The sequence below is a fragment of the Triturus cristatus genome, chromosome 2_1, assembly GCF_964204655.1.
Source record: "Triturus cristatus chromosome 2_1, aTriCri1.1, whole genome shotgun sequence".
Lineage (NCBI taxonomy): Eukaryota > Metazoa > Chordata > Amphibia > Caudata > Salamandridae > Triturus > Triturus cristatus.
In genome coordinates this window covers 141,383,206-141,527,384 of record NC_140581.1, presented here as the reverse complement: position 1 = coordinate 141,527,384, position 144,179 = coordinate 141,383,206, and positions in this window count along the sequence as shown.

Here is a 144,179-nt window from a genome sequence, read left to right as displayed (position 1 = left end):
AGGGCGTCTCGTTCCAGCGAGCAGGCGCTAAACAATAACACTGAATAGTACAGTGTTCTGGTCCGCACCGCCTCTGTGCCGGGGTCATGCGTTGGGGGCTGCTTGGCGCCTTCTGTTCTGCTCTGTCCTGGACCGGTCCCCGCGCCTTCTGAACAACAGCCCTGGCCCCTCAGGCTGCGCGGTGTCTCTGGCACATCTTCCAACGATATGACATTTTACAGGATTTTAGATGGAAAAGTCATAACACTCAAATGGTGAGTTTTGACATTATAGGGATGTACTAACATAGTTACACATTAATGCACCAATCACTGTTCGAATTCACATGATAAATGAAACAAGAAACATTTGGTAACATCTACTTTGCTGTATATTAATAAGCAAAATAGGAATAAAAAACAAGAGGAGATGACTGTGCATTTCATAACAATGAATGTCCCATGCAAGAGCCTCCAGCAAAAGACCTTGAATTGTTACAGAGACAAGAACATCTAGAATTGTTACAGAGGCAAGAACGTCATGGATTGAGGAAAGCAAAGTAATTCATCGTCGTTTACTTCATAGGTAGAGCCCACGACTGAGGCTGTATTTGAAAAGACTTGCTGAAATGGAAAGGAATACAGAGAAGCGGGCATGTGGGAAGGTTCATTCATGTCAAATATAAGCACATTTCTTTCAGAGTGACAGAGGAAACTGGCTGTGGCCTAGGCATGCCAGCTAAAGCCTGATTATGCTATACTAAATGCATCTACATTGAGCATTATTTTCTAATAATTTCTAAACTATGTTGGTAGGTTGTTGAGAACATACTTCAAAGTCAGCAACATTGAGGATGGAAACAAAAAAACCTCAGATGGTCATGAGTGCCTATGAAATCATACATTTACAGTCCCTACATTTGATAATGTGCTCATGAATAATGGCTGAACTGCAGAGAGATACATTAAATGATGGAGTTCCAAAACAAAAGAAGTGTGTGGCGATATATTAGAATTAATTGTAGGGTTTTAAGATTCCACTGTAAAGAGCACTACAAGCCATTGCATGGTAATTGATGTGGATATGGAGCAAGAGTAATTTTAAGATCAGCAGCAGATGATGATGACACCACATCAAGAATGCACCTTAAAATCTATCCTAAATATTTTAGGATTCTCCAGTACTAGATGAATACATTCAGATACTCTATCAGGGGAAATCCCGGTTTCTGTAACAAATATGAAATCAACTGTATTATCTAGTATAATAAACATATATTTCAACTGAGTGCTTTACAGTGGAGCCAATGAATGCTGGAGGTTTGACAGTATTTGATTTTGCAGCGACAGGGTAGAGGATGACTTGATAATAAGTGAGGGAAAAAAATACTTATTTCTTGCTGAATAAACGTTGAGCCTGGGAATGAGTAGATGTGGTACTAGCAGGCATACTGAGCTTCAAATGAGTATGTTAATGTAGATTGCTCACCAGGGGACAGAGGAATCATTTTATGTAGGGGTGGGCGGTAAGTTCACGGAGATTGGCCCACTCAATGCTCCACTTGGAGTGTGGGGTTTCAGAAAAACTCCTCCAAATGCTGTGTGGTAGTTTTTTCTTGCACACAGCTCACCAACAGTAAAACCACCTCCTAGCGAGATTTCTCATTGCGGGTGCCTGCGGCAGGGCGCTATTTTTTGCGTTGTACTCAAGTGGCAGAAAGAAGCAGCACTCTTTGTTGCATCATTCGTGCTGATTTTACAGTACAGGACAAGCACCCGGCACAAAATATCAGCACAGAATCTTGTGGAGTTATTGGGTAACTCTGTGGAACTCTGCAGAGAAAAACTCAGTGTGTTCCACCCAGGCCTAATTTTGAGCATCATTTTGGCTGGAGATATTATAGTTGGACATAGCCTTAAAGAAGTCCTATAAAGGATGAAACACATGTTGGCTGAAATCCTCCACGACGAACTAACAGCAACACATCCACAAAGCGTCATTAAACAATTGCACCTGTGACAAAGAGAATCAATAGCAATACATACATTGTTATGAAATAACTGAATTATGCTAAACTACTGAATTTGGATTGAAGATATGATGTGTAATTCAGATTTCAAGTAAAAAATAAATATCACTTACCTGAATGATTGAAGTTGATTTGTGAGACATTGTCTAAGCACTGTTTATGTAATATAATCCTGTAGTTAGTCTAAAGCCAGGGCTAGGAAGGAAGGGCCTCTGTGCACTTCAAAGCCCCTCTTCAAAGTCACCTCCACTTCAAAGGCACAAATGGGTATAAGTACTAATGGCCTCATGTAGGAAGCCAAATACCGGTCGGTAACGGCCGATATTCGGTAATTATACCGTTACCGACCGGTATTTTGGCTTTTGAGATGTAGGGGGAGAATTTCATGATTCGGTATTTACCGAATCGGTAAAATTACCGAATCGGTAAAATTACCGATTCGGTAATATTACCGATTCGGTAAATACCGAATCATGAAATGAGATGTAGGGGGAGTGTGTGGTGGGTGTGGGGATTCGTTATTTACCACCAACTAAAGGTTGGTGGTAAATGACGAATATGTGTAAAAAAGCATTTTTGTGCACGTTTAAGTGTGCAATGTGGCAGACATACATGCCCTTAGGGCATGTACGTGCGCCACATGTGCATGTGAAAGGGTAGCAGGCAGTAGAGCGGAACAGCAGAAAATCAGTTCTTCCAGATTAGCAGTCCAGCAGAGTGGAGGTCCTTGTAAAAGCACATCAGTCCTTCTTCCTAGCAGAGTTTCTTTACAGGTCCAGAAGTGCCTTATTTGTTGGGGTCAGAGACTTAGGGCCTTATGTAGGTGGGCTGGCATTTACCACTTCATAAATACCGAATCATACCGATTCGGTATTTATGAAGTGGTAAATGCAATGTAGGTAATGAGTCGGTAAATATTACCGAATCGGAAAAAATCGGTAATTACCTTCGGTAATTACCGATTTTTTCCGATTCGGTAATATTTACCGACTCATTACCTACATTGCATTTACCACTTCATAAATACCGAATCGGTATGATTCGGTATTTATGAAGTGGTAAATGCCAGCCCACCTACATAAGGCCCTAAGTCTCTGACCCCAACAAATAAGGCACTTCTGGACCTGTAAAGAAACTCTGCTAGGAAGAAGGACTGATGTGCTTTTACAAGGACCTCCACTCTGCTGGACTGCTAATCTGGAAGAACTGATTTTCTGCTGTTCCGCTCTACTGCCTGCTACCCTTTCCCTTGCTGAGGAAGAACTGGAAACCAGAGTGATTTTCAAGCGCATGCTGGTATGCTTCTGTCTTGAGACTCTGGGAAATCAAATTATGACCTCCTGCTCCTGTGCCTTGTCCATCGGAAGTGGATCCAGGTGCTTGCTCAAGTGGAACACCTGCATCCTCTGGTGCAGAAATGCAGTGCCAAGGCATATACGCTGTTGAAGAAACGGAACTGGTGCATCGCACTTAGAAGCAGGGCATCGCCCACTGAACCAACTAATCGGATCTGCCACATTACCGCCGCTGCAGTGAGAGACAATCAACTCATTCCCTCGACTGGTTGGAGAAACCCAGTGCATCGGCTTTCGAACCAATGCATCTCAACTTTGGTGCTTTGTCTTCAGAACTGGCACATTGCCACTGTTGCGTGGAAAAAATTGACGCACAACCTCGACTTCTGGATCGACACCAACGCATCTCTCAGCTGCATCTCGCTGTTGCAGGCAACCAGGATCAAGGTACTGGTTGGTCTGATCTCTTGACTTTGCCTCAGTCCAGTCCGACCAGATAACTCAATTAAATGCTTATTACTTCTAAGCGCTATTTACACTATTATTCTTTAAGAATTAATATCTTGACTTCTACTTATTGGATATTTGTCATGTTGGTATTTTGTTTTTGCTGTTTTCACTGTGTTACTGTTTGAAGTGTTGAACAAATACTTTACACAGTGTCTCTTAAGTTAAGCCTGCCTGCCTTGTGCCAAGCTACCAGAGGTTGAGCACAGGTTAATATATGGTGTGTATCTGGATTATCCTGTCTCAGATTGTGGTTCCAGCTTGGACAGGGTGCATACCTCTGCCAACTAGAAACCCAATTTCTACCATGAATGTTGTTGGTTAATGAAGGGAGCATGGCCTCGAGGGATTGTGAATAGTCGAGTGCCTCTCTTTTTCATGTGTGTGGTCATAGTGATAAAATATGTTAGACTGTGTTTGAGCACATCAAGGAAATGCGAGGTTGTGACGGTGACCCATATTCATGCAAAGGAGAGTGTGTGGTAGCCATTGAACTGCAGTCAGTGGTATTCAGTACTGCCAAGATTAGTGGGCATTAGTTGTAGTGCTTGTGCTGCTGGTTGTACTTGGCTCAGGGTGAGAGTGATGTGAGACAGGTTGTTGGACATAGTGGTTTGCACTGTATTCAAGGTATCCATGTTAGTGAGTTTGCAAATTTGAAGGCAATGTTGGTAATCAGACAAACAACGATGTTTTACAAAAAAGAGTGAGAAGTGGGGGTTCCGGCTTATACAGGAAAATCTGTTTTATTGCCTTTCAAACAAATGAATGGGAACACATTATCTGAAGCTAAATTCAGATAAGAACGAAGTTATCATCTTCAGCAATCTGCAACCTAGATGGGACAATCTCTGGTGGCCAACTGACATGGGGGAAGCGCCCACACCGGTACAAAAGACCAAAAATTTAGAAGTGTGGATTGACACTAAATTAGCTCTATCACATCAGACTAATGCTATTGTCTCCGCCTCCTATTTTCTGATAAAATAGTTGAAGAAAATCCTGCCATACATTCCGATAGATTCAAGAAAGTCGATGGTCACTGCAATGGTACAGTCTAAACTGGACTACTGCAATGGTCTCTATTATTGGTATGCAAAAGCAATACCAAAAATAAATCAGACAAGCCAAAACACTGCCGCTCGGCTACTGGGCAACTTTTCCAAGTATGACTCAATGTCCAAGGAGATCCGTAGACTCCATTGGCTCCTGGTGGGTCAGTGAATCAAGTTCAAAGCCCCCTTCCTAGCCTATAAGGCTTTGAACAACACATGACCTTCTGCTCTTAGAAGACTTTTTGACTGGTATCAACCAACCAGAAAGCTGCCATCCACAGGCCCAAACTGTTGAAAGTTCCAAAAATACAAACCGCAGGCTGAGGAGGCCGAAGCCTATCTTACAGCCAGCAAAACTGTGGAATACACTGCCGATTGAGCTCAGGGGGGCCACCTCCCTCCTTACTTTAAGAAAGAAGTTAAAAACATGGTTGTTCCAGAATTGATCCCCAGGTGATGAATACTGCATCCATAGCGCCAAGATACCTTTGGGTATTCGCGCGCTCTACAAGTCTCACTAATATAACATAACATAACATATACGGTTAGTACAGACATATGATTCACCCAGATCAAAGTTTCTACACATATGATATCTGTTCTACAATCATCTTGTTTGTGTTGAACAACATGTACCCATTCTGAATGTATACAACCCTTGATACAATTGAACAGGTACAGGCAAATACTTTAAATGAACAAAGACAAGAATGGCAAAGAAATTAACAAGATAAGTATGTGTCTAGACTCCGCAGCTGAGGATGTGGCAGAAGACAGCATTCATGGATTCAACTGAGTGTTTAGGCCCATCATGGGCTTTGTAAATCAGGATGGGGTTACAGAAGGATTCGCCTTTAGTTCTTTCTAGTAATCTTTCTGTGCTATTGCATAAACCCTTTCATATGATCCACATGCAGTGTTTTCAAATGTGGGCACTGTCTCATCACATTTTTGAGGATGGGTATCTAGGGAAGTCCTTTGGGTTCTTATCCATGTAAAGCAAGGATTTCATTCCTAACTAATTTCTTAACTTCCCTCTGCCAACATCCCAAGGGTGCTGCCTTCATTGACTACCTGGACATGGCTATGGCTCTTTTGGCCGAAAGTAGTGATAAATCAAGAAATCTGTTTGGCACTTTATTTGATTGGTGTGTTTAAACAGACTTAGATAATGTGTCAGCATGTGCAAAATAAATCACTACAATACAGTGATTCTTCCATGGTCTCAGTTACTTTCTTCCAATACTCATACATATTGGGGCACTCCCACACCACATGAAAAAACCCTGCATAGCTATGCATGCATCTTGGACACACTAGTGTCAAATGGTGTTGGTATTTTAGATGGTGTTCCTCCTCCTCTCCATTATGATTGTATCAACTGGATAACTTGAGTCATACAATAGAAATTATCCACCCAGGGTGGCCAGTGCATCTAAACCAGCCAGTCAAAAGATGTTAGCACCCTTCAAGCATAACATTGTCCCACTGTCCCTCGTCTGGCTCTTATCCAGGCCTCAAGCAGCTTGGTTGTGCATTGGCGCTGATGTTTAGGCAGGCAGGACAGGGGAAGGTACAGGGTATGCATTGGGAAATGATTGATCAGTATCAGACTTCAATTCCAGTGCTTTAGTGCTGTTCAGAATAATCTCAATTCAGGAGCTAGTGTTCTTGTCCCTCTTAAAGGAGTTTGAGGACTCTTACCTTAGTCACTGCATTTCAGTGCAATCCAATTCTTGGAGATTTGTAGATCAGCCCACTAAACTATCCACTGTACATTTCTGTCTAAGTAATAAAGGTCAAACTCTGGTAAGTCCAAGCCACCATTTGTTTGGAAAGATTGAATTTGGTAAGTAAAACTCAATGTCTACCAGAACCCTACATTATCTGGACCATTAGAGAGTCAGGTTCTCTTAAAGAGGTTGTATGAAGCCATACTTGTAAGTTGGTAAAATAATAAAGAAGGTAGGGCAGCATTAACATCTTGGCAATATATATTTGACACAATGCGCAGTTGGACAGGGTGTTTCAAAAGTGCATAGTTACATTGAAAGATTGTAAAACTCCCCAAACACTCACTCAGCCAGTTGGAGTCAGAGTGATATATTTCAATTCTCCGGTGTAGGAAGATGGATTATTGGTAGGTTCAGGTAGGTACCTACAGCTGGTAATAATACCATAGTCACTAATAAGGTCCAGCCAAGTCTCAATAAATTAATCCTTGCTCAACCCTTGGTAGCTTGGCAGGTGACCAGTCAGGCATAACCTAGGAGACAGGTGTGTAAAGGATTTAAAATCACCAAAACAGTACATAATTAAACAACGCAACACAGTAAAAATACAAAACTAATTTACAAGAATATAGCTTATTTTTATCTTTCAAATGACACCAGAATAACAATCATCCAATGTAGGGAACTGGAGATATGAGTTTTTAAATATTAATCAAAAAATATCTTTCTAGCACCAAAAAGCGCCACTCACAGCTGTATGGTCACTCTGGACCGCGACAAAGTCAAAGTTTCAGGTCGACCACGAGGGAGCACAGATTGGATGAGTATTAGGTCCCACTCAAGATCTTACCTTCACACTTAGGGCCATATGTAGGAAGCTAAATACCGGTCGGTAACGGCCGATTTTCGGTAAAAATCCCGTTACCGACCGGTATTTTGGCTTTTGCTATGTAGGGGGCATATTTCAGGATTCGGTCATTTACCGAATCGGTAAAATTACCGAATCAGTAATTTTACCGATTCGGTAAATACCGAATCCTGAAATGAGATGTAGGTAACACTCTAATGAGTGTTGTCTAGGAAAAAGAATTCGGTATTTAGCACCAAATATATGTTGGTGCTAAATACCGAATACATAGCACAAAGCAATATTTTGCTGAAATAACAGTGCCATGTGGCAGACATACATGCCCTTAGGGCACGTATGTCCGCCACATGTGCACACATGCAGGAATCAGGGGTGCAACAGGGTGTCAATGTGACACCCTGCCACCCTTGAATGTGCTCCCCCCATTACCGAATCGGTATTTACCGATTCGGTAATGGTAACTGGCTTCCCATTGATTCCTATGGGCCTCCTGGCCCATAGGAATCAATGGGAAGGTATGCATCATTACCGAATCGGTAAATACCGATTCTAAATTACCGACCCTTTCCGAATCGGTAAATATTACCGATTGATTACCTACATCACATTTACCGATTCATAAATACCGAATCGTTAAAATTCGGTATTTATGAGTCGGTAAATGTGTCCCTACCTACATATGGCCCTTAGTCACTTTTTGGAAGCTTTTCTCGCTTTGACTGGTCCTCGGATTTTTCGGATCTGATGTTTAGTTCATCAACAGCAGCCTGTTCCTGCACGATGCTTCAGAGTTCGCTGGAGATCTTTGTCTTCGGTTTCAGTGGCGGGGTGCTCCAGAGCTTTCAGTGGGACAAACTAGCATGGTCAGGCCAATTTTTGAGCTGACGATGGTGACTTGACTCTCAACGTCAAGGTAGTCTTCTCCTGGAGCTTTTTATCAAACTTTGGCAAAAGTTCCCAAACTTTCAGATCTTCTTCTGAAATGTTTCCTGAGGGTCAGCAAGTGTCCAACAGCTCGATCCAAGGGTTCAGAAGCTCTGGTTTTGCCTCCTAGGTTCTGAAAATCAATTTCCCACAATGCACCTGGTCAATCCTGGAAAATCCAGGTGAAGTAGTCTGTTCGATGGACGTTGCAGGTGGCTTTTTACAGCACTTTTCTGCTGCCTATTGCTGCTCAGGTGTCCACTCCTAGTTCTTTAAGACAGACACAGTCCTTCTTGTGTGGAGCCTTAAGAGTGCAGCCGCTGCAGTTCTTCTGAGGGCACGTCTTCTGTGGTGCTGTCCAAGGGTTCAGCAGGGCAGTCCTTCTTCTACAGATGTTTCAGGCAGTGATCTGAGGGGGTCCTGCAGATCTCACATATTTATTCCTCAATCTGGGCTGGCAATGGGGTTCAAGTTACCACCCTCTGCTATGAACACATCCATGGAAGTGTGGCATATTGTTCACTCAGAATGCACAGTTCTCCACAATCAAAATGGAGAAATTCTCTGCTTGGAGTGTAGTTCTGGCTAACCCAACCCACAGGTGTGGCTAATATTTCTACACACTCCTGTTCCAGCCCCTTTCAGAATCGTATTAGGGGGCTCCCATCTGGCTGGGGATCAAGAAAGTGGGGGCTGGCCTGGGTTCAATGGCATTTGTTTTTCTACCTGTGAAGTTCAGTTCATCTCCCAAGCCCCCATCCTGTCCCTGGCTTCTACAGAAAGCAAATCTCCTCCCACCAAATGGATTTATTTTTTCAGCCCCAGGCCTCTTCACACCTACTCAGGGAGGCAACGATTTGTCTGCTGCGTGATACAGAACTGTTTATTCCGGCTGTCAGAGGCTGGCCAATGAGAAGAGGCTGTTACAGGGCTGTTTTAGGTAAATTCAGGAAAGTAAGTTCTAAAACAACTCCGCTGAAATAGTTATAATAAATCCGGCCATGGCAAGCTGTTGGATTTATTGTAAATTTTATTTTGATACTTTTAATTATGTTGTTAGCTACTTTCAAGCAAATGTTAAACTTTTTAAAAGTTATAGTTACTCTAAGGCACAAGTTATAGTGTCTTGAGATAACTATACCTTGTATTGTTTCATTAAAAACAGTATGTTTTAATTGACATTCCCACCTAACTATAATTCTGCTTTAGCCTTTAGTTTTTTTAGTGAATTTCTAAGGATATTTTTAATGTAGAGTAACATATTATTCTAATTCCTAACTTAAGATTGCTTCAACCTTTGCCTTATTCAGTGAATTTCTATGTCTTTTAACATAGAGTACGATGTCCACGGCCATACACAGAGTCGGGTGGGGCACCCAAACCATCACAGGTACGCACGGCTGACTATGTCATATAACAATAGAAAGGGTGTAATTTGAAGTAAGGCAGACCTACTAGCCTTGTCGATGGGTCAGAGCACCAAAATATAAAAAGTGGCAGGCATTTTGGCTTGATCAAGGGGTCAGCACGTCCACATATATAAAGTCAAAAAATCACTAATAAAAAAACTCATGTGTATATTATATGAATTGACAGTGCAATGTTTAATAATGATAATAATCATATTGTCCCTAAATATGTTAAATTTAGCATTTAAAAAAATCAAGTCTGAGTCTTTTTGAATAATTTTTACTCCACAAAGTGCAGCCATACAATCATGCACAAGGGATCCCTGCAATCCAGCTGAAGGGCATAGAGCTTTAGCTTGGGGTGCTTTAAAAACAAGGCAAGCAGTCATGAAATCAGTGACACAGGAGACTTACTCTGTGTTATTTTAATGTTGCCGGGGGGGAGGGTTGCTGTGTTCCCTGCAGCCTTCCACAGCATAAAACAAAAATACTTGGTGGTGCCACCAAGATCCAAATATTTGACTAAAAAAACCATTATGGGGGACTCCTTTTTTGGAGCATTTATTATAATAAAGTCGCCTCTCATTTATTAATCCTTTATTAATATTTTTTTACATGGCTGTCCCGCTACCCAACCCTTGACACCCAAAACATGCCCACATTTGGGGTCTGCTGGGGCACCCCCAAGGCCCCCTTGGTTCCTGCTGGCTCCCCATCGAGCACCCATACTGGGTACCAGTGGGAGCTGGCATTCTGCAGCTGCAGGTGCTCCGATGCCCACCCAGAGTACACATAACACAGCCAATTTTGGGGGCCACAAGGGGGAGCCCCAAGGCACTGCAGCCCCTGCTTGCTCCCAAGCCTGCACCCATTGTAAGTGCTGGCAAGAGCCAGGTCAGGTGCTTTGCTCCCACCCAGGCGGGAACATCTTTTTCTCTGCTCCTGGCAGGTAAATCTGTGTTCCCTGCCCGGGAGGGTGGCGGACAAGAATTATATTTGAATTCCCTGCCCGCACTCTCCTGGGTAGGGAACAGAAGTATCCCAGGGGAGGGGGTATCTGGAACATTGGTGCCATCAGGCCCCAAGGGAGGGGGACTGCATGCAAACCTCCTTCCAATTTTAACGGTAGGGGCCATCTGGATGGTGTCCCTAGGGCCTAGTAATGTCTCTTTCCTTATTAAAAGTATCTCCGACTACCCCAGGTCCCTCTCCCACTTGGGGGTTCTAAAATTAAAAAGAGCAGGAGTCTGCTTTTTTGTTTTTATGGGAGATGTGGATCCATGCAACCACTTAAAGTGTTTTTTGTCCCAGGGGCCCCTTCGACCCACCTCACCAGTACTAGGTGGAGAGGGTATCCATACCCTGCCCCCATATGTTTTTTTAAATTCTCATTGTAAGACAGAGGACTGAGTCCCCTAGTCTTAAAATGGCTGCTGCCACATCCCTGTTTCTTTGGTAGCAGCTCATCAGATCAGATCTTTAGATCTGTGGGACCTGTGGATTCGCTGTGGTGTGAAATATGCATATATTTAATCTTAATTTCAACAAAAAATACTGAACATATTTACAACAAATCACAAAAAGCACACTTTCTGGACCTAGATCTAACTTTCTGCCAAATTTGGTATAATTCTGTTCAGCTGTTTTGATTGTAAAAATGTCTAATTTTGCTAGGGAACAATGAATAGGAAAAAATGTTTTTGGAAACCCCTACCCTTTTTTCCCTGCCCCAGCTTGACGGATAACCCTGAAACATTCCAGATAGGAGCAGAGGTGGATGGCACTTGTTTAGGAAAGTTTTGTAATTTGCCAAATTGCACCATTCAAACCAAAAAATCTATTCCCTATGGATATGGTCCTAACTATAACTACCCAGGGGCGACCACAACTGGAAGATAGATATTGATATGGATATAGATAGAGCTATAGATGTAGATATAGATGTAAAATATGGATAAAAACAGAGAGAGATACTTAAACAGTGAATTTCAAGAGTTATGGTTAGCTTTGCAACTGGCACACTGCCATTCAAATCATAGTTTACACACTAAATGCTCATGACTTCACCTTTGATATAAACAATGCAATTACACATTTTATAACAATCATACATGTCAGATTACATATCATGTTACGATTATTTAATATATAGAAAAAACACAATAATTACCTTGAAGTAGACCTCTGAATACAGGTGTATGATAATTCTTCTGTTTCAGTCACTCACATGTCTCTGCTAGCTCCCTGACTGGGTAAAATTACCACTGCTGAAAGATGTATTTCAGCTAATGACCTGGCCATATAACTTTCCCAAAAACAAATGATGCCCTGTGGCTAGCATAGGATAATATTTTAGCTGACATTCGGGAGTACTTAAATTAAGGTTGTAAAATCTTGAAATATCATGTCTTGACCTTTCATAGACCAGACGATAGAGAGAACAGAATGAAATCTCAAGATCTATGTTAATTTAACTCTATATTATGGCACTAGAATAGAATGAAAATGGTTTGTAATGTAGAATGGTGAAGTGAAAGTTTAAGTTTTTATATAATATATCTGATAAATACAAAACAGGGACACTTAAAAAGGTAGTTGCACAGTGCAACATTTTAACTGATTTTGAACATACCTAGGGGCATATGTATGAGCCACTTTGCATCACTCCGGCAATGCTCAACGTGGTGCATGAGTGACACAACTAAAGAAACGCAATTTATGGAGCCACGCAAGGCCATCTTGATGGCCCTGCGTAGCTTCATAATACAACACAGCCCAAATCCTTGTGTTGCATTACTCTGCATCAGGGAGGCATTTCCATGGGTAATACTTGGGTGTTCCCATGCAACATTCATGGATTTTTATGCATTCTCAGATTTATCAGAAGTCGTATAAATGGAAATGTGCTAAAAACATACACCTCCCCAGGTGAGGAGTAACAAGGAGAAATATCTTTATTTCTCCTTGTTTTAACTATTTCTTTAAATAAATAAATGTGTATTTGTAAAGCGCGATCCACTCACCCTTACGGGTCTCAAGGCGGTGGGGGCCGTCGTGGAACTTACGTGAGCTATTGCCCAGAGTGCTATCAAAAAGGAGGGATGAAAAAGGGCTTTGAAGATCCAGCATACGGGCCCTAGTACAAGTAACAAACAAAAGGAGTATGCAGATCCTAAGGGGGTGAACAAACATGGTGTGAGATCCAATAGTGGCTAACAGGGGGGAGGATGGGGAATCCTTCCTTTCGGCATGAGGGCCCTCACACACCCAGCCCGCTGGGTGTCATGCTTCATCATTGGGCATGCTCCTCGTCGGGTCGGCTCTGCAATACCCGACAGGCACCCTCAGTGGGGGCTCTTTGGCCGAGATCTTTTATTCCTTGCCGTTTGGTGCAGTGCGTGTAAGGGGTTCTAAAGTGTAGAAGTGCAGTGATGTGGGTTTCTAGTAAACCATGTGAATTAAAATAGGGAAATAGGAAGAACAGGGAAACTAATTTTAATGATCCTGCCTCCCACCCTGATTAAAATCAGTGTGGCGACTGTCTACAGTAATGTTGTAGGCAGTTGCATTAGGATTTACTCGGTCAACATGTTTCTTGCCTATATAGTCGGAGAGATCTGGCAGCAATTCTTCAGGACCTAACTAAGAACATAAATCTGTACTCAATTCATTGGTAATATAGTGTATTGACCTAGTTTTACCAGTTTAATTGCACCAGATGTGTGTGGTGTTCGTAGGTGCAGTAGCCAATCTAGAATCTAGTCAAGACTAGCCCCATCCGTTTTCAGCGTAGGACCTACCCTGCGGTGCCGGATCCGGCACTGCAGGGTAGGTCCACCGCCGAATGGCCACGAGACAACAAAAATCGTTACTTTAATGTGTCCACTCCTTGCCGAAATCTGATGGGGCTAGTCTTGACTAGATTCTAGATTAGATTGGCTACTCTATATATGTATGCATGTATATAGTAGTATTAATTATCTTTATTCCATTTTACGTTAAAACCATAAAAGCACATCATATACAATTCATAAAGAGAAGGGAAAAACATTTTGAGACAAACAATTGGTTGAGGAAACCGAGACTATCTGTCTTAGAGGTGTGGGTTAAGTTGCTAGAATACATATGGTGTCTAGCAGATTAGTCCTAGGCTTAAATCACGAGGGGCATCGCCGAGTATCTATTTGTTACGATAAACCAAGACTATATCATTTCACTCGGATGACAGCAATATATATTATGACATTTTAGTAAAGCGCATGATGCTAATATCATTAAGAATCAAAGATAAAATGTATGCTAAAATTAAGATATTTACAAGTGTAAAAACTAATTCATCTATAGCACATTGCAATAACAATTTGACCTATAGATACCGTACACCTAAAAATGGGTTGTATTACACTTCTAATACATTTGGTCAAGTTAATGATAATAACATTTGCATGATAAAATTCCATCAAGTATAAAACATGTAAAATGCCTTCTACATATTATCACGGTCTTCCTTTCACTATAGATCCTTCAGCCTGGCCTAATTAGTTTTATTCATACTTTTTACTGTCCTGCTTCTTATGATCCATGCATGGTGTATGTATCAAGATAGAGCGAAGACCAGGTATTTCGAAGTGTCACTTTTCAGGATTTTAGTGATCTCGTTTAAGCGGGTTGTTGCTAAAATCCGGCAAATGGGGATTATCTATGTTCTTCTTGTTTCTTGATAAATCGGACAGAAGTACAAAAGATGTGTTTCTGATTTGAGTACTGGATCACACACAGGGCAACAGGGCGAAATATCAACCCTGTTCCAGTTGCTAACAAAACTATTAATTGGTGAAATACCATACCTAAATGTTAGGTATCATATTTTAGCAAGGGGCGGCTCTATTCGATTTAAAAATTCCTCTTGTAGCATGTTATCTTTAAAATGTAGGAACCTGCATGTCAATTCACCCGTAGGACTCTTATTGAGCCTGCTAACCATGACATGATTCCAGCCACAGGAAGTCACTGCCCCAGTCCAGGTTTTCGCATGGACCACAGCCACAGCAGCAGTCGACAGCGAGAGGAGACGCCGAACTGGCGAACCACCGCTCCTGGCCGTCTTTGCCCTCATCTGCCTAGCCCGCAGCCCGCTCCCGCTCCTGCAGCTAACTCCACACTGCATCAGGTCTACGTACATCAGGTAGACCCGGTAACATCGGGAAACATCGGGACATTGGGAAGCCGAACAGCGGTGGGGGCAGCGGCGGCGGTTTGGAGGAGAGGCAGGTGGCCAGACACAGGCACAGGTGCTGTGAGACCCACAAGCGCGCATCTAGTGGGTTTAAGAGTGTGAGAGCGTGGCCTTCCTTAGCTGGAGGCAGCAAAGTGAAGTGCCCGGGAGCCTCCACGGAGGTGGCCCTACTAGGTTGGGTGCGGCCTGAGGCCCCCAGCGTGCCCCGCTCTTGCCCCCCCGCCGTCACCCAGCTTGAGGTCGGGCCAAGCTGCACCTCCTTCATGCCTCCACACAAACTTCGCATTACCCTCCCACCCCAATCGAAGTCCTACCCATCTTCTCCCTCACTTGGGGTGGTGGCAACAGGGAATGCGGTCAGGGAAAATCAGAGGAGCACCCCCGCCAAAGGACAAGGAAAAGGTCAAAGAGGCCGCAGCCAAAGATCTCCCCAGTATGTCCTCGTCAGTAACTTGTCCATCAATTAAAGAAGATAAAAACCGGCGGCAAGTATTGGGAGTTTCAACGGCCGCAACCGTAACGCATGCAAGCAACTGGCTAAAGGTAATACCAAAAACACCTACTGCGCGGCTTCAGAAGTAAAACAGGGGGGCAGCACCAAAGCTATTTCTGCGGTCCCAGTTAGGTATCACTCAGCACCAATCAGCAGCAAACGGGCACTGATTTCAGACTTTTTAAAAGTCGTAATAAAATCTACTTCGGATAATCGACATCGTAATGACCTTAGGGCCCTCAAAGCAAGAGATGAAACCAGCATTAGCACAGTCTCTGTGAGTAAGGCCACCATGAGCCCTCCCAGTGAAAAAAGGACCACGAGCCGCGAGTGCGGGTGGAGCAGTCCCCAAGCACCCCATGTACACCAGTGATAGGGCTGGGAAGTCCCGCATGAAGCAACCAACGCAATCTAAAGCTCTCCTCCTGCCGTAACTCAGACGAAGGCAAAACTACTACGTCTTTGGAGGCACAAATACACCACCATCACCACTCTTCCATCGATATCCTCAGTCAGCAGACACTATTTCCACCTTCACCTGAAAACGACGGCCCCCAAGGCTTCAATGAAGGGGACCCCCGCCAACCAGACGACCATAAAATAACTCAAGTTTAATAGGGAATAGCTTAATAGGGAATCCGACAAAATCTCCAGGCGATCAACGCCCTGAAGCCCAGGAGTCGGTCTTCTCCAATATCAACATCAACAATTGCGATAAGCATGGCTTTTCTTCGTTCCTGTCGGAAGTGTCAGTGGAACAACAAAAGGGGCAGAATCCTTGCCAGGTTAATCCACAGGAGGAGTGGTTTCTCTACCCAGATATGCATGGTTTAACCCACTTGTGGCATCCCTCCCAAACAAGGGAACAACCTAGCGGCACCCCGGGACTTCTACAAGCCCCCTTGTCAGAACGTTCAAACCACTGGGAACATAACGCCCAGGCATCTCCAACTGAACCAGGCAGTCTCCCAGCATCTTCAGCTTGGCAGCTTTTGTTACATACAATGGATACAATTGCCAAAGCAATGACTTACCATGCAGATAAGCTGGACACCCAAGTGGACCTCCTAAACATCCTAGCAATCCACGTTCAGGGAGTAGAACAGAAACTGCATAGTTTCAATGAGATGATCTTGAGGGTGCAGCACGACCAGGAAACAACATACCAAATGTGCCACTGCCACTACACTCAAATAATTGACAAATTAGTGGCGGTCCCCACCCTTCTGTCAGACCTTTTGGTCACAACTAGGGAAGCTCCAACAAAAAATGTTCCACAAGTAGAGACAGATCACGAGGCACTACGGGTAATCAACACCGTACAACTCTGCACCACAGGGGGGCACATGACCAGTGGAACAGAACTTAACTTAGAACAAATACAGGCAGATTCAACCGTATCTAGCTCAGTAACTACCATTGACAATCTAAATGGTTTGGCTCTTCAATCAATTAACCAATGTGAGCAATCAATAGGTCAGCCGTCAAAAGCGACCAAGACATTATCCAAGCGAGAGACAAAATGCCTTAGAAAAGCAAGAAATGGAAGATATTCCAATTTCCAGATAGGCAGCCAACTCATTTCCCGTCAAAACCGATCAGGGAATGAAACAGAGTGATCATGACGAGGCTTTACCTCTCCCGGATGCAATTATAAACAAGGATCAATTGAACTCCTTATCCACCTTACCTACTATAAACAGCTGTCTAAATTACACCAAAAGGGAACAACTGCAGTCTGGGAAAATATACAGTATATTTAAGCCTCCAAGGAAAGAGAAACATCTTGTATCCACCCAGGCTACACAAACCACACAAACTGCGAAACCCTCAATTACATCAAGGAATGTCACCAAAGAAATCAGTACAAACTGCTCACGGGTAGTAAATTTGGTTACTGACAACGAGAGGGAAGTAAATTGCCACCCAGATTTAACCCATGATCTTAACCCGGGAAGCAATAATACAGCTAGGACAAGGGTCAACGAACAATGTTCACCGAACAACACCAACGTTATTCCGACAACACCATCGACTATCATAGAGACCATACCGGCCGACAAAGTAACGGTAAAGGGTGCATAGCAAGTGCCGCAGTGGGACACTTCTTTACATAACAACAAACTGGACTTTATCCCTCACTATGTCTCAAGGGGAAACCATGATATCCTCAACAGAAGAGTCCTGCTCACACTCTTTAAAGCCTTGCCCGCTCTGAGCCACATAAATACCAGTGACATCGTCAGTATAGAGTTTAAACAGAACCCGCATTTCATGGGCCAAGAAACAACAACAGCGACATTCGTGGCCAACTCTCTCATTGAACAAATTTGGCAGCAGAGGGATCAATTTGCAAAGTGGGGTATTAAGTTAAAAAAGATAGACCCCCCTTGCTACCCCAACCTGCTTCAACCATCTTCTCAACCAGTGGGTGTGTTAAAGGGAGCCAAAGGCCCAGACAATCATACCCCTCCAAAGAGGAAAGAGCCCATGACCAGGAAAATTACCATCACCTTTGCCCACCCAGAAGCCACTAAGCCTCCAGGATCCCAGGATTTAATCTCGGTCGGGAACACCCACACACACAGCATGAACCAAATCTCACGTAGCCACCAATCTACTCCTGGGCTGTAACATCTGCTCCTGGAACGTGTTAGGCCTTAGTACTAAAATAGAAGATCCAGGCTTTATTGAATTCATTACAAAGTACAACATCCTTCTCTTTCAGGAAACGTGGCTGACAAACAATACACCCATAACTGACTACAAGGAATTTCTAAAGCTGGCCAAACAAGTCGCTAACCAAGGCAGAGCTAAAGGGGGCCTCTCAAATTTCATTTCAACCAACATTCCCTGGCAAGTTTCTACCATAGACCTTGTGTTTTCTTGGTTGCAATGTGTCAATCTTGAAGCTCCGCCCATCAATTGTTTGCTTATTCTTAACATCTACATTCATCCAGCGCTCAAACAGACTAGAGTTGCCCATTTATTAGCAACAATGGCAACACTAAAACTCGCCCACTTGGATGCGCGAACACTATCCTGTCGGGGCATTTTAACATGAATTTATTGCAAAACGGAAACTAAGGATCCAAAGAATGTACACAGGCCCCGAACCGACGTGATACCCTTGGCAAGAGATGTGCGGCCTGTTTGGTTGACCATTCAATGAGCATGCTTAACAGGAGCAGCCCGACAGACAACCCTGCAGCATATACTAGGATCACCCAAAAATCAGCTTCAACCATAGACTGCACCTTTACGGATCAAGATCTTTTACCATCTATCCCGAAGTCCCAAATAATGGATAGGACAGAAAGTGACCACCAACCGCAATCTTTCGCGTTGCTAAGAAATATCGTAAACCCAGTGCCAGCCAACGCATCATCTCAACAAACGCAATGTTACAATCTAAAACGCCTTGTATGAAAAAAGGATACGATCAGCGATATCATGGGGACATGCATCTGCCTTCTGGGAAGATTTCAAACTGAACCTATAAACCCACTGGCCTGGGAGCGCTTTAACCAAGAACTAAATGAAAAACTTTATAACCAGACCACAGAGAAAAAGTGAGAAGACATCAAGGGGCTGATTGGTTCATCAAACACCTCAGGATTCAAAAACAACAATTGAACAAACATCTTAGAAGACAACGCACCCAGGGCTCTGCCCCCTCCCAGAATCTCTTTCTATCAATCTCTACAGGCAGAAAAGACCTAACAAGGGACACAAAGGTGGCAAAAAAGCGTTTCAAGAACACCTCTGGGCCAAACTCCACCATTCCTGCAAACAAAAGAATTCCAGGCTCTTTTGGGAAATTATCAACCAGTTAATAAATGGCAAGAACAGGCATTACAACTCAGACATAATGGAGGACACCTGAAGAGCTCACATTGATCTCCTATACAACGAAACGTCAACTGCCGGCCCCGCAACTTATGGCCTCCAACTAGGCGAGGGGGCACTCGCTGCAGGTCTTTTCAAAGTCTTTCCCAACCCAGAAGCACTTGAATATTCCCCGCAGACCCGGGAAGAGCAAGTTCTAAAAATCATAAAAAATTCAAGATCCGAGGGAGTCCCAGGTCCCAATGGCTTATCAAATGCTTTATATGGTCACGATCCTCCATTCTGGTCCAGCCTCCTCACGCCACTCTTCTCTTCCATATTAGCATCCAGTACTATCCCAGATTCTTGGAGGGGCAGTATTCTAAATCCAATATACAAGTCGGGCGCCCTCTCTGACCCCTCCAACTAATGTTTGATAGCCCTATTTGACTTGGAGGCAAATATGTATGCATCAAATCTGTTGGTTGATTTAGAGGACTGGGTCAGTAGATGTAATCTCATTCGCTATACCCAAAAAGGATTCAAAGCAGGGATGGGCACACTTACGAATATCACTGCGGTCACCCTGCTAGCCAATCAAGCCCTCACAAAATCAAGGCCCTTGTATGCATGCTTCATAGACCTTAAAGCAGTCTATGATACAGACCCCAGAGCCAAGTTATGGGCAAAAATGCAAAACTGAGGTGCCCCAACTAAACTCCTGGAGTCCATAATTAATCTGTATTCCCAGATGTGGGTCCAGGTCAGGAAAGGAGACGGGCACATCATAACCAAAAAGTTTCAAACTTTTAATGGGTTAAAACAAGGGTGCATGCTTGCACCCTGCCTCTTCAACATCTACATTGCTGACCTTGATAAACAACTCCGGTCAATTCAATCTGACCCCCCCTAAATTGGGCAAAATACCCACACCCAGTTTACTATACGCGGACGATATCGTGCTCCTCACTCAAACGACTCATCACTAAATTAGGAGCTTATACCATCTCGGCTCAATTAACCATCAACCATCAAAAAACAAAGGTGATGTGCTTTGCTAGACAGCTAAAAACAATGGAAAATCATAAACTCCTCTGGTACTTGGACGAGCTACCTTTGACCTGGGTTGACTCATATAAATATCAAGGTTTTCAAATAGACCCCAATCTACTAAAGCCAAACAACTGCAGTTCACCTTCAAAGTTCTAAGAAATAAACTTACAGGTTGTTCTACAGGACACCTGCTAAAAGCCATTGCAGCAAAATTTCTAGCTTCCATCTCATAAGGCACAGAAATTTTAAACCTTAAAGATGTCACCTTTTTAAACACAGTACAACCAACCTTTTTTAAGAACCGGTTTTCGATCCCACGACACATCGCACAATCTCAAATCCGATTAGAGTACGGGCTAAGAAACCAGATTCCTGACAGACAAGGGGCACTAGTCAAGTACTACTGGAGAATGAGGGATGCAGAGGACAACACCCTTGAGCATCACTGTTGGCTGGAAAAAGGAAAGGCTACATAATTCAACGTTCAGAGCTCTGAAGTAATCCCTCGCGGAATTGCAGCTAGAGGAGGCTTGGTTTACTCTTCCCACCTATTCTGGCTTCAAAACTGTAGCCAACAAAGCAATCAAACGGATATCTTTACTAATAGACAAAACAGCCTTTTGAAAAAAAACTCCTGCTTGGGCAGTGATCCAAGCCTATCAGCGGAACTACCTGACATTACTTCGGCTGGGGTCATTTCCATCAAAGGACCTGACGCCGAAATGGAAACATTCTTGGCAATCCAAGGAATGCCGCTTATTTGGAGGCGGGTATGAGTCTTTGCACTTTTTATGCATCTGCCCTTTCCTGGTAGAAACCCGAAGAATGGTCCTTCAGGTAGCCTTCAGGAAGGAAAAAATAGGTCAGGCAGAGTAGCCGTAATCCAAAACCTTGGAGGACCATCAATCCAACTGAACCTGTAGAGCTATAAACTTCCTGAAAATTGGGGCAATAGAACTGGAAAAAAAAGAAAATGCTAACTGACTTATCAAGTGTTAGTACAACCGGTCTTGAAATCCTTATGCATTGATCGTATGTCTTACATTTTTAACTTAACCGCTGTAGAACCTACCTTTGTGTGCTTTTATTCTTATACGTTTTCAAAATGTACATTTTATGTATGGTGGTTTCTCTACCCTTTTATGAGTTTGAAATCAAATAAAAGTATCTACTCTCTCAGTAATTCTTTTTAAGGTGATTTACCGTTCTTTTATCAATTTTGCTGGGGGTAAGCCTCAGATCAAGCATGCCAAGTTTATTCAACCATTTCTTGATATGGTTCAACCACTCAATACTTCCTTTGGTGTTTAATATTAGTATGTCTTGAATTGACTCTTTCAAGGGTAGTGGTGAATCATTCGCCCATATGCGCATACAGTAGACTAATGGTCGGAGAGCAATTACGTGAGAAATGCTCCTCATTCCTAAATCTAGTCGCATGGGTATGAGCGGTGCGTTTCGGGGAAATTCCATTATTGATCTGATGAAATTATTTTCAACCTTCTCAATGGCTGCTACATTTATGTGCCCCCATAACTCTGCACCGTACATCGCTGCCCCTAGTCCCTTTGCCTGATACACTTGAGTGACTGGGATCAATGGTCTGAAGCTTGACTTTTTTTTTAGCTTTTTACATAAGGCCGATCCCACATGTTGTAGTGAGAATTGGCTTTTTTGTATTTGGGGTGCCCACGATAGTGTATGTATACATATATATATATATATATATATATATATATATATATATATATATATATATATATATATATATATATATATATATATATTCACTTAAAAAACCATAGGTTTCATACATGTTATAGTTAGGTGGACATTTCACCCGTAAAAAACCATTGAAATTCCCCAGTTATAGTTAGTTCAGGTAACTATAACTCGCGCACCCGCAATCCACTGCTCATGACGTCACATATTACATCACTCATGACATGGTCAGTGGCATCTCTCTTGACATCACTGATGACATCATCCTTGTGCTAGAGTGGCGGTCGCGCGAGTTATAGTTATCTGAACTAACTATAACGGGGGAATTTCAATGGTTTTTTACGAGTGAAATGTCCACCTAACTATAACATGTGTGAAACCTATGGTTTTTTAAGTGAATTTGCAAGGTTTTTAAAATGCTAATTCCTAACTATAACGTGTGTGAAACCTATGGTTCTTTAAGTGAATTTGTACGGTTTTTTAAATGCTAAGTTATGTATGTATTATTATATTATTTTTTTTAAGGTTTTTCACCATGCGCGTACCGTGCGCGCACCACGTGATTTAAAAAAAAATATGTTTTTTTCACCCTTCAGGGTCCTTCAGGGACCGCCTGACAATGGCTAGGGGGTCAGGAACCCTCTACCCTGCCCCCTTTTCACGTTCGCCACCTCTCTTTTTCAGTGTCGCACCCAAAACAAACAAAATGGCGGCCAACACTTCCTGATTTCGACCGATTCGAACGTTGACTGACATGGAACCACCAATCAGAATTACGCTCGCGCACGTAAGTGTGCGCGCACGGTGCGCACATATAGATATGTATGTACTTTTAACTGCAATTTTGTCAGGAACTACTGTACAGATTGACTCCATATATGCAAAAGGCACATGCCTGACCTGAGGACTACCTCTCTGCCAAATTTCAAGTAATTCTGTTCAGCCGTTCGGGCTGTACCTTCAACTAAAGGTCCTATGGAAAATAACATGGGGAAAACGCGTTTTGGGACCCCCCTTTTTTCTCGTCCCGCGCTTGACGAATCACCCCGAGACTTTCAGGGTAGGAGCTGAGCGCAGCGCCCCATTAGTTTTGAAAATTTCGCGAGGATTCATCAACCAGCGCCAAAGTTATTCAAAATAGAATTTTCAGATTTCCTATGGAAACACGGTCCTAACTATAACTATCTAAAATCCCCGCAATGTTGGGACTCTGTGGCCCCCTCAACCTGGGGTGGTGCTAACTCAGCGACTGGACGGCTGCTACAAATATCAAGCACACTGGGGGACCAACGGTTTAAGTAGCACTCGAGGACTACATCTCCCAGAGACCTTGACGTATTGCCTCATACAGAGCAGCTGAATCACAGTGTACGATGTGGGTTAAAAGGAGGGTGTGGCCCGGCATGCTTCTTTCGACCGCTGCAGCCTCTGACGAAGTGAGGCCACGACTGAGAAGCAAAGCTGTGTATACTATTAAATGTTTTTATTGGGGAAAAAACGTGCCGAGTTTGAGTGCTACTTAAACCGTTGGTCCCCCAGTGAGCTTGATATATATATATATATATATTCACTGAAAAAACCATAGGTTTCACACATGTTATAGTTAGCTGTACATTTCACTCGTAAAAAACCAATGAAATTCCACGTTATAGTTAGATCAGGTAACTATAACTTGCGCGACCGCAATCCACTGCTGATGACGTCACATATTACATCACTCATGACATGGTCAGTGACATCACTCATCACATCAATGATGACATCTCAAATGACACATTGTGGATTGCGGTTTTTTCAGTGAATTTGCAAGGTTTTTTAAATGCTGATTCCTAACTATAACGTGTGTGAAACCTATGTTTTTTTCAGTGAATTTGTACGTTTTTTTAAATGCTAAGTTATGTATTTAATTTAAATTTTTGCGCGCAAGGTGCGCTTCGCGCACCGTGCGCGCGCTGTGGGCACTCGCACACCCCGCGATTTTTAAAAAAAATTATTAAATTCATTTTTCATACTTTTTGGTCCTTCGTGAACCCCCTGACGAACGCTAGGGGGTCTGCAACTCTCTTCGTTGCCCCCTTTTCATGTTATCAACCTTTTTTTTTCAGTGCGAGAGACAGAAAATGGCGGCCGATACTTCCTGGTTTCGACCGATTTGAATGTTTACTTTGATCTAACAACCAATCAGAATCGCGCTCGCGCACGGCACCGTACGCATACCGTAAGCTTACCATAAGCGCACGGTAAGCGCACGGAGCGCGCCCACAGATATATATATTGATTTAAATGCTATTTTCTCAGGAAATACTGAACAGATTTACACAAGACCTGCAAAAGGCACATCCCTGACCTGAGGGCTACCTCTCTGCCAAATTTCACATAATTCTGTTCAGCCGTTCGGGCTGTAGCTCAGACTAAAGGTCCTATGGAAAAATGCATGGGGAAAACGTGTTTTGGGACCCCCCTTTTTTCTCAGCCCCCGCTTGACGAATCACCCCGAGACTTCCAGGGCAGGAGCGGAACGTAGCGCCCCATTAGTTTTGAAAATTTCGCGAGGATTCGTCAACCGGCGCCAAAGTTATTCAAAATAGAATTTTCAGATTTCCTATGGAAACACGGTCCTAACTATAACTATCTACTGGCGACCTCCAGTAGATAATATATATATATATATATATTACCTACTGGCAGTCGCCAGTAGGTAGTTATAGTTAGGACCTATTTTGCATAGGAAATCCGCAACATTCTATTTGGACTAACGTTGGCGCCGATTGACAAATCTTCGCGAAATTTTCCAAACGCTTGGCCAGCTCTGGTCCGCTTCTATCCTCAAAGTTTCACGGTGATTCGTCAAGCGGGGGCTGAGAAAAATGGGGAGTCCCAAAACACATTTTCCCTATGCATTTTCCCATAGGACCAGTTGACGCAGCTACAGCCCGAACTGCTGAACGGAACTACACCAAATTTGGCAAAGAGGTAGTCCTCAGTTCAGACTCATGCCTTTTGCTTAAATGGTGTAAATCCATTCAGTAGTTCCTGAGAAAATTAGAGTTAAAAAGATAGATATATCTGGGCGAAGCCTAACCACACATCTCATCGTGAGATCTGATTGGCTGTCAGTACTTCATCCAAGAAGTGTTGGCAGCCATCTTGGGACCAATATACATGATAGCACCTCATTAAAAAGCATTGCAGTTAATAGAAGGTTTTAAGACTTTAGTTACATTTTAAATCATTTGTTGATGGTACCATACTCATTTTAGGAATTGTGGTGTGTTCTAAGGTGATTTTACCATGTGAAAAAGCCTTCTGCTGTGATATCATGAATCATGTTTGAGAGAAAACTATTTTCTCATGCTTTTCCCACAGAGGTTAGGAAGGTGATCTATAAGCTAAACTGAGAGCATATTTTCTGTAAATTCAAATTATCTTTCTCAGTCATGTGAGAATGAAGTCTGACATTCTCAGTAAAACATGTACATCCAACAAGGGCAGAGACTGTCAGTTGATTCCTTTGTGTTCTACTGCAGCTTCCCAGAGTGTTCTAAAGAACAACTAGAGTGCTAACAGTCCTACTTCTGACAAACGTATTGCACACCTGAAGCCATCTTGATTGGAATAAAGTGGTAACTCTTAAAACATTTAATTTAAAAAGGAACAACATGAGGGGGTTCATTTTGCCATAGAAAGTATGATTAGTGCTGCAGAAAGAAAAATTAGGGCACATTTTGAGTGACTTCTCAAATCCTCTTCTATTTCATTAAAAAATTCTGACATGCAGACTGAAACATGCACTTTCAATACCAGCAGCAGACTTCCCTGGTGAGCAGTAGCTTTACTACAGTGATCTAATAAGCAACTAGAGTGCTAACATTTTGAATTTATGGAAAATGTGTGACACATCTGAATGCCTTCTTGATGGAATCAAAGTAAAAAACTGAAAGTATTTCCTACTGAGGAGACTGTAGTAAATGAGGAAATTAGGAAACTTCATAACAAATAAGTCTCCCAAAATGGCCACCAGAGACAAAAGAACCCAATTGTAGCCCAAATATCACCCTGATGTAGCCCAAGTATAGCCCAGTGACAGAATGTCCCAGAGTGTTCTAATGAACAACTAGAGCGCTAACAGTCTTACTTATGACAAAAGTATGGCACACCAGAAGCCATCTTGATTGGAATAAAGTGGTAACACTTAAAACATTTAATTTACAAAGTAACAAAATGAGGGGGTTCATTTCGCCATAGAAATTATGATTAGTGCTGCAGAAAGAAAAATGAGGGCACATTTTGACTTCTCAAATCCTCTTCTATTTCATAAAATAATTCTGACATGCAGACTGAAACATGCACTTTGAATACCAGCAGCAGACTTCCCTGGTGAGCAGTAGCTTTACTACAGTGATCTAATGAGCAACTAGAGTGCTAACATTCAGAATTTATGGCAAATGTGTGACACATCTGAATGCCTCCTTGATGGAACCAAAGTAAAAAACTGAAAGTATTTCCTACTGAGGAGACTGCAGTAAATGAGGAAATTAGGAAACTCCATAACAAATAAATGTCCCAAGATGGCCACCAGAGACAAAAGAGCCCAAATGTAGCCCAAATATCACCCAGATGTAGCCCAAGTATAGCCCAATGACAGAATGTCCCAGAGTGTTCTTAAGAACAACTAGAGCGCTTACTGTCTTACTTATGACAAAAGTATGGCCACCTGAAGCCATCTTGATTGGAATAAACTGGTAACACTTAAAACATTTAATTTAAAAAGGAATACAATTAGGGGGTTCATTTTGCCATAGAAATTATGATTAGTGCTGAAGAAAGAAAAATGAGGGCACATTTTCAGTGAATTCTCAAATCCTCTTCTACTTCTTTAAAAAAATTCTGATATGCAGACTGAAACATGCACTTTTAATACCAGCAGCAGACTTCCGTGGTGATCAGTAGCTTTACTACAGTGATCTAATGAGCAACTAGAGTGCTAACATTCAGAATTTATGGCAAATGTGTGACATATCTGAATACCTTCTTGATGGAATCAAAGTAAAACACTGAAAGCATTTCCTACTGAGGAGACTGCAGTAAATGAGGAAATTAGGAAACTTCATGACAAATAAATCTCCCAAGATGGCCACCAGAGACAAAAGAGCCCACATGCAGCACAAATATCACCCAGATGTAGCCCACATGTAGCCCAAAGACAGAAATGTGCAAAACAATTATTTTTTGCGTATTTGCAGTTTTATATAGTGCAGACTTGTCAGGTATTGGAGTGCTTTACATGAGCATTGGTTGCATCACACAAGATCAAATTCATTTTGGTTGTAGACATGGGGAGATTAGGTGATTTGACCAGGATCACAGAATGTTGAGGTGAAGCAGAAACTCCAACCTGGTTCCCCAGTTGCAAAGTCTGCAGCTCTGGAAGTAACACCACATCCTCTCCCCTAGATGCATCATTTAATCAAGTGGTCAACTGGATAAAAAAACATAAGGATTACAAATAATTTAAAAGTTCTTTGTCGCTATTTGAAAACTCAGAAAATATGTCCTCATTTTAGTTTTTTAGAGCACTAACCATAATTTTGATGCAAATAAGACCCTCTCATATATGTAATTTCTAAAGGAAATGCTCTAGGTATTACAGTTTTGATTACATCAAGATGACGTCAGGCGTTCCACACTTTTGTAATAAATATAGAATGTTAGCAATCTAGTTGTTCATTGGGATACTGTTGAGAGGCAGAGGCCAGGGGCATGGACTCTGAAAATTGAAGGCAGGTAGGAGAGTGCAGAGGCAACAATTTGACCACACTGGGCAGGCAGGAAGGGCAGTGGCAGCACAACAGACTATGGAGGGCAGTGGAAAAGGGGGGCAGGGGCAACAAACCAACAATACAGGACTGGCAAGAGAGGCTGTGGCAATATATTAGACCATTGTGGGTAGATGGAAGAGGCAGTGGTAGTACAACCATACATGCCAACAGACCCGTTTCAGCCAGGAAACATCCAATGTTTTTAAGCTCAAATGAGATTTATTTGATCTGTCTCTTGTCTATAATCTCCTCTTTTTCAATGTAACTCAAAGGGGAAAATCAATACCCCAGTTTTTTTTCAAAATCTCCCTCTTGCCAAGTTCAAAATGTTCGCAAGTATGGTACATTGGATCATGGTAGGCAGGAGGAATTGGGGTAGGGACATGGACTCGGAAAACAGAGGACAGGAGGGACATGGAGAAGTGCACCAAACTGACCCTACAGGGCAGGCATCAGGGTTTGCAGCAGCACAATACACCACACAGGGCATACGGGACGGGAGTGCAGCACAAAACTCCATAGAAAGCAATAGGGAGGGGACAGGACCATGCACAAGGACAACAGAGAACAGAGGGGAAAGAGGCAATGGTAGCTAGCTGACCATAATGGACAGACAGGAGAGAAAGCTGCAGCATAACAGACCATGAAGGGCAGGAGGGACGGATCAGGGGCATTACAATGGAACAGACAAGCCAGGAGGGAGGGACATGGAAAACAGAGGGCTGGGGGCAAGGGGGCAGGGTAGGGGCAGCAAGATGACCATGGAGGTCAGGCAGGATGGGCACTAGAAACAAGAAACACCATGGAGAACAACAATGAGACTATGATGGCATACACACAGACAATGGAGGAAAGGTGGGAGGGGGTCAGGGGCAGCTAGCTGACCACACAGGGAAGGTGGGAGTGGCCATGGCAGCACAGAAGACCATGCATGGCAAGCAGGAGGGTTAGTGGCAGCACAATGGCTATGATGGGCAAGAAGGAGGGTGCAGGGGCATGCACAAAGGACCATGGAGGATAGAAGGGAGGGTCAGGACCTCGGCACGACAAGAGAGTTCAGGGGAAGGGGCCTCACAACAGACTGCGCTGGGCAGGCAGGAGGAGCAGTTGCAGCACAACAGACCAGGGAGGGCAGAAGGGTGTGGCAGTAAAATGGACCATGGAGGACAGGAGGAAGGGGATAGGGGCATGGCATGTGGACAGGCAGGGTGGAGGTGGCAGGGACAGGTTACAGTCATCTGACAATGCTAGGCAGGTGGTAGGGGAGTGGCAGCTCAACAGAACACTCAGAGTAGATAGGAGTGGCAGGTCCATGGAACATGGTGGTCAAAAAGGATGGAGCAGGGGCATGCACAAAGACATCGGAGGGCAGGGGGAAGGAGAATAGGGGCAGCAAGCAAAGCACAGAGGCTAAGCAGGAGGTCAATGATGGGCCATAGAATTGGGCAATGGAGGGCAGGATGAGTGGACTGGTACATCATGCTAAATGCAGGGCAGTGGCAGCACATCAGACCATGCATGGCAGGAGGGAGGAGGCTAGTCCATGGATTCAGACAACAGAGGATAGGGAGGAGGTGGATGGGGCAGCAAGCTAACTGTTCAGAGAAGGTGGGTATTAGGAACTTTGTTGTTTTTAAAATGTGTGTCTGTGCGAACTACTTAAAATATGAACAAGTATGCAGCATATTCTCACTTTTATTCAGGAAGAAGAGGACGTTTGTGACTGTGACTCCGGGCTCACTTGGCAGTAACACCCCCTGACCCTCCACCCCATCACAAAATGTAATGCCCGTGAAAAGGGTAGGTGAACGCAGTGTTATATAGAACATAGTCCTGAGAGCACGATTGAAAATTAAAACTAGATATAGTATATGGTATAAACTATGCACCAAAAAGTGTGATATAAGATGAACCGGGGCGTGAAATATAATATGCAATACACTGTGCGCAATGACAGATTCATTGGAGAGTGCGAGATAGCACAGGTACTAGCGCGTGGAGTGTAATATGCACAGGGCAGTGTTGTGTAACCTAACTAGTCTCTAAAGTTGTATTATAAAATATGTGCTGGGGAGTGTAACGTTGCATATGCACTGTGACAACGATATGGATCCCAGATTGTAATATGTATGGCATAGCGCTGTGCGTTATAACATAGGCATAGGGGAAGGCACGTTAGATGGGGTAATAAAACCCGTGCGAAGGTAAGTGTGGCATGACATATTCACGGGGTGGTGTTACAGCGCACATGGGTTAGAGAGTGTCATAGCATACGCACTAGCTGGTGGAATACAACACAGAGGTGTGTGGCACTCGGCGGGCACTGGTGGGTGTAACACAGCATTGAGCTCAGCCAGGAGCACGCTGTGACTCTCAAGTGAGGTTTGTCTCCTTTCCAGAGGGTAAAATAAAAAGTATTACACATCTGGCGGTGGATGTGTGTTTTATTAACCGTGAGGGGGGTTTCTTGCATAGTGTGGTCGAATTTTTGTCGGATCCCCTTTGAATGGCTTGGTGTGCGTGTGTATTAAATGTGACCGTCAATAGCTACCCATGTTTGTATAAATAAACAACAAGGGTGTCTACTTGGAGAGTACCCACCGGTGGGGGCGCCGGGATTAGGTGCCCCCACGTCATGAGTGATGTAATATGTGACGTCATCAGCAGTGCATTGCGGGCGCGCGAGTTATAGTTAGCTGAACTAACTATAATGGGGGAATTTCAATGGTTTTGTACGAGTGAAAAGTCCAGCTAACTATAACGCCCCTGAAACCTATGGTTTTTTCAGTGAATATATATATATTTCACTCTATTTCTTCAATCGTAAAGAAACACCGCACTCACGGGGGGCGCTTGAAATTGTTATTCAGCAACCAACAGCAAACAAACGCGTTTCGGCGAGAAGCCTTCTTTGGTGTTCATGACACATCGAAGGAGGCATGCTTAAAAGGCATTCTAATGGAGCACTGAAATCAAGTGCCATTTTGAAATTGTGTATGCACATACATTTCTTATTGAAATTCATTGACAATGTACTTCATTTTTTACAATCAAATTAATACTTGTAAATCAGGTTATCGCCAATTTAAATAATTCAGCTGTATATCAGCTGTACTGTATTGTACCACATAACAGGATACTCAATCTAGCCGTGGATCGACATAGGTCCCTTCCTATCAAACTCCATATTTACGCGCTCATTCATTTTGAATCCCATATAGTCTCATCATAAAGTTCAAAAAACATTCTATACTCTGATATTTATTAACTCAAGAAACTCATGTATCCACTGAAGCTAATATAAACTAGGAGCCTATATGAACAGTTAATTCTTCCCCACTGTTCAATCCTCTTGGCCTTTTTGTGAGCAAATCTATGATATATCTTGATTCTAGTATCTGTAATTTACGTAGCCTATCTCCCCCGCGGACGTTTATTGGAACACAATCTAAGCCGAAATACTGTAATTGATTTCTATCACTCTGATGGCATTCGGCAAAATGACGTGCCACAGGATATGCAGTATCCACTTTATCTATGGCTCTTAAATGTTCTAATATCCTGATTTTCAATTGGTGTATAGTGCTACCTATATAGCGTAGCCCGCATGGACATACCAAGCAGTACACCGCATACGGTGTACTGCAGGTTAAAAACTTTGTTATATCTTTCGTTTTCCTTGTATCTGGTATCTTATATGACAATACCCTTCTGCTGTTAGAACAGGCTTTACATCTGCTACAGGGAAAAAATCCCTTAATTTCTCTTAGAGTATTCATTCTTTCTGGTACTTTCTCTAAATGGCTTCTTACCAACATATCCCGTAGAGACCTTGCTTTCTTGAAAGTTACTAAAGGGTGGGCCGGAATATCATCACAGATAACACTATCTGTTTTCAAAATATGCCAATTTTTTTTAAGCATATGTTTTAGATGGTTAGCTTTTGAAGAATAAGGGGTAACCATCCGGAATTTACCCTTATTGTCCTTCTCAATCTGCTTCTGTTTATCCATCAAGAGTTTATGTCTTGGAATCCCTCGCACCTTCTGTAAGGTTTTTCTTAGGGCTACCGGTTCGTACCCCCTCACAGTAAATCTGGCAATACACTCTGTGGCAGCCGCCTCAAAGTCCTTCTCTCTAGTGCTGTTTCTCTTTAACCTTAGAAGTTCGCCATACGGGATGCTTTGAATGAGTTTGGGTGGATGATTACTAGTGGCAAACAATGTGGAATTACCCGCTGTAGATTTGCGGTATAATGCCGTATGTATATTCACATCCTCTACAAACACCCTTAGGTCCAGGTAGTCCATTGCCACCGGACTCACTGTTCCCAAGAAGTGTAAATTGAGGTCATTATTGTTGAGGACATCGACATATCCAAGAGCCGAGTCCACTGTCCCTTGCCACACAATGAACAGGTCATCGATATATCGATACCATTCCACCACTTTGCCACTACTCTGACCTATATGGGTTTTGGGCACTCGCTCCTACCACCAGCCAACGAACAAGTTCGCATAACTGGGGGCGAAGCAGGTGCCCATCGCCGCACCAGATGTTTGTCTGAAAAATTGATTCTCAAACAAAAAAATGTTGTTCGTGAGACAAAACTCCAAAAACTCAATCAGCATTTGATTGTGTTCTGAATAACGTAGCTGACGTTTCTCCAGATAAAACTGTGTGGCCCTTAAACCATGCTTATGATCTATACAAGTATACAGACTTGTGATATCCAGTACCATTAGTAGATAAGTAGGGTCCCATATTATCTTTGTAATTTTATTCAAGAAACCCTTAGTGTCTTTGATGTAAGATTGAAGTTGTACCACAAAAGAAAATAAGAAATGATCAATAAACATTGATAGATGCTCTGTCAAACTGTTCAAGGAAGAAACAATTGGTCTACCCGGGGGATCTACACTGCCCTTGTGCAGTTTCGGGATGTGATAAAAGGTGGGTACCACCGGATTTTTGCTACAAAGAAACATGTGTTCTTCTGTCCCCAACATTGATTTATCATACCACATGCGGATTAGTTCATCATACAATTTGACACTGTTTTGATAAACATCACTGGTTGATTTTTCATAATATTTTCCATCCGAAAGTTGGCGTAGGGCCTCTTTGCAGTAACGTTCCCCGGTTTGAAGAACTACGTTACCACCTTCGTCAGAAGGTTTAATTATTATTGACACATCCTTCATTAAGTTTTGCAATGATGTCTTTTCCGCAATTGTTATGTTGCTTCTTATTTGGTGCCCGGTCTTCTTTGACCTAAATTTTAATAAGTCATTCACCATGGCCTCCGAGAAGACATCAATGGCATCTGATGGCATTTGAGGATTGAAAAGAGATGTAGGCTTGAATGGACTCTCTTCTCTTTCTTGTTCAATGCCTACTCTCCTGGCTCTTTCTGCCATGTTATCATTAGCATCCAGATTTCCCTTACATTCTAATCTGAGGTCTTCCAAAAGTTCAATTGCTGGTAAGTCTTTGCCCGTTAATATAGTTAATTAGTATGCTGTTATGTGGTACAATACAGTACAGCCGATATACGGCTGAATTATTTAAATTGGCGATAACCTGATTTACAAGTATTAATTTGATTGTAAAAAATGAAGCATATTGTCAATGAATTTCTATAGGAAATGTATGTGTATACACAATGGCACTCACGTTAGTATGAGAGTGCTTGTTCCTTCTTGATTTCAGTGCTCCATTAGAATGCCTTTTAAACATGCCTCCTTCGATGTGTCATGAACACCGAAGGAGGCTTCTCGCCGAAACGCGTTTGTTTGCTGTTGGTTGCTGAATAAAATTTTCAAGCGCCCCCTGTGAGTGCGGTATTTCTTTACGATTGAAGAAATAGAGCGAAATACGTAGCGGGTTGTCCACTACCGCAAACCGGCACCCGCCCGCGAGTGCTCCGTCTGAAGTGGATAGTGAGCAGTTATATATATATATATATATATATATATTTTTAGCACTTTTATGGGCAGAGAGCCTGATTAAAGTATTTTATGATTATACCAATGTATGTCATAAATCAAGCTTGTCTGCTTGTTGGCAATAAGAACAATGTCAATATACGTTCAAAACAGAACTTTGTCAATACAAGTAAGAACGATGTACAAAATGACAACTGTCTGTGCAATGTTGATAATGTCGACAAAAATTATACCAGTGGCTACAATATTATTCTTAAGAGTTCCAATGAATTCACATCATTGCTGTCAGATTCACCAAAGGTGACCTCCCCATCAATCCGTAGTCAGAGATACGTGGACAGGCAGGTCTTGTGACCCAAGCCCGTGCCTATTGAGTAACAGGTCACGGGTAGTGTCCCCCATAAACTTAAGGTACACACGCACCCAGGGAAAACCCAGATCGACTCGACGGATACATAGTTTTTTTTTTTTTTTTTTTTTTTTTTTAAAACCTTTATTGTAAAAGTCAAATTGTACACAGCTTGTTACCTACATCCTGCATTGATACAGGCCGGTAGCGACAACTCAGTATCTAGAGTGATAGGCATTGCAGGGCAAGTATCGACCAATTAACACAGCTCATATGCCTACAACCCTTAAGGGCCGGCAGCAGAATAGGAATAACAGGCTACTTATGTAGGAAGTGAATGCATAGTCGTAAAGCCAGAAGAGGTCAAACAGGGAGCAGTCAAGGTTTCGTTTATCTATATTAACTAACTCAAAGAAAACACAACATCAGCACCCTCCCAGGGTGTGTCCACCATACACAGTATGTGGAATGCCGTATCTTACAGCACGGGGCTACGGCACCGCGCAGAGCACCACGGAAGAAAGTAGGAGCATGAAGTGGTGCAGCGCAGCCCCGGCTCGCAAAACCGCTGCTCTGGGAGGGGGGTCGTATGAACCAGTCAGGAAACTAAGAAAGTGGAGTTACCATCTAGGATGCCATGCCATCTACCCCAGTAGGGAACAAGGGTCCCCTGACCCCGGAGCCAGGGGGAATCGCAGAGCCCCCGCCCATCTCCCCCGAGTATCAGGCCTGCGATATGTGAGTGCCCCGGAGAGCATGCAGCCGATCCGGATGTGTCAAGAGGCGCCGTGTGAGGTGCGTGCCAGGAGGAGGGGGGCAAGCGGGGTGAGGAGATGCAGCAGCGAGGAACGCAATTGGGGCTAGGCGCAGGTCAGCTCGAAGCGGGCGGGCAATCCCCCCCCGAATCCCCGCGCGGGTTCCCTCCCGGCGCAATCGCGTCCGGAGAGCGTAGGAGATATGCCTTGAGGGGCCCCCATAAGTCTTTGGGACGAGACTTGCGGGGCAACAGGTCCGCGTAATTGTGAAGTTGTGCCTGCCAGGTCGACATCGTCGACAGCCAAGTCTTAAATTTGGGCGCTCGTCCTCGTCCCCATCTGCACGCCACATGTCGCTTAGCCAGCAAGAGCCCCAGCGCGAGGAACCTCCGATGTGTCTTTAGCGCGGGGCAGGAGCGGCCCAGGAGGGCAATGGCAGGGCAGGGCGCTATATCCATCCCGACCATCACGGAAAGGGCAGCGAACACCTCAGTCCAATACGTAGCCACTGCACGGCAGGACCACCCCAGGTGTATGAAATCTGCACCCGGCTCCCGGCACCGCTGACAACGGTCGCCATCCCGGAGTCCAAAGCGGTGCAATTTGGCAGGGGTGTAATAAAGGCGATGCAAAAATTTATAATGCACCAAGCGGAGACGTGCATTGCCCGTCACTGCAGTGATGTGGGAGCAACTTTCCTCCCACTGGTCATCCGACATGGGATCGCCCAGATCGCTGTCCCAGTCCCTCTGTGCCCTGAGCGAGGGGGGGGTGGGAGCCGCCCGCACATGTGTATACAGCAGAGAGACCACATGCGTCGGGGCAGGTGTCTGGAGCAGAGTGTGTAGTGGTGCCACAGTCTCCGGCTCAGCAGGGAACTGCAGCGTAACAGCCCTGATATTTTGCCGAAGGCGAACGTAGAGAAATGTGTCCATTGCAGATGGGGTAGCGTCTCCAAAAAAGTGTGCCGCCGCTCGAAAGCTCCCCTGATGGTATAGATCTCCCCACGTGTGAATCGCCAACCGCGTAAGCATTCGGCGTCCTAGCTCCTCGCAAGTGACACTCAGTCTAGGATCATGCGCCAGGACCATGCAGGGAGAATATAGAAATTTGACATCCATGTAATCCGCCAAGCGCCTCCAGGCCTGCACTGTGCAATCGACCGTAGTGGGGTCGCGAGCACCCGGCTGAACCACTGTGTATAGATACACCGATGGTTGCGCAGGCCTCATGAACCCATCTTCAACTGCAAGGTGGGCCATAAAGGGGGGGGGGTGGAGCCAGTAAACCGTGAAGTGGCCTTGGGCGCAGTCATAATATTTCTGAAAATTCGGGACGTCGAGCCCTCCCTGGTGATAGGGCAACATAAGTGTCCTTAGTCCGATCCGGGCCTGTTTCCCACCCCAGATTAGCCGAGAAATCTGGGAGTTCAGGGTCTTGAAAAAGTATGCCCCCGGGTTATAGGGGATGTTGGTAAATAGGTATAACAATTTGGGAAGCACCACCATCTTGATCAGGGAGATGCGTCCCGCCATGGACAGAGGGAGGTGGATCCATTGTGTGATTTGATCCGTGAGTTTATCCAGGACAGTCCCGTAGTTAGCCCTGATCATGGCTTCCTTGTTCCTGGTCACCCGAACCCCCAGATAAGTGAGCTCGTCCGCTTCCCACACCAAGGGATAGTCCAACGGGAACCGCATAGTACTGTCAGTCAGGGGGAATAAAGCAGACTTCGCCCAGTTAATTTGTATGCCCGCTATGGCTCCGAATTTAGTTACCTCACGCAGTAGTGGGTTAAGATTTTCTCGCGGCTTGTGGACGAACAGGGTCATGTCGTCCGCATATAACGCGATAAGGAGTTGGCGCTCCGGATAAATAAGAGAGCGGTGTTTGTGGTGTTGTCGTAGTTTGGCCGCCAGCGGCTCTATGGCAATGGCAAATAAGACGGGAGAGAGGGGGCATCCCTGTCGGGTGCCTCTGTGGATAGTGAAGGGAGCAGAGCGGGACCCATTCAGCAGAACCATGGCCTGAGGATGTCGGTATAACAACCGGATCCAGTCTAGGAAATTAAAGGGCACTCCCATCCGCTCTAACAAGGCCAGAAGATAGTCCCACTCCAGGGTATCGAACGCCTTGGTGGCGTCCAGGAAAACCGCCGCGGCTTCACAACTGGGATCGATATCCTGCATCACCGTTTGCAGGGTGCGCAGATTGTGGGATGTCGCCCGGTTGGGGACGAAACCGGCCTGATCGGGAAGGACCAGACGTTCCATAAGCAGATTAAGGCGCGTAGCGAGCACCTTCGCTAGGATCTTGCTATCCGTGTTCAATAAGGAGAGGGGCCGATAAGAGTCGCAATGCTCCGGGGGCTTACCCGGTTTCAACAGAGATGTTATGAGGGCTTCGCGCATCGTTCCCGGCAGGATGCCCTCCTCAAGGGCGGAGTAATACACCCTCTTCAGTATAGGGGCAAGAACATGAATGAAGGTCTTATAAAAGTCTATCGGCAAGCCGTCCGATCCCGGCGCCTTGCCAGACTTCATAGACATGATCGCCTCCTTTATCTCATCAAGTTCTAGTTCGTGGTGCAGGAATTTCTGCTGGGATGGGCCCAGCCACGATATCGCGGTGTCTTCCAGGTACTCCTGCAGGGCTATCGGAGTAGTCCTGTGAGAGGTGTATAAGCCTACGTAATGGCCGGTAAGGACTTGAAGCTGGGCCGAAAGGTTCCTCTGCGGGACACCCTGGTCATCCAGAAGGGTGGATACGTAATTTCGGTACCTAGGAGGACGGACCGCAACGGCCAATGCTCTGCCGGGTCTGTCTCCCTCCCCATGTATCCGCGCCACGTAAGGCTTCCCTAGAAACTTACACTCCTTGGCTGCCGAGTCAGTGTATTCGGTCACTTTTTCCCTGAGACGTGCCGCGGCTGCGCGATCATGTGGGGCCCGTGCCATTTCTTGTTCCAAGAGGAGCAGTTCAGCTTCACGTTTGCGCACATCCCCGCGTAGAACCTTAAGAACCCCCCGGCCCCTCGCAATGCACCATCCCCGCACGGTAACCTTGAAAGCCTCCCACACCGTTGTGAATTGGGAGACTGAGGCAGCATTACGGTCAAAGAAGTCTGTCATGTCATCCTCCAGTTCCGCCATAAAGGCAGAATCCGTGAGGTGCGCGGGGTTGAGACGCCAGCTCAGGTATGGGGAGGTATCAAGGGGAATGTGGAGCGACAGTAAGACAGGGGAGTGATTGGAGAAAGTCCGGGCTAGGTGACGTGCCACGCCCACGAGCAGCCATGGGGCGATGCCCGCTGAGAGGAAGATATAGTCGAGGCGAGCCCATGTAGAGTGTACAGCAGAGTGATGCGTGCCCTGTCGAAGTGACGGGTGGAGGTGTCGCCACGCGTCTACCAGCTGGTGCTCATCCGTTAAGTATACCAAATTGCGCTGGGTGTGCGAGTAGTGTGACGGCTGTGGGTGCGACCTGTCCATTGCGGGTCTAAGGGCGGTGTTGAAGTCTCCCCCCAGGATGACATGAGAGATACCTAACGTGTGTATCTTACCCCACAGGTTCAGAAGCGTTGCCGGGTCATCTACGTTGGGGCCGTAGTAACATGCAAACAGTATGGTGTGTGAATGTAGTTTCCCCCAGATCATGCAATATCTGCCACACGGCCCCACCTCAGTACCCGCTGGCATAAACCCCACCCCACGCCGTACCAATATGGTCACACCTCTCGCATAAATCGAATAAGATGAAAAGACCCTGCATGCAGCCCACCGCGATGCGAAGGGGGGGCTCCCACCCGGCCGTAAGTGCGTCTCTGGAAGCATGGCAACAGATACTTTATGCCTATCTAGGTATCCCAGGACCTGGCGACGTTTTCTCGGGTCATTCAGCCCACGCACGTTCCAGGAGACTATCTGAAACTGCTGCGCTGGTTCAGTGTTCTCTACGCTCCCCATGGATCCAGGCCTAATAACACCTGACCGGTAGACATAGCATGGGACAAATCATAGCAAGCGTGGTAACGATATGAAAGGACATTCCTGGGGACAACTTCAAATACCCAACCCCGCCCCTTCGTAACTAGGGAGTTAGTGATAGGAAATCGAAAACAGAATACATGCCCACCCACGCCGACAACCCCAACTGGCCGGGAATAAGGACCCCACCCTGCCCACCCAATCCCAAACAATACCACCCCAACTAGAAAAACCTGTAGAGCAGCAGCCCCTACCCCGCATGGGGGAGGTGCGGTGGGGTTCGCCCGACGGGGGGATAGTGCCCAGGGGGCGCCCAACCAGCCTCCCATCTCCCTACTTACACCCACGAGAACCAGACAGCTAGTCCAGCCTCTCAATGTGGGACGGAGATGGGTAACCGGGCAAATACATCAACAGTGACCAGCCCAAGCATTGATAACAGTAGAGGGTTACCTCACCGGGATGTGTAGCAGCTCAAGCAGAGATATGCAGCAGTGGCACATAAGAATGTCAGTGTCACTACAGCGGGAGGGGTCAATCCTGCTGTGCCATCGGAGATGGCGATCTAGAGCGATGTTGTCCATCTCTGTCTCGAGCATTGTCTCTCTTGTGGCGTTTAAGAAAGTCTTCCACCTGCTGAGGCTGCTCAAAGAAGAGTTGTTTACCATGGTGTGTTATTTTCAATTTCGCTGGATACAGCATGGCGTAAGGTATTTCCTGTGCTTGCAATTTCTTCTTGAAAGCAGCAAATTTACGTCGAGACTCCTGGACAGTGGCGGTAAAATCGGGAAAGAAGGATAATGTTTCATTGCCGTAGCGCACGGTGCCCAATTCCCGCGCCCGGCGCAGTACGGCATCTCTGTCCCTGTAATTCAGGAATCGAGCAATGATGGGACGTGGAAGAGCTCCAGGTGGAGGACGGGCGGCCAAGGATCTGTGTGCCCTCTCCACTATAAGGTGTGGGGAAAAGGAGTCCCTTCCAAAGAGCTCAATCACCAGGTTTTCAACGAAGGTCTCAACCTTCCCAGTATTAGTGGATTCCGCAAGGCCTAGAATGCGAACGTTATTGCGTCGGGAATGGGCCTCCAGGTCCTCATTCTTGTCCGCGATGATCTTGAGGAGCCTGTCCATTTGTGTCAGCTGTTTGCCCGAGGAGGCAGCGCCGTCCTCAAGGGAAGATATTCGTTCCTCAGTCTCCTGGATGCGGGCGTCATGTTGATCTAGTTTAGCCACGACTCCATCCAGTCGGGCATTCATGGTGTCGATTTTGGAGTCGATGGAGGAGAGGCTTTGTTTCATGCCCAGCAGGAGGGACTTCCAGTCCTCGTCCGGGGCTTCGGTGAGCGGAGGTCCCCCCTCTGCGCCACCCGACGGAGGGGGGTTTCTTTTGGCCTCATAGGGCAGTTTGGACTGACGCGTGTCGCTGCGGCCCATGGCGCGGTGAGGTGTCGACCCCACCGTTAATCCTTCTATCCCGTCAGGGGGGGAGGTTCGGCCAGGACCCAACAGGGAGAGCCCTCCGTCCCCAGCCATCCAGACGGCAATCAAGCCCGGCCCCAAAGCAACTGGCAGGCGTCAGGGGCCCGAAACCACCCAGGCTCAGGCAAGTTCCCGGCAGGGTCAGCGGCAGCCACGCAAATGAGGGCGAGGGGGTTAGGACAGCAGGGGTCGTCGCGGGCCCAGCCGGGAGTCCGCAGCGCAGCCAGGGCCCAAACCGGGTGTATAGATCCTATGGTCCAGGGGCAGACAGCGGTAGTTCCCGGCCCCCGCCGCACCCCAGTCGGGGGCACCAGCGTACGCAGTGCAGGCCGCAGTCTCAGTGGAAGGAAGGGTCCGAGCCCAGCAGGGGTCCCATGCAGCAATCCCAGGCGACCGGACACCGCAGCAGATCCCGCGACGTGGCCGCTCTTCAGGGGCCGCCACTCACCTAAGGGCTATGCTCAGGTAGATTGTAGTGACTGGGGAAGAACCCTCCATGCCTCGGGGGGGGCCAGCCCAGGCCACGGAAGCGTCTAAGGCCTCGAATAGTGTAGGGCGGTGGGGGCCATGAGGTTCCAGCCAGCCCGGGGGGGGGGGCGACGCGATGCAGCGGGTAAACAGCCAAGATGGCGGCGAGGACGCGGCTGCAGCCCGCGGGTCCCCCGCGCCCCGCAGCTCCCAAGTCCAGCGGCTGCGCCGCTCCCCCTTACCAGCGGCAGGCAGTGAAAGGTCCGAGGCTCTCCCCCCCGGCCCGCAGGGTGACTGGCAGCAGGTGAGCCCGGTCGGTCAGTGCAGCGGGGCGCAATATCTCGCGGCTCGGGAGAATACCTCCGGGATGGGAGAACCTCAACCAGCGGTCCGGAGTGGCCGCCAGCGGCCGGCAAGGATCCTTGATGCGTTCTGCTCCTCAGCTCCTCTCACCCCAGCATCAGTCAGGCGGCAGCGCCGCAGGCAGCCCGGTGCCCTCTCCGCAGCTATTCAGCGCCCTCAGCGGGCCTCCGCCTCCGCAGCCCGAAGCAGGCCTCCGATCCCCGGGATCTCCCAGCGGGCAGCTGCCGCCCAGGTCAGGTCCCGCGCTGGGGCCGTCATCCACTCCTCAGAACACCCGCGAGTATCTCGGCTCGCCAGGGTGCGAGCGCTCCGTTTTTCACACCGTTGGATTCCGCAGGCTCTCACCCGTACATCGGTGAGGGTTGTAGTCGGAACAGGCCGGTCAGGATAGCGTGAAGGATGGTGATAATGCCCGGTCGGGCAGGAGCCTCACTACAGTGCGGCCATCTTGGTTTAGCGCCACCTAGCGCCCCCCCTCGATGGATACATAGTTGGACCACAAAAAAGTCTGAAGTAACTGGCCCCAATAAAACACGTTTGCCCAAAGTCTCATGTTCCCCAGAAATACCCCAAAGCTAGATACCACTTGTAGATGGGTATCTAGTACACTCAACCAATCAGGACATGACATGCACAGCACATTTTTACCCCTTAGGCTATTTCACACCCTGAAAGCCAGGCCACCTTCGGGTTACCGTTGCGCTTAAGAAATATAAATAATATAACAACATCATGCGCTTCTCATGTCGGACATCTAGACACATCCACAGGTCGAGAGCCGTCTGTGTCCTTGTCAGATGTGCACATTTAATTGATTTACGACTGTGATGCTCTTTAGGAATGTAGGGATAATTTTATTGTACCTCATGAACTGTATAAATTGATGGGCAAAACTTTGTACATCAAGGGATTGTTAGCAGACGCTCTCTGTCCAGGCTCTCCCGGCAGCAACGTTTAGTTAAACAAACTTGTTCTTGTTTTGCCAAACGCCTCTTGTCTTTTGATTTATTGAAGGTAAATTCATATCCAACCAACAATGTTGACTGACGACCCTATGTACTGGGGTGACTTTGGTTTCATTGCAAACCACTTTCTAGGCCCTGTATGGTGATAAGCATTGACACCGCATTACGCATTATGCCATGTTGAAAAACTGACTAAATTGCAGATCCAGAAAAAGAGATTTTAGAAGATGGACCATTGATTTAGTGCTAGGAAAGCCTTGTCAACTTGGACAAATTCAGAGAGATACAAGGCACCAATCTGGAAAAGAAACTGTCCAACCTTCAAAAAGGTCTCTCCAGTTTCGACAGGAGATGTCCTGCACCAATCTTTCATACTAATAGTACCAGACTCCTGCCCAAGGAAGTACCCCAGTACAAACTTGGAGATTGGTAACTTATTCTGAATAATCATCCATACTTTCAATGACATCAGATTTTCAGATTTACAAAATGTTGGAACATTGCACTCATGCACGCACCTTATACATTGCAATGTGTAAAAGGAAACATTTCAATATCCTCTTATCCCGGATGCCATTACTTTGCCCCATTAAGCTCGTCCAGGTGTAAAATAAATCTAAAATACATATTTATGGGAAATGTTTTTAATATCAGCTGAACATCATGCGTTTCCGTGGTGCCCGAATATAGATAGTTTTTAAGAGAAGAGTCTTTTTACATTCTCTTGGAGACACCATTATTCTGTAATAAACAGTGAGAGTCAATTCTGCTTGAAAAGAAAATCATAAATCCAAAAGCCATACGGTGATTACCAAAGGAACAACACTGAGCACGTCAATGACATAAAAGGCAATACCATCATTATCAGAGTCCGCGGACCCTGCAACATCACGGTTCAGTCTCTGTACACAAAACCTGTAACAGAATTATGTAGTTATTTTTTAAACTGATTCGCTCTCCTTATCTCTCACCTTTTAAAAGTAATTTTCCCCTCGCTTCCTGCCTCATCCGTTCCTCTCCATATTGAAAACCATTTACAATATTTTCATTTCTTAGCATTTTCCAGAGGTATTTTTAACGTAATGACTTCTTTCATGTCTTAGTCATTGTTCTGTGAAATTAAAAATACACTGTTATAAAAACTCTAATAGGCAAATTGGCCCTGTCACTTTTAATGCAAAATACAGAAGCTTCGTGCTTGCAATTTGAAATCTGCTATAACGCGGTAAACATTAGCCCTGATAATTAAAGGCGTCTATTTTGTTAACATATGAAACTTCTCAAGCTGAACGGTGCAAAGTATAGCACATTATCAGCGCACGCGCCCTCTTTACTAATGTAATTTCACAATATGTGCAATGTTGCATATTGAAACTGACTCTGAGAGACCAGGCTGCCTTCAAAACAGCTGCAACAGAAGGTTCTGAAAATTGTCGAATGTTAGGAGAAGACACATGGACAATAAAGTTGTCTTTAAACAATACATGTAACCATATGACAAGAAAACATCTTCTGAGCTTAAATTAAAATTACGAAAAATGTGTTGTTATTTTTCCTCCATCTTTTAGAGGCTTCTTGGAAACTTCACCATAGTATAATTCCATACGCCTGAGAATTCGGGTAAAAGATTTACGTAAATGGTGTGAAGGATTCTTGGAGATCCTATGTAGAAAGACATCCCGGAGCGGATTTACAAGCCCCTTGCAACACTTTTACGCCACTGTTGCGTCACTTTTGTGACACAGCGGCATCGTAAACAGTGCACCACGCTGTGACACATTTACAACATGATGCATCTAGGGAGATGCGTCACGTTGTAAAGCTCTGCGTCACATTATACCTGCGTCAGGTATAATGTATGCAGGATGGGCGTTCCAAAGCAAGAAAGCCTCGTAAAAGGGATGCAGTGAAATCTACAGGATTTCACTGAGTCACCTCTAAGATGCCACTGTGTCAAAACCTTACGTCTGCTTGAAGCTGACGTAAGGAGTGACGCATCACAATAAAAATAGGCATTCCTAAGCATTGCAAGAGTTGTGTCGCACTTGTGTCATGACTCCAGCAATGCATTACCTTTACGCCAACTGATGCTTTACACATCTGTCAATCCTTGTGCTATGGTGCACCACATTGTAAATGCGACACATCAATGGTGGCACAAGGGTTTTTTTGCTTGACGCAATTGAGCTGACGCACTGAAATCACCAAGTTTGACACTTTTTCACTAATCTACCAGTGAATTTTGCACACCTTTATTTATCACAAGATAAATATGAACTCCATCTACACCTTTTTAACGAGATACACAATGGTACAATACCTTTGGGATGAAAATCAAATGAAATATTGTAACAACAACACTGGGTAGCAAATTGCGAGGTGCACATCCACAGAAAGTAACCAGACTAAAACCTTTAAAAATGTGAAGAAAGGTTCTCTTCTGTCCTTCGATTATCTATCAGTGAATTCCAGAATGCTGCACCCTGACATTTGAAGAACTGGCTGAGTGACAAATGATTATTAAAAACAAGTCTGTCCAATTATGAAAAGTGCCTCACTTCGAATTGAGCAAATGAACGGATTGGAAACCAATGCAGACATGGCATAAATGCTCTAACCAGCCCGGACCCTCCATCCCTGTGTGTTATCTCTCTCATTCCATCCACCAAATCGCTCTCTCTTCTCCTTCTCTCTCTATTCTCCCTCCCTGATAGCTCTCTCTCTCTCTCTCTCTCTTTGGAGTGATTCGTTAAGCAGGGTCTAAAAAAAAGAGGGGTAAAAAAAGTGTGCTTCCCATGTCAATTCCCACAGGGATTTTGAACAGGACTACAGCCCGAACCCCTGACACCAAATCTGGCAGCAAGGTAGCTCTTGGTCCAGAAAGCACCCTTTTTGTTATTTGGTGTAAAACAATTCAGTAGTTACAGAGGTATGAAAAAAAAATCCAATTTGTGAATATAGGGACGCAGACCCCCATGAATCCACCGGCGGTGGCTTTGTAGCTCCACAGCAAGGTCCTGATTGGCAGGCCGCAACTTGACATAAAAGATGTGGCTATCATTTTATTTCTTGGGAAACGGTCCAGAAGCTGAAAAGTTGCTTGCATACTAATCTAAGGGGGTAAGGTGAGAGCTTTCCTGTATGTTATGAATGTGGTGAAGGCATGTAAAATGCCTACAAATCGTGAGATCTGCGGAGGCGTCGTTGGGCTCAGCACCCCTGCCATGTAAACCCCCGAATGTCGCTGCGAAGGTATACGAGGGGCCGCATTGAGTGTCGACGTAGATTCACGGATTCATGGGGGAAAAAAACCAATTGGGCTTCCTGGCAGGAAACATGGACGGCGTTAAAGAACTACTAATCCTTTAGAAATGGTACAATAAAAAAGAAAGATGAAAGGAAGCCTGTGATTTGCTTACTAGATCAGCATACGTAAGACCACAGGGTGAGTGGTAGCCACTTTACCTGCTTTTATACTGAGAGAGGAGGTGATTTGCAGGAGTTCAGACTAGAGATTTCAAATGGAAACAGATGTTAACAGACATAGATTAAAACAGAGAGAACAGCAAGGAACTTTAAGGGTACGTTAATGTGTAGCTTCTAGACAGTTTAGAAGAGGGGAAAATAGAAGGCTGCTTATATGAGAATATTAACTAAAAATATAAAGAGCAGGAAAGGAGAAAGACGAATTGCTATACCTAATGTATATTTATATTATTATGCTAGTATGAAGGAATGTGTTTGAAATTAGAGGTGGGTGTTTGCTTTTAGTATGTAATTTAAAAGAATGTAAATTGCACACGCTCATCCAGTCAGTGAGGCACTTAAAGACCCAGTTACTCTCTCACAAAAGCAGGTATGTATCCATTACTCATATAGCCAGACAGTGACTGCCACTCACACTCATAAAACCTTCACACGCCCATTTGCTCATATGTACATCCAAGTTCACCACTAGAGCCTGGGGGACATCCACAGAATGTAATCTTTGATTGATTGATTGATTGATCTGCACCACAATAGGAGTTTGAAGAGGAGTAATTAGCTCTCTTGAAAAGGGAGAACCCTGATTGTAGTTGACCTCAGAATCACAGCCCCAAAGAGAAGTGGGTTTCAGAAGGAGAGAGAGAGGTGGAGAAGTGAGTAGATAAAGTCCGCTGAGGAGAGAAGGGATCCCCAGAGAGAGACAACTCTATTAGGTACGGTGCAGGAAGTACTGCCTTCTGCCAAACAGAGTCCCCTCAGGACCTCAAGGACAGACAGGTTGAGTGGGCCCTGACGCTGCAGCTGGCCTCGCTGGGTGCAGAGGTGAGAAAGGTAAGAAAAAGAGAGCCTTGGAGAAAAAAATCGTCTTGCTGGCTTGAGTGTCAAGGAGGAGCAGTTGAAGGCCAAATAGCTGTTAGATTCTATCAAAAATGGTGTGATCACCACTACTGTGTTCACTGCAGAAGAATGATTTCATATATTCAGATACATGGTGCCACTCTTTAAGAAGTGGGTTGAAATTGACAGGTTATTTCTAGCATAAGAATTAGCTGTAGAGGTACAGAGAATATCTGAGGAGAATCACAGATGCGCTTTTGGAGTCTTATTCGAAGTATTGGGGGACACCGTACTGGCTCTAGAGATGGGGAAAAGGTTGGGGCATCCCACTATTAAGGAGGCCTTTGTCTGTAAGTATAAATTAACCCCAGAGTAGTACAGGTTGAAATTTAGTGTTAGTCAGAAACTGTGTCGCTACTGCTGGAAGGAGTTTGCGGGGTACTTTTGAATTGTTTGTTAAAAGTACAGATTTGTTTCATGAAGGTGTTTCTAACAGTTTTATACTTTTTCTTTTTTTCCAAAGAAAATGGAGAAGGAGCATCTTCTTTCAAACAACAGATGGAATACATATGGATTATGAAATCTAGGATCCTCAGAATATAATCTAGTTGACTTGTCCTCTACTGCAGGTATTTGCATAAGGCGGTCATCATGCCGTACCCCTAGCCCAGTTTGAAATAGTGGACAAAAATATTGAGCCTCTAAGTGTTTCTCCAGACACCCATTGGAGTTCTTTTAGCTTGTTTCATCTGATACAGTCCAATGGTATCCCCAATAACCTCTTTTGAATATAAAGGATGGATACTGTTATTCTCATATATTTTTTCAGATCTACTTCTATGCAATTTTTCAAACTGTCCTTTTGAAGGCAACATTTCTGACTCCATGCAACTTCCATGGTACACATCTACCTGTTATTGTCTTTAAAATATAATGTAGGTGTCGTCACGTTATTTATATCTACTAGTTCCTGACATCGTTTTTTAGTTTTTCATGGCACACCATTTACTAGAACAATAAGCGGTTCTTCCAAAATCTCTCTCTGCACCCACAGTTTTAATATTGTGTTTGACATCTAAAGGAACATACACAACTCTACCTTTAAGCCCTTTCTGAATTTCAGTGGATGATACCTTTAATGTTAGAGTTTGCTTCTCCCAAAAAGTAATGCAAGGGATACCATGGATATTTTGCACAGCTCAGGGTTAGAAACCAAGTTGGTATTCCTACATTTCCCAACATGAACTTAAGCTCAACATGACAATAATACCAGTACTCATTTGTCTCAGTATTTACAGAAGTAAAGTAAATAGACAGCAGAACTGGAAGTACATGGGTGGGGTCCTAATGTATAAGTGTATTCCTGGCAAACAATACAAATAGTACTGCACTTCCATTTATACACAGGAGCATGTCTATGGCTTCCTCGTACCTGTTCACCTATCTCTTCTTTAAAGTACCATCTCTTCTTTTGCAACAGGGCTACTGTCTTTTACTTCATTAATCAGCCAGTTGTTTCAACTGCATACACTAATTCAAATCAAATCAAATATATCTTTATTCGAATTTTTATACAAATTTATAAAAGATTTGAAGTACAATAAAAACATAAAATCCAGGCACTGTACAGTTCAGACTTGATACGGTTAACAGTTAAAAGTCGATAAAAAGCAATGTAGTACAAATATTTTAAAGTATAATACAATCTTAATGGGAGAGTTACAAAGAGGCTCACTAATGCATTCTCTTGTAAGTAGTTTTCTTCCTTAAAGAAAGGCTCAGTAGTAGACATGCTGTTCCATTATCATTTGAAAATGTGCTTATGTTACTTTTATTAATAGGACCTTTTTTAGTTTTTTCTTTCTTAGACAACACTGTTTTATCCAGTGTTATCATTCAGTTTGGTATCAAAATTAAACGTTTGTGCTTCAGGGGAAGGACTTTTTCAACCAAACTCTCAATATATGATATTGTTTGAGTGCTGCTCTTCTCGTCTTAGTGTCCATCGTTGTCGTAACAAATTCTGTATAACTCTATTCCTAAACATTCTTAATCGTATATCTTTAAAATTTTCCGCATGTTTATTTTTAATCTGACTTAATCCTCTGTTACAAATGTGGAAAGGTAAAGTAAATAGACAACAGCAGTGTAAGTATAGTGGTGAGTTCCTACAGTAGTTAATGAAAGGTTCAAGCTTTGGTAGGTTTCTGTATTTCTAAATAATTAAATGAGTTATGTTATGTTTATTTGGATTGTATTCTAACATGTTGATACAATGTACTTGTAAAGTTATACATACATTTATTCTTATTTTAACTTAAGGGTCACAAACACACCCATACAGCTACTCATACAGATATTGACACACCCACACACTGTCACACACCCACTCAAAAGCCTATACAGTCAGTGACAGACCTATTTACACATGTAAACATCTAATTATTTACACATAGAGCACAGTTTTTTTTAGTTCAATCTTTATGGTTGTTTTTCCGCAAGAAGGAAAAATTGACCCACAGAACACATTTTTATAGCAACAAACATGTGGCAGTATGCACAGGGAGTCACCATCACACTGAAATCTTCACAGGATGGTGTTATTATGATGACTACAGCTAATGAAGGTTTTCCCAAGTGTGTGTGTAGAGGTGGAATATTGTGTTGCACCTAGTATCTCTTGCATCATTCAGTTGTACATCCTTTCATAATTTGTTTTAAGTGCCTCCATTTGAAATGTGTCCCATGTGAATACTTCTTGATATTACACTCTGCATATTTAGCTGTAATCTTTTCTCCTGAAGGTATTGTAAAATGCTTGCAGACATTGCTTTCTTTTGTACTTGTTGGTATAAAGATATACCTGCTTGTGACTAAAATGGCTGCGCACAAAACTGTATTTGTAAATAGTTAAATAGGTTGTGTTACGTTTATTTGCAGTGAGTGCAATGCAAAGTGTTCACGATCTTTATGATTTTTCTCTCTCCAAAATTCAATGACCACTGCTTAAAAAGTACATAGTTTACAGTGTATGACTAACGAAGCTAAGCGCAGTAAAAAAGAGAAAATTAAATGCTAATTTATATGTATACATCCTTTTACAGTATGCAAAAGGTCCAGTTATTTATTTTAATTATGTCTTTATGCATTGTTTAATTGTAAGTTACATTTTTGATTCTACTAATTGTACAACTGATTCATATTTCAGTTTTTTTCTTTTATGCAGATCACTGGCACCATCTATTGGGGGAATGTACTTTAATAATTAGTTCTTGCAGTTTTGTTCCATATCTTTAGATTATGAGGATGCACACACAAGGACAGATTGCTATAGTTACTAATAAACCTAGTCACACAGCAGTAGAGCAACACACACTCCCAGCTACACACAGATAGAGGTACTCACACACACAGGCTCACACTGATGCAGCCACTGTCACACCTAAACACACATCAATATAGTCACTAACTCAATCAACTATACACCGATAGAGGCACTGACACATTAAGCCAAACAATAGTGCATCCAATAACACATGCAGGCACACACTGACACACCAAGTAACTTACCAATGCAGACACTCACACACCGAGGCATACAGCAATGAAGACACTCACACATTCAGCCGAATAATAATGCATCCATTAACACATTGAGGCCAACCCCAAATGCACACACTGAGACAACCAGAGGCTTACCAATGTAGACACTGACACTTCCAGGAATACAGCAATGCAAACACTGACACAACCATCCAAACACTAATGCATCCAATATCACACCCAGACATACACTAATGCATACACTGACATACCCAGGCCCACTCTCATGTATACACTAACACACTCAGGTACATATTCTTGCATACACTAAAACACCTGATCACACACTGACCCATACACTAATACACCCAGGGACATGCCAATACAGACACTGACATACACAGGCATACAGTAATGCAGGAAAACCCCGCCAAACAGTAATGCATTCAATAACGCACCAAGGCACACACTGATGCATACTTACATACCCAGGCTAAGACTGGTGCATATGCTAACACCCCAGGCACATTCTGATGCATACAAGGAAACACCCAGACACACACTAATGAATACACTAATACACCCAGGCACACACTGATGAAAATACTGACACACCCATGCACACATTAATGCACACACTGAGACACCCAGAGATTTACAAATACAGACACTGACACAGCCAGGTGTACACTGATGCATATGCTACCACAACCAGGCACATGCAGATACATACATTAACACACACAGGCACACACTCATGAATACACTAACACACACTGGTGTACATTCTTGCATACACTAAAATACTCAGGCACACACTGATCCATACACTAACACACCCATGGGACATACCAAAACAGACACTGGCGCACACATGCTTGCAGCAATGCAGAAGAACCCACCTAAAATGTAATGCATTCAATAATGCACAAAGGGGCACACTGATGCATACACTGAGATTCTGAGGCTCACACTGGTGCATATGTTAACACACCCAGGCACCTACTGATTCATACACTAACACACCCAGGCACACACTCATGTATACACTAACACACACAGGTGCATATTCTTGCATTCACTAAAACACCCAGGCACAATCAGATCCATACATAAACCCATCCAGGGAGATACCAACACAGACACAGACCCACCCAGGAATACGGCAATTCATACACACCCAGCCAAACAGTAATGCATCCAGTAATGCACCAGGGCATGCATTGATACATACACTGACATACCAAGTCTCACACTGATGCATATGCTAACACACCCAGGCACATACTGATGCACACAATAATACACCCAGGCACACACTAACGCATACATGAACACACCAAGGTACCCACTGACGTATACAACAACACACCCGGGCACAAATTGATGCATACACTGACACACCCACGGATATACCAGTACAGACACTGAGACATCCAGGCATACAGCAATGCAGACACACCAAGCCAAACAGTAATGCATTTGATAATGCACCAAGGCACACAATGATGCATACACTGACATTCCCAGGTTCACACTGATGCATATTCTAACACAACCAAGCACATACTGAAGCATACATTAAAACACCCAGGCACAGACTAATGCATACACTAACACACCAAGGCACCCACTGACACAAAAAATGACACACCCAGGCGCACATTAATGCACACAATGAGACACCTAGAGAGTCACCAATGCAGACACTGACACACTCAGGCATACAGCAAAGCAGACACTAACACAGCTAGCCAAACATTAATGCATTCAATAACACACCCAGGCACACACTGACGCATACACTGAAACAGCGAGAGACTTAGCAATGCAGATACTGACACACACAGGTATACAGCAATATAGACACTGACACATCCAGCCAAAAACGAATGCATCCGATAACACATACAGGCACACTCTGATGCACACAGAGAGGCACCCAGAGATGTACAAATGCAGGCAATTACACATCCAGGCATACAGCAATGCAGACACCGACACATTCATCCAAACACTAATGTATACAGTAAGACACCCAGACATACAATGACGCATAAACTGAAACTCCCAGGGATATACCAATAAAGACATAGACACACCCAGCTATACATCAATGCAGAGACAGACACTCCCAGCCAAACAGTAATGCATCCAATAAACCACTCAGGCACATACTGATGCATACACTGACATACCCAGGTTCACACTGATGCATAGACTAACACACCCAGGCACACACTCATGTATACACTAACACAATCAGGTGACCATTCTTGCATTCACTAACACACCCAGGCACACACTGAAGTATACACTGACAGACCCCAGCACACACTGATGCATACACTGACACACCCAGGGAACAACCAATACTGACAGTGACACACTCAGGCATATTGCAATGCAGACACACCCAGCCAAACAGCAGTGAATCCAATAACACACCCAGGAACACACTGATGCATACACTGACATACCCAGGCAAACACTAATGCAAACACTGGCACACCCAGGCACACTGATGCAAACACTGACACACCCAGGCACACATTGGTGTACATAGTGAGATACCCAGAGTATACCAATGCAGACACTGACACATCCAGGCATACAGCAATGCAGACACTGACAAAGCTATGCAAACATTAATGCATAAAGCAATACACTCACACACAAACTACACACATTGAGACACCCAGAGACTTATCAATATGGACACTGACATACCCAGGTATACAGCAGTGCAGACACCCAAACATCCATCCAAACACTTATACAATCAATAAGAGACAAAGGCATTCACTGACTCATACTCTGACACACCCAGAGAAATATCAATACAGACAGTGACAGACTGAAGCATCGATCAGTGCAGATACAGACACACCCTGCCAAACAGTAATGCATCTAATGACACACTCAGGCACACACTGATGCATACACTGACATACCCAGACTCACACTGATGCAAATGCTAACACACCCAGGCACATACTGATGCATAGACTAACAAACCCTGGCACACACTCATGTATACACTAACACAATCAGGTGCCCATTCTTGCATACAATAAAAACACCCAGTCACACACTGATGCATACACTAACACACACCGGGACTTATCAATACAGAAACTGAGACAACCAGACATACAGCAATGCTGAAACACCTAGCCAAACAGCAATGTATCCAATATCACACTAAGGCACAAACGGATGCATACACTGACCTACCAAGGCTTACACTGCTTCATATGCTAACACACCCAAGCACATGCTGATGTATACATTAAAACACCGAGGCACACAATGATGCATACATAAACACACCAAGACACCCACTGACGTATACACCAACTCACACAGGTACACATTGATGCACACACTGACACACTCAAGGACATACCAGTACAGCCACTGACACACCCATCAAAACAGCAATGCAGACACTGACACTTCTAGCCAAAAATGAATGCATTCAATAGCACATCCAGGAAAACACTGGTGCACACACTAACACACACAGGGACATAACAACACAGTCACTGACATACCCAGGCATAGAGCAATGCAGACACTGACACACCCAGCCAAACATTAATGCATCCAGTTACACACGCAGGCAAGCACTGATGCACACACTGACACACTCAGAGACTTAGCAATGCAGACACTGACACATCCTGGAATACAGCAATGCAGATACCAACACCCCATCCAAACACTAATGCATTCAATTAGACACCCAGACATACACTGACGCATACACTGACTCACCCAGGGACATGCCAATAAATGTGTGCTCACATATGAGTCTTCTCTCACTAACGCTTACTTGCAGCCTAATCCCTGAAAGTCGTTCAGCACTGAAAGAAAATGAAACACAAGACACACCAAGCCATAAAGCAATGCAGAGACAAATACTCCCAGCAAAACAGTAAAGCATCCAATAAAACACTCACACACTCACATATACACTAGCACATATTTTTGCATACATTAAAACACCCAGACACAACTAATGCATATACTAACACACCCAGGCACACTCTAATACATTCACTAACACAACCAGGCACACAGTGACTAATTAAGAAGAAGGAACATTGTTTGTATAAACCCTGTGAGCTACATGTATTGGCACGTAGAGCCATAAGATATCTCTTGCCTCCTTGTTTCAGTGCCCTCACATATTTAGTGATTCTTTCTTTAAGTGTTCTGATTGTACTTCCCACATACATATGGCTACACTTACATACAATTACATATACCACAAATGTAGTTGTACAGTTGATGTTTTGTCGTATTGTATAGTTCCGTCCTGTCCTCTAAAACTTTTCTTCTTGTCATCTGCCCATCTACAGACCCCACAGGATACACATTTGTGGAAACCCAACATGTGATTGGTGAACAAATGTGTATTATTTTTACTCTGTGGGATGCTAGTGCTTGGAATGGATTTTAGTATCTTGTTCCTTCTATACGTTATGAGCGGTTGCATGGTGATGAGCTCATCTAAATTCTTTTCAGCTCTAAGAATGCCCCAATGCTTGTTCATACTTTTAACCAAAGATTTGGACATATTGTTATTAAAATTAGTTATTAATTTGTCAGTATTTTTGTGCTTGTTCTTCAATGTGTCACTCCTTGGCGTGTTCCTGATTCTATGTTCAGCTCTCTTAAGTATTTGTTCGTTGTATCCTCTCTTTTTAAACCTATCTTTCATCCCTCCCAGGCACGAGATTAATTCTTTATCTTCGCTGCAGTTTCTTCTTGCCTTTGTAAATTCCCCAAACGGAATTTCTTTGATGTGGTGTGGGGGTGTGCACTGTTAGCGTGCAAAAGTGAATTGCAGGCAGTAGCTTTCTGATGAAGTCTACTGTGCAGAACGTTGTCCTTGATGTAGGCTCTATATCAAGAAATTCTATTTGTGTCTTGCTATAATTGGAGGTGAACTTCATTCCCTTATTATTGGAGTTTAGATACTGGAAAACTTCCTGCAGTTCATTTTCTGAGCCCGACCACAATAGGAGGCAGTCGTCAATATATCTTCCCCAATAGATAATTTGTTCACTCCACTGACCGCCCCTCTCTCCCCATATCCAGGTATCCTCCAAATGCCCCATGAACAGATTAGCAAATGATGGAGATAATTTAGATCCCATCGCCACGGCCTCTTTCTTTCTCTACCATGCGTTATTAAAGATAAATACATTGGGGCAGATTTATGAGCCCCTTGCGCCTCTTTTGCGTCACTTTTAACATGGGAAAAGTGACGCAAAAGTGGCGCAAGGGGCTCATAAATCTGCTCCATTGTTTTCGAGGATGAGGTCCATCATTGTGAGTAGCATCTCAGTATGTTTCCATAGTGGTGCTGGTCTCCTCTCTAATTGATGTTTGATAGCTCTGTGTCCTAAATCTGGTTGGATGCTGGTGTACAAAGCCACCCCATCCAGGGTTACCAGAAACATGTGTTCCTCCCAGGTTAAGTCTGATAGGATGCTCAAAATGTGCTTAGTGTCTTTTATATGTGACAGTAGGTTCTGTACCATGGGTTTTAAAAACAGGTCTATGTATTCAGAAATTCTTTAAGTTGGTCCTCCAATACCAGAGATTATGGGTCATCCTGGAGGTAAAGTTGGGTTTTTATGTACCTTGGGCAAGGTATAAAGACAGGGGTAGGCTGGTCTGAAAATGTTTGATGAGCAGAGGCCCTATTGGATTCATGTCTAGTTTCTCATAACAATTTGAGTCCTCTAACTGGGACATCACCTCGTGATCATAGTCATTCCTGTTCATGATTAATATGTTTCCTCCCTTGTCAGCCTCATTAATGACTATTTGGTCGTCCATTGTCAATTGTTTGATAGCCCCCCCATTCAGGTTATCAACCCCTCTGTGTCTCCTTTTCCATTCTTTAATGTCTGTTCTGTCAAGATCCTCCAATATCACTTTGTAGAAGGTATCAATCGAGATCCCCCCTGCTAGTATAGGTGTCCAGTGAGATTTTGTCTTAAGCACGCTGGCTACACAATAGTCTGTGTCTATGTCAAGGTCACTCAGTAGCTTTTCCATACTGGTGGGTGATTGTTCTTCATCAGTAATAGATAATAACATTTGAGAGTCCCGAACGTCTTGTATACTCTGTACCTCAGAAATTAAACATTGAGGTATGTTCTTGTTACATTTGTTTATTTCTGGGTTGTTCATGATGAATTTTCTGAGTTTCAGACTTCTTATAAATCAAATCAATTTTAGTCTTGCACACATCACCTCCCTCCACCGGACTGAAAATAAGTCCTTTTTTCAAAACAGTGTTCCTTTCTTTTGTCAAAGATCTTGATGATAGATTCATTATTGCCACCTCGTTGCCTATTCTCTCTTCTAGTATTACTTGTCCTCTGACCTGAGGTTCATTTTGTGACCTTCTTGTGCCTCTCTCTTTCCTCTACGAAGTGTTTTGTAGTGTGCCCCTTTTGTTTTTATGTATGGGTACACATATGCTCACATTCAGCCTCATATACAATAAACGATTTGTTCTGATTTGTGACATGTGCACTTTGCAAGTCACTGAGTGTTCACTATGATAGCTGTCATGTATATGTAATCAATGGAAGTTCTTCTCTGAATTCCAGAGAGAATGGGTCTGCTTGAGCATAAGATAAGCCCTTCTGCAGATGATGAACCTTCAGATTCTAGAGGGCTCTGTAATGCAGGCTCTCTGGGAATATCATCTGTTTGGAGCAGGACATAAATCCCACCATGAGTGATGGGTATTCATGTCCTTATCTTGTATTCATACATACTCAGTACCTCCATTCTCCAACATACTTTTTCCTCGTACCTGGGGCCCAAGATTTTCTGATCAACTCCTTCCCTGAAATCTTCCAAGCAAGAAAGCCCAAAATTCTTGCATTCGCCAAAGGATGATCCTCCACTTCTACTCCCAACAGTAAGCCTCCTGTACACTGGATCCAAAATGTTCTTCCTCCACCAATTCCAGCTGCCCTAGAAACCATGATTGAGCTAATCAAAAGGGATTATCAGAAGTATCTTGCAATTCTGTCTCCTCATAAACAACAAAAGTCTCTGAATCATTGCAAATGAAGTAAACGCATAGCTCTAAAGATTCCTGTAATCTTGCCAAATGCATCCTCCGCCTCTGCTAGTTAAGCCAATCTCCAACTGAAATACAAATCCAACTGATTTGTCAGTCTTGATGCAAACTGATCTACCTTGAAAGATCCCCATATCACTAGCAACCGTAGAAATGTTTTAATATTCAGTGACTGTAATCCATCAATTACAGAGAATTCCAATCAGCTATCACCTGGTTAAAACCTGGGAAATACTCCACTTACAACCCTATTTTGTGTTCCAGACAGAAGTTACAAATCTCCTTGGCTAGCTCTGTCAAAGTTTTAGACTTGCTTTCACCCAATCGGTATGTATAACGTACAGATGAAACATTGTCCATCTTCAACAAAACACTGCAATTCCTCAAAGAACCTGCTAAACTCTGGAACGCAAAGAAATCTGCCCTCATCTCCAAGCCATTTATGTAACTCAATGTCTCTTCTACACACCATTTGCCACTTGTCTCCACTTCTCCTAAACATGCACCCCAACCTAAAAGGCTTGTATCGGTCTCCCATATGTAATCTGGTCAGATTCCAAAAATTGCCCGAACCTTCCAGGGATCAAAATAGCTGAGCCACCAGTGCAATTCTTCCCTTGCTTTTGAAGTCAAAACCATCCAATCTCCATTCCATAAACATCTTCTCAAAGTGTCCGCTTTCAAACTCTGCAAAGCTCTGCAATGAAGTGGTCCTAGAAAAAAACACCTGAATTAAGGAATAAAATAATCCTACTATCTTCACTAAAGTTAAACGCATTTCCAAAACATCCTTAAAATCTGACTTTATTCTCACCATTTTTTCTCTGGTAGACACAAAACTGCCTGAATCATATCCACCTGCAATCCTAAAGAGCCCCAAATCTGACAAGGTTCACATACTTTTAAAACACTAATGGAGAGGAGCAGGTAAGACCACCGTACATCCTCCCTAGCAAAAATACTGCATCACCAACGAGTACGGTAGCTTCAGCAATAACAAGACTGTGACCCTATTTGGGAATACAAGCCCAGGTCCAATTTTTGGACTCCAGACTGTCAGGATGCATAGGAATCCCATTCTTTTGGAAGAGGAAGCCTCAAACACAGTTTGTGTCATGCTTTATCATCAGCAACCTATCTCCACCCTGGTAGGACGCTGCTACCAGGGCAGACTTAACCTCCTGGTGGACTCGAGCGAAAGAGGAAGTTTAAGATAAGGTTCTCCTGAACAACTAGCGGGATCCAGATAAACTAAAAATACCTTATAGTTTGCCGGTGTTAGACTTGCCATATTTAGGTGTGATTACCCCAGTGTTTTTGCTTTTGACCTCCTGATTTTGACTGTGTGCTGCATTTAGTTGTTGCTGTTTTAGGACTCTGGGCACTTTACCACTGCTTACCAGTGCTAAAGTGCAAGTACTCCCTGTGTGAAATGTATTTGGGATTGGTTTATCCATGATTGGCATATTTGATTGACTAGTTCCCTAGTAAAAAGTAACAGGTGTGCCCAAGGCCTGCCAATCAAATGCTACTAGTGAGCCTAAAGAACCAACTGTGTCACCCACATGAGTAGCCCTGCACACATTTCAACATGGCAAGTGCACTTACTTGCCAGGCCCAAAACTTCCCTTTTACTACATGTAAATCATCACTAAGGTAGGCCCAAGGCAGCCCCATGGTGAGGGTGCAGCGTATTTAAAAGGTAGGGCATGTACTGTTGCGTTTTGCATGTCCTAACAGTGAACTACTGCTAATATTATTTTTCACTTTTGCAAGGGCTCCCGTAGGGTAACATGGGGATTGCATTAAAATATTTAACGTGTGATTTTCCATTGGGAGTAAAGAGAGATTTTGAGTTTTGGGTTCTGAACTCACAATTTATACATCCTACAGCTTACATGTTTAATACTGAGTCAGTTGTCATAAGCTCTGTAAAAGCAATACTGAACAAGCATTGACATCGCCCATTGCACAAACCCATGTGTGTGTCCTTAGTCGTTCTAACTAGTTAGCAAACAACATTGAAGGCATTCTTTAGGCAGACTGGACCTCTGGTCCCCCACACTAAAGATAAGTGTCTTACCCGCCTTCCTTCTGTCATGAAATCCCCGGCACACTGGGATCCGCTGCAAAAGTGCAGGAGGTTTAGAATATAAAACCCACCCCTGTCCCGTGCCACCAGAAAGACCTTATGTGTATTGTTAATTAATGTTTGTCTGTGATTACATACATAATGTGGTAAAATGGTAGGTTGTATTTGTGTATATGCCAGGTTAGTATTTATTTAATTGAAGTGGCGTTTATTTTACCCTTTTTGTTTTTTCACTTTTATTTTATTTGTGATCAAACTTATTTGGAAGCCATGCCTTTTGTTTGGAATCATGTTTGGACACTCAGCGGAGAAATATGGAACAAGCAACCTGCAGAAAGAGAGGAGATTGGAACTGTGCTGAGGCTGGCATCACGGCACACAGGTAAACTTGAAATCCGCCGCAGGCTGCGTTACGCAGCGTGTACGACGGTGTGGCGGCCATATTGGGTGTGGCATTACTATTTAATGCCACACCTGACTTCTGGAAGGTGTTAAGCCTTCCGTTGAAGTCACGGATACTCACAGGTTTCCAGGGACGCTTCCCCAGATGACATCTCAGCATGGCCCCGGCTTCATTTCTTCTTCTCTTCGGGCGCACGATTGGCAAAACGGACATTTCCCTGCTTGAACCTACAAAAAAAAGAGAGAGAAAGCTAAGGGGCAGATTTATGTTTCCTGGCGCATCCCTGCAAATCAGCAAGGATGCGCCAGGAAAGATGCGTCAGTTTACCCTTGCGCCACACATGATGCAGCGCATCATGGCGCAGGAATAAACAGATGTGTGACGCATCCGATGGCGTAAGGTTGGCGCAGTGCTTCAGTTGCTTCAGTTGCGTCGCAAGCGCGACGCAACTCCAGCACTGTTCCAACCTACCCTATCCCTAACATGGTGCGTCAAGCCTTACGCCTGCTTCAAGCAGGCGCAGGGTTTTGGCGCATCAGGAAAGTGACTCAGTCAAATCTTATAGATTTGACTGAGTCACTTTTCAGGGGCGTTCCTGCGACGGAACGTCCCCCCCCCTCTGTCGACACGCCCACGTGAAACCTGACGCAGGTTTTACGTGGCGCAGGGCTTTACATCGTGACGCATCTCCATAGATGCGTCACGATGTAAATATGGCGCAACGTGGCGCAGTGTTTACACCGCCGCTGCGTCACAAAAGTGACGCAACGGCGGCGTAAAAGTGGCGCATCTCCAATATAGATCTGCCCCCAAGTATTTATTTTGTTTATTCTGGCGCCTATTGCATGTCAGAGCAATCTTCTAACGCGGTAACGCAAAAAGTAAAGAACAATTTTGGGAACTTTTGGACTTGAGTTAAGAACAAAAGGAACTTGGCAAACACTATTGTGGATCTAGAGACTTATGTCCAAGCTAAAAGTATCATAGTATGTTGAGAGGCAGAATATGTTTTTCTTGTGTTTCATTTTCTTTTAGTGATGAACCACTTTCAGGGATTAGGCTGCAAGTAAGCGTTAGTGAGAGAAGACTCATATTTGAGCACACATTAAAGACAAGAATATACAAAATCAGGAAAGGTATTAATAACCATATCCTTTATTTTACTCAGCAAAAATAAGATAGAAAAAACCTCTCTTCAGAATTCCTGTTCACCAGAATTCCCAAGTCATTTCAAGTCATCACAACACTATCCGAACGCAGAGCCTACAAATTAGAAGTCGCAGGTAGGGAGTTATTGAATTTCTTTTGAGACACTGTTAATAATAAAAGTAGGAATGTGTGCAGGAGTTGGACACTCATAAAATGGTAAATAAGTCTTGTTGCCTCGCAGGTCGACAACAGATTCAACTACAAGCGTCCAGGATTCCAGCCCTCCTCCCTGAACCCTATCGCGTAGCCTTAGTGCTATAAGAAACTCAGGTTATCAGGTAGGGTGCTGGAAGGTTGGTTCATAACGTCTCTGTAAAAGTCACCAGTGAACTTCTACAGGTAAGAGTGCATGTTTGTTCTGACACCTTCCCTATCTTTTTTTACCTTCCACTAGTGTGTGACAATAGAGGACATCATCCCCTTCCAGACCAGTAAGCCAGTATCCCCTAAAATTAGGGTAAGGTATAGTCATGTTTTTAAAACAATTGGTTAAATTGTTTTTGATGTATGTGTGCCACCTGTGCATGCGCCTTATTACCTATAAAGTGTGTCTTTTGCAGTGGCGTGCTGTGCAGCCTCACTTGTGTGCCTACATCAAGATCATGTTATATCTGCATGCTGACATAGAGAATTTCAATTTATTTTAATATTTATTTATATAATTTTACCTTCATAGGTTAATATAGCTATGCTCAGGTATGATTCACCTGGGTGTCCTGCTTTTATTGTCCTGTGTATTTGGACACTAGGCCATATATTGTTTTTAGATATATCTGGGGTCCCCATCATTATAGGTGATATACCGGGGAGCCACAAGGTATTTCTAGTTTTTTAGATCCTGCCATTTGTCCAGTAGATCTTTATCTAAATACTCCCTCCTTCGTTTGATGTCCAACAGGAGGTTGAGTCCGCCCTGGTGGCATTGCCCTACCAGAGTGGGGAAAGGTTGCCAATGATAAAGCATGACACAAACTGTGGGCTCGATTCACAAAGGTAAACTGAGACGTTTAGTCTAAACTTTGAACAAATGTCTAAGTTTACGACTTTGAGAATTCACAAAGGGCATTTACGAGTACTATCTTCATCTCCTCACTCGGAGCAGAGAGCTGAAATGAGTCATTCTCAGAGGCATCATAATTGCCCTTGTCGAGGTCTTGTGCATCTGAAGCATTTGGATATGGATATTGCTATCTTTACCTTTCGATGCCCGGATGTGCTTAACCAGGACATGAAGCATCAGCAGCTGGGAAAAAAAGGTCCATAACTGTTGGGTCCATGGTCCTAGAGAAGAGGATATGTACCTAATAACATTGTGCTGGATGGACTGGTCCAACGCTGACCTTTCAGAAGAAAGTATAAATTGTTCTGCTCCCTTTGGAGTGAGGTCAATAGTATTGTTGAAATTCCCTTGAGACATCTCTTAAAGAGTAACAGAGCAGTACAAATTAAAATTCCAGTCACCACTGTTTCCTAAATGACTTAATGGGTAATGAAAGGGAAGTATTTGCCTTCAGCGAGTGTGACACAGGTATGGGCGAATACTAAGGAAAGTGTATGGGTAATGGTCTGAATCATGGGAAAAAATATCTCTTAAGTTGATAAACCTGAATCAATACATTTTCTGTCTAGGCTCCCTTTATGAAGGGTGACAGTCAGGAGCAAAGAGGTTAATCTAACTGTGTCAATGTGAGGAGGAGTTTTTTGCACATCCCTCAAGATGGGCCAATTTGTTATATGCAGATGGGAAACGTATAGAGCCAGGATCCGGGTGTGATCAGCTAAAGGTGCAAGTCACAGGTAGGAAGCACTGTGGACAACTCTGATGAGGAACGTGTTAGTGGCTGCCTGGAGTGATGAGATTTGTAGTCAAAAGGAAGGTCAATGTCAGCCGCAGGAAACAGAGATGGACCGGTAGGGGAGAGAAAAAGTGCAAAGCACTTCACCGTGCCAGGGGGACAATAAAATAGACAGATGTGAGGAAGTTGCTGTTGTCGCAATAGATCAGTCTCGCACCCTTTCACCGCACAAAGTGAGTACAAGAGGTATTAAAAATCATTATGATTCAACTGCATTAAAAAAAAACATCCATGATTCAACCCATCATGGCTATCTCAGCAGCAAGAAAGAGGTGGGGTTTCAATATTAATGACAGTCAATCAATCAATCAATCAATCAATCAAGTATTTGTATAGCACAGCTAATCACCCTGTGTGATACCCAGGTGCTGTGCTACAGGTATCAGATAAAAAACAGTTCTTGAGTACCTTTCTGAAGTGGTTCTGCTAGGAGAAGTGTGGAGGAGGAGGACAAAGTGTTCCAGGCTTTGGTGCGAGGTAGGAGAAAGAGCATCCTCTGTAGTGGATGTGGCGGATATGTGGTGTCTGAGCGAGGTGTGTGGATCAGAGGTTTCTGGAGGGTTGGTGGAAGATCAAGCAATGTACTCTGATCCTCGGTTGTGGAGTGCTTTGTATGAGTGGGTCATGGGTTTTAACTGGCATCTCTTCTGGATGGGGAGCCAGTGGAGGTCATTCAGGTGCTGGGTGATGTTGGCTCTTTTGGGCAGTTTGTGAATCAGTCTAGCCACAGTGTTCTAGATTGATTGGAGTTCTTGCATGAAGTTAGTGGAGGAGGTTGTATAGAGTGCATTGCTGTAGTCTAGCCAGCTGATGATGAAATCCAGTGTTACTTATTTCCCGGTGTTGATGGTTATCCACTTGCAGATCTTGCAGAGTGTGTGGAAGTAAGTTGAGTCGAATCAGTTGATTTGGCACTTCATGGATAGCTCATTGTCGAGGATGATTGTGGGCTTGGTCTGTGGGGATGGGGGTGGGTCCGAGTTGGGAGGCAACCAGGAATCATCCCAGAGGTTGATGTATTTGCCAAAGATGAGGACATCATTCTTGTACGTGTTGAGCTTTAGGCAGTTTTCTTGAGGAATGGTCTGACTTTGGCATGCTTCCAGGCATCGGGAATGTTGCTGGGGTTATTGAGGCATTGAGGATGGTGGTGATCTGGTGGCTGATTTTGTCTTTTCCGAGGTTAAAAAGTTGGTGGTGGCAGGGGTCAGTTTTTTTTGTGCTGATAGGGAGCTGTATGAAGATTTTGTGGAGCATGCAGATCATGTGGAAGCAGGCTGAGGTGATGGTGTTAAACTGACGTTTCATGGAGAGTTGGGTATCCAATAGAATGCTGAGGATTCTGACATGGGCTTTCAGCATGGGGGTGGGTCCGAGTTCTGTTAGCTACCAAGAATCGTCCAAAGGGAGGTGTGTCTGCAAAGATATGAACGTCCGTATGGTCGATGTTGAGTTTCAGGAAGCTGTCTTTTTTTATTGTTGCGATGTTCTTCAAGCAGTTGTGGAAGTTGGTCTTTGTCAAGGTGGTGTTCGTTGAGAGTGAGAGGACGAGTTGAGTGTCATCTGCGTAGGAGATGATGTTAACGTTATACCAGTTTGGGGTATATGATTAGACAGTGTCTCATTGTTTGGGATTTGTTGCTTTTTCTTAAAAAGTATGGGTGTTGTGCTGCTACTGTGTGTTACTGTACTTGAATATGGGCGCTGTTTCCATCAGTGTTTCATCGTTTAATGCACTTATGTAACAAGTGACATATATAGAATTGGAATAGAACTAAAATTACAATCATTGTTGAAAGGAAAATACCTCTTCAATTTCAGTCTTTCATTTGCTCAGGTACTTGAGTACTTTTCTAAAGTTAGTAAAACATTTCTGGACACATGGCATGGTATTTTTTGCCCATACAATACGCAACGGAAGAGGTTTGCCAAGTCCAAAACCTTAAGACATCTTCTGGTTGCCCTCTGATGCACAGAAACGAAAGTAACTTCAAAGGCAGATTTGAGTAATATCTACCCTGATCAACTATCGAGTCACTTAAGGTGGCCGAAATACTGTTAAATTCTACTAACTTAGTCAAAATGTTCAATGCTCACTTCTTTTCCCCCCACCCTATTTTCCTAATTCATCATCTCTCATTGAAATATATAATTTCAGAAGTACAAAATGTTTCAGTCTCTGAGTAATAGAACTTTGTTCCTTAAGCAAAGGTGGCGTGAACTTCACACCTAATTTATTTATTTATAAAGTTTTATGTAGCGCGAACAAGATCCCAAGGGATATCAGAGCACTTCACAGTAAAAGATGATCAGGGATGTACAGGCGTCAAATACAAATCAAAGAAACAGTTACAAAGGGTGCCCAATTACAGATGATCCGGATGTACAGGCGTCAAATACAAATCAACGAAACGGTTACAAGGGGGGCATCAATGCATCACTGTCTCTAACAATAGTGGATCTGGGAGAGGAAGAAAAGAATAAATAAGGGAATATAGCAAATCAGTACAAGACATGAAGGTATAAAGCCAGTAACTTATAGCAGATGATCCAAATCCAATTAAGGTAAGAACTTGCTCATGAGGAATCTTTTTACTGACAATTTGAAAACAACGGTGGAGGTGAGTCTGCGAACTTCAGGGGGTAAGAGAGTTTCAGATCCTCGGGGCGGAGCCGCAGAAAGATCTTTGACAAGTTCTCTTTTTGCAAAATATCTGTGGTTTCAGGAGGAAGGAGTTGGGGTTTCTTGAGGGTGTACCACATCCAGATAATTCTAGCTTTTGGACAAGATACTTGGGGGTTTGGAAATGCAAAGCTTTGTGAGACAGGCAGGCATTGTCGTTTCACAATTTCATAGCCAGTAAGATAGCTCAGTGAGTTTAACTGCTTGCTGCTGAAATATACAATGATAAGCTGGTCGTCAGCTAGAAGTCCAGTAAACTACCATTCAGCCTTCCATTTTTTCGAGCTGGGTAAATTGCATTCCATTAATTCGGTATTTATAACACCTCAAAGGTACATACCTTAGTAATGGCAGAAAAGTTGTATGAGGAACTATTTATAATCATTTTTATTATGATTCTTCTCCTCGTCTTTTTCTGCCTCTCATTTCTGTTCCTCCTCCTTCTCCTCGTTACACATTCTCCTCTTTCTACAGCCTCCTCTTTCTACAGCCTCCTCTTCCTCCCTTTCTTCCTTGCTTCTTCCATTCTGTTTCCTTTTCCACATTTTTTTCTTCTTTGTTTTCTTTCCTTACTTTTTCTTCTACTTTTCTCCAGTCACTTCCCTTTTCCGTTCTCCATCCTTCTTTTCCTATCCTTCCTCCTTTCTTCTTCTTTCTCCTGTTTGTCCTCCGGCTTCTTACCGAATTTCTCTTTTATATCTTTGCAGAAGACAAACCTATTGACTTTAACAACGTTTGTTTTGTTCATGTTGTTGAAAGAGTTTCAAGTTAATAACTCAATTGAACTGAAGCCAGTGGTGCAAGAAGAATTGTTTTCCCACTTAGTCAAGATCCTGTATGAAAAGTTGCTTTAAAAAGATGCTTTCACGTCTATTTTCAATTCAAGACAGCAGTTGGATCAGAAAAAAGCTAGCATGTAAAAATAGCATACAAGGAATGGTGCTTAAGCATTGCAAACAAAGGCTCTTCTGAGATACCTCCATCGAAGTCCTCACACTCCCGCTTTTGTCCTTGCCTTCGAGAAGTGGCCGTGTTTCGATGCAATTACTTCCCATGAAACCTCAAGGGGTGACACTGAAAGACTCAACATTTTAGCAGCCAGGATGAAGTAACACTCCTTGAATATTTGAGGAAAGTCTTTGTTTGGCAGACTTGTTGTAGTGTTGGCAAAAGGTGGGTGGGGGCAGGGCACAAGTCCTATAAAAAGAAGTGGGGGGACTGACCATGTAAGACAGTATGCAAATGACATCATGACATCAGGACGCAGCGCTATAAAAGAAGTAAAATAGCTCTATTTAAATTATTTGTGTAAATACTGGGACAGACCAACCCATTTCTGACAGTCTTACAGTGTCTGCACTTGAACACACGGACAGAACAAAGGCAAAAGTATGCATCTCTTAAGCACCTGTGAAGAAAAGGCTTCTTTGTTTCCCTCTGTGGCATTTACATTTAAGTGTGAGGTTCCAGGCGAACCCCAGTCAGCTGGGCCCCTTAACTTCGGCCCAGCTGGAGGTGAAAAAAGGCTCCCTCGCTGCCTGCACATTGCTGCTGAACATGTCCCGGTGTCTTACATCGGGACAAGTTCAAAATATTTATGTGGTGTCCAACTTCTTGGCAGGGAGGACGGCCTCCACCCTGCGAAAATAGTGGGTGGACGCCGTGTACATGCGTGTACACCTGACTTGTGCCCTGGGTGGGTGGAGGCTAGTAAAAAATACAGGCATGTGAATGCGTGTGCGTGAACTACTTCCTGTGTGCATACAAGAAATAGAGGGGCAGTGCTTAATTTGAGGTGGTGATTTCTGGTGCTCAGCACCGGCACTTAATTAGTTTCCAGTGCTCAGCACGGCACCTAATTGTATACACCATACTTGGACCAGTCCACCACATGGTGGTGCTGCTCATCTAATTTAGAGATGAGCAGAACAACAGGTAGTTTAGGACTACAATATACATTACATTTGGTAATCTCTGCCTCCCCAGCCATTCCTTTAGCTTTGGGGACCTGGAATAATCTGAACTGTCCCATTGACATGCGAGCGAGATGGTTAGTAGTTGTTTTGGCAGCAATGACAGGGGCGATGGGTGGTGCAAGCTGCAGTGGCCTCCTGCTCAGAGCCCTGGCACTTAATATTTTACAAATTAAGCACTGTTGAGGCGCATAGAAAGATGAGGGTTTGAACTGATGTAGCACCGCATCCAGTGAGAATCAGCTTCTCCCCTCGTGCCTGCTTCCGGGCTGGCGTGCTCGCTCCCCGGCCGCCCGTGAACGGTGTTTACTATGGCTCCCCCTGAGAAGGGAGGGGGTGTCTGCTGCACCGACGTTAATAGGCTTTGCCACGAAGACCTCTGCCCGTCAGATTTTCTCATTGCAGTGGCTGGCATTCCTTCAAGCATTAAAAACTTTGCTTGAAGTATTAGCGCGAACAGGCTGTGACCTGGTGTTAATGAGCGCCTATCCTTTTGATTGTTTAATTTTCATTGTGACCTTTTCTTCTCTCCCCTGTTGCCTCCATACTCTGGGCAATTTGTCATTGTTACTGTTCACAGATTTGTTTCAATTTTGTTCTATTTAACTCACTTTTTTGTTAATGATGTGTTGTTTCATGTTAGTGATTCAATTTTAGCGCATGCATCTCTGTTCGGCCTCACCCAGTTGGCGCCGTGGCCCTTCCCGAAGGCCCCGACTTGTCCCCGCGTGTTGTTTTATTTTCATGAAGGCCACCTCATTTCCCTGGCATTAAATGCCACAAGATCTGATGGGTCCCACAAATCCCCACGTTATTTATCGATTTTTGTGGAACAGATTCGAGCATTACACAATTTCCCATCATGCAGAAATAGCGAAGGCTGTAGTTCAAGGTGCAGGCCTTAGAGCGCAACTAAGGGCAGATCCATAATTGATGCAGGGAGGTTGCCCCGATGCGCATACATCTCGGTTTGCTGGTGAAATGTTGCTGAACCTCAATCATTGATTCAGGATGCGACTTTGTTAATATATTATTAAATATTATTTTGTTATAGGAGCTCCACACACCCTGTGCCAAACACTAATGTCGGTACGAATCTTTCTTTTCTTTCTATGTTTCCTTTCCACTAAGCACTAGTTAAAAAAAAGGCAAAAGTTAAAAACGTGCAAAGGTTCCATCCTGAGAGACAAGAGACCGCATCAAAGATCATCAGGTTATGAGTGCCCCGGATTGGGACAGGATACTGCGGACACCACGAGGCAACATATTTATTGGATCTGGTTAATAACTCCTATTTTTAATTTTTACTCAGAAATTGGAAATAACATGCAGAAGGTAATGCCTACTTCTCCAAATTTTGCATGTCTCTGTAATTACCAGGCATTTTGTGCCGAAATGTTTGTTGCACCTGGTAACTACACCGTGCAGAAAACGTTGCAGGAATTAGAATTCCAAGAAGTTTGAATAGGGGCCGGGATGTCCCAAATATTTGTAATCAGAGCCTTCAGAAAGCCATCTTCCATCGCATCACATTCTAAGCAATCCACGTTCAACAGCCGAGGAGTTACCTACAAAGAGCACAGCCCATCACTAACGACCCTCGGGGGTGCATTTCATAAGACAACACAAACCTCGACAGCACCCTTGTTGGAAACAGTGCACAGACCCCCTGCAGCGCTGCCCTGTTTAACTTCAGGTGACCTGTCAGTAAGAACACGTCACAATTGTCTGCCCCTCACATATCAGCCTTAATGCTAAACGGCGCATTATACTTTTTAAATTAAGTGAATTCATTGTAGATGAGCATACATTTTGAAATCTACCCAATTCATAGATGTCAGATCTTTAAAGCCAGAGTCATTTAAATAAGGGTTTTTTGTTATGATAGGCAGGTCTGGGCTCCTCATTGGTGATATAGTGAGACATTATTAGGACACCATCATTGTAAAAACATATCCACGAATTAAACATGTGGAATCCAGTGGCTGAACGAGAAGGGGTTGGCTTATTAGGGCAGAGGGGAGTTGGATGGACAGAACTCACTTTTGGTGAATTGTTAAGAGTGGGAAGAAGTGGAGGCCAGATAGGTTCAGCTCATGAGTTCAACCTACAGTGAATGCAAACACCATGTACAACATTTTGTTTCTGCCACACATGTCGATAACCCTTATCGGTTGTAAAAGGTTGTAGCCTGGGGCAATGGGCTACCCTTTGTTCAAAGTCTGGCAGAGCTCGTCCAACTATTCCTCTCTGTAGGAAGGTTGCACATTGATTGCAATGGAAAGTGATTAAATCAATAGGATGCTTATTTGTAGATTAAACAAGCTTCCCGAAACAAAGTATATAATATGATTACTTCATTTTATTTATGGCAGAACTCCACTCTCTTTCATATGTTTCTCACCAGAATTTTACTTACGCAGCGATTGAATTTGTGTATCAGACAAAGAGTAATGTGGTACATTAGGTACCGAAGGAACATAATGGTTGAAGAGATGATGTTGAGTTGGAACAAATAAGCGCATTAATCACAAATAGAACAGTCTGTACTATTTGATGGATAAGGCAAAAATATAATTACATGTCCAAGAATAAGCAGCCTAGATTTTCTGTACTATGGAGGCCAAAATGTGAAAATTCTGTCAAGGAAGTATCTTGAGATGGGATCAGTGCAGAGCAGTGAGTGTCTCCCATCCACAGACAGCCCTCTCTGCCAGTAAAATGCGGGGCACAGATTTACACATACATGATGCCTTATTACAAGTGCCATATGATATAGTGCACTTTCAATAAGGCAGCCAGTATATGCATCACGTTTGTGAGGGAGTAACCTGTCCACCAAACTCTAAATCAGGACAATAGTCAAAATGAGGCCAGACAGTCAAGATCTCATTAGAAACCGTGGATTTTAACCCTGTGGAAGGCATATTTTCTTTACATTAAAGAGCATGTTGGCACAATCATACATGTTGAGGATGTAGTTCACATCTGGAAGGGAGATCCTTTATACTAGAACATTATTAGAGTGTTGGGAGCTCCATTGAAAACAATGAATTAGCTCAGGGATAATAATGGCTTGTTTAAGCCTTCTCCTCCAACATCCTAATGCTTGTCTTTCTTTTGCTCCCTTTTTAATTTAGAACATTCTACCATCAGTGGGTGGAATGTTCTAATAGCTTTATAGCCCTTCTGTCTCAGGTTGTAACAACTGTTAATGGCCCTCTCCCTGGCTATAGGGTCTAGCCCATGAATCAGGCCTTTAACTTGGGTTTCAGGCCTTTAACAACCGGTATAGCCCTCTGCAGCAGCCTATAATACACCACTTCAAGATTCAGAACACTGTGGATTTTTAATGCGCACTACATTTTAAACCCATTGGGTGGATTCACAAAAGCATTTCTCAATACTGGAAGTAGTACTGTAGGAATCGCAGTTTTTATATTATCACATGCCTTTGATTTAGTAATTAGTATTTGTATTATTAAGAGAGCAAAGAGGTCCTTTCTATTTTTTCTAATTATATAGGAATATTTCCTGAATATTTCCATTTTCTTCCCCTTTTAAGTGATTTGAGGATAATTCAGATGGGTATGTAAGGGTACATAAAAGAGTACTACGAGAGTACTCTTGTATGTATTCCAGAATATTTTGGTAATCATACCCCTTTATGTCTGTCTGGGAGTATGCCTATCGAGTGTACCTACATCATGAGCCATGGGTACAGCCTAGTATTGTCTCCACGTGTTTTATATCAGCTATGATATTATGGGCTCTACAGTTCCACAGGAAACAACACACAAAAATACTATTGTGTTAAATCCAAGTTTTCTAAAAGTGTCAAGAAGTACCTTAATTTTTGTAGGGCTAGACAATTAGGAAATAACACTTTCAAACCTAGAAACAGAATAATAAACCTCAATGCCTTAAATATTAGGTACACCACACATGACATGGGTTATCCTAAAACTGCAGAGAAAGCACAAATGGCAAACTAGATTGTTAAGTGCAATCAGTGCTTGCAAACTGACCATATATGATAAAGAGATATAAAGTGTATTTGTAGCAATTTCTTTTGTGTTCAAGGGTCCTGCTGAATTCTCAGGCCCCTACGGCTTTAGCATTCCAATGTCTGTTGTACTGCATTAAATTGGGATTTAAGTGTATACTATGGGAGGTGAAAACCCAATATAAATCATTTGTTCTGAGAAGATAAGTATGTTTTCGTTAGAATAGGATTACATGGGCAGCAAGAGCTCCCTGATATTGTGGCATCACAATAAAGGCTGCCAGGGATTGGTTTGTGAATGTACTCAAAAAGCAGGCTGGTGTTTCACATTTTAGTATTTTACTCAACCTCCTCTTACTTGCACAAGCCTGCAGAAGAACACAAAGAAGCTACCCACTTTAATTCTGAAGAAAACAGGTCCAGCTGTCCTCACTATTTTCTAGAGTTGCTGCTGAACTAAGGACTGAATAAGCTGCCTCAATGAAGTCCTTAGGCCTCTAATGTGGCCTGCATCTTACAATCCGAAGCACAGTTGCTTCAAACCTTGACATGCCATGTCTGATAGCTGAGTAATGTTGGAGACAGACTAACCTGGAGGCAACAAAGGTCACTGTGGTCCAGACCTTTGTCAGTGTTTGAACAGAGCTTTAAACCTGCTGCACAATCTGGTAAGATCTCTTTGATTTCGAAAATAAGTGAATGGACTTTAATAGACCAGTCTTATGATTGTCTGAAAATCATCTAGATAACACTTTACTACCAAATAGGCACCAATGAGAGGTACATCTTGTGGCAGGAAAAACATTGAAGTTTGCAGAAGTAGCGCCAACTGCTTGAGGGTCCAAGGGGAAACTATCAGTAAAAAAATGCCTCTTTTTGCATGATCTCCCCCATACTTTGGACTTATGCTGTTGGTCTTTAGAATCTATACACCGAGACCCTGTTAGACAGGCCGGGTTACATGTTTTCCCAAAATGTGTTGAACTGGTTAAAATCCTAATGTGAACATTTAGCTTACCTATAAGTCTCTAGTATACAGTACTCAGTGTACCAAGGGGATTTAAGTTAAATGTCACGAGTGGACTGCAGCACCTATTGTGCCACCACCAAAGGGACAAAACAAAGCAAGTCTGCAGGCCTGCCCCTGTAGCCTCAATGTGCAGTTTCAAACCTTCAAATTCGACCTAGCAAAGAAAACCTTTTGAAAGGCCAAAACCTTCCTTTTTAATATTTATAAGTCACTTAAGTTGTGGGGGCATGGCCAAGCAGGCCAAGATGGCAGCAGCACTTCTCTAAAGCTACGCTCGGCGGCCCGCAATGTAGTAAGATTTTATGCCATAACAACACCGCTACCTGCAGCAAATGCCACCGTGCCCAAGATGATCATGGGGGGCACCTGACAAGCCCAGAGGAGCAGCTGTGGAGGCGTTCGTGACGGCACTGGGGGCTCCGCCTGGGTCGCGTCCGCGAACGCAAAATGGCAGCACCCGGCGGGCCCTGAACGTTCCCGCAATCGAGCCGGGACTGATGAGGGAGCCTGCCGATTGTTAACTCCTGGGCCCTGTGGAGTACCCAGCTTGTGGCCCGGTCGAGGCCCGGTCGAGGCCCGGAGGAGCGGCTGCGGAGGTGCTCGTGACGGCGCTGGGGGCTCCGCCAGGGTCGCGCTCGCAATCGCAAAATGGCGGCACCCGGTGGTCCCTGAACGCTTCCAAGATTGAGCCGGGACTGATGAGGGAGCCTATCGATTGTTAACTTCCGGGCCCTGTGGAGTTCCCAGCTTGTGATCCGGTAGCTCCCAGGCAAGAAAAGAGTGCAGAAGAAGTCAGGTGAGGGCACTACTGCGGCCGTCCACGGGCTCCCAAACACCGCAAACTCTACACGGGGGTGACCCCGGCCCTGGGGGATAACGGGCCGGCACCGGGATACATCGTGGCGCCCGCCTGGAGACACCCTCCCCCGGCATGGCGCCAGGCCTCGAGGCGCGCGGGGGAGGTGCAGTTGGAGTGCGGGCCTGGTGGATGGACCCACGCGGGAGGGCCGGATGAGGAATCCCTAGCCACTGACTTCTCCACTCTGCAGCTGTGGCCTCCCAAGTCTGCCAGAACCGGGCCCGTGACATGCGGAGCGAGACGTCACCTGTGCTCACACTGGCAGCCTGAACAGAGACAGGTCATTGGAAGCACCTGAGCTGCAGGCGGACTGCTGCCCTGGTTGGGGCCCGCAACCCCATTGGGCCCAGGTGGGATGCGGGAGCGGTGTGGAGGACGGCGGGACTACGAGGGAGACTGCTGCTGTAGCTGGAGTGCCTCAAACTGGGCAGCTGACCCCCACTCCTGGCGGAGCCTGTATAGAAAGCGACAAGCCTCATGTTCTGGGAGTCCCTGTACCCCGCCGGGGAGAGTCGAGACCGCGGGCGGGAGACCGGAGGACAAGGGGGACGTGCCTGTGTGCCCGGTCCGTCTGTGGGCTCTGACTGACTACAGCAGACACCGAACCGGAGGCGCGAATGGACACCCTGCTCCTTCCTTTATCAAGGTGATATTCCCTATCTGTTCGTACAAGACACATCCCGGGAGGAGTGAGGACGTCGCCTGTGAGAACCTGAGCGGCTACTGGGAGTCACGATTGAACTAAGGGCGGGAGATCTCACAGAATATTGCGGGGACCTCATCGGGCCGCGAGCAACCGGGCCCCAACCCACAGAGTGAGACGCAGGTGACCTCCGGTCACTATCGGCAGGAGACGTGACCATCTTGGGGCAACAACACGTAACGGGCACTGCACAGACCCCGGGACCCCGAGAGCAATATCCCCGATGCCGAACACCACACAACTGGGAGGGGAACCCACAAGTTCGGACTCAATGTCGAACAAACTAGATAATGTCTTAGCGGCGATTGAGCAATCAAGAGTAACCATGGAGCAAAAGTCCAGGGAGCTGGCCACGGACCTTAATCTGCTCCGGGACGACTACAGGAAGCTGGCAGACAAATCAAAGCACGGAGAAAAAGCACTACATACTCTGGAACCGCAAATGCAACAGCAACAAGACACTCTGAAAGACCTGCAATCGCGGGTGAAGATCCTGGAGAACAGAACGAATGATTTGGAAGGACGATCCCGGAGAAGTAACATCCGCATTATCAATCTTTCGGAAGGAGCGGAAGGGACTAACCCTCTTAGCTACATCGCAACATGGATCGCAACGTTCACACTAGCTAGAGACTTGACCCTATTTTTCTCCATAGAAAGGGCACACCGGTTGCCGGCCCGCAGGCCGCCACCGGGGTCGCCACCCCGACCATTTCTCCTAAAACTGCTCCATTATCAAGATAGAGACACTATCCTTCGAATAGCAAGACAACAAGGAGTAATCCGAGTGGAGGACAAGCAGGTAATGCTATTCCCAGAATACTCACGGGCTGTCCAGCAGCAAAGATCCACCTTCTTGGTGGTCAAATGCATTCTGCACCAGAAGAAGGTCCAATATGCACTTCTTTTCCCGGCTCGACTCAAGATCATGCACAACGGAAACACACACTTTTTCTCTGACCCCGCAGAAGCTAGCAACTGGATTGAACAGCATCTCAAGCGTGAACAATCCCAGGAAGGCGCAGACTTCTAGATCATCAGGCCGCCAACTCCGACAACAGAAAAAAGTCACGCTTACCCAGCTCAGCTCACGTTCAGATTCCTCTAACAAAAACTCTCCAGATCTTACGCAAATCATCGCAGAATGCCGGAAGGCGCTTCAAGCTGCCGCAGAGATGGGGCTCCCAGGGGACAGCTCGGACGGCAAGAGAGGCCCACATCTCTTCACTTCAGAAGAGGAAGGCAGTGACGTGAACACTCCAGGGGACGGCTCAATGACACCACCAATAGTGACCCCTCAAACGGCAGACACTCTGATCTGACACCCCCAAATTGAAACAGCATACCTTCGGGGGAGGTGCTCTTCGGGTCCCGCATACCTCCCAGACCAGCAGACAAGGCTCAACACTAAAGGGGCGCTTCGACAACCTCTTCTGAACTTGACGGGCCTGAAGGCCGGACCTGCCATTGGACTATAACGGATGGCGACGACTACCTTGAACATAGTTAGGCACCACCACCACACAGACAATGAGCGGGCTGCGGCAGCGATGGTGGCTGACGGAGACCGACAACCACTTTCCCCCATGTAACGAACTAAAGTTAGCACATGATGTGCAGTTTGGACATATCGCCTCGAGCGATAGGTCCTATTAGTTGTGACTGTTTCCTGTTGATTCACATTACCTTTCCACCATTTCATAGTTTTTCAACATCCCCTGGGGAGCACATACGCAACATACAGAAAGTTGGTTTGGTTAGCAGTGATAGGCAATCGGTTGGGAGAGTGACACGAGAGGTACAAGGGGCATCAAAGCACGAGAACCAACACCCCAACACTGGGAGCACTGGTGACAAACATCCCTAGCACAGACCTGAAAGTTGTTACATTAAATGTCAGAGGCATGCATACAGCACACAAACGGAACACAGTTTACGCCTATATGAAACGACAACAGATAGCCCTCCTTCAGGAGACACACCACACGGAGACAGAGGTAGATCGCCTATGCAAAAAATGGCGAGGTATTGTTTGTGCCACAACATCCTCTGCATTTGCCAGGGGAACCCTAATTTGGATCAGGCCCGGGTTCCCCTTCAGAGAACAGTCCAGGTTAGTGGATAAGGAAGGCAGGTACTCCCTATTGGTGGGTCACCTTGAGGGCAGGGAAATACTGATTGCAAGCCTGTATGCCCCCAATGTGGAGCAGGAGCAGTATTGGATCCGACTCACTGGAGTGTTAGCACAATACACGGCAATGCCATGGCTGTTGGGAGGGGACTATAATTGCGCCCTAAACATAGGTCTGGACAGATCGCATCCCCCACTGGTGCAATCACCCGCACTGAAACAGACAGAACAGTTTAAACACTGGGTTACCCCCTGGACACTAGTAGATGTTTAGCGGGAAAGGAATCCGAACACCAAGGTATACTCTTTTTACTCCGCCCCGCATAATCTCAGAGTGAGACTGGACAGATTCCTATGCTCTGCAGCGCTGCTCCCCCAGATACAGCATACTGACTACCTAGGCAGAGTCCTATCGGATCATGACACACACACCGTAACCCTTAAATGGAGACCGCCTCACCCCCCAGTACCCGCGTGGAAATTGCCCCGAGAATGCATCACGGATCAGGCATTTTGTCATATACACGGCGACCATATCCAGGAATACTTTACACTAAACGCAGACACAGCATCATCTCGATCAGTAGAATGGGATGCGTTTAAGGTCGAGGCAAGGGGACACTGCATCCAACACATAGTAGGAGTACGGAAAGTGCTAGAGCAATCATTACAAACTGCAGAAAAACAACTGGTGGACCTAACGAAGCGTATGGATCAAGGGGAAGCTGCCCCCGAACAGGTAGCAGCAGCAAAAACATTGTATGCTGAAACCATGATAGACCTTGGCAAATATAATTTTAGAGCAAATGATGCCCGAGTACATCGGGAGGGGAACAGGGCGGGTACACTTCTAGCCTGGCTTGCGAAACAAGACATGGACATGCAACGCATCACAGTACTGTTGGATGCGACAGGTGCCCCTAAACAGTCACAAGTAGATATACTGCGCATTTTCCAGGACTATTACGTGGGAATTTATCGTGCCCCGCCACAGATATTACAACTGGCATTAACCCAGTTTTTCCACTCCTTGCCTCTACCCGGATTCCGCCGGCGGATGGAAAGGCGTTAGAAGCAAAGATAAAATCCCCGGACGTCACCCACGCAATCCGGGCTCTGGTACGACGTAAGGCGCCGGAAATGGACGGCTTTCCCCTCGAATATTATACCACCTTTTTGGGACAGCTGACCCCGCAACTTGTGACCATGTATGAAGACGTGCTGCAGAGGGGTGAGCTTCCCGGTTCGCTCAGGGAGTCTACCCTGGTAACCTTTCTTAAACCACACAGAGACTCCACTCTCCCGGCTTCGTACAGGCCCATAAGGCTACTCAACGCGGACTGTAAAATCTTGGGGAAGATACTGGCAGATCAATACACTCAGGTTCTCCCTCAACTGATTCACCCAAATCAAATTGGTTTCCTCCCGAGGCGCAACATGTCACAGAATATACGTAGACTCTTCCATATACAAGATAGAGCAAGGGAACACTTGCCACAAGCCGCATGCCTAATATTGGACCTTGAAAAGGCCTTTGATACACTACTATGGCCATATCTATTTGCGGTTCTCCGTAAAGTGCGCGTTGGCCCGACCCTATTAGCAAACACACAATTCCTCTATAGGTGCTTCACCACCAGGGTGAGAGTAGGAAAGTACATCTCAACTCCGATTCGGGTAGAGCGAGGGACTAGATAGACAGGGATGTCCCCTGTCTCCCTTCCTCTTCGCCTTGGCAGTGGAAACCTTGGCCATTCGTTTGCGGCAGGGGGGGAGGCCTGGGGTATTCCAATTGCAGACACGGTGCATAGTGTATCGGTATATGCTGATGATCTCATGATCTATGTGAGGGATATCACAAGTGATCTCACGCCGATTTGGGCAATATTGCAGAATTTTGTAGAATTCTCCGGGCTTAAAGTAAATTGGGAAACATCGACAGTCTTTCCCCTTAGCCCTCACCTAGCCCCTTCGGAGATAATGATAGGACCACAAACACTCGGTTGGAGCACCGCGGCACCTCGATACCTGGGGGTGAGATTGTACCATTCACCTGAAAACCTATATGAGGGGAACCATCGCAAAACATTAGCCGGGCTACGATCGGCAGTTTCCTTCTGGAAGACCTTGCCCTTGGCTCCCATAGGGCGTGTGGCCTTAGCGAAGATGATTATGGTACCCAGACTGCTCTACTCCTTTGCTAATCTCCCGGTGATACCGCCTCGCTCCTTCTTTCGTGAATTAGATACACAGCTCACAACTTTGATATGGGGAGCGGCAGACACAGAGTAGCCTTACAAACCCTCTACTTACCCACCACACAAGGGGGTCTGGGGGCGTCCTTTGAGGCTTATTTCCTAGCAGCGCAGCTTCAATGCGGAGACTGCTGATGCAAGGTACCAAGCCTTCATGTACGCACCCCTACAGGTGTAGATAGCTCGCAAATGCATGATGCGCATACACCGTATGTCAAAATGTCAACCCCTCTACTCCCCGCTGCTCCCATTAGTAGGATTCCCACTACGGGAGAACTATTACACCTCAGGAGCTCTCCGGATAAGGACGGAACATGAGGTGACGGAGATTGACTCACTGTTCGAAGATGGGCAGCTGAAAACATATGTCCAAATGATGGACAGCTATGATCTCCCTCCGGGACAATTCCTGGTACATAGGCGACTAGTAGACAGCGCCCGTCAATGTTGGGACCTCACTGAGGGAGAACCGCCGACACACCCGGTACTACATACAATTCTACGCATGGGTGTGGGCAGACACTTAGTCACTTGGCATTACAAGGTGATAAGGGAACTGATCATGGCCCCTTTACAAGCCCTACGTCAAAAATGGGAGGATGAGATAGGGCGAGTGCTTAATGACAAAGAATGGGAAAAGGCTCTAGAGTGCTCAAAAAAGGTTTCAAGAAATGCACGCTTCAAAAACATTCAATTCAATATTCTACATCGGGCATACTTAACACCGCATCGGCTACACCGATTTTACCCTGATACACATTTCGCCTGCCCCAGATGCCAAACACCCGAGGTGAACTTCAAACACAAGTTCTAGGACTGTCCCACAATCCAATCATATTGGGGTAGGGTCCATCAGGTGCTGGGGGCAACAGTCCACCTCACGAATGTTGACACATGGGAGGCATGTGCCCTGGGGGTCTTCCGCAGGCGGAAGGCAGAAAAAGTGCAGTGCAGGTTTGCGTCCTTAGCCATGCTCCTAGCGAACGGGGCATAGCCATGCATTGGAGGGCACCGGCAGGACCCCCAGAAGCAGCCTGGATAGAAGCCGTTAAAAAATGGGGGGTGGCGGAGGAAGAAACTCTGAGAGATGAGGAAGTGAAGGGGATTCGCAAACATCCCATCTCCATGGAATGGACTGGAGCCCTGACTCGCGATGGGAGAGGTAACCCCTTTGGACGTCTCACTCCCTGATCTACTGATACCACAGATACCTCATAGACGAACTGGAACCAACCACGCGATAGATGTTTAACACAATACAGTTCGTAGGCTCCCCGACCCCCTCCCATCCCTCTCTCCCTGAGTTAACTGTTCTACGTTTACCCCCCGACACCCCTAGAACTGGTTCATTAGTATTGGGATCACAAACATGGTAATTTACCGCAGAGGTGTACAGGGATAGAGTGGGGGACTGATTATCAATTCGCGTCCTCACGGAAACCCACACATACAGGCGCCAGGCACTAGTCAGCCTACCATCACTTGCACTAGTCCACTGGAGATGTAATATCCATGTAATTATGCTGTCTCGTGCTCGAGCTATTTGTTATAGGATAGGATGGATGTACCACAATACACTGATATAGTCTGACAGCCTGTTTACTTCTGTCATCATGTATTAATGCAAATGTATAACAATGTACCATGAAAAGTAAAACTCCCAATAAAGAAATGTAAACAAAATAAATAAGTCACTTAAGTTGTTTTTCACTGTGGCAAGGCTGGTTCTCCCATTAAAAAGCACAGGGTTACATTACAACACCTTATAATGCATAACTTTACTTTGGGAATAGCTAGGACAATGATTCAAGGACTCAAACTAACAGTAATTTTATATCCAACCTAAAGGTCAAGTCAGATTTAGTTAGAGTTAGTATTTTAAAAATGTCACTTTTAGAAAGTTGAAATTGTCCTGCCTAACTCAAATGTGCCTCTCAGCCAGTATTCAGTGTCGCCTGACTGTTAGTGACTCTCCTGTGATGAGATGTGTTTTATTCCCAGACAGTGGACAAATCGCTTGGACATGGGCAGATGCTTCTCATTCTGACAGAATAATCATCTGGGTTTTGCCTAGGTACTTAATTACATTTCAAAAGGTGCCAATCATGTCACAAGCATATGTAACTCACACCTAGACCTGCCCAATTCATTGTCCTGCTAGCAAGCCAGGCAACAATCACAGTGGGCGAGGGGCTGCCTCCAGAACCATGTTTGTGTGACCACAAGCAAGGGTTTGCCCAGTATCATAGCCATACCTCTGGGTGGGCACATGGAGCTCTGCACAAGGGAAGAACATTTTGCCATTTGGTTTTAGATAGCGAGGGGAAATGTTGAGTAGTTTACAGTCGACACACATGTGCTGCAAATAGTAAGTAGGGGCACCCCAGAGAAATGTTACCCCACTGGTTAGGGAGTGACCATGAGTTTTCCCCACACACCTGCTGGCGTGGTCAAAAATGAGTCACCCTCAGTGCCCTCCTTCAGAACACCTCTTAACCTGTGGAAGACAAAACTGCGGCTGCTGTTGAACCTGTGGGCAGTGACCCCAATGGCTAGACCTGCTCTCACTTGTACCCAGGACTGAGAAGTGGACTCCAAAGGCCAGCTGTTCAAACTCCTCTTAAGCTACAGCTACACAAAAGCCTTTGACCTGGCCTAGCGTGACCAGTTCTGCAGAGTTTGTGCTTTTTGGTGGGAAAACGTAATCCAAACTCTGTTTCCCCTTATTCAATTTTGGTTGGTTTTTTTTGTCATTTTATCACTTTTGTCTCATTTTGTTTATTAAAATATTCTTAATTTTTTGCAAATGCTTTACCTATGTCTCCTAAGTTAAGCATGTCTGCTCTCTGCTACAGCAAGGGTTAAGTTCAACGTAACTATTTAGATCTAATTGGACCTGGTACGGAACTGTGACATTGTTACTTGATGTGGACTCAGTTACTTCCTAACCCATAATCCACATTTTTGCTCTATTCAGTGTTTTAGTGTATGTTTTTGAGCAAATAAAAATGTATCCTAACATTCTTTATAATTCCTCATTCAAATTATAATAATTAGACATACATTTGCTAAAAAGGCTAATTTTCATTCTGTTTTGTAGTTTATTTTTTACTTTATCTTACAGTTTTAAATAAATACACAACAAATGGAATTTATAACTAAGCAGTGATGTCATGACTTTCCAGGACTGCAGTAGTGCCTTCTCCTGCTCAATACCAATCCAAGGCCATCAGACCTGTGTAGTACTGTGATGCCTATTCATGCTTGTGGAACTCTAATCATAATTAATGCACACAATAAGACTGAAACCGCACCACCGCCTCCTCAGAACACTCCTAGACCTTGCAAGATCTCATCTGAAGAAAGAAGTCTGTGCTGGAAGAAATGGACTCAGGACTCCTGACTCCTGCTGTCACCCAGGGACCCAATTGTGAAGTGGTTTGCCTGATGCTTAGAAGTCGCTCCTAAGAACCTGAGGACTCCAAAAGAGACCTAACAATTGGAGAAAAGTGTGACTTTGTATTTTTATCTTCCTCCAAAGGGCAAGGAGAAAAGTGCTGATGCTTGTACAGAGAAGGCAAAGCAGAGACAGCCAAGAAAGCCACATATGTCTATCTCAGAGTTTTGACCTGTACTGAAAAGAGGTTAGATGGAACCTTGTGATAAAGTTACTTAGCTGTTTAAAGCCCTGTCTGGCAAGAGCTTTCAACCTTCACCACTAAAGGATTTTTGGAATCAAATTGATTTGGGGTTCGGCAAATGGGCTGCTCTGTCACAACATGTCACAACATGAAGGACAATAATATGGATGGGATATTAGTCCAATTTGTGATCTAGCACCCATTTCCTAAACTCTAAATCAGCCCCTATGAACAAAGGTATAACCTGGACTAGGGCAAGGTGGCAACTTTATCCAAATAGTGAAGTGATGTTGGTGACTGCATAATCTAGCTTTGTCCTACTCTGATCTTTTGGTGTCAAAAGCAACATCTTTAGTGGGACCTCAAGGATAGTGTATCTATCTTCACAGGACCTTCTTCAGCCAAGAAGTTTGCTTGACTGGAATATTTTAAACTCCAAAAAAGTGAGTAAGTCCCAAGAGAAAACTTTGATTAGAGCATCCCAGGGTGGTCGGCTTGGTATATTCGACCTCCGCCTCTCTGTGGTTAGCTGAAATCCAATTGAGAATCCAGTAACCAGCCAACTGATATTTTTGAGAGACACTTGACGTTTTCCAGGTGCGTTTTACCCTAAAATGAAAAAAAAATCATAATTTCAGTGCCCCTCATATCCTTTTGATTTCGGACTTTCACTTTGCAGTTTTTTACACTAAAAATGTTGGTACTGCTTAAACTTACAAACTTATCTGGAAAATTGCCTGCTGCTTGTGCTACAGCCATCCCTGTGTGAGCAAAGATTCACTAAGACTTGTGTTGAGACCCAACCAAGATATTTTTGGGACACTTTTCAAAACTAATGATTCAATTTCGAACAGTAACATTTTATGGGTTTAATTTCAGAGTGGCTAAAATAACATTCTTTAAAGTGTGGACTTCAGACACATTCTCTTTGTTAAATAGCTGCTATGTTTCTGGTTTAAAGGCATGGAAATATTTATTTAAATAATAATGCTTATGGCTGATGAGTTGGCTGTTTCATCCTCAATATGCTTTTTCCTTATTTTATCTTTTCCCTTCCTTGTTAAGTTACAGTCTTGTGATGTTAATGTTTGTAGTGATAATTAGGGAGACTAAATACAATAATTTACATAAAGGTCATTACATGGCTTATTTCCTTTTATGTACTTAGATGTTCCTGATATATAGAAACAAGTTTGTTTTATATATATTCGTAAGGAACACATTAGATATTTATTTTTGATTCCAATTTGATGTAGTAATACTTGTTTGTACAGACAACTGATACTACTTTTTACTTAATGTAATCATATTTATGGATTGTGCGTATTTAGTTGCTCTAATCTGAAAAGGTAAATAAGTTGCTTCAAACAGAAAAAAAGGAACTGGGTGACACAAGCACTTTGGTTTTTTAATGACATTGACACTGCCGTCTGTAAAAAAGTGAGTTACTAATAGACCTGTATGTGAGTCCACCACAAAGAATACAATTACAAACGTGTTAGGGTTAAATATAGTGTCAATAAGTTAAACCTGGGCTCAACCTGTACTTAGCGGTAACAAAGCAGTTAAAAAGTCAAAACACAACACAATAGAATTCCCACATCCTATTTCTAAAACTAGAGAAACATTTAATTATTAAAATGACACTAAAATAACAATAATCCAACATGGGGAACCAGGGGTCTGAATTTATAAAGATACAAGGCAAATAAGTAAAGCACCAATCAGTAGTCACTAATCACAGTTGATAAGGAACTTGGTGTGATTTGAGACTGACTGCAATGGAGCATGGTTCGGGTACATCAGGGGGTTTCTTCTGAAGATTTTACCTTTCAACTTTGTTGCTAAAATTGAAGTCAAGATCCTCCAGAGAGGGAAGGTTGTGGACTGTATCTGCTGACGTCCTAAAAAAGCTTAGTGCCTGCTGATGAGGTCCCGCTAAAGGCATTTGTTTTAGCAAGAAAAACTCAAAGCAGGAGAAAATCAAAATTCTGCATCTGTCAAAGTCCTTGCCAAGGGCATATATTTATTGTGTCATCAACTGGTCATTATTTCTACCTTCGGCCATAGGGGCATAAACATGAAAAAAAACATGCAGAGCCGCAGGTCACCTTGCTGAGCTGTCCTGCATGATAGGGAAAAGGCAGGTATGCACATTCCTGTCTTTTCTCTGCACTGGTGTACAATGTGCTGTCTAGCACCAATGCAGGCACCCTTGCATCATGGTAAGCAGGATTGTTTTTGTGCAGGAAGGTCTACTTTCCTACACAAAAACAATCCTGAGATGCATTTTCCTCTTTGTAAGTGTGCTGCAGAATGCAGCACGCATACAAAGAGAAAGTAACAAGGAGAAATACTGCTGTTTCTCTTTGTCTCCTCATTGTTGCTCATCTGGGGAGAGATAGCATTTTAATGCATTCCCTGGTCTACCAGCAATAGTAAATCTGGGAATGTGCCAAAATCCATGGGTGAAATCATGGGTGCTCCCACGCACCCACGCAAGGAATGCCTCACATGGGCAGAGTTACACAACTAAGCAATTTGCCCTTGTTTGCATTACTCTACATTTATGAAGCCACACAAGGTCATGCAGTTGGCCTTGCATTGCTTGATAAATTTTACTTAGTAGTTGTGTCACCGATGCATGTCCCTTGTGCTCCAGTGCTTGGTGCAAGGGCAAGGTAACTACTTGATAAATATGCCTCAGTGACTTTTTTTATGGAGCTCAAAATCATCCAGATGGGCAAGCCTGGAGCATTGTCCAACGAAGTCCTGTCAACATCTGCCATCTTTGCTGTGAGGTCTTCATCTTTAAACCAATGGAGGTATCCAGTCAACATATACTTACATATTCACTGGAAAAATTACAAAGCAAAACATACAGTTTTAAATGAACAACACCAATATAATTCACCAGTTATAGATACCTCAAGGAACTATGCCTCATGCCCTAAAGTAATTATATTTTGGACTCCCACCATGCACAGTTTTATCATCAATGATGTAATTTCAGATCCTGCAGTGATGTTATCAATGCTGCCATTGAACATGTAATGAGTGATGTAGTATTGGTGTTACTTAGCAGTGCATGGAAAGGATGAGAGTTATAGTTACATTAGGGCACAAGTCATTTTTACTTGAAATAACTAAAACTGGTGCATTTGAATGGTTTTGTTAATTTACAACAGTATGTCTTAACTGACATTCCCACCTAACTACAATGTCACTTTAACCTTCGTTTTTTTCCCAGTAAATTTCTATGGTCTTATTTAAAGTAAGATATATTATCACCATACCTAACTATGATGCCACTTTCCCCACTGTTTTTTTCAATGAATATATGTATGTATATATATATATATATAAATATTACCTACAGGCAGTCGCCAGTAGATAGTTATAGTTAGGACCTATTTTCCATAGGAAATCCACAACATTCTATTTGGAATAACGTTGGCGCCGATTGATGAATCTTCGCAAAATTTTCCAAACTTTTGGCCAGCTCAGGTCCGCTCCTATCCAGAAAATTTCATAGTGATTCGTCAACCAGTGGCCGAGAAAAAGGGGGGTCCTAAAACGCATTTTCCCCATGCATTTTCCCATAGGACATGTTGACGCAGCTACAGCCCGAACTGCTGAACGGAATTACACCAAATTTGGTAAAGAGGTAGTCCTCAGTTCAGACTTGTGCCTTTTGCTTAAATGGTGTAAATCCGTTCAGTAGTTCCTGAGAAAATTAGAGTTAAAAAGATAGATATATCTGGGCGGAGCCTAACCACACATCTCATCGTGAGATCTGATTGGCTGTCAGTACTTCATCCAAGAAGTGTTGGCAGCCATCTTGGGACCAATATACATGATAGCACCTCATTAAAAAGCATTGCAGTTAATAGAAGGTTTTAAGACTTTAGTTACAATATAAATCATTTGTTGATGGTACCATACTCATTTTAGGAATTGTGGTGTGTTCTAAGGTGATTTTACCATGTGAAAAAGCCTTCTGCTGTGCTATCATGAATCATGTTTGAGAGAAAACTATTTTCTCATGCTTTTCCCACAGAGGTTTGGAAGGTGGTCTATAAGCTAAACTGAGAGCATATTTTCTGTAAATTCACATTATCTTTCTCAGTCATGTGAGAATGAAGTCTGACATTCTCAGTTAAACATGTCCATCCAACAAGGGCAGCAACTGTCAGTTGATTCCTTTGTGTTCTACTGCAGCTTCCCAGAGTGTTCTAAAGAACAACTAGAGCACTAACAGTCCTACTTATGACAAACGTATTGCACACCTGAAGCCATCTTGATTGGAATAAAGTGGTAACTCTTAAAAAATTTAATTTAAAAAGAAACAGAATGAGGGGGTTCGTTCTGCCATAGAAAGTATGATTAGTGCTGCAGAAAGAAAAATTAGGGCACATTTTGAGTGACTTCTCAAATCCTCTTCTATTTCATTCAAAAATACTGACATGCAGACTGAAACATGTACTTTCAATACCAGCAGCAGACTTCCCTGGTGAGCAGTAGCTTTACTACAGGGATCTAATGAGCAACTAGAGTGCTAACATTCTGAATTTATGGCAAATGTGTGACACATCTGAATGCCTTCTTGATGGAATCAAAGTAAAAAACTGAAAGTATTTCCTACTTAGGAGACTGTAGTAAATGAGGAAATTAGGAAACTTCATAACAAGTCTCCCCAAATGGCCACCAGAGACAAAAGAGCCCAAATGTAGCCTAAATATCACCCAGATGTAGTCCAAGTATAGCCCAATGACAGAATGTCCCAGAGTGTTCTAACGAGCAACTAGAGCGCTAACATTCTTACTTATGACAAAAGTATGGCACACCTGAAGCCATCTTGATTGGAATAAAGAGGTAACACTTAAAACATTTAATTTACAAAGGAACAAAATGAGGGGGTTCATTTTGCCATAGAAATTATGATTAGTGCTGCTGACATAAAAATTAGGGCACATTTTGACTTCTCAAATCCTCTTCTACATCATAAAACAATTCTGACATGCAGACTGAAACATGCACTTTGAATACCAGGAGCAGACTTCCCTGGTGAGCAGTAGCTTTACTACAGTGATCTAATGAGCAACAAGAGTGCTAACATTTCTGAATTTATGGCAAATGTGTGACACATCTGAATGACTTCTTGATGGAACCAAAGTAAAAAACTGAAAGTATTTCCTACTGAGGAGACTGCAGTAAATGAGGAAATTAGGAAACTTCATAACAAATAAATCTCCCAAGATGGCCACCAGAGACAAAAGAGCCCAAATGTAGCCCAAACATCACCCAGATGTAGCCCAAGTATAGCCCAATGACAGAATGTTCCAGAGTGTTCTAACGAACAACTAGAGCGCTAACAGTCTTACTTATGACAAAAGTATGGCACACCTGAAGCCATCTTGATTGGAATAAAGTGGTAACACTTAAAACATTTCATTCAAAAAGGAACACAATGAGGGGGTTCATTTTGCCATAGAAATTATGATTAGTGCTGAAGAAAGAAAAATTAGGGCACATTTTGAGAGACTTCTCAAATCCTCTTCTATTTCATTAAACAATTCTTACATGCAGACTGAAACATGCACTTTTAATACCGGCAGCAGACTTCCGTGGTGAGCAGTAGCTTTACTACAGTGATCTAATGAGCAACTAGAGTGCTCACATTCAGAATTTATGGCAAATGTGTGACATATCTGAATACCTTCTTGATGGAATCAAAGTAAAAAACTGAAAGCATTTCCTACTGAGGAGACTGCAGTTAATGAGGAAATTAGGAAACTTCAAAACAAATAAATCTCCCAAGATGGCCACCAGAGACAAAAGAGCCCAAATGCAGCAAAAATATCACCCAGATGTAGCCCACATGTAGCCCAATGACAGAAGTGTGCAAAACACTTATTTTTTGTGTATTTGCAGCTTTATATAGTGCAGACTTGTCAGGTATTGGAGTGCTTTACATGAGCATTGGTTAAATCACACAAGATCAAATTCATTTTGGTTGTAGACATGGGGAGATTAAGTGATTTGACCAGAATCACAGAATGTGGAGCTGAAGCAGAAACTCCAACCTGGTTCCCCAGTTGCAAAGTCTGCAGCTCTGGAAGTAACACCACATCCTCTCCCCTAGGTGCAACATTTAATCAAGTGGTCAACTGGATAAAAAAACATAAAGATTACAAATAATTTAAGAGTTCTTTGTCGCTATTTGAAAACTCAGAAAATATGTCCTCATTTTAGTTTTTTTGGGCACTAACCATAATTTTGATACAAATAAGACCCTCTCATATATGTAATTTCTAAAGGAAATGCTCTAGGTATTACAGTTTTGATTACATCAATATGACCTCAGGCGTTCCACACTTTTGTAATAAATATAGAATGTTATCAATCTAGTTGTTCATTGGGATACTGTTGAGAGGCAGAGGCCAGGGGCACGTACTCTGAAAATTGAAGGCAGGTAGGAGAGTGCAGAGGCAACAATTTGACCACACTGGGCAGGCAGGAAGGCAGTGGCAGCACAACAGACTATGGAGGACAGTGGAAAGGGGTGCAGGGGCAACAAACCAACAATACAGGACTGGCAAGAGAGGCTGTGGCAATATAAGAGACCATTGTGGGCAGAAGGAAGAGGCAGTGGTAGTACAACCATACATGCCAACAGACCCGTTTCAGCCAGGTAACGTCCAATGTTTTTAAGCTCAAATGGGCTTTATTTGATCTGTCTCCTGTCTACAATCTCCTCTTTTTCAATGTAACTCAATGGGGAAAATCAAAATCTCCCTCTTACCAAGTTCAAAATGTTCGCAAGTATAGTACATAGGCAGGAGGAATTGGGGTAGGAACATGGACTCGGATAACAGAGGACAGGAGGGACATGGAGAGGTGCACCAAACTGACCCTACAGGGCAGGCATCAGGGTTTGCAGCAGCACAATACACCACACAGGGCATGCAGGACGGGACTGCAGCACAACAATCCATAGAAAGTAATAGGGAGGGGACAGGACCATGCACATGGACAACAGAGAACAGAGGGCAAAGAGGCAATGGTAGCTAGCTGACCATAATGGACAGACAGGAGAGAAAGCTGCAGCATAACAGACCATGAAGGGCAGGAGGGATGGATCAGGGGCATTACAATGGAACAGACAAGCCAGGAGGGAGGGAATAGGGGTCTGCACATGAAAACAGAGGGCTGGGGGCAAGGGGGCAGTGCAGGAGCAGCAAGATGGCCATGGAGTTCAGGCAGGACGGGCACTAGAAACAAGACACACCATGGAGAGCAACAATTAGACTATGATGGCATACACACAGACCATGGAGGGAAGGTGGGAGGGGGTCAGGGGCAGCTAGCTGACCACACAGGGAAGGTGGGAGGGGCCATGGCAGCACAGAAAACCATGCATGGCAAGCGGGAGGGTTAGTGGCAGCACAATGGCTATGATGGGCAAGAAGGAGGATGCAGGGGCATACACAAAGGACCATGGAGAATAGAAGGGATGGTCAGGACCTGGGCACAGACAAGAGAGTTCAGGGGAAGGGGCCTCACAACAGACGGCGTGGGGCAGGCAGGAGGAGGAGTTGCAGCACAACAGACCAGGGAGGGCAGAAGGGTGTGGCAGTTAAAGGGACCATGGAGGACTGGAGGAAGGGGATAGGGGCATGGCATTTGGATAGGCAGGGTGGATGTGGCAGGGACAGGTTACAGTCATCTGACAATGCTAGGCAGTTGGGAGGGGAGTGGCAGCTCAACAGAACACTCAGAGTAGATAGCAGTGGCAGCTCCATGGAACATGGTGGGCAAAAAGGATGGAGCAGGGGCATGCACAGAGACATCGGAGGGCAGGGGGAATGAGAATAAGGGCAGCAAGCTAAGCACAGAGGCTAAGCAGGAGGTCAATGATGGGCCATAGAATTGGGCAATGAAGGGCAGGAGGAGTGGACTGGTACATCATGCTAAATGGAGGGCAGTGGCAGCACATCAGACCATGTATGGCAGGAGGGAGGAGGCTAGTCCATGGATTCAGACAACAGAGGATCGGGAGGAGGTGGATGGGGCAGCAAGCTAACTGTTCAGAGAAGGTGGGTATTAGGAACTTTATTGTTTTTAAAATGCGTGTCTGTGCGAACTACTTAAAATATGAACAAGTATGCAGCATAATCTCACTTTTATTCAGGAAGAAGAGGACGTTTGTGACTGTGACTCCGGGCTCACTTGGCGGAAACACCCCCTGACCCTCCACCCCCCATCGCAAAATGTAATGCCCGTGAAAAGGGTAGGTGGACCCAGGGTTATATAGAACATAGTCCTGAGAGCACGATTGAAAATGAAAACTAGATATAGTATATGGTATAAACTATGCACCAAAAAGTGTGATATAAGTTGAACCGGGGCGTGAAATTGAATATGCAATACATTGTGTGCAATGACAGATTCATTGGAGAGCGCGAGATAGCACAGGCACTAGCGTGTGCTATGCGATAGGCGCCTTGGAGTGTAATATGCACAGGGCAGTGTTGTGTAACCTAACTAGTCTCTAAAGTTGTAATATAAAATATGTGCTGGGGAGTGTAATGTTGCATATGCACTTTGACAAAGATATGGATCTCAGATTGTAATATGTATGGCATAGCGCTGTGAGTTATAACATAGGCATCGAGGAAGGCACGTTAGATGGGGCAATAAAAACCGTATGAAGACAAGTGTGGCATGACATATTCACGGGGTGGTGTTACAGTGCACATGGACTAGAGAGTGTCATAGCATACGCACTAGCTGGTGGAATACAACACCGAGGTGTGTGGCACTTGGCGGGCACTGGTGGGTGTAACACCACATTGGGCTCAGCCAGGAGCACGCTGTGACTCTCAAGTGAGGTTCATCTCCTTTCCAGAGAGTAAAATAAAAAGTATTACACATCCGGCGGTGGATGTGTGTTTTATTAACCGTGAGGGGGGTTTCCTGCATAGTTTGGTAGTATTATTGTCGAGTCCCTTTTGAATGGCTTGGTGTGCCTGTTTCTTAAATGTGTCCGTCAATAGCTACACATGTTTGTATAAATAAACGACAAGGGTGTCTACTTGGAGAGTACCCACCGGCGGGGGTGCCGGGATTAGGCACGGTAGGGCGCCAGACACATCAGAGCTTCACTAGCGGTGTAAATACATTCCACATGGATTCATTGTATGCATAGTCGCCTTTTAATGAATATCACGCAAATCGTCATGGTGATAGGTACATACTGTTTGTCCAGCATGTCCTAGGTGTTTCTATAAATATATATCTTTTTAAAATATTAAAAAACAAAGGCCAGCCCCGGGGGATGGGGTCCCGGGGCCATAAGTGGCCTGAGGAGGGGGGCAACGCAGCCCCCCTCCTAAAGAATTTTTTTTTTAAAAAGGCCATGACCCGGGGGTTGGGGTCCCCGGGGCCGATTAAGGCCTTGGGAGGGCCAAATTTATTTTTTTCAACAAAAAAAATTGGTGTGCAGGCCCTGGGGGATGGGGTCCCCATGGCCAATAAATTAGAAAAAGAAGGGGGACCACACAGCCCTCCTTCTTAAAAAAATAAACAAAATAAAAGACCAGCATCGTGCCGGAGGCCACGCCCCCTCCTTGCAGCAGTCAGCAAACGCTCCCCCTGGCCAGTTGTAAGTTTGGGAATTAATTCCCCTTTAATACTGAGGGTCCCTGAGGGCCAACTAGCCCAACAGGTATCTCCAGTATGCGCCAGGGAGCTGCGTTGCAGACAGGTGTTCTGAGGCCACGCCCCTTTTTACACCTCTATGCAACGCAGCTCTGTGGCGCTTAATGGAGGTACTTAGTGGGCTAGTTTGACCCTAGGGACCCTTAGGATTCAAGGGGACTTAATCTCTCAACTTAGAACGGCCACAGGGAGCGTTTACACGGTGGTGAAGGGAGGGGACGGGGCCTGAGGTGACGTGTGCAAACATGCCCTGTGGTGCGTTTGAAGTTGGGGAAATAATTCCCTTTCAATCCTGAGGGACCCTAGGGGCCTAACCCACCAGGTGCTTCCAGTAAGCGCCACTGCTCTGTGTTGCAGAGAGGTGGTGCAGGCCATGCCCCTTATTACACCTCTCTGCAATGGCGCTTACTGGACGTACCTAGTGGGCTATTTTGCCCCTAGTGACCCTCGGGATTCAAGGGGACTTAATCTCCCAACTTAAAAAACGGCCACAGGGCGTGTTTACACAGTGGTGAAGGGAGGGGATGGAGCCTGAGGTGCCGTGTGCAAACATGCCCTGTGGTGCGTTTTAAGTTGGGGAAATAATTCCCTTTCAATACTGAGGGACCCTGGGGGCCAGCTAGCCCACCAGGTGCTTCCAGTAAGTGCCACTGTGCTGCATTGCAGAGAGGTGGTCTAGGCCGTGCCCCTTTTTACATCTCTCTGCAACGCAGCTCTGTGGCGCTTACTGAAGGTACCTAGTGGTCTAGTTGGACCCTAGAGACCCTCAGGATTCAAGGGGACTTAATCTCCCAACTTAAAACGACCACAGGGCGTGTTTACACAGTGGGGCCTGAGGTGACGTGTGCAAAAACGCCCTGTGGCGCGTTTTAAGAGGTAGTTTTAATCCCCTGCCCTATTATATACTAGGGGCTTACAGAGGAGGTCATGCTAATCACAGGGGGACCCCAACGCATAGTGTTCCCTAGTGTATGTAGGTGTTTTCACTGTATTCTGAGTGTCTTTTAACATAGCACTTGCTCTAGGACTGGTTAGTCAGACTCAGTTACCACCAGTATCCGTCTGAAAAAGTTGAGGGTACAGGATGATTTTGCAACAAGACTTCTTTCTGCTCTTCTGTTTGTTCTTTCTGCACGTTATCCTTCTTCTTGCACTTTTCTTCGTCTTTGAGGACTTCTGTTGCTTCTTTCTGCATTTCTTTTTTTTCTTTCTGTGCGTTTTTTCTTCTTTCTTCACATGTCCTATCTCTGTAGGCATAGTTAGAAATTAGCATTTAAAAAACCTTTGAAATTCACTGAAAAAACCATAGGTTTCAGGCACGTTATAGTTAGGAATTAGCATTTAAAAAACCTTAGAAATTCACTGAAGAAAACATAGGTTTCAGGGGCTTTATAGTTAGCTGGACTTTTCACTTGTAAAAAACCATTGAAATTCCCCCGTTATAGTTAGTTCAGCTAACTATAACTCGCGCGCCCGTAATGCACTGCTGATGACGTCACATATTACATCACTCATGACATGGTCAGTGACATCTCTCATGACATCACTGATCAAGGCTCCTTGTGTGCAGCTGAGGCCCGAGTGCTCCTTGTACATTAGGGTACTTTGAGCTTTGATATTTACGCGGTGACCCTGCCGCGGGAGGAGCACCATCCTGAGAGAACCGGGGGCCATGCGGTCTTTAATTATGGGCCGATATCGTGGGGCAGCAGCGTATGGATCTTGCACGAATCACGCACAGCGAGGCCCATCTGTGGGCTTGAAAGGTTGCCAGCTGAACATTTGCGCAACGTGAGGCACTACAAATCCCACAAGCCCATCTAGGTCGTGCATCAATGCAATTAAGGGGGTGGTGCCCCAAGCGCTTTTTCCAAACTGCCAAAGCCTCTGAAGAGAAGTGGGGACACTTCGAAACGCGTCAGGCATCCAGGCAGGTTTGAACAGTGAAAGGAATTGTTGTGTTGGAGGCGTGCTTACCTATCAAGGCTCCTTGTGTGCAGCTGAGGCCCGAGTGCTCCTTGTACGTTAGGCTACTTTGAGCTTTGATATTTACGCGGTGACCCTGCCGCGGGAGGAGCACCACCCTGAGAGAACTGGGGGCCATGCGGTCTTTAATTATGGGCCGATATCGTGGGGCAGCAGCGTATGGATCTTGCACGAATCACGCACAGCGAGGTCCATCTGTGGGCTTGAAAGGTTGCCAGCTGAACATTTGCGCAACGTGAGGCACTACAAATCCCACAAGCCCATCTAGGGCGTGCATCAATGCAATTAAGGGGGTCGTGCCCTAAGCGCTTTTTCCAAACTGCCAAAGCCTCTGAAGAGAAGTAGGGACACTTTGAAACGCTTCAGGCATCCAGAGCAGTTTTGAACAGTGAAAGGAATTGTTGTGTTGGAGGTGTGCTTACCTATCAAGGCTCCTTGTGTGCAGCTGAGGCCTGAGTGCTCCTTGTACGTTAGGGTACTTTGAGCTTTGATATATATATATATATATATATATTCACTGAAAAAATCATAGGTTTCACACATGTTATAGTTAGCTGGGCATTTCACTCGTAAAAAACCATTGAAATTCCCCCGTTATAGTTAGTGCAGCTAACTATAACTCGCGCGTCCGCAATCCACTGCTGATGACGTCACATATTACATCACTAATGACGTCATCCAGTAAGTGTGTGTTTCTGTAAAGTTTAAATATGTATAATATATATAGGGAAAGGCCTGTGGAAGAATGAGTGGCTGTACAAGTGTGGGAATGGATGATTTCCTAGGTGCATAACTGACTCTATAAGTGAGTCATTTGAGATGTCATCAGTGATGTCATGAGTAATGTCACTGACCATGTCATGAGTGATGTAATATGTGACGTCATCAGCAGTGGATTGCGGTCGCGCGAGTTATAGTTAGCTGAACCTATGGTTTTTTCAGTGAATTTGCAAGGTTTTTTAAATGCTAATTCCTAACTATAACGTGTGTGAAACCTATGTTTTTTTTTAGTGAATTTGTAAGGTTTTTTAAATGCTAATTTATGTATGTATTATTATATTTTTTATATATTTATTTTACAATAAACTGCCTATGTATATAGTTATAGATTGACTGTATCCTGTAATATGGAATGGCTCAGCTCTTTTTTTTTTTAATTTGGATAAAGTTGAACAGCATAGTTAATATCTTCTATAAACTAATAAACAGTTTAAAATGTTTTTTTTTTCTTTAAGGGTTTTTCACGGTGCGCGCACTGTGCGCATACCGGCAATTTATTTTATTAAACGAAATGTTTTTTTTTGATTTACGAGGTCCTTTAAGGGGTGGGCGGACTTTGCGAAATCCACTTTCGCAAATTATCGCGAAAATGTTAAAAATGATCGCAAACACGCGGAAATATCGCGAAGATGCGGAAGTTTTTTTCCCGCATGTTCGCAAGATTTTCTGCATGGTTGCGGCTCGCCAACTTACCCATGTGGTTGCTCGCGGGCGCGGCCATCTTGTTTTCAGTTGTCTCGCGGTGCATGATCGCGAGAAGAAAGACGTGATCGCGCGACGTATGACGTCACTGCGGGCCCGAACTGTCGCAAGACAGCGCAAATGGCTAAAAACAATACAACATCTCACGGAAAACGCGACCGGATCAAGAAAACTTGTCGACGAAGGCAGGGATTCAGGTAAGGCGATCGCGCGCGCGCGCGCGAGAATGTATTATTTTACAGCACGAGCAAGAACCAAATTATCGCTAAGCTGCGGAATGCGGAAATTTTGACATTTTCGCACTTTCCGCGGAACGCAAAAATGTCAAATTATTGCAATTTCCGCGAACTGAACAAAATTTGTGTCCAGGCCTAGGTCCTTTAGGGACCCCCTGCGAAGGTCTAGGGGTCAGGGACTCTCTACCCTGCCCCTTTTTCACGTTCTCCACTTGTGTTTTTAGCTCTCTTCTGCCTCTAAAACTCAAAATGGTGGCTGGGGGGTGCCGCACCGTGCCCGCACCCCACGATTTTTTGAAAAAAAATAAAATGTTTTTTTCACCCTTCGGGGTCCTTCAGGGATCCCTTGACAAAGGCAAGGGGGTCAGGAACTCTCTACCCTGCCCCCTTTTCACGTTCTCCACCTTTCTTTTTCACTGTCACACACAAAATGGCGTCCAACACTTCCTGATTTCGACTGAATGGAATGTTGACATCTAACCACCAATCAGAATTACGCTCGCGTACATTTGGTGCGCGCATATAGATATTTATGTACTTTTAACTGCAATTTTCTCAGGAACTACTGAACAGATTGACACCATATATGCAAAAGGCACATGCCTGACCTGAGGACTACCTCTTTGCCAAATTTCAAGTAATTCTGTTCAGCCGTTCGGGCTGTACCTTCGACTAAAGGTCCTATGGGAAAATGCATGGGAAAAACGCGTTTTGGGACCCCCCTTTTTTCTCAGCCCTCGCTTGACGAATCACCCCGAGACTTTCAGGGTAGGAGCTGTGCGGAGCGCCCCATTAGTTTTGAAAATTTCACGAAGATAAGTCAACCGGCGCCAAAGTTATTCAAAATAGAATTTTCAGATTTCCTATGGTAACTCGGTCCTAACTATAACTATATACTGGCGACAGGCCAGTAGATAATATATGTATATATATATATATACTAGTACTGACGCTTGGTGTCTGTTCCGCACGGACTCACACAGTTGGGTCCGGGCCGTATTTTCCCTGCAGCAGTGCTCGCAGTGCATCCAACCAATTACAGAGGGACACTGTGGTTTTAAACTGAGGGCGGCAAACAGTTCACTTTATTACGGCATCTGAGGAAGTTCGCAAGAACGAAACGCGTCATGCCGAGTGTTCAATAAAGCGCAGTTTCAACTGGGACCCTGTGTGTGCTCAACTTCTTGCCGACAGACAAGGAGTGTGGTGTGTATGTTTGGGGTGCAGCCACTATCACCCAGTGAGCGCCCACCTTTCAAGTGATCCAGCGGATATGGTGGTAAAAGTCGTGTGGGTTCAAAAACATTTTGAAAACGCTGGATCCCCGCTCACCTGGAACAGTGAATCTTGCCATAACTGATGGACTGCGACTTCGCGGGAGGTGGCAGCTTACCTAGGTGGTGCCTGCTGGTCCTGTTCTTGGATGTCAGCATTGAAGTGAGGGGTCAGAGGGACTGCTGCCTGCGTGAGATCGCACCCCGGAAGATCAAAGGCAAGCCGGGGGAGAGGAGCAGACACCGTCCACTTGGGCTAATACTGACGCTTGGTGTCTGTTCCACACGGACTCACACAGTTGGGTCCGGGCCGTATTTTCCCTGCAGCAGTGCTCGCAGTGCATCCAACCAATTACAGAGGGACACTGTGGTTTTAAACTGAGGGCGGCAAACAGTTCACTTTATTACGGCATCTGAGGAAGTTCGCAAGAACGAAACGCGTCATGCCGAGTGTTCAATAAAGCGCAGTTTCAACTGGGACCCCGTGTGTGCTCAACTTCTTGCCGACAGCGAAGGAGTGTGGTGTGTATGTTTGGGGTGCAGCCACTAGCACCCAGTGAGCGCCCACCTTTCAAGTGATCCAGCGGATATGGTGGTTAAAGTCGTGTGGGTTCAAAAACTTTTTGAAAACGCTGGAACCCCGCTCACCTGGAACAGTGAATCTTGCCATAACTGATGGACTGCGACTTCGCGGAGGTGGCAGCTTACCTAGGTGGTGCCTGCTGGTCTTGTTCTTGGATGTCAGCGGTGAGGTGAGGGGTCAGAGGGACTGCTGCCTGTGTGAGATCGCGCCCCAGAAGATCAAAGGCAAGCCGGGGGAAAGGAGCAGACACCGTCCACTTGGGCTAGTACTGACGCTTGGTGTCTGTTCCGCACGTACTCACACAGTTGGGTCCGGGCCGTATTTTCCCTGCAGCAGTGCTCGCAGTACATCCAACCAATTACAGAGGGACACTGTGGTTTTAAACTGAGGGCGGCAAACAGTTCACTTTATTACGGCATCTGAGGAAGTTCGCAAGAACGAAACGCGTCATGCCGAGTGTTCAATAAAGCGCAGTTTCAACTGGGACCCCCGTGTGTGCTCAACTTCTTGCCGACAGCGAAGGAGTGTGGTGTGTATGTTTGGGGTGCAGCCACTAGCACCCAGTGAGCGCCCACCTTTTAAGTGATCCAGCGGATATGGTGGTAAAAGTCGTGTGGGTTCAAAAACTTTTTGAAAAACGCTGGATCCCCGCTCACCTGGAACAGTGAATCTTGCCATAACTGATGGACTGCGACTTCGCGGGAGGTCGCAGCTTACCTAGGTGGTGCCTGCTGGTCCTGTTCTTTGATGTCAGCGGTGAGGTGAGGGGTCAGAGGGACTGCTGCCTGTGTGAGATCGCGCCCCAGAAGATCAAAGGCAAGCCGGGAGAAAGGAGCAGACACCGTCCACTTGGGCTAGTACTGACGCTTGGTGTCTGTTCCGCACGGACTCACACAGTTGGGTCCGGGCCGTATTTTCCCTGCAGCAGTGCTTGCAGTGCATCCAACCAATTACAGAGGGACACTGTGGTTTTAAACTGAGGGCGGCAAACAGTTCACTTTATTACGGCATCTGAGGAAGTTCGCAAGAACGAAACGCGTCATGCCGAGTGTTCAATAAAGCGCAGTTTCAACTTGGACCCCCGTGTGTGCTCAACTTCTTGCCGACAGCGAAGGAGTGTGGTGCGTATATATATATATACGTATATATATATAGAAATTCACTGAAAAAACCATAGGTTTCAGGGGTGTTATAGTTAGCTGGACTTTTCACTTGTACAAAACCATTGAAATTCCCCCGTTATAGTTAGTTCAGCTAACTACAACTCGCGCGCCCGCAATGCACTGCTGATGACGTCACATATTACATCACTCATGACATGGTCAGTGACATCACTCATGACATCACTGATGACATCTCAAATGACATCACTGATGACATCACTGATGACATCATCCAGTGAATGTGTGTTTTTCTGAAAATTAAATATGTTTTACATATGTATATCTCAAGGTCGATGGAAGAATAAATGGGTATATAAGTGTCTAAATGGATGATTTGTTTTTGAAAAATTGATTGTGTAACTGACTGATTAAGTGTATCATAGTGAATACATGGCTTAGTGAGTAATGTTTAAATATGCAAATATCTGTATCAGTCTCTCACTTTGTGTATAAGTGGCTGCATGGGTTGGTGAGTAGCTACATGGGTGTCTATATAGGTTATTAGTTGGTTTTTTGAGTATCAGTCTGAGTGTCTGTATGGTTCGGTGGGGGGTATTACGTAGTGCATAGTTGCATGAATGAGTGACTCACTGTTTGTATGTGTTGAAGACAGCATGTGTGCAGGACTGTATGGGTGGATGAGTTTGTGTATGGGTGTGTTAGTGAGTGAATGACTGTCTCAATAGTGTCTTTATGAGTAACTACATATGTTTTAAACTAGTATATGTGACTATTGGTGTATATAAGTCAGTATATGTGAGAGTGAGAGATTGAAACAGTTCCTGTATGAATAAGTATGTGTTTCTATAAGTGATTGTTTAAAAGACTAAGTATGTGTAAGTTTCCGTAGAAGTAAGTGTGGTGGTGTGTGTATAACTGTATATGCAAGTAAATGTATGTTTGATTCTTTATTAGCATGAGTGACTATGTGTGTGAGTAACTCTATGGATGAGTGGCATGGTGTAACAGGATGTATAGGTGTATGAGTACATATGATGAGTGAGTACATGTATGAGTGACTGTATAGGACTGTTGGTGAATGAGTGGATGTGTATGTGGATCTTAGAATTACTGAAGAGGTTGTTGTAACTGGTATTGGTATGGCCATTGTTTTGAAAATTGTAGTCTCTATTTTTGAATGTGTGTATCAAAGGTTATATTAGGGTGAGAGGAGGTCTGCCACTCTAGCACAAGGATGATGTCATCAGTGATGTCATCAGAGATGTCATTTGAGATGTCATGAGTGATGTCATGAGTGATGTCACTGACCATGTCATGAGTGATGTAATATGTGACGTCATCAGCAGTGCATTGCGGGCGCGCGAGTTATAGTTAGCTGAACTAACTATAACGGGGGAATTTCAATGGTTTTGTACAAGTGAAAAGTCCAGCTAACTATAACACCCCTGAAACCTATGTTTTTTTCAGTGAATTTCTGAGGTTTTTTAAATGCTAATTCCTAACTATGCCTACAGAGATAGGACATGTGAAGAAAGAAGAAAAAATGCACAGAAAGAAAAAAAAGAAGTGCAGAAAGAAGCAACAGAAGTCCTCAAAGACGAAGAAAAGTGCAGGAAGAAGGATAACGTGCAGAAAGAACAAAAAGAAGAGCAGAAAGAAGCCTTGTTGCAAAATCATCCTGTACCCTCAACTTTTTCAGCCGGACACTGGTGGTAACTGAGTCTGACTAACCAGTCCTAGAGCCAGTGCTATGTTAAAAGACACTTAGAATACAGTGAAAACACCTACATACACTAGGGAACATTATGCGTTGGGGTCCCCCTGTGATTAGCATGACCTCCTCTGTAAGCCCCTAGTATATAATAGGGCAGGGGGATTAAAACTACCTCTTAAAACAGGCCACAGGGCGGTTTTGCACACGTTAACTCAGGCCCCGTCCCCTCCCTTCACCACTGTGTAAACACGCCCTGTGTCCGTTTTTAGTTGGGAGATTAAGTTCATTTGAATCCTGAGGGTCCCTAGGGTCCAACTAGCCCACTAGGTACCTCCAGTAGGTGCCACAGAGCTGCGTTGCAGAGAGGTGTAAAAAGTGGCACGGCCTGGACCACCTCTCTGCAATGCAGTGGCGCTTACTGGAAGCACTTGGTGGGCTAGTTAGCCCCCAGGGGCCCTCAGTATTGAAGGGAAATTATATCCCCAATTTAAAATGTGCCATAGTGCGTGTTTGCACACGTCACCTCAGGCCCCGTCCCCTCCCTTCACCACTGTGTAAACTCGACCTGTGGCTGTTCTAAGTTGAGAGATTAAGTCCCCTTGAATCCTAAGGGTCCCTAGGGTCAAACTAGACCACTAGGTACCTCCAGTAAGCGCCACAGAGCTGCGTTCCAGAGAGGTGTAAAAAGGGGCTTGGCCTCAGAACACCTGTCTGCAGCGCAGCTCCCTGGCGCATACTGGAGATGCCTGTTGCGCTAGTTGGCCCTCAGGGACCCTCAGTATTGAAGAGGAATTAATTCCCCAACTTACAACTCGCCAGGGGGCGCGTTTGCAGAGTGCTGCAAGGAGGGGGTGTCGCCTCCGGAACGATGCCAGTCTTTTAATTATTTTAATTTTTTAAGAAGGGGGGCTGTGTGGTTCCCCTTCTTATTCTAATTTATTGGCCCTGATGACCCCATCCCCTAGGGCCTGTCTCCTAATTATATTTTTTTGACCCCAATCCCCAGGGCCGGCCACTGTTTTTTATTATTTAAAAAAATATATATATTTATAGACACACCTAGGACATGCTGGACAAACCGTACGTACCTATCACCATGACGATATGCGTGATATTCATTAAAAGGCGACTATGCATACAATGAATCCACGTGGAATGTATTTACACCACTAGTGACGCTCTGACATGTCTGATGCCCTACTGTGCCTAATCCCGGTAGACACCCTTGTCGTTTATTTATACAAACATGGGTAGCTATTGACGGGCACATTTAATACACATGCACACCAAGCCATTCAAAGGGGATTCGACAAAAATTTGACCAAAACTATGCAAGAAACCCCCCTCACGATTAATAAAACACACATCCTGTGGCAAGGGTGGGGAACTTTTTTGAGTTGCATGAAAAGGGGGATCAAAAGCGCCCCCCCCCCCAAAGCCAGCAAACCCTTGGTTCTCACAGGACTGTAGGGAAAAGAGATAGATCCTTTCTCGAGCTATAAAATCTAACGAACAGTCATCCATAGTCAATCCCGGAAAACTTATTATAAAGCCATAAGGAAGGCGAAGCGTTTGTGGGATGAAACCCACTGGCAGGATTTAAAGGCCGCAGCCCTATTGAAAGACTCAACCCCTTTTTGGAGTCTTATCAACAACAGCGCCAGGGGAGGGGCCGATCCAATCCCGAATCACATTACGGGAAGCCAATGGCATCTACACTTCTCTGATCTTTATTCACTTAGAGAAAGAGTGGCTCTAGAGGAGCAGACCCCGGTATTAGAGTATTTGGTACCCTCGGTAATAGAGGCCCAGTTTAGGCTAACAGAGGTCCTCTCTGCGATCAATATGATCGCTCCGGGAAAGGCAGCTGGACCCGACGGACTTCCTGGCGACCTTTTGCTCCATGAAAAAGACCTTTGGGCAGAATTCATCCTTCGGACTTTAAACAACCTAGCTTCAGGATACCCAGTTCCGGACTCGTGGAAGGGGGCGGAGGTGGTGGCTATCTATAAGAAAGGGGACAGGGAGGACCCTGCCAACTACAGACCGATTAGTCTAATCGATGTAATACAAAAAGTGGTTGGCAGAGTCCTCCTGACCAGGATTAAGGCCTGGAGAGATGAGGAGGGCATTTTGAGTCACTATCAAGCAGGATTTAGGGAAGGAGTTGGTACTATTGACCAGGTCTTCAGATTCTGTACTATATACTGGAAATATGTTACTATTGAAAAAGGCAGCCTGTATTTGGTGTTTATTGATTTAAAAACAGCCTTCGACCTGGTCCCACGATCACAGCTGTGGGAGGTACTGTGCGATCTGGGCATCCCTCCCATAATCCTAGACCTCCTCAAACGCCTCCATGAAGGCAATTTTGCCAAAGTCAGGTGGGGACACCAGGGCCAGCTCATAGAGAGGATAGCTGTCGAGAAAGGGGTGCGCCAGGGTTGTGTTTTAGCCCCGACCCTGTTCTCTCTTTTTATAAATGGGGTGGCAGACCATTTGAGAGATGACATGGCCAATGCCCCAACCCTGTGCGGGGAAAAAACACCCACCCTGCTCTTCGCTGACGACACTTTGTTGATATCAAAAAGCCCTATGGGCTTACAAAGATTGGTGTCCCGTTTCTCCCAGTTTTGCGACATCAGGGGCTTGAAAATAAATACAACAAAAACCAAGCTGATGACGCTATCACCCTCAAAAAACTTTAGGAATAACATCAAGCTAAATGACACCACACTGGAGCTAGTGGAGGCTTTTGATTATCTTGGAGTGAGGGTCAACAACAAGCTCAAATGGGCCCCCCATTTGTCGAAAATGCTCCTTGTCCATAAAAGAGTCTTAGGGGCAATACCGAAACATCAGAGGCTCTCTTATAGTAGGCCAATAGCTGCGGCAGTCAAGGTCTACGAGGGGAAGGCCATGTCAGCGGCCCTCTACGGGGCGGAACTGTGGGGTTTTGAAAATCTAACAGAGTTGCTTAAATCTGAGAATAAGTTCTTTAGAGACTTAGTCTCGCTTCCTCTGTCTACCCCGCTAGTTCCGCTCCGCAGCGATCTCGGTAGACATAACATCAGCAATGTGGCTAGGCTACGCCCTATATTATATTGGACAAGGCTCAGAAGGTCCCCCGAACTTCATCATTACGCTTCTGCTCTGGACGAGTTATTAAAACTTGGAGCAGAGCACAAGATCCCCTGGGTATCGAATCTGAAAAAACAGTTGCCGAAGATAGGCCTGGAAGAGGCTTGGGAGAGTCAGCTCCCTCCTCCCAAATCAATGATAAAAAAGATCTATTGGGAATGGGTCACGATTGACATCCTAAGAAACCAGAGGGGTGTTCTAACTGTGAACTTTTTGGATGTGAAACCTGCCCCCAGTATGGAATCCTTTATGGATTTGATTGAATCTCCTGGAGACAGGTCACTATATCTTAAAATGAGATATGGTACCCTTCCACTTCACGAGTTCCAATCTAGCTGGAGTAAGGCAATCGCGAGCCCAAAAGGTTGCCCAGGCTGTGCCTCCCCCATAGAGACCATTGGCCATTTTATGTTTGCCAGCCAGGCATACAGGCAACCAAGATTAAGATGGCTGAAACCGGTTTGTAACAACCTAGGCACTAGGTCTTCTAGGGTGGCGTTGCGAATCCTGACCTACGAAACATCAGTCCCCAGTGTTATCTGTTGAACTGCTAAATATCTGGGCTGGGCATGGAGGATAAGACGCAAGCTCCTTAAAGATGTACCAATCATAAGCTAACCATCTATCCCCTTGACCCTGTACGAATACTACTGTTTATTAAATCATGTAACGGGGGAGTGTGTAAATTCTGGGTGTATATAGATATTGCTTTTCTACTCATTTTAATTGTATATAGATCAAAGTCATTGTTGTAGTGGGTTTTAAACTGTTTCATATGTACTGTATTATACTCTTATGATATTGTTTTTATATCGAATAAAGTGACTACAACAAAACACACATCCACTGCCGGATGTGTAATACTTTTTATTTTACTCTCTGGAAAGGGGACAAACATCACTTGAGAGTCACAGCGCGCTCCTGGCAGAGCCCAATGCTGTGTTACACCCACCATTGCCTGCTGAGTGCCACACACCTCTGTGTTGTATTCCACTAGCTAGTGCATATGCTATGACACTCTCTAGCCCATGTGCACTGTAACACCACCCCGTGAATATGTCATGCCACACTTGTCTTCGCACGGGTTATATTGCCCCATCTAACGTGCCTTCCTCGATGCCTATGTTATAACGCACAGTGCTATGCCATACATATTACAATCTGGGATCCATATCTTTGTCACAGTGTATATGCAACGTTACACTCCCCAGCACATATTTTATATTACAACTTTAGAGACTAGTTAGGTTACACAACACTGCCCTGTGCATATTACACTCCAAGGCGCATATCGCATAGCACGCGCTAGTGCCTGTGCTATCTCGCGCTCTCCAATACATCTGTCATTGCGCACAATGTATTGCATATTATATTTCACGCCCGGTTCATCGTATATCACACTTTTTGGTGCATAGTTTATACCATACACTATATCTAGTTTTCATTTTCAATCGTGCTCTCAGGACTATGTTCTATATAACACTGTGTTCACCTACCCTTTTCACGGGCATTACATTTTGCGATAGGGGGTGGAGTGTCAGGGGGTGTTTCTGCCAAGTGAGCCCGGAGTCACAGTCACAAACGTCCTCTTCTTCCTGAATAAAAGTGAGATTATGCTGCATACTTGTTCATATTTTAAGTAGTTCGCACAGACACACGTTGTAAAAACAATAAAGTTCCTAATACCCGCCTTTTCTGAACAGTTAGCTTGCTGCCCCATCCCCCTCCTCCCTATCCTCTGTTGTGTGAATCCATGGACTAGCCTCCTCCCTCCTGCCATGCATGGTCTGATGTGCTGCCACTACCCTCAATTTAGTATGATGTACCAGTCAACTCCTCCTGCCCTCCATTGCCCAATTCTATGTCCCATCATTGACCTCCTGCTTAAACTCTGTGCTTAGCTTGCTGCCCCTATTCTCCTTCCCCCTGCCCTCCGATGTCTTTGTGCATGCCCCTGCTCCATCCTTTTTGCCCACCATGTTCCATGGACCTGCCACTCCTATCTACTCTGAGTGTTCTGTTGAGCTGCCACTCCCCTCCCACCTGCCTAGCATTGTCAGATGACTGTAACCTGTCCCTGCCACCTCCACCCTGCCTGTCCACATGCCATGCCCCTATCCTCTTCCTCCTGTCCACATGGTCCATTGTACTGCCACACCCTTCTGCCCTCCCTGGTCTGTTGTGCTGCAACTGCTCCTCCTGCCTGCCCCGTGTGGTCTGTTGTGAGGCCCCTTCCCCTGAACTTTCTTGTTTGTGCACAGGTCCTAACCCTCCCTTCTATCCTCCATCGTCCTTTGTGCATGCCCCTGAACCCTCCTTCTTGCCCATCATAGCCATTGTGCTGCCACTAACTCTCCCACTTGCCATGCATGGTCTTCTGTGCTGCCATGGCCCCTCCCACCTTCCCTGTGTGGTCAGTTAGCTGCCCCTGACCCCCTCCCACCTTCCCTCCATGGTCTGTGTGTATGCCATCACAGTCTCACTGTTGCTCTTCATGGTGTGTCTTGCTTCTAGTGCCCATCCTGCCCGACCTCCATGGCTATCTTGCTGCTCCTGCCCTGCCCCCTTGCCCCCAGCCCTCTGTTTACATGTGCAGACCCCTACTCCCTCCCTCCTGGCTTGTCTGTTCCATTGTAATGCCCCTGATCCATCCCTCCTGCCCTTTATGGTCTGTTATGCTGCAGCTTTCTCTCCAGTCTGTCCTTTATGGTCAGCTAGCTACCATTGCCTCTTGCCCCTCTGTTCTCTGTTGTCCATGTGCATGGTCCTGTCCCCTCCCTCTTGCTTTCTATGGATTGTTGTGCTGCACTCCCGTCCCGCATGCCCTGTGTGGTGTATTGTGCTGCTGCAAAGCCTGATGCCTGCCCTGCAGGGTCAGTTTGGTGCACCTCTCCACGTCCCTCCTGTCCTCTGTTATCCAAGTCCATGTCCCTACCCCATTTCCTTCCATGATCCAATGTACCATACTTGCGAACATTTTGAACTTGGTAAGAGGGAGATTTTGAAAAAAAGCTGGGGTATTGATTTTCCCCTTTGAGTTACATTGAAAAAGAGGAGATTGTAGACAGGAGACAGATCAAATAAAGCCCATTTGAGCTTAAAAACATTGGACGTTTCCTGGCTGAATCGGGTCTGTTGGCATGTATGGTTGTACTACCATTGCCTCTTCCTTCTGCCCACAATGGTCTATTACATTGCCACAGCCTCTCTTGCAAGTCCTGTATTGTTGGTTTGTTGCCCCCCTTTCCACTGCCCTCCATAGTCTGTTGTGCTGCCACGGCCCTTCCTGCCTGCTCAGTGTGGTTAAATTGTTGCCTTTGCACCCTCCTACCTGCCTTCAAATTTCAGAGTCCGTGCCCCTGGCCTCTGCCTCTCAACAGTATCCTAATGAACAACTAGATTGCTAACATTCTATATTTATTACAAAAGTGTGGAACGCCTGACGTCATCTTGATGTGATCAAAACTGTAATACCTAGAGCATTTCCTTTAGCAATTACATATGAGAGGGTCTTATTGGCATCAAAATTATGGTTAGTGCTCTAAAAGACTAAAATAAGGACATATTTTCTGAGTTTTCAAATAACGACAAAGCACTTTTAAATTATTTGTTATCTTTAAGTTTTTTTATCCAGTTGACCACTTGATTAAATGTTGCACTTAGGGGAGAGGATGTGGTGTTACTTCCAGAACTGCAGACTTTGCAACTGGGGACCAGGTTGGAGTTTCTGCTTCAGCTCGACATTCTGTGATTCTGGTCAAATCACTTAGTCTCCCCATGTCTACAACCAAAATGAATTTGTTCTTGTGTGATGTAACCAATGCTCATGTAAAGCACTCCAATACCTGACAAGTCTGCACTATATAACACTGCAAAAACACAAAATAATAAGTGTTTTGCACACTTCTGTCATTGGGCTATATTTGGGCTACATCTGGGTGATTTTGGGCTACACTTGGGCTCTTTTGTCTCCGGTGGCCATTTTGGGAGATTTATTTGTTATGAAGTTTCCTAATTTCCTCATGTACTGCAGTCTCCTCAGTAGGAAATGCTTTCAGTTTTTTACTTTGATTCCATCATGAAGGTATTCAGATATGTCACACATTTGCCATAAATTCTGAATGTTAGCACTCTAGTTGCTCATTAGATCACTGTAGTAAAACTACTGTTCACCATGGAAGTCTGCTCCTGGTATTAAAAGTGCATGTTTCAGTCTGCATGTCAGAATTTTTTCATGAAATAGGAGAGGATTTGAGAAGTCACTCAAAATGTGCCCTCATTTTCTTTCTTCAGCATTAATCATAATTTCTATGGCAAAATGAACCCCCTCATTGTGTTCCTTTTTAAATTAAATGTTTTAAGTGTTACCAGTTTATTCCAATCAAGATGGCTTCAGGTGTGCCATACTTTTGTCATAATGAAGACAGTAAGCGCTCTAGTTGTTTTTAAGAACACTCTGGGACATTCTGTCATTGGGCTATACTTGGGCTACATCTGGGTGATATTTGGGCTATATTTGGGCTCTTTTGTCTCTGGTGGCCATCTTGGGAGACTTATTTGTTATGAAGTTTCCTAATTTCCTCATTTACTGCAGTCTCCTCAGTAGGAAATGCTTTCAGTTTTTTACTTTAATTCCACCAAGAAGGCATTCAGATGTGCCACACATTTGCCATAAATTCAGAATGTTAGCACTCTTTTTGCTCATTAGATCACTGTAGTAAATCTACTGCTCACCAGGGAAAACTGCTGCTGGTATTGAAAGTGCATGTTTCAGTCTGCATGTCAGAATTGTTTAATGAAATAGAAGAGGATTTGAGAAGTCACTCAAAATGTGCCCTAATTTTTCTTTCTGCAGCACTAATCATACTTTTTGTGGAAAAATGAACCCCCTCATTTTGTTCCTTTTTAAATTAAATGTTTTAAGAGTTACCACTTTAATCCAAGCAAGATGGCTTCAGGTGTGCCATACGTTTATCATAAGTAGGTCTGTTAGCGCTCTAGTTGTTCTTTGGAACACTCTGGGAAGCTGCAGTAGAACACAAAGGAATCAACTGACAGTCTCTGCCCTTGTTGGATGTACATGTTTTACTGAGAATGTCAGACTTCATTCTCACATGACTGAGAAAGATAATGTGAATTTACAGAAAATATGCTCTCAGTTTAGCTTATAGATCACCTTCCAAACCTCTGTGGGAAAAGCATGAGAAAATATTTTTCTCTCAATCATGATATCCCAGCAGAAGGCTTTTTCACATGGTGAAATCACCTTAGAACATACCACAATTCCTAAAATGAGTATGGTACCATCAACAAATGATTTATAATGTAACTAAAGTCTTAAACCCTTCTATTAACTGCAATGCTTTTTAATGAGGTGCTATCATGTATATTGGTCCCAAGATGGCTGCCAACACTTCTTGGATGAAGTGCTGACAGCCAATCAGATCTCAGGATGAGATGTGTGTTTAGGCTCCGCCCACATATATATATGATTTTACTTTTGATTTTCTCAGGAACTACTGAACAGATTGACAGCAGACCTGCAAAAGGCACTTCCCTGACCTGAAGACTACCTCTCTGCCAAATTTCAAGTAATTCTGTTCAGCCGTTCGGGCTGTACCTTGGACTAAAGGTCCCTATGGAAAAATGCATGGGGAAAACGTGTTTTGGGACCCCCCTTTTTTCTCAGCCCCCGCTTGACGAATCACCCCGAGACTTTCAGGGTAGGAGCGGAGCGGAGCGCCCCACCTATTTTGAAAAGTTTGCGAGGATTCATCAACCGGCGCCAAAGTTATTCCAAATAGAATGTTGCGGATTTCCTATGGAAACACGGTCCTAACTATAACTATCTACTGGCGACCGCCAGTAGATAATATATATATATATATATATATATAAACACAGGTAACTCTGTAGGAAGCACTCGAGACAATCAGCAAAAGGTTACCAGCCTTTATTGAAAGGGTATGGAGTAGTTCGTTCAGCCAGTGGATTGAGGCAGCCTTTCATTTGCCTAACGCATTTCAAAAATGTCTTTTTCAAAGGTTCCTGGAAAGTGCATGCTGTGGCTGAACTCCTCCCCAGATTTAATTAAAATAACACGCCCATAATTTCAGCTGCTCTAATGAAACTGTGTTGCATTCTGGGGTTGTGAGTTCCTGTAATCTCCTTAATTAGTTGCACTTATTTACTGGCAAAATGAAGCCCTCAGTGAGCCTCAGCTGGACGAGCCAGTCCTAAATCCCACATGCTGCCTCTCCGCATCAGGGTAAGTGTATCTTCTCCCCGCGGTCCCCCAGTGATTCAGGGGTGGTGCATCCCGCGACCGAGCAGCCGTTCTTTAAATTACAAATACAGGTAACTTTGTAGGAAGCACTCAAGACAAGCAGCAAACGGTTACCAGCCTTTAGTTTATTGCTAAATCATGTCGGGATGACGAGTTTCGAATGCCAGACTTCGGCCTTGATCACATGGCGCGCTGTAATTATGACATGGTATTTATAGGCATAGTAGTTATTTTTCTGTTTCTACATGTGGTATACTATCTTACTGTATTGTTACTGACATTGAGCTGACAGGCAGCTGACATAGACAATAGACTCTTTTGGTAAACCTGACATGAGAATAAATGAAAAGCACATTTTATACAGGGTCTAACAGTATTAACTGGAGATCCCAAACTTGGCATGTGACACCTGTTTTTGTGAAGGAAATAAATCGTATCTGTGCGGGCATCTTAAACCAAAAGTAAAACTCTATATATGTATATATTCACAAAAAAAATCAGAGGGTAGAATTAAGTTATGGTTAGGGGTTATTATAAAAATACCCTACTACACAGCTCAGCACATTTAAACTACACAAACATTAGAAGTACCATATTTAATGTTACCTTTTTTAGTCTTTAGGGGGCTCATTTATGAGCCCCTGCGTCACTTTTGCGCCGCCGGTGCGTCACTTTTTGTGACGCACCAGTGGCAGAAAACATGCGCCATGTTGCGCCATATTTACAAAGTGACGCATCTAGGTAGATGCGACACTTTGTAAACCCCTGCGCCACATTATACCTGCGCCAGGTATAATGTATGCAAGGGGGGCGTTTTGACGCAACAAAGGGTCGTAGAAGTGACGCAGTGAAATCTACGAGATTTCACTGCGCCACTTTTAGTGTGCAAATGCGTCAATTTCTTGTGCCTGCCTCACAGCAGGCGTAAGACTGACACAGGCCCTTTCACATGGGGCTTGCCCCATGTGAAAGGACACATTGCTGGAGTTGCATCACTTTTGTGACACACTCCAGCGATGCGTCACTTTTGCGCCTACAGATACGTCAGAAATACTGACGTATCTGTGACTCCTTGCGACATGATGCGTCATACTGTAAATATGACGCATCACTGGAGTCGCAGGGAGGGCGCAGTGAAAAGTGACGCATCACTGTTTTCACGCAGTGATGCGTCACTTTTCATAAATGAGGCCCTAAGTCTTTAATTTAAACTTACTTCCCAACCTTCACCCCAACTTATATTACAGCCCCAAATTACACTATGGCCCACAGTAGGCCGTATTGTCAGTTTGGCAAATAATGTTTTAATTAACAACTTCAATTTGGCACTATTGTCTCGCTGTCTCTCGCCGTGACTCCTCGTCTCATGGCCGTGACCGGGGCAAGATGGTGAAACACTGCGGCGGACTCCTAGTCAGCATGATCTCCAGCAAGAATCCACTCTCACCATGCTCACAGTCTGTTTTTCAGAAGCCCCGATCCTCCCTCCCAGCCCTCTCCGTGAAGCATAGCTTCCTTTAAAATGAAGTGGACCCTGGTCTGTTGTTTTTTTCACCTGTATTTAAAATCCCCTGACAGACGGGAGTGAGGGAACTACTTTTGGAGCACACAGCCTGAGGCTTCAAGCTGTTTCGGAGCCACCCAACCCCCCCTCGAGTAAGCGATCAGAGCCTCCTGCACGCTCAGGGAAACCGACGATCAGTCCAACTCGGACTCTCGTATGTGATGACCGCTGACCAAAATTGCAAGCCTACGGTCTAACAGCACAATAAGGATTACGTGACTTTGGAAAGTTTATTTCTATTTTGCTATATTTTATTTTTAAAATGAAAGGAGCAGACACCATCCACTTGGGCTAGTACTGACGCTTGGTGTCTGTTCCGCACGGACTCACACAGTTGGGTCCGGGCCGTATTTTCCCTGCAGCAGTGCTCGCAGTGCATCCAACCAATTACAGAGGGACACTGTGGTTTTAAACTGAGGGCGGCAAACAGTTCACTTTATTACGGCATCTGAGGAAGTTCGCAAGAACGAAACGCGTCATGCCGAGTGTTCAATAAAGCGCAGTTTCAACTGGGACCCCCGTGTGTTCTCAACTTCTTGCCGACAGCGAAGGAGTGTGGTGTGTATATATATATATATATATATATATATATATATATAAACACAGATAACTCTGTAGGAAGCACTCGAGACAATCAGCAAAAGGTTACCAGCCTTTATTGAAAGGGTATGGAGTAGTTCGTTCAGCCAGTGGATTGAGGCAGCCTTTCATTTGCCTGACGCGTTTCAAAAATGTCTTTTTCAAAGGTTCCTGGAAAGTGCATGCTGTGGCTGAACTCCTCCCCAGATTTAATTAAAATAACACGCCCATAATTTCAGCTGCTCTAATGAAACTGTGTTGCATTCCGGGGTTGTGAGTTCCTGTAATCTCCTTAATTAGTTGCACTTATTTACTGCCAAAATGAAGCCCTCAGTGAGCCTCAGCCGGACGAGCCAGTCCTAAATCCCACATGCTGCCTCTCCGCATTATTTTATTTTGCTATATTTTATTTTTATAGTATTTCCTTGGCCAGGGAATAATATGCTAACGCTGGGGATCCCATATCAGGATAGCTCTCATGTAGGCGGGAGTAGGCCTGGGCGAAAATTTCGTTCCGTTCGCGGAAATTGCGATAATTTGACAGTTTCGCGTTCCGCGGAGAGCGCGAAAATGTCAAAATTTTCAGTTTCCGCAGCTTGGTGATAATTTGTTTCTTGCTCGCAATGTAAAATAATACATTTTTGTGCGCGCGCGATCGCCTTACCTGAATCCCTGTGTTCACCGACAAGTTTTCTTGATCCGGTCGCGTTCTCCATGAGATGTTGTATTGTTTTTAGCCATTTGCGCTGTCTCGTGACAGTTCGCGCCCGCAGTGACGTCACGTCTTTCTTCTCGCGATCATGCACCGCAAGACAACTCAAAACAAGATGGCTGCGCCCGCAAACAACCACATGGGTAAGTTGGCGACCCGCAACCATGCAGAAAATCTCGCGAACATGCGGGAAAAAAACTTCCGCATCTTCGCGATATTTCCGCTTGTTTGCGATAATTTTAAACATTTTTGCGATAATTTGTGAAATTTAATTTTGCAAATTCCGCCCACCCCTAGGTGGGAGTATGTTTTTTAGCCACCTCCACACATCTCGCAAAATGGCAGCACTGGTGATAATTGTGAGATATTTGCCGCAAACTTCTCCTGCGAGAGCCGCTGCAGACGCAATCTGTTGGCCCTCGATGTGTAGCACTTAGGAGCGTTCTGGGCGCTGTAAACGTTTTTTAAACGTTTTGTTAAAGTTTTGTTCATGTTTCAAGAGGGGACATGGTTTCTTTGTTTCTTCCCCAAAACGCTTGCCTGCTGATGATTAGTGTACACAATGCCTCTCAAGTACTCATCAGAGACATTTTCACTTTGCTGCATTAAACAGAGAAACAGGGCTACACTCCCTAAAGACCACCCAACTGAAAGCGAAAGAGGACTTTGTCACAGGGGCAGGTCTATGAAGTAAACAGAGCGGCCATCTTGAACTCTTGCTTCCTAAATGGATTGGCTCCCATGAACTCAGATAACCCCCTCATTTCCTCATTCAGCAAACATAAAGGTATCTCCAATCAAGAAGGGATATCAAAGAAACGATTTAAGCCAATGCTACACTTATCAAAAATCAATGAATCCTACCAGAGACTGAATATGATGAGGTTCCACTTTGATGATTGAGAAGACGTACTCCGGCGGAATCCCCTAGTGCCTTGCTGCGCTACACTGAGAACCCTGAGAGTGGCCTTGGCACTATCATTGGGTCCTGTGCGCGCCATCTCCTTTTTGGGTCCCGGCCTGTCCTGGCGTTGCCCTGGGCCTGAGGCGCTGAGGTTGGCCCGGCCTCCCTGACTCCACTGCAGTCCTCGTACTCGACAACGTTCCGCGTGGTGGAGACTCACCCTTTCGGCTTTAAATGACCAATCCCGATACCACAGCTCCCCAACGTTCTGGGAGGGGAAGATTCACCCTTCTGGCTGTTTAGTGACCGATTTCAGACCCCACACTGCCCTACCCTGGCCAGCATGGCAGGACCTGGCCTGATTGACACTGGGGAAAACTACTGCACTATTGTGTATCCTCCCAACCTCTCCAAAACCGCCGCAAAATCTCTCAAGCACTCCACCCTGAAAACCCACCCTGAGACCTTAATCTCTGATCTACGTCACAGCGCTGATAAGGGCACAGTCATTAATGACCTTATTTTCTACTCTAGAAGAACATCCTCGTGGCGCAATACCATTGCGCACCTCCTCAATGTACACGGAACCAGGAACACACCGTATGGGACCCAAGCTCACGATAGTGCCTTCCGCAATCTTGTGAGCTGACCTCACCATCACCCTCTACAAAAACGGCATTGTCTTGAACCAAGCTACAACCAATAACCTAAATATATTCGCAGACCTCTTTACCTGCTTCAAAAACCATATGCATGACGTAACAAACACCTGTCCCGACGAACCCCTACCTAGTGTGCCCAGCCACCCACAAACCACCCCTCTAAGGCATCACAACTCAATTCAACCTAACCCCTCTATCACGCCACCTACACCTACCAACAGAACCCGTCCCAGACCTTTGGTCTCCTCCCCGACAACTCCTCACTCTAACCTTGAGACTGAAACTCTCCCATTGGCCTACGACACAAGTCAACCCAGCCCTTCTACCCTACCCCCAATGCATGCCAATAGAACTGCTCCCAATCCACTGTCTCCCTGCCCTCAAGCACCTCCCTTTTTTATTGATATCGAAACTCTGCACTACCGAGCAGCCAAATTAACGCAGAGCATTCATTACTCCGTTCTGGATCTTAAGAACCTCCTTCACCTCACTGAATGCTCCTTCTCTAAGTTCAAGCCTCCGTGGAACACCATCCCCCTCCTTATCACAGAGCCCCCCACTCACCCACTACCGCTATCCTTGAGACACCTTCGCCCTCGCAAGCAACCATGCCACCTTTCGGAGGCGGAAATTCTCACTCTCCTCCTCTCCTACAACTCTACCCTTGTCACCCCCAGTCTGCTAGACCTTACTGAAGAGGAAACTCTAGCCACCCTCCTTTCCCACAACTCTGCCCCAGTAATCCCCAGTCCACTAAACACAAATGTCGAACATGCCATCCGCATGGTCGCAATCAAAGCCAACAGATCGGCTACCCTTCGCAACAGACGTGTGGTTGCCAGCAACCTAGTGCCAGTACCCCTGTCCGCCCCCTCACATGAAGCTCCCTCTGACCCCCCCATCCGGCCTCTTAATTAATTGCCGGTTAGCAGTTAGGATTGCCGCCGATATCACAGACCTCATACTGAGCCAAAACTTTGACTTAGCAATCCTGACCGAATCGTGGCTCAACAAATCCTCATCTCCATGCCTGGACCTCCTAGTCCCTCCCAACTACAACATTGCAAGGCTGTACAGGCAATCTAGCAAAAAAGGGGGAGGCATTGCCTGCATTCACCGCTCTCACCTCCTCGTCACGGAACTCCTGGCCGATACCAAAGACTCCTGTGAATACCTCGCACTTTCTATATGCAGTAACACCACCCAACTGTGCAATCTGCACATCTTTTATCACCCCTCAGGCACCAGGCACAAATGATGCCTTCACCGACCTCCTCATGGAAATCATTACAGCCAAGTTTTCCTCCAACTCTAAAGACATTTTCCTGGGTGACTTCAACCTGCACTGGAACAACCCCAAGGATCCTCATGTCAACGCCATCAAAAATGTCCTGGCCGACCAAGCCCTAACCCTAGCCTGCTCACTTCTAACACACTCGAAAGGCGCCACTCTAGACTGGATCATCGCTAAAGAATCTACAGTGAAGCTGGTCGCTAAAGACCCTTGTGACTGGTCGGACCACCATGCTATCACCTTCCTATTACCTGGCACCCACAAGACTAGGGCACCACAACAGGTGATCCCTAAACACTGGGTTAGAGACACCAAGAACCTTGATCCCAGGGAATTGGCAGCTCGTTGCAAGTCTGACCCCCCCTCCAAATCACAACGGCCAGTGACCTCAATGATCATTACTCTGCGACTATAACTAACATTCTTGATGACCTAGCCCCGCTAAAATTAAGAAGAACCCAAATCAAAGACAGAAACTCCTGGTTCAATGGGTCCCTCAACAGCAAGAGGAAATCCCTCCGGCAGTCAAACAAAATCTGGAGACAGCCCCCCTCAGCCGCACATTCAAAAATTCTCCACCAGGCCAGAAATGCCTACAACAGGAACATTCTTAACTCAAAAAAAGAATTCTTCAGGTCTGAGCTGGGGAATGCCAAGAACAGACCCCGCAAACTCTTCGAATTGGTCAAACACCAATTCAACAAACTGGCCAAAACAGCGAAAGAAAACCCCAAATCACTAATATCTGATGAATTCTCCTAATTTTTTTCTGACAAAATCACAGCCTTAGGTAATGAGCTGAGATCCGCTACCTACTCACAACCCCTTCCAGGTCTGCCTCCTCCCTCCAAGCCGCCTCCACAGGCATCTCCCAAAAACCAAGCACACTGGACCAACTTCGAAATCTATGACGAAAACTCCATCTCAAAAATCCTATCCACCTTAAAACCGAACAACCGCTTTAAAGACCCACTCCCCCCTAACTGCCTAGCTGCCGCCACTCAATCCATCATCCCTGGCTGAACTGCAATAATTAACGCCTCCCTAATCAGGGATTGATACCCGACTCTCTGAAAGCCAGCCAAGTCCTACCCATCTTAAAAAAACGGCGCTTGACCGTGCCTCCCCTGATAACTTTAGACCTATTTCTAACATCCCACTCTTAGTTAAAGTACTGAAGAAGTGTGTGCAACAACAGCTGAGCCAACACATCACCAACTTCCACGCACTAGATGACTTCCAATCCGGTTTCAGGCCTGGCACAGCACGGAAACCACCATTATCCACATCATGGATGATGCCCTCCAAGCCCTTGACCAAGGCAAAACCTATCTCTTAATCCTCCTAGATCTATCCTCGGCCTTCAACACGGTCAACCATGAAAAATTACTCAAACGCCTCAAACTCAGGATGGGAATGGATGGCTCTGTTCTGGATTGGTTTAGATCCTTCCTCCATAACCGGTCTCAGTGATTCCTAATTAACGGCAACCTGTCTGCTCCCTCTCTCGTCATGGTTGGGGTCCCCCAAGGTTCAACCCTGTCCCCCACACTCTTCAACCTTTACCTCGAACCACTTTCTGAAGTACTACACACCGCAAATATCTCCTAACATATGTACGCTGACGACACCCAGGTCTACATCAAAATTTCCTCCCTCGAGGAGATTCTTTCCCTGATTGAAGCCTTGAAACTGACTGTCCAATGGCTCTCCTCCAACCAACTCAAACTCAATGCAAAAAAGACAGAATTTCTACTAATTTCCCCACCCAAAACCAACCCCGAGCTTCATGTATGGATTAAGGCCATCACAGCCTTAAACTGCCCTCTGACCATTGTGGACTCGGCCAAATTGTTTGGAATAACTCTGGACTGTAACCTGAGCATGCGGGACCACATCAATTCGATGGCCAAATCAGCCAGATTCCACCTGAGCTACCTAAGGAAACTGAAACCCTTCCTTGACACTCCTGACCTAAAAATGGCAGTCCAGTCACTAGTCATCTCTAGACTCCAATATGGCTGCTCTACCCTCTCTGGTCTACCCAAGATCTCCCTGGCACCTTTAAAAGCCTGCCTCAACGTGGCTGCCAGAATACTAACAGGCTCAAGGAAATTCAACCATATTTCACCACATCTGAAAACTCTGAACTGGCTTCCTCTACAGGCCCGAATCCAACTCAAATTGGCATGTATCACGCACAAGGCATTATACTCAAACTCCCCTGCATATCGTGCCCTGAAACCCGCGATATCCGGAGGAACCAGAAACTCCAGATACACCACAAACCTCTTGCTCCAACCTGCACGCTTTCGGAAAAAGAAAACTTACAATCGGGCCCTCTCTGGGGCTGCACCAAGAATATGGAACTCACTCCCGCCCGCCATTAGAAGAATCCCTTCTCTCACTCGCTTCAAAAAGGATGCCAAAACCTTCCTAATGGGCAAATTCCTCACTTAATTTTTTTGCCTTCTTTTCTTCCAGAGACCTTGCTCTACTTCTGTCTAAGGCATCCCCCTGGAGTACGCTGACACTATCCACTTCCGGGCTCCCCTCCATGGACCCAAGGACCATCGTTTCTCATAAAATGTAAATGTAACTGATTGTCCTTTTATCCCTTATGTATCCAGCCCCCCGCCAAGTCTGATGTTTGCTACTGCTGATTCCTGTGAAGCGCTCTGATGCCCTAACGGGTCAAGTTTGCACTCTATAAAAACTCAAAATGAATAAATACTGTATTTCTAATGTCTGTGTAGTTTAAATGTGCTGTTTAGTAGGGTACTTTTATAATATATTGCTCTTTGCGAAATACTAAAGTCTATGGGAAATGCGTAAACTTGAAGCCCGTTTCGGAACCCCCTTTTTTTCTTTGCACCTTTTTTAACAAACACCAAAAAACTTACCGCCCTCCCAAAACAAAATGGGGGCAGAAGGTCTGCAAACTCTTGCAGATATTCATCAAATAGGAGTAAAGTTATTAGGGGACAAAATTCTGCAAAAATAATTCTTCTACAGCCACTTTGTTATATATTGAGTTTCATTTTAAATAAGTCCTCATCGTAACAGTCCAGCCCATAATGCCAAGCCAGATCCGCATTTTACCGTAAACAAGCATCCTGGGACCGGTTTCAGGGTAGCACCCCTCATCAGCCAGGCTAGCTTGAATCCAGTGCCACAGTGAGCAAGGGACCCTCATCTGGTCATACCGATCCATCTTAGGGTAAAAAGTAATGCAGCAACAAATGAATGACCCGTCAAAGCACATTTTTTGCCAGGCCCAAGCCTTTCTTTTCAATACATGTAAGTCACGCTTAGGGTAGGCCCTAAACAGCCCCAGGGCAGGGTGCAATGCATTTAAAAAGTAGGACATCTGATTTTAAGATTTACATGTGTTGATTGTGAAATACTCTTAAATTCTTTTCTCACTATTGCAAGGCCTACCCCTCCGATAGGATAACATTAGCATTACCTCAATACATTTAATAGGCAGTACCCTTTTTTCAAATGGGAACAGGTAATCAGTTCATGTTTAGAGTCTTTGGAATTGTGATGAAAATTCCTCTTTTATGGTGAAGTCAGATTTTGAAAATGCCACTTTTAGAAAGTTGTCATTTTTCTGGCTTAGCTATTTAGTGCATTCAGCCTATCTTTGGTTCACGTGCATGGATGTGGCTTACTATAGTGCTTTGTGTATTCCTCCTAGATGACCACACACAATAGAGAGTTTAGGTGTACCTGGATGGGCCATCACTTGCTGGATGGGAGGGAGTAGCTGGGCATATAATACGCTGTGTCCTGTCTCCACACAAAGGGCTGCATACCTCCTGTAGGTAGTCTGAAGCCAAGGCAGGGAAGGTAGGACACCTGTGAACTTCAATGTAAAGCCTCTAAAAGCTTATCTCACTTCAAAGGAAGTCACAGGTATAAATATTTGACCTCAGGCACCAATTATTCAGTACACTTCTGGACCTGTGCGGCTGAAAGGACTGCCACTCCGTTCTTGGACTTCTGCTCTGAAAGACTTCTGCCCTGCTGTGCTGACCTGCTGCCTTCTTGCCTGGGTGAGAAAGACTGGATATGCATCTGTTGAACCCAGGACCCCAGAGTGACTGCAAGGCCAAGTTGGCTGGAATTCTGGCTAGAGCCTCTTGGACAGAAAGCTGCAACAACCTTGAACACAGCACCTGGACTCTTCTATCTGTAAGTCCTACCCTGACAAGTGGTGCCACCCAAGTCCTGGACCCTTGGATGTGAGCCTGAAAGATCTCTGCCAACCCATATGTAGACCCAGCACACTTAATGCATCTCCTCTGTTGCGTGGTGCAATCCCAAGCAGAACTGATGCAAGGTTTCTATCAGCGCACGGACTCTGCATCAGCCTGCAGCCCGCATAGGAACCAGGACAGTGTGAAGCTTCTCCAACGCAGGCTCTCTCATCACAAATCTGTCATCAATGGCAGCCTCGAAGATGAGGCAGGTTCTCCTATCGCAGCCTCGCTGCTCCTCGGAACCTGTTGCATTGCCTAGGCTGAGCGACGCATCCTCGATGCAGGACCTTGCAATGCTCCACAGCCAGGATTTGTTCAGCTGACCTAAATAGGTCCCTATAATGAGCCCTTAATCCATTGCGGTCAGCCTGAACTTGTGACTTTATCCTGGTCTGGTGGGACCAGATATCCAAAGTGGGCACTTTTTGGCCACTTATTTAACTGAAATGTATAACATAGTATGTCTCCTTATTGGATTTGTGTCATTTTGGTCTTGTTTATTTATTAAAGATTTGCCTATTTTCCTACATCTGGTGTGGGATCCTTTTGTCATGTGTTTTCACTGTGTTACTGTTGGAAGTGTTTCACAAATACTTAACACATTGCCTTAAGCTAAACATGACGCTCTGTGCCAAGCTACTAGGGGGCTGAACACAGGTTTATTTGGAGTTGCTCGTGACTTCACCCTGACAAGGATTGTGGTTTCTGCTTAAGTAGGGTTTTACCCATCTCACCCAGCAACCCAATTTCTTACAATGTCTTTAAGTGTTTCTTTTAACATTTTTACGGGGCACCAGGTGCAACCATGAAAGCCAACTATTAGAGGTCCAGGCACTCCAGCTGAAAAGCTTGCAGCTCCAGGTTGGAGCAGTTTTAAAAAATATGGAAAGTTCTCCTGGGTTCATAAATTTAGTGACCAAGGAGACTTACTTTTTTTGCTTTTTTATTGTTGCTGTGAGCTGCTCCATTTCCTATGGCCCACACAAAATAAAAAAAAATATTTGTGTGTGCACCTGCCTCTTCTAGAAGCCCCACCATCAAGAAAATATGCACAACAAAAAAAAGCCAGAGGACATTATGGGGCGCTTCTTGCAGTGAATTATAAATAAGCGGCTCCTGCTATTTTTTTTCAATATTTATTGGTGTCACTGCTTCTGCCTGGACAACCACATCTTTCATTTTCGCTGCCCCCACTTGATTGAGCACCCTAAAACTTTCCAGGAAGGAGCTGGAGTAAAAGAACATTCCTATGGAAATTAATTTTTCCATAGATACTTTAATTAATTTAGACAACAGATTTACACCAAATTTGGCACAAAGCTAGATCTTGGTCCAGAAAGAGTGCTTTTTTGTGATCTGGTGTATATCTGTTCAGTACATTTTGAGTGATTTTGAGTGATTGAGGCTCAAAAACTTTGTATGCGTAACCCACCGTGGAGTATCTGCTGACCCAACAGATCTCATGCTGTGATCTGATTATCTGCCACCACATCAAGGAGGATGTGGCGACAACAATCTTAGGACTTGGGACTCAGTCCTGAGTCCTATAAAAAATGTTTGAAAAAAGTAATCAGGTTGCAAGGTTAGGAAACTCTGACCACCTAGGCCTGATGGGGAGGTCTCAGAGCATTTTTTAAGTTCCTGTCAGTGGGGAGCAGAAACACCTTTCCTATGTGCAGGAATGCAGGCAACGGTGGCATGCCTACTCTCACTTCACAGGAGCTTTCAAAATGCTCCTGCCATGTGAGAGCAGACTTTTGTTTCCCTTCTTGCAGGCACAAAAACTCACATTGTGCCTGCCTGGTGGGAGCAAACATAAACAGATGCTCCCTCCAGGTGGAAGCAGGGGTTCATGCAGGGAATGTGGGGGCCTGGAGCTCCCCTGTGGCCCAACGTACTATTTGGTTGATGTTCCGGTTGGGCACACAGGCACCCACCCATAAGCAACTTTTGGCCCAAGGAAATGAGGTACTCAGGGCCAGTATAGGCTTTGGGAGTGGGTCACAGGGCTCATAGTAGGTTGGGAGGAGGGGGCCACATACCCCTCCCCCCTTGAACTATATGTCTTGGGCTCAGGGATGGAGTCCTCCAGGCCACTATTGGCTCATGGAGAGGGGCTGCATGTCCTCCTGGCCTTTACAAATATCTTTTGGCCATGGGGTATGGGGTTCAGGGGCCCTTAGTGACTCGGGGAGGGGTGGTCACATTCCCACTTCCCATTCCCATAATAAAAAACACAAAGGCCCCGGTGGATGACGTCACTGGGGACTGAAGTAAATTGAGAAGAGGGGGGCTGCCCCAATGGCTTCAGTGCATGGAGTTGGTAGTTATAATTATAGTTATAGTTATAAGTAGGTATTTTCTATTGATGGAGCATTTTTTGGTTTGTGTAACGCCCTGAACGTCTCAGGATCGTTTAACAGACACGACAATGAGGACGCAACCACTTGTGAAGGGTTAGTTCTTTTAATGAAGGCAAATAAAATACAAAGAACAAACAAAAGTTATAGTCACTGGAATCCTCCAGGCTAAGTACGTTACCAGCCCACAGCACGGATGGTCCTAACCGTCCTCTGCATATACGCCGATCCCGGCGTATGCCAACAGAGGGCAGAAATGAAATGGCCGACAATGCCAATCGGTAGGCTGTGAGGGGCACGAAGAGTGTTGGGGAGAATCGAGGAGTCAGGGAAACACCCAGCCGGGGTCTCTACCTGAAGGGAGCAGCCGCTCAACCTCTTCCTCAGACTGCACCGGGACGCGGAGTCACCTCCTGGTGATGTGTCACCGATACCCCAATCACAAGCAAGAAGACTGAACCGAGAGCAGCCGCTCGATCGATCCTGTGGACTTCCGAGTCTGTAACGCGGCAAACACCTCCTGGTGTGCGTTACAGCTGGCAGTCCCTGTGTCTCTGGTCGGGCTGGGAGTTATGACTCCAACCAGCAAAAGCGCCACTGCGCTTGGACTCAGCCGAGTCAAAAAGCGAAGCTCAATGGTTGACCGGTAGAGCTTCCGGGTCCTTCACAGGTGACGATGGGGCAAGACACGGCCCAGGGAGTAACGACTCGACCTACCTCCGTTCTTGCCTTACTGGAGCACCACTCCGGAACACTGCTCTTCACGAAGCAGGTACGTCGGTGTAAACACAATATCCGACAGCCTTGTACCTCCCGGTTCCTCCCTTTATAGGGAGTGTTTTCCTTGAGTTATGTAACAGCTCTCCTGTTTACATAAGGGCGTGTTTTCCTTGAGTTATGTAACAGCTCTCCTGTTTACATAAGGGCGTGTTTCCCTTGAGTTATGTAACAGCTCTCCTGTTTACATAAGGGCGTGTTTCCCTTGAGTTATGTAACAGCTCTCCTGTTTACATAAGGGCGTGTTTCCCTTGAGTTATGTAACAGCTCTCCTGTTTACATAACCTCTCAACCGCTAAGCATCCTGGGAGATGTAGTCCGTTTTCGCTGGTTACCGTTTTCCTCCCCTTGTATGACAGGAATTCTTGACAGTACATCCTCCCTCTCAGCGGCTCCCCACGGGTCCAGCGCTGGCAGGAAAACGCCGATGGAACAAGGAGACCAAGCGCGGAACATGAACCCCTTCAGCCGGTTCCCATGAATGCTCCTCCGGGCCATAGCCTTTCCACGCAACCAGGTACCACAGCTTCCCCCTGCGCCATTTGGACGCCCGTATGCCCGACACTTCATACTCCACCTCCGACTCCACGCATACCGGCCTAGGTGTCCCAGACGGCTTGGAGGGTGCTGGTTTGAGCAATGATACATGAAAGACAGGGTGTATCCGCAATGACTGGGGCAAGCACACCTTCACGTTCACGGGACCCATACACTTGGTAATTCGATAGGGGCCCATGTACTTGGGATGGAACACACTGTTCTTTCGAAACCTCATGTTTCTTGTGGATATCCAGACGTAGTCTCCAGTGCGGTACAGTGGCCCGGGCCTTCTCTTCCTATCTGCCGCAGCCTTGTATCTTCTCTTGGCCTCTATTAGGACAGCCCTTGAGCGCATCAACGTGTCTTTTATGTGTGCCACCCTGTCCGCTGTGGCGGGAATCCTGTCCTCTCTGAACGGATGTAGAAATGGCAAGAACCTGGGATGTTGGCCATAGTTGCTATAGAACGGAGATGACTGTGTGGAGCTGTGAGTGGCGTTGTTATAGGCTATCTCTGCAACCCATAGCAAGTCGACCCATTCTTCCCTGCCCTGGTCCACAAAACATCGCAGATACTGTTTGAGCGTTTGGTTCAGGCGCTCGGTTTGGCCGTCCGTTTGAGGGTGGTAGCTGGTGGACAGGGCGGTCTTAACATGCAGCGCAGTGCACCAAGTCTTCCAGAATTGCGCAGTAAACTGCGACCCCCGGTCCGACACGATCACCCCAGGTAATCCATGCAGTCGTACCACATTCTTTAGGAGTAGTGACGCCAATTCCCCGGCCGTAGGGACTCTCTTGCAGGGGATGAAGTGCCCCATTTTCGTCAAGTAATCCACCACCACCAGTATTGCCGTCATCCCCTGGTCAACCGGTAGGCCCACCACGAAGTCCAGTGATATGCTATCCCATGGTCTATCCGGGGTCGGAAGTGGATGTAAGAGCCCTTGGGTTCGGCCATGGTCGGCCTTCATGGTAGCACACGTAGGACACTCCTGTCCCCACCTCCTGACATCCACTCTCATGGTTGGCCACCAGAAATGCCGTCCCATGCTAGCCACCGTTTTTTCAAAGCCCAAATGACCTGCGCATGGAGAGTCATGGCACCAGATGAATGCTTGTTTCCTTAGCCTAGGCGTGGGTATCAATAGGCACCTGCCCTTCAGGGGTATCCCGTCCTTCAGCTGCCATTCTCTGTGACTGAGGAGCCACCTCCGCCATGCGAATGACCTGATCCCTCTCTTTATTCCCCTCAGGAAAGTATCCGGTTGGATAACCCCCAATACCATCCTCGGGGAAATGATGGAACGCTCGGTTGCAGGCAATGGTTCCTTAACTGCAGATTGACGGGACAGGGCGTCCGCCTTCCGGTTTTCCGTCCCCGGCCGATATGTGATGCGGAAGTTGAACCCCGCAAAGAAGATCATCCACCGCAGCTGCCTGGGAGAAAGGTGTCTAGTGGCCGTCATGAACTGTAGGTTCCGATGGTCCGTGTACACCGATACCACATGTCTTGCCCCCATCAACCAATGCCTCCATTCGGTGAAGGCGTCCTTGATTGCGAGAAGCTCCTTCTCCGCAATATGGTAGTTGCGTTCGGCGTCGTTGAGTTTGCGGGACATGTACGCAACGGGATGAAGCACCCCTGTGTCGTGGTTGCGTTGGGACAAGATAGCCCCCAGCGCCACATCCGACGCGTCCGCTTCCACCACGTAGGGGAGATCCGGATCGGGGTGAGCCAACACCGGCGCCTTACCAAAGGCGCTTTTCAGGGCCTCAAAGGCTTTGTTCGCTTCAGGGGACCAGACAAACTCCTTGGACTTCCTCAGTAGCTGTGTGATTGGGGCCACCACTCCTGAAAATCCATCTATAAACCGCCTGTAAAAGTTGGCGAAGCCAATGAAACTTTGGACGTCCTTCACGCTTTGGGGCACCGGCCATTCTTTCACCGCCTTGATCTTTCGTTCTGCCATCTCCTGTCCCTCTGGACTCAGCATCACTCCGAGGAATTCCACGGATGTGACGTGGAAGTCACACTTGCTGAGTTTACAAAACAGCATGTTTTCCCTCAGCTTTTGGAGCACAGCTTTGACGTGGTGTACGTGCTCCTCCACACTGGACGAATAGATGAGGATGTCGTCGATATATACGACCACGTAGATATCCAACTCCTCTCTGAATACCTCATTCAAAAAGTACTGAAAGGCTGCCGGGGCGTTGCACAGACCGAACGGCATGACGAGGTACTCAAAAAGGCCGAACCTGGTCTTAAAGGCGGTCTTCCACTCGTCTCCGTCCCTCATGCGCACCAGATGGTATGCCCCTTTCAAATCCAACTTGGTGTAGATACGAGCTTTCTTGACCTGTTCCAGAAGTACACTGATGAGAGGCAAGGGGTACCGATTTTTTATGGTTATCGCATTCAATGCCCTAAAGTCCACACAGGCTCTCAGCTCCCCATTAGCCTTCGGGATGAAGAAGAGTGGCGAGGCGGCCGGAGACTTGGACGGGCGGATGAATCCTAGCTTGAGGAGTTTATCCAGGTACCCCCGGAGATGCACGTTTTCAGGCTCCGTCAGGGCATACAGCCTGCCGCTGGGAACGCTGGCCCCTGGCACCAGGTCGATCTGGCAGTCAAACTGTCTATGTGGTGGTAGCACTTCCGCCTTCACCTCATCAAATACATCCTCAAAACTGTGATAAGCCTGGGGGAGAGCCACATCTTTTTCTGCCGCTGTAGCCACCGTCTGACTCCCGCTCTCATCTGCGTCAAGGGATTCCGTTCTTATTCCACAATGCAGGATGCAATACGGTGACGTCATTTCGATGCGATGTGTTGGCCAATCCACAAAGGGGTTGTGTTTCTGTAGCCACGGCAATCCCAATATGACGCCATATTGGGGCGCTCGGATGATGTTAAAATCGATTTGTTCCAAATGGTTCCTCCCATATCTCATCGGAAGGACCCCCGTGTGCTGTCCGATGGGCCCCGTCACCAATCGCCTTCCGTCTACCGCATAGACGTCTTCGGGTACTGCTTTGGGAAGAAGCACTAGCCCTAGCCTGCATGCCTCGTTGTGGTCCATAAACATGCCAGTGGCCCCTGAATCCACCATGGCCACAACGGGTATCCACTGGTCATGCACTCCCACGTGCACCGTGATAAACAGGTGTCGTTGTCCCTTAGTGACCGAGTTGGAAAGTGAAGGGATGGATGAGTGACTCCGAGATGCCCCTTCTCTGGTCTTGGAGTCCTCTAGTTTTCCGCCGGTATGCCCACCACGGCTGTTACCGACCGGTTGGCCCGATAACGTGACGTCTTCGGTTTGGCAGGGCATTCACGTACGTAGTGGCCTTTTTTGCCACAATATAGGCACAATCCTTGTTTACGGCGTGACTCTTTCTCCGTGGCTGTGAGGCTCGCTCGTATTGCGCTGATGTCCATGGGTTCTCCCTTGGATGCGGTGGAAGTTTCAGGACTTCCCACCGTCACATAGGATGGAAGGGATTTTCCTTTTCTCCCATGATCCCCCTTTCTTTCACTTAGCCTATGTTCCAGCCGTAATACCAGGTTGATAAGGCCCTCACATGTCTTGGGTTGAGGGTCAATATGAGCCACGGCGTCCTTGAGCTCATCGCACAGCCCTTGATGGAAGAGCGCCGTCTGTTTAGCAACAGGCCACTTGGTTTCCGCAACCAGCCTTCGGAACGCGTTGAGATACTGCACCAGGTCGTTGGATCCCTGTCTCAACTCAAGCATTTCACGGTCCGCCGTGTACGAGTCAGCCCTTCTGTCGAATACCTTCAGGAATTCCTCGCGAAAAGCACCCCAATCACATAAGAGGGGGTCGTCCCTGCTCACCAGAGGTACGGCCCATTGTGCCGCGTTTCCAGCCAAATAGGATATAAGGAAAGCCACACGAGCCTGACTCGTGGGGAACGCCTTTGGTTTGCACGATAAATGTAGCGCCACTTGTGTGAGGAATACCTGCACTGTGTTAGGATCCCCACTGTACCTCTCTGGTGTTGCCAAGGGGATGGCTACCGGCATTTCCACTACTACCGCAGGGGTCTGGTTCGTGAGGGAGGTGCTGGGCGTGAGCGGGTCCAATTGGATAGCATCCAGTCTGGCTTTTACATCGGCTGATTCTTGCCTAGAGGCAGCCACTTCAACTTGCATGGCCGCTAAAGCAGCCAGCACATCATCAAGTGTTGCCATGTCTGTTATCGACCGGGAGACAGTTAGTGTTATTAAGGTCGGATATTTTGTAACGCCCTGAACGTCTCAGGATCGTTTAACAGACACGACAATGAGGACGCAACCACTTGTGAAGGGTTAGTTCTTTTAATGAAGGCAAATAAAATACAAAGAACAAACAAAAGTTATAGTCACTGGAATCCTCCAGGCTAAGTACGTTACCAGCCCACAGCACGGATGGTCCTAACCGTCCTCTGCATATACGCCGATCCCGGCGTATGCCAACAGAGGGCAGAAATGAAATGGCCGACAATGCCAATCGGTAGGCTGTGAGGGGCACGAAAGGTGTTGGGGAGAATCGAGGAGTCAGGGAAACACCCAGCCGGGGTCTCTACCTGAAGGGAGCAGCCGCTCAACCTCTTCCTCAGACTGCACCGGGACGCGGAGTCACCTCCTGGTGATGTGTCACCGATACCCCAATCACAAGCAAGAAGACTGAACCGAGAGCAGCCGCTCGATCGATCCTGTGGACTTCCGAGTCTGTAACGCGGCAAACACCTCCTGGTGTGCGTTACAGCTGGCAGTCCCTGTGTCTCTGGTCGGGCTGGGAGTTACGACTCCAACCAGCAAAAGCGCCACTGCGCTTGGACTCAGCCGAGTCAAAAAGCGAAGCTCAATGGTTGACCGGTAGAGCTTCCGGGTCCTTCACAGGTGACGATGGGGCAAGACACGGCCCAGGGAGTAACGACTCGACCTACCTCCGTTCTTGCCTTACTGGAGCACCACTCCGGAACACTGCTCTTCACGAAGCAGGTACGTCGGTGTAAACACAATATCCGACAGCCTTGTACCTCCCGGTTCCTCCCTTTATAGGGAGTGTTTTCCTTGAGTTATGTAACAGCTCTCCTGTTTACATAAGGGCGTGTTTTCCTTGAGTTATGTAACAGCTCTCCTGTTTACATAAGGGCGTGTTTCCCTTGAGTTATGTAACAGCTCTCCTGTTTACATAAGGGCGTGTTTCCCTTGAGTTATGTAACAGCTCTCCTGTTTACATAAGGGCGTGTTTCCCTTGAGTTATGTAACAGCTCTCCTGTTTACATAACCTCTCAACCGCTAAGCATCCTGGGAGATGTAGTCCGTTTTCGCTGGTTACCGTTTTCCTCCCCTTGTATGACAGGAATTCTTGACAGTTTGCTAATAACTTTGGCCCTTTTGACCAATCTTCACAAAATGTTCAGAGAAAAGTTTGTCCACCTCAGCTCTTTCCTAGAAAGTTTCTGGGTGATGCGTCAAGAGGGGAACGAGAAAAAGGGGGACCCAAAATGCATAGTCTTCATGCATTTTCCAATGATTTCTTTAGACAAGGCTTCAACCAAATTCATCAATATTGATCTTTTTCCATAGATTGTGCTTTTTGTGATTTGGTGTAAATCAGTTCCGTAGTTTTTGAGATATTAACGGTAAAAATATAGATATTTGGATGGTTGGGTCTTCACGCTTGGTCTTAGAGCTTTAGGAATGAAATGGCTGCCCTGATTGTTTACTGTTTAAGTAAGCCCTGCAGCCTGTCCACTAATACCGATCATTTTAATGTGAAACTGTTTTAATACATCAGAGGAAATTTGTATCTACTTATATACTTGCTTTTAGGTAATTGGTTTATGTATATGCTGTTAGCCTGTATTCTCCTACATTAGTAACTACAATGTTTTTAGTACTTTCTCCTGTGCTACTCACGTTTGCCTCCGCTGCTGTTTCCGTCCTGAGAGGCTCCCACCCTGTTCCACCGTGGCTGTGTGCCGTTTGTGTGGATGGGGTTGCGACTTCACTTCAGGTTCCCTGCAGATTTGGCAGCCAGCGTACTTGACAGTCTGGCTAAATGAAGCTTTTAGGGCTCCTTTACCTATCTGCAAAAATTCAGGTAAGTGCAAACTACCCTTGTTTCCCTGGTTTACAGAAACTATGTGACAGGAAAAACAAAAATTCCGCTGATTAAAAAGATGTTGGAGAGCAAAATATGATTAATTAGATAAAAGCAATTATAAGTATGCCTTGGGTAAATATAAAACCATGCTGATTACTGAGAAAGGAACCTTTTTTACCAGGCAGATTGAGAGAGCTAAGAATTTAACCAAAGAACTCTTTGGGGTGGTAGAGAAACTCACCTCCCTGCCTAATAAAAAATCCACAAAGAGCAATCAAAGCTTCTGTGATGACATTGCTAACACCTTCAGGAATAGAGTAAATGATATCTATGACTCATTTGAGGCCGCCCTCACACACACGCCAGCTGAGGAATATCTGAGCATTGATCCTGGAAAAAATATTCTTCAGAGCTTTTCCAAAGTATCTAGCGAGTTAGTGGAAAAAACTATTAAGGAAATTAAATCTGTATCCCCTTTGGACTCTTTGTCCCACCACAGTTTTGAGAGATATAGCGAAGGAGGTGAGTACCATTCTCACGGAAATATTTAATAACGGGTTCATGTCTCGTATTTTTCCTGCTCTATGGAAGGATGCGTCGATCCTTCCACTGATAAAATAAATCCAACCTGGATGCATCAAACCCGAGCAATTACCGTCCTATTGCCAGGCTGCCACTTCCAGCTAAGATAGTGGAGAAAATCATGAATAAACAGTTCAATTTGTCCAAGAAAATGATTTACTTGATTCCTCCCAATTCAGCTTTTGCCCGAATGCCTTGATCAAGGCCACGAGGAGATTAGGACAGTGATGGATAGAGGGGGTGCCGCTGCCCTGATCCTCCTTGATTTGTCTGCAGCTTTTGATACTGTTGACCATAATTGATTGCAACTGCGTTCGGAAAAATTAGGGGTTAAAGGTTTGGCACTGTCCTTACTATCGTCTTTTCTGATGGAAAGAAGACAAACAGTGACACTGGATCAGTTTAAATTGACACCTTATGTTCTACCATGTGGGGTTCCACAGGAAACGTCGTTTAGCCAATCCCTTTTTAACATCTATTTTTCAGGACTGGCTTCTCTGATCCAGCATTTCGGCTTCAATTTAACGTTGAGTGCCGACGACACACATATTGTGATAACTGCATACAAAGATCATACCTTCCCTGCAGTGCAGTTTCAAAACTATATGTTGTAAATTAACAGTTGGATGGGCAAGCATTGTCTTAAACTCAATTTGGAGAAAACCAAAATAGTGATCTTTGGTAATCTCCTTCCGACATGCGATGGCCTTTGGTGGCCTGTCGAGATGGCAGGATTGCCAAAACCAGTAGAAAAGGCAAAAAATCTCAGGGTACTGAATGACAACAAACTAACATTCTCTCAGCAAACCAAAGCTACTGTTTCTGCCACCTTTTATTTAATTAAGAAACTGAAGAAGATTCTTCCCCATATCCCCATCGACTCCAGGACGACAATTGTGACTGCACTGGTGCTATCAAAGTTAGACTATTGCAACAGACTTTATCTGAATATGCAGAAACAATATTAAGAAAAACTGCAGATGGTACAAAATGCAGCCGCAAGACTCCTATTAAATCTGCCTAAGTACGAGTCAGTCTCTCAAGAAATCCGAAGACTTCACTGGCTTCCTGTGGCACATCGTATCAAGTACAAGACGCTATGCTGAGACTACAAGGCCTTGAATAATACGGGACCGGTGTTTCTGAAAAAATATTTTTTCCTGGTATCATCCAGGCAGACAGTTACGCTCTAATGGCACCAGGCTTATGATGGTTCAGAGGACTCGCACCTCTAGTTGGGAAGGCCGGAGCATTGTTACGGCACGCCCAAACTATGGAATAAGCTTCCAAAGTATATCAGAGCTGTAAGTTCACTTGCCTTATTTAGAACGGGTCCTAAAACATGGTTATTCCAGAACTAGGTTCTTGACATTTTGGGCTTACTTTATTTTATAGCACCAAGACACCTACGGGCATTCGTGCGCTCAATAAGTTATATTAACATAACTGTTGTTAAATGACCTTTTTAATTTATGTTTCAGGAGGAAAGGAAGGGGCCCGAACAACAGCACTCACTCTTCACGGGCAACCTACCCTTTTACCCTCATCATCACTTTCATCACTGCTAGTCGAGTACTGTGAGACTGGGTGAACAAGAGCATTGGACTACTACTTTTCAACCAACACGGTCAGCCGATATACATTACATTTCTCACCTGGTATTTTGTTTTCATAGTAGTGTGCACACCCAGGAGGCATGGTAATATGCGCACAATTTTCAACCTTTCCCATTGTGGCAAGAAGGGGCAGGTCACCATGGGGCACTTGCCAAGCTAGTTTGCATGATCCAGCATGCAAGAGAACTAATTTCTATGTTTCGATCTTAATGGATGTTTAGACTGTCCTTTACATGCTATGGGCTTGAGCAGCGAGCATTGGCAATTTGTCATGAAATAATATGTGAAGTTTGCAACCCATATGCATTCAGGCACCCGTCTTGCATATCACACCATCGATACAATTTTTCCTTTGAATTTTTCCTCTTGTTTGGTGTAAGACATTATGATCACAGATGAATTCTTATTTTCTGTCGCAAGCCAACAGTGGACGATGTATGTATTTGCAGCATTTTGTGTGTCAATTTATTCCATCAGCTATAGTATCGGCTTAGACCGTTCCAAGATGTCTGCCGTATTTATACTGTGCACATTTATGTTGTCCTTTGTTTATATCCACAGTCAAACAATATTTTAGTAAGACAGCAGTACGAGCACAATTATTCACGTGATCAAGACTCTTGTAGTTGAAACGCGTTGTGAATAAACACCCTTTTTGCTGTACCATCTGTTCTGTTGGAATCTCTTGGCACTGAGAGCGCACGATAATTGATATTTTGGAATAGATTAAATAACATAACATACCATAACTGTGAAAAATTGGAGGTGTTGTGGAAATTAAGTAAAACAACTGTATAAGGGGGCAGCAGAAAGGCATCCTATTCCCCCTAGGCTGCGAGAAGAGGTCTCTAAGGCATTACTGCTGTGATGAGAATAAGTGTATATTGTTTAAAACAAAATTACGATCTTGTGGGATGCTTTAGTGGGATCACAGATGGTAAAATGGAGTAGGTGAGTTCTCAATACATTCTATTAATGGAAAAGCATATAGTGGCCCTTGTTATGGAGAGAAAGTGTGTCACGACATAAGTATTGTGATGAGTAGAATTTTTATTATTTTTTAAATAATGTTATGATCTCGCGAGACTATTGTGGGATTGTGAAAAATAGGAAGGGGTAAGAGATCTTTCAATACAATTTGGTATGCACACTTGTTACTGGTGAAGAGACCTCAGTGGAGATGGTGTTTCTCAGAGTCTACTATTTGCATCCATCAGAGTTGTGAGTAGAGCTATGGCTCTTCAGACACCCTTCTATGTACACCCATTATCCAAGAGAGCTCTCACCACAGAGAACCCAGTCCTTCCGGACAACTACTAAACACACTTGCATCTGAGAAAGGGGTCTGAAAGGAAAGGGCAGTCCCTCCACGCACCTTAGTATGCAGACCTGTGATCTGAGAGAGGGGTATGAAAGGAGAGGCCAGTCCCTCTTAACTCCCTACTATGCACACCCATCCTCTGAGAGAGAGCAGTGGCGTAACAATAGCCCCGCAGCCCCTGTGGTGCTGGGGGGCCTTGAGCTCCAGGGGGCCTAATCCAGCACTGTGTACTCCTGGAGGCTGAGAGCTCTTGACTGTGTCCAGATCATGGGGGCCCCCTTCATCTACTTTGCAGGGGGCCCCCCTCAAATTTTGTTACACCACTCAGAGAAAGGTCTGAAAGGAGAGACCAATCCCTTCCCACATCCTACTATGTACACCCGTCATCTGAAAGAGATGTCTCATAGGAGAGTTCAGTCCATCCACACACCCCACTAGTCACACCTGTCATCTGATGAGAGAAGTCTCAAAGGAGAAGCAGTTTCATGCACACAGCCTGATACGAACACCTGTCATTTGAGAGAGGTCTTAAAGGAGAGACCAGTCCATCCACCCACCCTACTGTGCACATCCGTTGTCTGAGTAAGAGGTGTTACATGTAAAGTGCATTTTTTCCAATGTTATAATGAACTACAACCGTATAACATCCATTTGACCTAAAAATAAGTTTTTTTTTTTCATACATCACGTTGTTGGCTGTAGAAACATTGAGGTTAAAACAATTTGGACAGCATTGAGCGTTATGATGTCTATAGGATTGTTATTGTCCAGGGTGGCTTTTGCAGCTTTCAGAAATTTCATGAAACGTGCTGTCAGCTGTGCTGAGTCACCTTTCATGCACTCTACCAGGGCTGCCTGACATGTCCTTATGTTTAGAGTGCACCAGATGGGACGGAGCCAATAAATTATCAAAGGACGTACATTCTCACAGATGCACAATATGTGAGTTAGTGATTCCTCTTCTCTTCCACATGCTCGGCACTGTGTGACTACTGTTTCTTTGTACTCTTGACCGTGTTTATATGCCATTAGTGGGATCATTATAAAAGCAACAATATCTCAGCAGGATACAATGTAATTACTTAAATCTGTATGTACAAGACATTACAGTTTAGCGAACAAAAGAGAGGAGACTTCAAATAGTTCAATCCATGCGCCCGTAGGCGTCATATATTATACGAAGATCAGTCAATATACAGAACAGTTGTAACAGCACTGTAGGGTATAAATAGCCAGGCAACCCTAGTGATATGTGTACAAAGTGCTCGTGACAGTGAAGTAACGGCGCAAGTGACAACGTGAAAGATACCACAGCAGGAGGCGCAAAAGAATATACAGTATTTACAGATTAAAAGGTTCAAACATCAACTTATTCAATGGTACAGTTCGTGATTTCAGTTATGTTAATGAACCAGGGGTCAGAGTACGCCTAGGGAGTTCGAGCTGGTGGGCAATGGTCGACGGCGTTTCGATCCTCTCAAATTAGGATCATCCTCAGGACCTGGGTTGCCTATTTGTAGAGTGCTCTGTAAATAAGAATAGGTATCAGGGCGGCTGGAGTTAGAGGGAAGGACAGAGAAAGGGAGATAAAGAGGCAAGCAGACTGTAAAATTTAGGTCTACCTGAAGCGTATTGAATGAAGCGCTAGTGTAGCAACGTTGATGAAAAAGGACGGCGGTGGAATGAAGAGCAATTATAGGAAGGAGTCCATCGCGCAGTCTATGGGAGGCAAGAGATAGGCAATTTACCAAGGGGCAGAAGGCAGAGATGCAAATCAAGGGAACGGCGGAGTGAACCGAGGACTCACCGCTGTTGAATGGGGAGAACCGAGGACGTGCGGTTGGTAGTCACTCGGGGTTGGCTTTGAATTCCAGGGAAAGGAAACGAGGACGTGCGGTTTGTTCATCACTCGAGGGACGGTGGAGCCGGCCTAATGAAGAGGGTGAAAAGGCGCGGTAATGAGAATTGGAAAAATAAAAATTAAATGAAGGAAAGTTAACGGGACATGGCAACAGCGTGAGCAGCGACTTACCCAGTCGATGAGCCAGGGGCATCAGAGGATTTCAGGGGTCAGGAATAAATCCGCAGTATCGGACAAGTCACAGTCGTGTACTCGTCGCGGTCAGTGCCAGAAGTAAAGGACGCGAAGCCTTCTATAAGGCGGGACAGCTAGCGATACGGGAAGGCCGTTCATTGGGTAAAGGAGGCACGGGGGCGGGACTATGAGGCGGGACTGCTGGCGATGCGGGAAGGCCGTTCAATGGATAATGGAGGCAAGGGGGCGGGACTGTAGCTAAGGACGCTTCCAGCGCGGGTGGAGAGCAAGGAAAGGGAAAAGTTACGCTTGTGCTTATCGGGCAAGGGATGTAACCAAGGACGCGTGGGATCAAGGCGAGGCGGGCACAGAAACCTAGAATGTCATTAAGGGGTAGCTTAGAACAAATCAAAACCATGTGGTTGGGAAGAAGTGAGGATGTGTACATGGGAAAGAAAGTCTTAAAGGAGACGCGCAAATAAAGAGAAAATCCAGCGTGCAGGAGATAAAAAGTGAAACCATGTACATATGAGGAGCACAATCCCATGTATGGGTATACATGTCAGAAATAACATTCTAGGGGATTGGTAGGGGGAATACTTGTCCAAACAATTATCAACAAGCAAAAATGTCAACAGGCTAACTTAGGGCAAGGGGAAAGAATACACAGCATGAAGAAACAATCATGAAGGCAGGGTGACTGGGACCTCAGGTGGAGTAGTGGATAGTGCTATTCCACTCATCAATGGTGTTAAGGCCCTGGTTCACCGAATTACAGCGTGTTATCCATTTGCACTCAGTCTTGTTGAGGAGGGCTTGAAGATTGCCGCCTCTGGGGGGAAGGCGTGGTTGATCAATTATCTGCCATTTCAAGTCACATGTGTCATGATTCTTATCCAAGAAATGTGTCACCAGGGGAGCTGTGGTGATTTTACAGTTTATTCTACTTTTATGCTGGATGATTCGTTGTTTAACCATCTGTGTCGTCTGTCCGATGTAGATGAGATGACATGGACATTCAATCGCATAAATGACATTCTGTGAGCGACAATTAGTGAACGTGTTCAGAATGTATGATTGGTTGTTGAATCTGAATTCCTTGGTGTTAGATGTAAGTTCACAGACGCTGCAAGATTGGCATTTGTAGTGGCCCAGTATAGGTGGCATACCCCAGGTGGAGGTAATAGTATTTGGTATGGCCAATTTGGAGGGCCAAGTGATAGCATGAACCAAGTGATTGGATAGATTATTGCCGCGTTTGTCGGAAAAAAGAGGCGGCTCTTGGAATGATTTATTGGTACGCAAAAGTTTCCAATTTCGTGTGATGATCTTCTTAACTTGATTGCTGCTTGGACTGAACTGGGATACGAAAGGGATACGAGAGTTGATTTTCTTCGGTTGTGGTGTTAGTAAAAGATCACGATGACAATACCATGCCCTTTTACGGGCCCGTGTGACCAATCTGCGCGGGTAACCTCTGTCGGTGAGTTTTTTGCATAGGATGTCAGATTCCCTGAAGTAGTCCTTTCGCCATTTGCAATTCCTCCGGATGCGAAGGAATTGTCCGTAGGGAAGTCCATCTTTGAGACCACGGGGGTGGTAACTTGAGTAATGTAATAGTGTGTTCCTCTCTGTTGGTTTCCGGTATAGTGCCGTTCCAATTATACCTTCTTCCACATGTATGTTCAGATCTAGGAATGGTAAATCATTGGTAGTGTGTTCACATGTGAATTTCAGATGAGTTTGGGAGTTGTTCAACCATTCGACAAAAGATGTTAAAGTCGTAGCGCAACCCTTCCAGAGTAAGAGGACATCGTCAATGTATCTACGCCACAGTGAAATCTGGTGTCTGAATGGATTGAGAGGTGAAAGTATAAGAGAAGTCTCAAGTTTATGGACAAAAAGAATGGCAAAATTTGGGGCAAAACAAGCACCCATAGAAACACCTTTAATTTGCAAGTAAAAATCTTCTTTGTACAGGAAATAGTTGTTCTCTAAGGCAATGTGCAACAAATCCATGATGAATTCAGTGGGGATACGAGTAGGTCTAGGTCTATTTTCAAGTAATTCAGAGATGGCTAGAAGGCCTTCGTCATGAGGGATGTTCGTATATAGGGATTCTATATCTAAACCAGCCATCAATTCGGTTTCCATATCAAAAGGTCTGTCTTCAATGGTCTTGATCAAGTCCATACTATCTCGTATAAAAGTATCAGTGAGGGGTACAAATTCCTTGATGACAGCATCTATGTATTTTCCCAAAGGTTCTAGGGCAGAGCCACAGCCAGAAACAATGGGTCTACCCGGAGGATTCTGGAGGTCTTTGTGGATCTTGGGTAAGTGGGCCACATTGGCCAGTTGTCTTCTAATTTCCCAGTCGTATTTGTCATTGTCCATAACGACAATTCCTCCACCTTTGTCTGCCGGTTTGATGGTTACATCAGATTTTTTCTTAAGGTTGAGTAGGGCCTGTTTCTCAACCAGAGGGAGATTATAAGGAACAAATTCAAAACTCTTCTGTATGTGGCCCACTACCGGAAACTCACCTGTGATCCACTTCCGGACCTGAGGAACAAAATACAAAACATCACCAAACAAGCTCGATCTAGAAATATCATTTCTCCCAAAGAATTTGCTTTCCTTAACAACGCTCACCCACGAACGCCCGTTATCTATGTCTTACCCAAGATCCACAAAGACCTCCAGAATCCTCCGGGTAGACCCATTGTTTCTGGCTGTGGCTCTGCCCTAGAACCTTTGGGAAAATACATAGATGCTGTCATCAAGGAATTTGTACCCCTCACTGATACTTTTATACGAGATAGTATGGACTTGATCAAGACCATTGAAGACAGACCTTTTGATATGGAAACCGAATTGATGGCTGGTTTAGATATAGAATCCCTATATACGAACATCCCTCATGACGAAGGCCTTCTAGCCATCTCTGAATTACTTGAAAATAGACCTAGACCTACTCGTATCCCCACTGAATTCATCATGGATTTGTTGCACATTGCCTTAGAGAACAACTATTTCCTGTACAAAGAAGATTTTTACTTGCAAATTAAAGGTGTTTCTATGGGTGCTTGTTTTGCCCCAAATTTTGCCATTCTTTTTGTCCATAAACTTGAGACTTCTCTTATACTTTCACCTCTCAATCTATTCAGACACCAGATTTCACTGTGGCGTAGATACATTGACGATGTCCTCTTACTCTGGAAGGGTTGCGCTACGACTTTAACATCTTTTGTCGAATGGTTGAACAACTCCCAAACTCATCTGAAATTCACATGTGAACACACTACCAATGATTTACCATTCCTAGATCTGAACATACATGTGGAAGAAGGTATAATTGGAACGGCACTATACCGGAAACCAACAGAGAGGAACACACTATTACATTACTCAAGTTACCACCCCCGTGGTCTCAAAGATGGACTTCCCTACGGACAATTCCTTCGCATCCGGAGGAATTGCAAATGGCGAAAGGACTACTTCAGGGAATCTGACATCCTATGCAAAAAACTCACCGACAGAGGTTACCCGCGCAGATTGGTCACACGGGCCCGTAAAAGGGCATGGTATTGTCATTGTGATCTTTTACTAACACCACAACCGAAGAAAATCAACTCTCGTATCCCTTTCGTATCCCAGTTCAGTCCAAGCAGCAATCAAGTTAAGAAGATCATCACACGAAATTGGAAACTTTTGCGTACCAATAAATCATTCCAAGAGCCGCCTCTTTTTTCCTACAAACGCGGCAATAATCTATCCAATCACTTGGTTCATGCTATCACTTGGCCCTCCAAATTGGCCATACCAAATACTATTACCTCCACCTGGGGTATGCCACCTATACTGGGCCACTACAAATGCCAATCTTGCAGCGTCTGTGAACTTACATCTAACACCAAGGAATTCAGATTCAACAACCAATCATACATTCTGAACACGTTCACTAATTGTCGCTCACAGAATGTCATTTATGCGATTGAATGTCCATGTCATCTCATCTACATCGGACAGACGACACAGATGGTTAAACAACGAATCATCCAGCATAAAAGTAGAATAAACTGTAAAATCACCACAGCTCCCCTGGTGACACATTTCTTGGATAAGAATCATGACGCATGTGACTTGAAATGGCAGATAATTGATCAACCACGCCTTCCCCCCAGAGGCGGCAATCTTCAAGCCCTCCTCAACAAGACTGAGTGCAAATGGATAACACGCTGTAATTCGGTGAACCAGGGCCTTAACACCATTGATGAGTGGAATAGCACTATCCACTACTCCACCTGAGGTCCCAGTCACCCTGCCTTCATGATTGTTTCTTCATGCTGTGTATTCTTTCCCCTTGCCCTAAGTTAGCCTGTTGACATTTTTGCTTGTTGATAATTGTTTGGACAGGTATTCCCCCTACCAATCCCCTAGAATGTTATTTCTGACATGTATACCCATACATGGGATTGTGCTCCTCATATGTACATGGTTTCACTTTTTATCTCCTGCACGCTGGATTTTCTCTTTATTTGCGCGTCTCCTTTAAGACTTTCTTTCCCATGTACACATCCTCACTTCTTCCCAACCACATGGTTTTGATTTGTTCTAAGCTACCCCTTAATGACATTCTAGGTTTCTGTGCCCGCCTCGCCTTGATCCCACGCGTCCTTGGTTACATCCCTTGCCCGATAAGCACAAGCGTAACTTTTCCCTTTCCTTGCTCTCCACCCGCGCTGGAAGCGTCCTTAGCTACAGTCCCGCCCCCTTGCCTCCATTATCCATTGAACGGCCTTCCCGCATCGCCAGCAGTCCCGCCTCATAGTCCCGCCCCCGTGCCTCCTTTACCCAATGAACGGCCTTCCCGTATCGCTAGCTGTCCCGCCTTATAGAAGGCTTCGCGTCCTTTACTTCTGGCACTGACCGCGACGAGTACACGACTGTGACTTGTCCGATACTGCGGATTTATTCCTGACCCCTGAAATCCTCTGATGCCCCTGGCTCATCGACTGGGTAAGTCGCTGCTCACGCTGTTGCCATGTCCCGTTAACTTTCCTTCATTTAATTTTTATTTTTCCAATTCTCATTACCGCGCCTTTTCACCCTCTTCATTAGGCCGGCTCCACCGTCCCTCGAGTGACGAACAAACCGCACGTCCTCGTTTCCTTTCCCCGGAATTCAAAGCCAACCCCGAGTGACTACCAACCGCACGTCCTCGGTTCTCCCCATTCAACAGCGGTGAGTCCTCGGTTCACTCCGCCGTTCCCTTGATTTGCATCTCTGCCTTCTGCCCCTTGGTAAATTGCCTATCTCTTGCCTCCCATAGACTGCGCGATGGACTCCTTCCTATAATTGCTCTTCATTCCACCGCCGTCCTTTTTCATCAACGTTGCTACACCAGCGCTTCATTCAATACGCTTCAGGTAGACCTAAATTTTACAGTCTGCTTGCCTCTTTATCTCCCTTTCTCTGTCCTTCCCTCTAACTCCAGCCGTCCTGATACCTATTCTTATTTACAGAGCACTCTACAAATAGGCAACCCAGGTCCTGAGGATGATCCTAATTTGAGAGGATCGAAACGCCGTCGACCATTGCCCACCAGCTCGAACTCCCTAGGCGTACTCTGACCCCTGGTTCATTAACATAACTGAAATCACGAACTGTACCATTGAATAAGTTGATGTTTGAACCTTTTAATCTGTAAATACTGTATATTCTTTTGCGCCTCCTGCTGTGGTATCTTTCACGTTGTCACTTGCGCCGTTACTTCACTGTCACGAGCACTTTGTACACATATCACTAGGGTTGCCTGGCTATTTATACCCTACAGTGCTGTTACAACTGTTCTGTATATTTACTGATCTTCGTATAATATATGACGCCTACGGGCGCATGGATTGAACTATTTGAAGTCTCCTCTCTTTTGTTCGCTAAACTGTAATGTCTTGTACATACAGATTTAAGTAATTACATTGTATCCTGCTGAGATATTGTTGCTTTTATACTGTACTCACCCAGATCTCAGTTTGGTCTATGGGTAAAACTCCTGTGGTTTTTCTACATTAGTGGGATCATGCCATACTGTAGCCTCATTAGTTGATGTTTCATTATTGACTTTAAGGGGGGAAGACAGGTAATGCGGCAGGCCCCCAATGCTGTATAATTCTGTAGCCCAACATCCGTGCTTTAATTTTTTCATGGATGTTGCTTCGCAGTCCACTGACATTATTTTTGCTTGCTTTGTTAAAAGTCTTGCTGTCACTGGTGTGGGTACGGTGGAGGACCATATTTCACGGGCTGCCAATGTTTCAACATAGAGTGTTAAAATGTCAGTCCAGGTTGATCCAGAGCCATTTATCATTAGCCAGCTGTGCTTCTTTAGCGAATTGTCCCATGCTTGTTTGAGTGTTAGGCACCTTGCTTTTAGTATCCACTTTTGGGATGTCAGGTTGAATTCCATGCGAATTTGCACGTGGGAGGTAGAGGTAGGTAAGAAAAATACTTTAAGAAAGCAGGAGGACTGAGCTCTGTCCAGCCACAGCGACATCTTATCTTCAAAGGCTATTGTGCCATGGGCCATAGATGGTAAGAATTTTGCACCCATTGCTTGGATTAAGGGCGTAAAATCCGGTGAGCACATGGCGTTTCTTGCTCTGCAGAAACCCCCCTCCAGCGAATGTGCCTGACCTTGCATTACATGATGTGGGTGGACTGTCTTCCTTTATGATCGATCAAAACTCCCAGATACTTGTATGCTGTAAGTATCTGGATGGGTTTACCATCAGCATACCGTGAGATTATTCTGTTTGTTTGTCTGGAGATTATCATTTCCTTTGTTTTCGTCATGTTTATTTTCAAGTTGTTTGTTGTGCGCTATGATAACAAAGCCTTCAGGAGCTGATGCAGCCCGATAGGAGTTTGGTCTTGCAGTATGATGGTCTCAACGTATTGCAGAGATTGGATTTCAATTTCGGCGTGTTTGGGGGGAACGGAGCAAGCATCAGCCAGATGCTCGGGTAAATCTACCAAGTACAAGTTAAAGAGCATTGGGCCAGTATGCATCCTTGCCTTAAGCCTCTATTGATTTTTATTGATTTTTTCGTAGACCAGTCGGTAGAGACTTTGATCTTAACCTAAGTTTCCAAATATAGGGGCACCAGTGCATTTAATAATGTGTTATTGATGTCCCAATGTTTTTATTTCATTCACAATCTCGGGATGGCCACGCTATAGAAAGCTATTTGAAAGTCGATATATGCTAGGTACAGGGCTCTCCCTTTCGTTGCAAGCTTTGTTTCAATCAAATGGGACATACATGCCAGATTATCTTCAATGTTGGATCCCTTTTGGAAGCTTGTTTGCGTATACGGGATCAGGCTACGCACTTCAGCCCAAACTGCCAGTTCTTGTAGTAGTGAGCTAGCGTAGCACTTACCGTCCATGTCTAAGAATGCAATCATTCGGTAGTTTTCTGAATTGGATCGCAAGCTCTTTTTATGTATTGACACCTAGAGGGAGCCCCTCCATGACTTGGGGGTATTTCTTCCTGACCTGTACTCCCTAAATAATGGCACTATGATTATGGCCCATTTCTGAGCCGTTTCTTTATACACCATAGGCGGGATACCATTTGGGCCGGGCGCACCACTGAGTCACATTTTATTAATGAGGTGCGTGACCACTTCGGGTGTTGATTCCTTTTGGCCATGGGGTTGATTTTGTCATGCACTGCGATACATTGTTGATGGCCCTCGTTTTAGGGTTTAGCTGTTATCACAAAGTGCAACCTTTTCCTGGACAGATCTGTATTCAGAGGGTCATTGGTGGTTTACTTTACGTTTTATTATCACTATTAATCATTGATTTTTGTCTGGTGACATTGCAGAGATAGTATGTTACAGGCGATGATTGCATGGTCGCTTGCCACTGAAGGAGTTACAACAAAATCTTGTATTGCATGAAAATGAGCGATCAAAATCCAAATGTAATCCAGGGTGGCCAATCTGGAATGGGAGAAGTGAGTGTAAGCTGCTGGGACCTTAGTAGCTGATCTTCCATTTAGAATTCAAAGGCCCACGTTGTTAAGATAGGCTGACAGTTTAAGTCTCTGTTTGTCTTTACGTTGGTACTCGCTGCTTATTTCTGGGATGGGCCAGATGGAGTCGCCCAAAGCTACCAAGGACAAGTTTATGTCTGATTCCATTAGGTTGGCATTGAAATCTCCCATTATTACCCATTGATCATCTGGCCTTTCAGAGTGAAGATCACTAATTACTGACAGAAATCTACTTAGCGCTGTTTCTCTTTTAGGTTTAGAAGGGTGGAGATAAATGCAACCTAGAATCATGGGGTGCTGGTCCCGGCTGGGGATATTGGGTTTTAAAAGCCTTGCCTTAAACATTATGTGATCCCCCTACCGAGGCGTGGCCCCCTACTTGTGAGGGTGCTGCATTTGACTTATAGACGGTGTAGTCGAGTCATGGGATTGAGGGCAGAGCCTAGGTTTCTTGGACTGTTATGATGTTGTAGCAATTCATAAATTGTGATGTGTCCCTTTTATCTTCATGATCAGATTGTTTTTTTTCAAGAAGGACACCGAGTGTTAGGTATGGGAATTTAGGGCATGCGGTACCCGGGACCAATTTTCCCCTTGGCCAGGCATGTATGTTTCCCCCTTTCTAGGTCCATTGTGATTTGTATTAGACCTTCACTCCACAACCTTGATCTCAGTCCAATTTTGGTGCCGTGCAGAAAGGAGCCAGTTGCAGGATTTTCTGCGTCCTTGTTATTCTCTCTGTCTTGTGATTTTCGTTCTTGTTTTGAATGCTGAGCTATAATGACTTTTTTTCACAATCGCAGGGTATTTTTTAGTACTCGGTTTCTTGGATTTCTGTTTTCCCTTAGTGTGCTTGCCATGGCCTGATTAGAGAAAGTTACTGGTGTTACCTCATTTATGTCGTCAGGCTCTGGGGCAAGGAAACCCACTCTGTCAATATCACTGGTTTTTATTTTTTCCAAACCCGGCATGTTAGAACAGAGTCTCAAGATGTTTCCTCTATTGAGAGTGTCCCACTTCCCTTGAAAAGTATACTCTGGATATAACCTCAACTATAGGTTTTCTGAGTTTTTGTGTCAGTCCGAATCGGGTGGTTTTTGCAAAGGGCTTACATCAGAGTCATCCTGGTCTTCTGTGGCATTT